We start from the raw sequence: 134,410 nt of genomic DNA on the forward strand, positions 1-134,410 counted from the left end.
GCTTGATCCCAGGTTGCTGAGATCATGACCTGAGTCATGCACTTAGCCAACTGAGCCACCTAGGTTGCCTTCTGACATCGGCTTTTGAATATGCCTTCCTTTTTCCATTTGCTATGTGATGGTATCTTTTTTATAATATTGTAAATATTTGTATATAATTCTGTTGCTTTACACCCAAGACATATATATAGGTTCAGACCAGTACCAGAAAGAGTGGGAAAGCGCATGTTTTCAGCTGGGTCATCCTTAAGTCTATGAGGAAACAGCTTAGGATGGTCACTTGCAAATCTAGCTCCCTCCTTGCCCTGGTCTCCTCTGCTGTTCCCTGGGCTCCAGACTCCATTTTGTTCCACTTAGTAGTTGAAGCCTGTGAAATTTTTTGCCCTTTGCATCAGAGACAGATAAAATAGATTTTTCTCTCCATCCTAGAGGGCAGTGTATCCTTACATCGTTCAGAGATCTGATGGCTGTGGAGGTTTGAAATAGCAATTCTGGTAAATGAAAGAAGGGATTATTTGGTCAGAGAATGTAGTGTGATTCATGGGCAGGGCTGAGCCCCACTTAAAGTTGGTGACCATCAATCTCTGGTGGAAGCCACCTGCTCCATTACGTGCATGCGACTCTTGAGGATGGTCGGGGAATGTGAATTCCTCTGTATAGGGATTGGAAACAAGAGGAGGTGGAGAGGCTGAATTCAGAGAGATGGAGAGAATGGGACATTATCCGGCTCAGAAATGATTAGCCTTGGACCAGAGAGAAAACGCTTCATCCTCTGAGGAGGAAGGAATGGAAAGGGATTGTGTGTGTATGCGTGTGTGCACACATCTGTAGAGGTGTGTGCAGAAATGGAAGAGTCCCTGCCTCTGACGTGTCACAGCATCTTCCTTCTTCTTGGGCTGGGTGGTATGTGCCAGGCTCCCTCCATCTGATGCTCACCTGGGACTCTGAATCTGGAACAAATAGCTATTTTTGGCAACTGCTATGGAGATGGCAGCAGTGTCTGATGTCACTGTGCCCCTTCCACCTGTCATGGCTAAAAGATGACTTTGTGTCCTTTTTTTTTTTAATTTTTTTAAAATTTTTATTTATTTATGATAGTCACAAAGAGAGAAAGAGAGAGAGGCAGAGACACAGGCAGAGGGAGAAGCAGGCTCCATGCACCGGGAGCCCGATGTGGGATTCGATCCTGGGTCTCCAGGATCGCGCCCTGGGCCAAAGGCAGGCGCCAAACCACTGCGCCACCCAGGGATCCCGTGTCCTTCCTTTTTTATTCCCTGGAGCTTCTTTCATTCTGGCTAGTTTTCCTGGTGTGGCCCGCAGGCCCCAGGCCAATACTATAAACCTGCACTATCCTTCTATTAAAATTGTCAGTACCAGTCTCTGTCACTCTTACTTGGGGGTGGGCTTTGGAGCCAAGCACAGGTTTTAGTCTTGTCCTTGGGACCAACTTTGTAGCCTTGGACAAAATACTTAAGCATTCTAAGCCCCAATTTTTCTCATTTTGTGAAATAAGAATATATCTTTAAAGAGTTCTTGTTAGAATCAAATGAAATAGTAAGTGTAAATATCCTCAATAATATCAGCATTTTTGTAAGATGTTTATAAAGAAGAGTTATTCTTTTACACAGTGTTTTCTCATGTATGATCTCACAAGGCAGGACAGAGGTCCCCATTTTCAGGACGCCTGGGTGGCTCAGCGGTTTAGCGCTGCCTTCAGCCCAGGGTGTGATCCTGGAGACCCAGGATCGAGTCCCACATCGGGCTCCCTGCAAGAAGCCTGCTTCTCCCTGCCGGTATGTCTGCCTCTCTGTGTGTGTCTCTCATGAATGAATGAATGAATGAATGAATAAATCTTTTTTAAAATCCCCATTTTACAGATTTGGAAACTGAGGTTCAGAGAGGCAAGGTGATACGCTCAAGCTCACACAGGGAGTAAATCTGGGGTTTGGGTTTTCTGATTTGTGGTCAAGCTTTTCTAGAGGCCTGGCTGTGAACCTGTAGATGGGTATGAGAGTTTCATGCAAACCTCTGGAGAAAGGTAATTCAGGGGTGGGCATTTGGAACTGAGACCAGGAGCATGCATTTTACTCCTGTGATTACAGTGAAGAGGAGAGGGAGCGCAGTCTTGTGTACGCCAGCGCCGAGGAGAAGCAGGCTCAAACAGAGAATATGGCTTATTGCACAGAGAAGAGAATCAGTGTTTTAACAGCACTTGAGAATAATGAGAGCAGGGGAAGGAGCAACAGAATTAGGCATTTCAAAGAGATCAAACAAAATGAAGCCTGAGAGCAGGCCATTGGATGGGGCTACCGAGAAATCACTAGTACTCAGCTCCACCGTGTTCTGCTCCAATCTGCTCACCAGACTTACCTGTGTCATCAAGTTGACAAATATTTTAAAGCGTTTGTTTCATTCACAAAAATAGATATAACTAAATAGAACATTAGTGACAGTTTCATTAAGTATACCATATTATGGTTTTCACTAATTGCCAATAATCCTCTAAATGGCACTGTTCCCTGAAAAGTTTAGAACATAATAATTTCTAAAATCGTCCCATAAGGATGATGATATTTTCTTATTTTTAGTACTTTTTAAATTGATCACTAGGAAAAAATGAATAGCTTTTCTGAAACATGTAAGTGCACAATTAAAAGCTAAAAAAAAATCCAGCAACACAAGTAATGTAAAGCTATTTCCTAATGTACAGAAATAGAAAGTATGTGGGTTGCCTGGCTGGCTCAGTTGGTAGAGCATGTGACCTTAACCTTCAGGTTGTGGGTTTGAGCCCCATATTGGGTGTAGAGATTACTTAAAAATAATATCTTTAGGGATGCCCGGGTGGCTCAGTCAGTTGGGTATCTGCCTTCCACTCAAGTTGAAATCCCTGGATCCTGGGATCAAGCCCTGCATCAGGCTGGGAGCAGGGTGTTCATCAGCGAGTCTGCTTCCCCCTCTGCCCTCCCCCTACCTGTGCTCTCATACATTCTCTCTCTTGAATAAATAAATAAATAATAAAAAGTAATAATATCTTTTTAGAAAAAGGACAAAAAAAAAAAAAGAAAAAGGATGAAAGGAAGTGCGTAATATCAGTGAGCAGTTTGATTTTTGTTTTTTGCAAGGTTGAGTATAAATGAGTTCAGTGCCTGACAGGTTCACTCAGCTCTAACATCCTAAATTAAGGCTGAGCACATGATTTGAAACTGACTTTGGAAATCAATCACAATGGGGAATAGAATGGGAAAAGACCTTACATGGTGCTTTGCACATTGTCCTCTCTATCTTCTGGGGATAATAATGACAAAGTGTTCGCTTTAGAACAGTGAAAAATATATTATTTGGAAAATATTATTCTAGAAAATAGTTTATTTTCTAGAATAGATTTTACATAAAATAACATCTAGAATAGATGTTATTCTATTTTTTTTGGTTAATTTCTTGGAAATTTATTTTCAAATATATTTTATGTTTTATTTTTTAAAGATATTTATTTATTTATTTATCTATTTATTTATTCATGAGAGACACACAGAGAAAGAGGCAGAGACACAGGCAGAGGGAGAAGCAGGCTCCATGCAGGGTGCCCGAGGTGGGACTCGATCCGGGGACTCCAGGATCACACCCGGGGCCGAAGGCCGGCGCTAAACCGCTGAGCCACTGGGGCTGCCCTCAAGTATATTTTAATAGAAAATATCAATGTAACTTTTTTATTTTTTAATTTTTATTTTTTCAAAGACGTTTATTCATTTATTCATGAGAGACACAGAGAGAGACACACAGAGACACAGGCAGAGGGAGAAGCAGGCTCCATGCCAGGAGCCAGATGCGGGACTCGATCCCCAGACTCCAGGATCACGACCTGAGCCGAAGGCAGGCACTCAACCCCTGGGCCACCCAGATGCCCCTATAAATATAATTTTTAAATGTTTTTACGAAAATGTATTACTGCTTAGTTTGCATTATGAAAAGTCATGAGGACAAAAGAGAAGCTCTGGCTACGTTGATAACCTTTGTGACCAGATTCGACAACCAGAGCTTCATCATTTCTCACTGAAGTGCTCAGGTGGAAGAGCACTGCGCCGTAGCAGGCTCCCTGCGGTAGAGGTGGTTGGTGTGAGGGGCCCAGATCCCTTTTGCCAGCAGGTGGACACACTCTCCTACTGTTACTGTGAGGCAGGGTGGAGTGGGGGGCCTCATAACACCCCCTGTTGCTGCCCTAGCTAGAGAATTGCCCTCAGCCAGTAGGTGCAGACTTGGCCTGCCCCGGAAGCTCTGCTACCCTCTTGCCCATCCCTGAGTTGTCCGATGACTGACTGATGAGGAAGGGTCCAAGCAGCCTCAAAGGAGACCGACTCTGTATCATAGTATGTATGTGCTCCAGGGCATCTCCGGGTTATTAGACTGAGCTAGGCTTCCATGGAGACCACATGCTTGCTTCACTTTATTCCCCTATTCTGTCCTGCTTTCCCCCTTCGGCTGCTCCTGAGGCATTTCCCCCGTAAAGCACTTGAACGTGAATTCACATCTCAGGTTCTGCTTCTGGGGAACCTAACCAAAGACCCACCCCCAAAGGGAAGCCTGCCCTGTAACACTCATAACATGGAAGAGCTGGACAGAATAGAGGCTCTCTTAGGGCAGGATCATTCCTAAGAGGAAATTGAGAGAAGGCTTGTAGACACATTGCTCCAGTCTCTGCCTCCATCCTGGCATTCTTTCCTGTGTCTTCACGTCATCTTCTCAGAAGGATATTAGCCATATGGGACATAGGGCCCAGCCCATTCCATGAAGACCTTGTCTTACTATTTCTATGATGACCTATTTCCAAATAAGATTACCTTCTGATGTCTTGGGGTTAGGATTTCAACAAATCTTTTTGGAGGGCACAATTCCAACCGTAATGGTTATATAGGTCAAATAAGAGACCTGTGAAGGCCAGATTCAGCCGGAGGGGTGTCAGCTGGCTGATAGTGGTGTTTCTCCGCTGTGTTTCTATAGCACCTGTTTCTACCTGTGTGCAGAGGACCCGTCTCTATTACAACACTTGTTACATTTTACACAATAATCACCACTTTGCTTTGCTTTCCTTAATCTGCAATGCCCTGAGGGCAGGAGCAATTTGTTATTTGGCATCCTCAGTGCCTGGTATCAAACCCGCCACATAGGACTCACTCGCCAAAAGCTTGTTGAACAAAAGTAGGATGTTCTAGACTCTCGAATACAATTTGGCTTAGATTATTGGGCCCACTACTTAGCTCCTCCGAGCCTCTAGTTTGCTATTCGTAAAATAGAATTAATTGAAACTAACCTGTGGAATTGTGGGAATAAAAGACCCAGACCAGTGCCACGGTTTAGAAAGTGTTTGTTTCCAACCCTTTCATTGTTTTTCTGTCTTTGAAGGTGTGGGGACTCACTTGGAACCCCCAGAGTTGGTATGGAGATTATTTTAAGGTGAAGATAGTTGAGATTCAACAGATGTAGAGAAAAGCCTTCTCAGAGCTTCCCTGATCTGGCTAACTCCTAAGAAATGAGGCTGCCATAAATTCTCCTAGGCGTGGTTTCTACTCCCAGGAGCGGGACCAGGAATAAATCTTCTATATATCCGCTCTCCAGGGGTGTTTCAAGGCCATGAAGAAGATAGAAAGGCCACCTGCACATGTATAAACAAACATTCTCACAATTTTTTTGATCTCCCATTTGTTCTCCTAAAAATCCATTTGTTTTTGCTAGAGGAGTCTGTTTCTTCTTCCCATAGAAGCTGTTAGACATACAAGTCTTTAACCATTTAACTAGCCAGCTACTTCTTTTACTAGCTCTTGTGTGCATACTGATAAACCTTTCTCTTCTGTTAATCTGTCCTTTGTCAGTTTAATTCACAGGCCCTGGGCACTAAACCTAAGCGAGTAGAGGAAAAAGTCTTTCCTTTGCTACGAAGGGTTTGGAAAAGAATTCTTTTTTTTTTTTTTTTCATTTTTGGCTGTGTGGCTCCACTATGTACAAATACAAACATCCTGGAACATTATCTTAATAAGGATGGATGATTCTGCCATAAAACAGTCTGATCATTATTGCTCTCAACAGCTTCTAGCAACTGCTGAACCACGTCTGAACCATAGATGTCCACAGTGACCCTTTTCTCCCTTACACAGAACGAACAGGGAGCACGTGTAATATACATCATTAAAATGTGTAGGCTCCCAAGGCAAGAAGGAAAGAATACATACCACAGTGTCAGCATGAATTATTTCTGGATGAAGACATTTTAAAATGTCCTTTTTTTGGGGGGGGACCCTTATTTTGTAAATTTTCAGCAGCGAATATTAGGGTTTTTTAAAATATTGGTTTTATAATAAAAAGGCTCTTTCTCAATAAATATTTTAAAAACAAAAGTAAGCAATTAGAAATACAAGGTAGGCGATTTCTCCTAGACCACTCTCGTTTGCTGGTGTGTGTTTTTTTTTTTTTATTGTTGTTGTTTTGTTTCTTTTTTTTTACCTTCAATCCAGATTTGACATGGCTTTTTAAACATTAACTGCATATTCAACATTCCTTGCTCGCTGGTCACCTAGAAGGTAGAGTCATTTCTTCTCGGGTTTTGTAGTCGAGGTAAGTGTTGAAAAAAAAGAGAGAGAGAGAAAGAGAGAGAGAAAGAGACAACAGGCCCCAAATGGAGTCACTTGTGCAAACCCACATCGCTAAACCAAGACTTAATACCTAACTAAATGTAACCACGATTGTAACTGAACTCACGTGAGTTTGCTCCTTGGTGAGTTACAGGCGGAGACTATACCAAATGAAGTTGTCACACAAAGGGAATTTTATTTGCGGCATGTAAGAAGATCACAAGGAGTAACTTCCAAAGCCATAACTCCTGGAGCGGGCGAGAGTGGGTTTTTTTTATTTGGAGTTAAGATAAATCTTCAGAAAGGGGAGTTTTGTCATCTTACGTTGAGGTAGGCATGAAGTTGTGCGTGCATTTTACGGAAACATGACTGTGCGTGCCTTGTATGTTATGTCAGGGAGGTTTGCGCTCCTCCTTGGGTGGAGATTTTAACATAACAGGCAGAAGAAAGTGGGACAATGGGAAGGGGCTAGGGCCCTGCTTACTTTTGAAACAGCGCTGACTTATTGTCTCTGATCTGATCTGACTATTTCCAGGCCTGGTAGAGACTGTTAGTTTTTGCATTCGTTTTGTTCCCTGGACATCCTTAACCACTGAGATTTTTGCATTTCTTTGTAATTCAGCACCTCCCGGGGAGTTCCACCAGCATGTGCTTGGGCCAGGGAGGCACAGACCTGGGCAAGTAGCTGGGCGCCTAAGATGACCTCTGGTTTCACAAAAGCACTGTCTCATCTTTCTCATCCTGGCTCACCACCCTCTGGGGAGCTTTCCCAGTGTAATCTGAAACCTGCCGCAGTACTCACAGGGCAGGGAGAGACCAAAGGAAGAGGCAGGCCACTCCAGGTTGGCAGGTGGCAATTTTAAGAACAGCAAAGGGAACTTAGATGCGAAGTTCATCTTGGGCGGCAGCAAGATGAATGGACCCTCGCACTTGTCCTCCAAATCTTAGGAGTTTATAAAGAGGCCCTGACTGGGCTCAGTCAAACATAACTGTACCGGTGTTTTTGACATCATGTCACCATCTCAACACTATGTCCTTGGAGCAGCCTCTAGGAGCGGGAAAAGCAAGTGGAACCCACATTCCAAGGACGGGGTGTCCCCAAGTGCCCCAGTCTAGCACAGGGGTCTGTTGGAGGTCACCTCTTTTTGATGACCTTACCCAACATTTGGGGACTCCTTTTTATGCTTAGGTCATGTCTCAAACCCTGTCTTCACCCTGGAATGGAGTCTGGAACCAGTCTGGAATCACTTGACTAGAACTAGAGAGGAATTCTGCCTGACAGACCCTTGCTGTCCCCAAAAGGAAGGTGACTTAGCCACGAAAAATCCACTCTGCTAGTAACTTCCTTGTCCTGCCCCCTTCTGCCTATGAAAGTCTTTCATTTTGTACAGCTCTTTGGAGCTCCTTTCTATCTGCTAGATGTGATCTGATTTGTGAATCGTTGAGTAAAACCAATAAGATCTTTAAAATTTACTCAATTGAATTTTGGTTTTTTTAATGCAGAGGTTGAACATTTGCCTCCCAAACCTGAAACCAGAACTCATTTTATTTTATTTGCCAAAAATACTCCAGCTGGTCACAACTTTTTACTAGAGCTTAGCTCTGGGTGCTGCTTTTATCAAGCACAGCTCCTATTAACAAAGGAAAGAAGAAATTAACAAAGGAAAGGATAGAATGATTTCTTGGAAAGGAAGGTGAAATAGTGAAATGTCCTTTTGAAACAAAGGTGATTTTAAGATCACATACTACTTATTTGAAAACAATACTAATGTTTATTATAATTTGGTTAAGGACAGATTATAAGAACACTTAACAGAAAACTTAACCTTGAACTGAATCGAGATAAAAAGAAAATAAGAATAAACTGGTGTCAAACAGCCTTATGAGGAAAAGATAAGAAATGCGTGTTCACATCTCTGACAGATTTTGCTTTTTAACTATTCTAATAAACTGGCATTTGTTGGGGAAATATAATTAAAGATGAAATGTCTTCATGACGCAGAAAACGTCTCTACAAAGAGAAAGAAAAAAAATTTTTTTTTATTGAATAAGCCTTAAGACAGAATGTGATGCACATCTCAGGCCATCTGCTAAAGATGGCAAAGACAGAAGGAAATCTTGCTCTCTTACAGCTGAGTGAGTGATCGCACCCGTGACATTCGGTAGGTTTTGCAATTTGAAGTCAGCTGATAGTTGAAGTTAGGCCTGTCTTCTCCTAGCAAACTGGGAGGTAGGGCATGATCTTCCTTGATGATTACATTTCACAGAGATGGCTCCAGGTCCTCTGTCCTCCGGAAAACATTCCTGAGTCGTGAGACTGGCAAGAGGCTTATTTAGCCATTACAAAGATTTATATACATTTGAAAAAACAGAGAAAGAAATTCTGAAAGAAAAGGGAAAGGAAGGTTTGTTTCCTTGTTTCCAAAAGGAAGAATTAAGCCCCTTACCTGCCCTTACACATACTGTGGGGTGACTTCTCAATTCACTTACTGTGTGTCAGATAACGGGGGCGGGGGGGGGGAGCAGTGGGGGTGGGGGTGTAATTCAGCAAATGTCAGGTATGCAGTTTTTCCTTTTCTGCAAAACAGCAGAAGCATACTCTTTTTCTGATTGCCTAGACTAGGGTTTTTTAACCATGGCACTACTAACATTTTGTGGCCAGATGATTCTATGTGGTTGGGACAGTCCTGTGCATTGTAGGATGTTTAGCAGCATTCCTGGCCTCTTTATCCACTAGATGCCAGTAGGATAACCCCCTCCCCAACCTGTTGAGTGAGGAAAGTGCTAAGGAATAGGCTGGGAGAGACAGGAGCCCCTGCTTCTGCCCCACTCTCCTGACAAGGCTCAGGCAGGGGCCTACGTGACCAGACTCACAGAAATCCCAGATGTTGGGAAATGCTGAGGACAAAACCAGAGGTAAGGGAACATAACGGGACTGAGGAGACTACCTTGTTTGTCCTAAACGACAGCGATGGGATATCTCTATGACAGTGACAGTTGGACCACTGAGAGTTACCAAACTTCAAACAAAAAGTAAACATGGTGCTTTCAGTGAGAGAGGCATCAAGAAGATTTAAGTTCCTCGGTCAGTTCTCAATAAAAGACTGCCCCTCAAAGCCCTCAATGGCAACCCCCTTGGGACCCATCTCACTCAAGAGAGCTTTTTTCTTTTATTTCTGTTCTCACCTGCACCTTGTAAACTTTCACTTCACTTCACCCTTTTGTGTCCGTGAGATTCATTTTTGACTCCGTGAGACAAACCCAGTAACCCTGTAACACTACAGCAACTAATAATGTCTCAGTTATAATCAGATGCCCCCAGTGGAGTGAGGGTGGGAATCACCCTCCGTTGAAAAGTACGGGCTTCAACAAATGATTGGGGGCTCCTGGGTGGCTCAGTCTGATAAGCATCTGACTCTTGATTTGGCTCAGGTCATGAACTGGGGTCGTGAGATCGAGCCCACCGTGGGCTCAGTGCTCAGAGGGGAGTGTGCTTAAGGCTCTCTTTTTCTCCCCACCTCTGCCCCTGTCCTCTCATCCCCCCACCCTGGTTGGTGCTTATAGGCCTGCGAACAAAAGCTCTCTTTCTCTCTCAAAGCAAAACAAGGGACGCGTGGGTGGCTCAGCCAGTCAAATGGCTGCCCTCAGCTCAGGTCATGATCCCAGAGTCCCCCATCGGGCTCCCTGCTCAGTGGGGAACCTGCTTCTCCCCCTCCCTCTCAGAGCTTCCCTGAAAAAGAGAAAGGAGGAATCCTTTTTTGGATGGTTTTGCCTGGCTGAGAGGATATGATCCTGCCGGCTGCCATCTGGCCACCATCATGGGGGAGCCTGATTGAGAATGGAGGCAATCTGGGGGGAAGAGAATTAGGGTAACAGGGGACAGTATCCTGAGGACACACCTTCAGCCCTGGCTCTAGCCAAGTCTGAAACCACTGCTTTTGAATCGTTTCTTACTGTGAGTCATGGAAGCTGGGGCTGGGAAGTTAGCGTGCAACTGGCACACTCACTCAGCACACTCAACAGCACTCACACACTCTCCACGCACTCCTTTCTTCCCAAATGGATGGGGTGGAGGAGGGGGATGAGAGTCATGATATTAATCCTCTCTCTCTCTCTTTTTTTAGTTGCAAAAATTTTGCCTCAAAATATTTTTTTTTATTTCTGTGGTGGTTTTAAAATATTTCCACAAATACTTTGATACTTTGCTATCAAGCAAGTGGAGCTAAATTTGTCTCCCCTTAATTATGAACTAAGTAGACTTAGTGACTCACTTCTAGAGAGTAGAGGACGGACATGGAACTGTACTAACCACAGTATCAAGATCTGCAGACACCACTTGAACTAAGGTGGTCAAAGGAAACATCTCCAACAATAATGAAGGATGGTACGTTGTTCTCCCTGATATGATACGAGAAGGATATTGTACCACATGATATTTCTTCCAAAAATGGACTACCTCAGTGTAATCATGAGAAAATATGAGACAAACTAACATGTGGGGGCATTTTACAAAATAACTGACTGGTCTTCTTCAGGTCCAGGTCATGAAAACAAGAAACGACCGATAAACTGTTAGGAACCAAAGTTAACTAAGCAGGCATGATAACTAAATGCAATATAAATCTCAGTTCCTGGAACAGGAAAAAAAATTATTGGAAATACATTATTGGAACATTTGGTGAAATTTAATAAAGTTTTGCTTCATTAATATTGTATTGGTATGAGTTTATTAATTTTCATAAATGGTTATTAACACATTGGGTTTTTTAAAGACTTTATTTATTTGAGAGAAAGTGACAGAGAGGAAGAGTGGGGTGGGGGTGAGGAGGAGCAGAGAGAGACAGAGGAGTAGGCTCCCTGCTGAGCAAGGGGCTTGACATTGGACTTGACCCAGGGATCCATCCCAGAACCCCAGGATCATGACCTGAGCCACAGGAGGGTGCTTAGTTGACTGAGCCACCCTGATGCCCCTTAACATCCTCTTCTAATCTCCCTCAGCACTAATCTACTTTTGTCCTGAAGCTCCTCTCTCATCACTTTTGTTATGGTTTATTTATGAGAATGTCTTCTCTGCTACTAAGTTACATGTTTCTTAAGGGCCAGATCCTATCAGATTCATCTTTGTATCCTCTGCAGCATACATCAGGCCCTCAAAAGTACGGGTTACATGAGACAGCTTCAATGGGGACCACAATTAGTGATCTACGTGTGTCTTAAATTGATGTCCTGATTTTTGCAGTAAGATTAGAGGGAGATTTTTAGCAGTGTTCAGATTCTGGGAACTGGGCTCATTTGTTGCCCCTTAACTGTTTGGAGTCCATCTCTCCTTTTTCTGTATTCTTCCCTGCTCATAGCTAGGGACACATGCCATGGCCTAACACCTCAATTATCCCTTTCTTTGCCAGACAATGGTTCCCAAGTTCCTGCTGTCTTCATAACATCAGTGGATTCCCTGTTCCTGTAAAGAGTTTAAGGATGGAAGGCAGTGGAAGATCCCTGATGTTGCTGAGGAAGACGGAGCTGTGACTATCTGTTTATCAGAAAGAATGCAGTTTGGAAAACAGAGTCTATCCTAGATAATTCAGTTGAGGGAATGTAATGTAGGCAACTGCTTACAAAGTGTTGAAAGAGTTGAAAAGTCAAAGAAAGGATGGAGGAGGGACGCCTGGGTGGTTCAGCAGTTGAGCATCTGCCTTCGGCTCAGGTGGTGATCCTGGAGTCCCAGGGTTGAGTCCTGCATCTGGCTCCCCATAGGGAGCCTGCTTCTCCCTCTGCCTGTGTCTCTGCCTCTCTCTCTTTGTGCCTTGCATGAATAAATATATCTTTAAAAAAAAAAAAAGAAAGAAAGGATGGAGGAGGAAGAAGGGAGGAACAAGCCATATATTAGCAATAGCAGAAAGCTGCCATTAGGGAGAAGATGGTATCAAGAGGCTGGAAGCCAGAGCTACTATCATCTGGGCGAACTGTAGGGGCCAAGGGCAGGCCACCCCAAGATGGACTACTTTAACATAAAGATTATTTTTAGTTAAAAGCAATCAAGACCCAGCCAATTCAGGAAAAGCTTTTTACCACCCCAATCCCCAAATAACTGCCTAAAAAGAATTTAGATAGAGGTCCTGCTTCAGGTATAGAGCTTTCACCATAGACAACTACATATACTCTGAACTAATCATGGTAGACAGTGAGGAACCTAGCGAGGCCTGTTGGATCAAAATCCTCTATGTCCCATTGTTTCTGAGTGGCCCAGCAAACATCTGTTTACTAAACATTTACTTTTTTCATTCTTCCTGAAGATTGCATTTCTTCCCTTTAAGGGAAGACTCAGACCCCTGTCCCTTTCTGCTTGGTTCAGAATGACAGGTACACTTCATGTTGCCTGACTGTCTTTGGAGTTTCCATGTCTATGTAGATTCTCTGTGTATATACTATTACATTTGATTTGTTTCTCCTGCTAATCTGTTTCATGTCAATTTGATTCTTAGTTTGGCTAGAAGGACCATGAATGGGGTATGAGGTCTTGCTCCCTGACAGAACTACCCACACTGCCAGAGGAGCTGAGACTGAGGAGGGGCTACCTGACAGAAGCTGGAACTTTGGGGGAACCATGGCCAGAGATGCTGTCCAATCTCCTACCGGTGCCTCTTATTGGAGAAATTGGGGAAGAAAAACTTTTCCTCTACCCTCTCAGGTTGAATAACGGGGGCCCTGAGAATTTAATTGACAAAAAGCAGATTAACAAAAGAAGAGGCAGAGTTAGTGTGTGCAATTAGTTTACACGCCAGAATGTTCTGATGAGTAACTCAAAGGGGAGGTTAGAATTTGGGAGTTTATATACCTAAGTTAGTAAGGGAGGGGGAGGCTGAAGAAAAGGCTTCTACTGGAACAAATAGGTTTCTTTAAGAAAGACAAATGGTTTTTAGGAGAACAAATAAGAGATAAGAAAATGTGTGGTGATGTCTATTTATACGGGTGCAGGTGGTCTTTCTGCCATGACATTCCCCTAGAGAGGGGAAATATGGTGGGCTTACTCTTGCTGTCTCCTGGGAACAGACCCACTCCTAGAGGGAATTTATGTAAATTAAATTTCTCAGAAGTTTCTCCTTTTATTTTAAAAAAGATTTTATTTATTTATTTATTTATTTATTTATTTATTTATTTAATTTATTTATTTATGAGACAGAAAGTATAAGCAGGGAGAGGGGCAGAGGCAGAGGGAGAAGCAGATTCCCCACTGAGCAGGGAGCCCTGACACAGGGCTCGATCCCAGGACCTTGAGATCATAACCTGAACCAGAGGAAGACACCCAATCAACTGAGCCACCCAGGCACCCCAGAATTTTCTCCTTTTAGTCAGGTAAGAGAAGTTCTGAGGGGGCTTCTTATGATATCTGTTGAATCAAATATCTTCAAGTTAAGATAATCTTTATACCAACTCTGGGGTTCCAGAGGAAGGCAGTTTCAGGATACACCACCTGCAAATATGTCACGTAGCATATTGAATATTCTAAGCTGAAGGAGTTTGAGAAAACAGAAGCGGGAAGGTCACTGTGCCCTTCTTCCAAAATAGGTATTAAAACCCTCATGTGAGAAGTACTCTCCCTTTACCCCAGGGAAGGAACACCCTTATCTCTAAAGACAAAGGGACATGGGGAAGTATCTGAACAAACAAGCCTTACTAAGTTTTCTCTACTATACTTATCCCATACTCTTTTACTTGTTACATTTCTATACAACTGCCCACTCTTCATTAAACCATAAAAATACTCAGGTTTAACTGTTTCTTTGGCATTACATAAAACCTATATTAAATAAATTTGTGGGGGGATCCCTGGGTGGCTCAGCGGTTTTAGCACCTGCCTTTGGCCCAGGGCACGATCCTGGAGTCCCGGGATCGAGTCCCACGTCGGGCTCCCGGCATGGAGCCTGCTTCTCCCTCCTCCTGTGTCTCTGCCTCTCTCTCTTTTTCTCTATGTCTATCATAAATAAGCAAATAAATAAATCTTTAAAAAAATAAATAAATTTGTGTGCTTTTCTCTTATTAATCTGTTCCTGTTGGTTTAATTTTCAGACCCAGCCAGGGACCTTGGTGGGTTGAGAAAAACTTTTTCCTTCCCTTCAGTCTCCATAGATTTAACCGTGGAGGGTCAGTTGGGCAAGAGAGCCTGGGAAATGCAAGTGTCCAGTTTGCAGGCTCTCAAATTCAGAGAAGAAAGAAGCAGGGAATGCTTCTAAGAGCAAACAGGCAAATGACGGGCCTCTTTTTCTGTGGTCTCCTGTGGTATACAGCTTTACCATTAGCCTCTTCCCAAGTCCTGCATTGTGAAGGAAACAATGCCCACCGGTCAAACAGCAAGCCCAGTGATTCACTGCTGGGTCTACTTAAGTGGCTTAGTGGTACTACCTAAATAGCCAGCAGAGCTTTGTATTTGAGAGACTTCCACCATGCCCTCAACAGTCACATACATGAAAACTACTGATATCTTGGTTTATAAGCAACACCAAACTAAACTATCTAAATAAAACACCCAAATAACACTTGGAAGCTTCTTAATTCACAACATAGATGTGACAAGCATTCCCAGAGATATGGAATGAAGTCAATGTACCTGTGGAACAATTGCAGTACAATTCTAGCAGGGACCAGCCAGGGAACCTGTTCCAAGGCTGGGATTCACCTTCTCTTTCTCCAGAGATCACTGAAGTTCACAATGTAAGAGCAGAAGTCTGGAATGGGATTTTTTGGTCTTAGCCTGCTTAGTGGCTTGTATCAGACATAGAAATCCAATCAACCATTATTTATGAATGAAATCACCAGCTATTATGAATCAGAAACATCCCAAATCACGCATTGGAATAAATAATGGGAAAAACTTTCTCTCTGTCAAATTGATAAGAAAGGAGTTTCTTGACAAGAAAGAAGTTTTGGCAGCACTTTCTGGAATCTGCTCATTTGGCAGAAAAAGATAACAAAGTATGCACTACCCTCAGTAACAGGACAGATGCAGCAATTGCCGAGCTTGTTCCTCTTGTTCTTCTACCATTTAGGGAGGCATCACAATGTTCTTACCCTTTCTCTGTGTGGATGTGGACTCATGCCCTCCTCTGTGCTTCTCTCAAGGACTTTCAGCTTCTCCTGCAAGAACACATGTTCCTCCAGCCCAACATCCTGGCAAAGGCGAGTCTTTTTGGCAGCAGGACCATTAATGATAGTGGGAGTTGGCATAAATCTAGGAAGCCAGGGCACAGGGGAAGGCAGTGACCCAATTACTGACAGCTGTTAGAGCCTCGTTTCTTGGCATTTTAGTTTCCCCAGTAGAGTGGCACAGACACCACCATCATTAACATTTAATTTTGATTTAGTATGTCTGCACTGGCTGGAACAGCTAAAGTGCAGCCTGTTGCCTATAAAAGTTCAAGCCCCTTTGAGGTCATTCTGAACTGCACCTGCTCAGGCCCAAGCGAGGGATAGAGGAAGCTGTTCAAGGTCATTTCAGCTTCTTCCTGCTACAGGGGTCTTGAAAGTTGATTTAAAAGCTATGTGAAGAGCTGGGATTATTTATGCAAAACTCTCTTCCTACTCCCCTGTGATCACGCTGAGAAAAAGAACCGAGAACTAAGGTTGTGTAATATAGATAGAAGGAAACCAAATATCAATATTGATGATGGCATTTTTTTTAAGTGAGTAAGTGGTGCATTTTTAACATAACTAAAGAGTGACGGAAGTCCTCTCCTTGACTACACTTTTGTGTGTGTATGTGTTTTGTTTCTTTGCTTTTTAGGTTTTTTTTTTTTTTTCTTTCTTTTTTTTTTTCTGACCACACTTCAGACAGGCTTCTCAGGGCTCTCTCTTTGACAAGGCCTCAACTTTGACCTATGAAACCTGCAGACTCTCAGAACAGATGATTTCATCTATTCTCCAGCTCCAGGAAGCCCCTACTAAAAGACCTGAACAAACACTAACATAATTTCTAAATGCTCAAGGCTGCACCCCTAGGGTAATCCCAGAGCCCTTTAAAGTATCTACTTGAAAAAATTGCTCAGAAAATTACTGTTTGTTCCAGTTCAAACCTGGTAAAAATGAGGCTTCAGGAATACCCCCACTCAAAATAGGTAATATCCTCAACATTTTAAAAAAATTAGTTCTAGCTTACATATACTGAATTATTAGTTCAGGGGTAGAATTTAGTGATTCACCAGTTGCACATAACATCCAGAGGGCATTACTTCAAGTGCCCTCCTTAATGTCCATCACCCAGTTACCCCATCCCTCCATCTATCTCCCCTCTAGCAACCCTCAGTTTGTTTCTTAGAGTTAAGATTCTCTTGTGGTTTGCTTTCCTCTCTATTTTCATCTTATTTTTTTCTCTTCCCTTCCCCTATGTTCATCTGTTTTGTTTCTTAAATTCCACAGATGAGTGAAATCATATGGTTTTTGTCTTTCTCTGACTGACTTGTTTTGGTTAGTATAATACCCTCTCAAAATCAATAAAAATAGGTCAAGCCTTGACATAAAATAGTGAAGCTTGCAAATTTCAAAGATAAAGAGAAAATTCTGAGAGCAGTTTGGGACAAGAGGTCCTTAACCTATAAGGGTAGACATGTAAGACTGGCAGCAGACTTTCCACAGAGACCTGGGAGGCCAGAAAAGGACTGGCATGATATATTCAACATGCTAAATGGCAAAAACATACAGCCAAGAATATTTTATCCAGCAAGGCTTTGATTCAGAATAGAAGGAGAGATAAAGAGTTTCCAGGGCAAATAAAAACTAAAGGAATTTGTGAACAGTAAAGCAGTCCAACAAGAAATATTAAAGAGGCTCCTTTGAACAGAGACAGAGAGCCCAAAAGTAACACAGACCAGAAAGGAACAGAGACAATACAGGAACAGTGACTTTACAGGTTATACAATGGTACTAAATTCATATCTTTCAATAATTACTCTGAATGTAAATGGACTAAATGCTTCAATGAAAAGACACAGGGTATCAGAATAGATTAAAAAAAAAAAAAAACAAGACCATCAATATGCTGCTTACAAGAGACTCATTTTAGATCCAAAGACATCTCTAGATGGAAAATGAGGGGATAGAGCATCATTTATCATGCTAACAGACATGAAAAAAAGCTGGGGTAGCCATCCTTATATCAGACCAACTAGATTTTAAATTAAAGACTGTAGGGACACCTGGGTGGTTCAATCAGTTAAGTATCTGCCTTTGGCAGATCATGATCTCGGGATCCTGGGATCTAGTGGCATATCAGGCTCTTTGCTCAGTGGGGAGCCTGTTTCTCCCTCTCCCTCTGCTGCTCCCCCTGCTTGTGCTCTTTCTCACTCTCTCTTCTCAAATAATTAAACAATAAAATATTAAAAAAAAAACAAACCAAAGACTAATAAGAGATGAAGAAGGACACTACATCATAATAAAAGGATCTATCCAACAAGGATATCTAATAATTATAAGTATGCCCTCAACTTGGGAGCAGCCAAATATATAAACCAATTAATAACAAAATTAAGGAAACTCATTGATAATAATACAATAATAATAGGGGACTAAAATGCATTTACACTCCACTCACAGCAATGGACAGATTATCTAAACAGAAGATTAACAAGGAAACAATGGTTTTTGAACGACACCCTAGAACAGATGAACTTCACAGATACAGAGCATTTCACCCTAAAGCAACAGAATACACATTTCTCTTGAATGCACATGGAACATTCTCCAGAATAGATCACATACTGGATCACAAATCAGGTCTCAACTGATACCAAAAGATTGAGATCATACCATGCATATTTTCAGGCCATAATAGAAGTCAACCACAAGGAAAAAATTTGGAAGGACCACAAATACATGGAGGTTAAAGAACATTTCCCCAGCTTTGAGATGCAGACCCTCTACCACCCAACACCACCTTCTCAAGAACCCAGAGCTACCTGTGGAAATGCAAACATGCAGGACAACAACTCCTGCTCTCCCACCGAGGCAATGGGCAGCTTGCTCTAACTTGCACCACTATCTCCAGTCACAAAGATACTAGATGTTTGCTTCTCCTTCAGATAAGGAGTGATGAATAAACCCAGTCTGCTGGGTCTCGCACTTATTCCCTTCCCTCCTCCTTCATCTTAGCTTTAAAACACCCATCACCTCTGCATGGACAGAAGTTGAACTCTGTTCACACTAGAACTTCTTCCCCATTACAGTGGTTTTACTGAGAAAAGTCTATCCTAGTGTCTGGCTTATTTTTGACAAAGGCAAATCCATATCCTCTTGTATCTGCCCTAGGGAGCAAAGGTTAGTTTAGCCAGACCACAGTGCTAACAGGACTAAGTTTATGAATTTGATCTCCGTATGGCTCTGTCCATATCGTGACCACATGCACACACCTCTGTCAGGTGTTTCATGAGTGCCTCTCATTGATCACAGGGGACATCAGATTAGAAAGTAGGGATGGCTCAACACAAACCATTTTCTGCTGCTTGTTTGGTTTGGCTTCTCATTACTTTTTAAGAGCTCAAATATCCAGATGGTATGGCATATAGCCTTCACTTTGTCTTTACCTCAGCTAAAAGACTACCTCTATGTCTGTCCTCCCCCAGATACCCTTCTCCTTTTCTGTCTCAGACATTCACAATTCTCCTGCCCTTTTAGCATCTTGTTCATGGCCTACATCTTCCACCAGGTCTTTCTCAAAAACTCCACCTCCCACTAGTGTCTATAAGCACTTGTCTTTTGTACCTTGTTTCATTCTGTTACATCAGTGGCTCATGGTTTATGTAACTATGTAAGAAATAATCCAATCACCTTATGTTTTCCATCAGTGTCAAAGCATCAGGTTCAGTGTATTGAAACCATTCAGTAAAATGCATTTACACATACTCATTGAGCTTTCAAACAGCTTTGATAAATTTTAAGAAAATGAGGTTAAATTCCTTCATCATTTCTAGGATGGGCAATAGGCTGTTATTATAATGCTCAAAGTGCTTATAAATATATGCAAATTGAAGTGTTGTTATGGCATTTTATACAGAATGAAGAGAGCCAGTCTATTGCCTGTGGATTTTTTCCAATTTTGTGTGTGATCAGACAATATTATATTTTACCACAAGAAAAAAAAGTTGTATAGTGTAAGTTATAACACCTAGTTCTTTATACTTACCTTGCTGTTGGCATACATTTTCATAGTTTTACACAGATCTCTTTATTACTCTAACACCCTCTATGCCTCTTTGAGAGAGAAAGAAAGATATGGGAAAATGTCATAGACTAGTTGGCTTATAAAACTCTTCAGAGTTAGGGACTCAAACTTCCAATGTCCATAGCAGTTGGATGTTTTTTATTGTTTTGTTTTAATCAACCAGGGGTAGGACTTTTATATTTTACTTAAGCTGTTGTTAACAGCATAAGTAAAAAAAACCTTTGCACTGGAGAAAGTGTGATTAATAAAAATGGTAGGTGGGGCACCTGGATGGTGCAGTTGGTTGAGTATCAGACTCTCGATTTTGGCTCAGGTCATGATCTCAAGGACATGGGATTGAGCCCCCCATTGGGCTCTATGCTCAGGACAGAGTCTGCTTGAGATTCTCTCTTCCTCTCCCTCTGCCCCTCCCTACTGTACTCTCTCTCTCTCTCAAATAAATAAATCTTTCAAAAAATAATGAAAATGGCAGGCATTTGTCACAGTTAACTTCTACAATTTTCAGGAATATAAAATCATCCCTTCGACAGGCATAACACATTTAACTTAGATTGTTCGTATGCTGTGATCCACAAGGGGTCCTCCAGAATGGTGGTTTTCCAACTGTGTTCCATGCTACTTTCAGATTTATTAGTTTCCTATTGCTGCTGTGACAAATTACCAACAAATCTCTGGCTTAAAACAATATAATTCTATTATTTTTACAGTTCTGAAGTCAGAAGTCTCAAGGTCTCAGTAGGCTAACAGGTGTCAGCAGACTTGAGTTCTTTCCTGAGGCTCTAAGAGAAAATCTGTCCCTTTGATTTTTCCAGCTTCTAGAGGCTGTCTGTATTCCTTGGCTTGAGGCCTCCTTCTACCCTCACTCCAGCAAGAGTTTCTTACATCATATCATCTAACTGCCTCTGACACTCCTGACTCCCTCTTTCCTTTATAAGGACCTTTGTGATTATAGTGGGGCACCTAGATAATTCAGGATAACATCCCCATCCCCAGGTCAACCTTGATTCCATCTACAACCCTAATTCCCCCTTGTCATGTGACATGACATATTTATACTTTCCAAGGATTAGGAAGTAGGGATCTTTGGGGTAGGGTAGTGGGGTGTTAATTCTGTCTACCACACCAGATATCATACACATTTGAGTTAAACTTTTTTCCCCAGGTCTATTGAGGCATTATTGGTATATAACATACATAAATGTAAGGTGTACAATGTGAAGACTTGATACATACATATATTGCAAAATGATTACCACAATAAAATTAGTTAATATCTCCAACCTCTCACATAATTACTTTTTGTGTGTGGTGACAGCATTTAAGATGTGCTCTCTTATCAACTTTCAAGTATATAATACTGTACTGTTAACTATAGGCACCGTACTGTTCATAGATCCCCAGAACTTAAATCTTATAACTGGAAGTTTGTGCCCTTTGACCAAAATCTCCCCATCCCTCCTATTCCCTCATTCCAGCCTCTGGCAAACCACCAATCTACTCTGTTTCTATGATTTTGGCTTATTTAGATTCCACATATAAATGAAAACATACAGTATTTGAGTCAAAATTCTTAAAGATTTTTTATCTATGATAGTCACACACACAGAGAGAGAGGCAGAGACACAGGCAGAGGGAGAAGCAGGTTTCATGCACCGGGAGTCCAACGTGGGACTTGATCCTAGGGTCTCCAGAGCCAAAGGCAGGCGCCAAACCACTGCACCACCCAGGGATCCCAAATTCTTAAAGATTTTTAAATTTATTTACTTTCATGAGAAACACAGAGAGAAGAGAGAGAGGGCAGAGACATAGGCAGAGGGAGAAGCAGGCTCCACGCAGGGAGCCCGATGTGGGACTCGATCCTGGGTCTGCAGGATCATGCCCTGGGCTGGAGGCAGCGCTAAACCACTGAGCCACCTGGGCTGCTTTGAGTCAAAATTCTTAAAACAACAAAAACAGGTTAATTATTTGAAATACTCAGAAGAAACAAGGGCACCTGGGTGGCTCAGTTGGTTAAGCATCTACTTTCAGCTCAGGTCATGATCCCAGGGTCCTGGGATCGAGTCCCAAGTTGGGCTCCCTGCTCAGCTCCTCTCCCTCTGCCCCTGCCCTCTACGTGTGCATACTCTCTCTCTCTCAAAACAATAAAATCCTTTAAAAAATTATAAAAAATATATTCAGAGGAAACAAAGCTACAGGAAGATAGGACGTACCAAATTTTAAACACCAGATACTACCAGTGTATTAACTTGGGTTGCCAATTTCATTTGTTTTAGTGTAGCCCTTAAACTTAAGCTTCTCCTGCAGTTTCTGTGTATGCATCTCATCTTGGGGGAGGTTTAATTGTGTCACATGTTTTGTTCAGCTAGAGCAAAGCCATTAATTTCTTCCAGAGTGTCAATTATAATTCTAAATAGCAAAGTTTTCACATATTACATACTTAACATTTTCCTGAAAGACAATTGGCCACATCTTGAAGTACTCCAAATGGCCACTTATCACTTGAGTAACAACTTACTGAAGAAAGGGATCAAAGACTCTTTTTAAAATGCAAAATGGAGGAAATGAAGTGTGCTAATTTAGCACATCAAATTTTTATTTTTAATTATTTGACAGGATTTTAGGCAGGAGGAAGGGCTAATATACATATGCTCAGTCTGCCATCTTGATCAACTAACTCTTTTCCAAACACTTGTAGGGTAGCTCCTAATGTAAATACACCCAACAATAATAATAAAAAAGAATTATTAACATGTTCCAGGAATGAGGCTCTGTCATTTAATGGGGTGATCCAGGTCAAGCCACATTTTCTTTGTTTATAATATTTAGAAGAAAAAATAACATGGCCTAGAGGAATTGCCTAGATAACACATACACAATGTTTAGTAGTGCGGGTACATGACAAGGCCCTCAATAAATGATAGTTTCTTGTCATCCTTATTACCATTAAGAGTAACGAAAGAAAATATACACTGATCAATGTAATTATAAGTTAGTGGAAATTGTCAAAGAAAACCAAGTATAACAATGCTTACATACTGTTGGTGTGTTACCTTTGCCATAATGGGATGTAGTTCAAAAGCTTCAGTGATTCTTTTGTGATCCTTACAAATGGAAGCATAAAGCGAAGGAGGGCCTTGTGTTAGTTAGTCCTTCCTGAAAAAATATCAGTTTAGATATTTATTGAGAGGGCAGCTGGCTTTGAAAAGATTTAAACTTTGATGTACCTAATAGAAAAGCCTTTTTTTGGTGGTGGTTTGTTGAAGCTCATAGGGCAAATCAAAAGAAGCCAGGACATTAGAAAGATCTTGGGGAAGTTAAGTATCCTAGAAATGGGTGAGCTGGTTCATAGCTTCCCCCTCTCCCGACCCCTCCCCTAAAACATAAAAACTAAAAGGAAAAGTAGACAACACATTGGAATTGCTGAAATTTTAATGTTTTCAAGCCTGATGTAAAGGAACTGTAGGTACATTCCTGGTGCTTCAGTACAGTCAGGTGACATCATCAAAGACTTCACATTCAAATCTTTTCATTTCCCTAAAATTGAATCAGGTTTAAGGAGATGGGTAGAAATTCAGCTTACAGTTTTTCTAAATCATAATGTAGCCAATTGTTCCAACTCCAGTCACTAAGTTACTGCTCTTTTCCACTGGGACTCAAGTAGTCAGGACTATAGCCTGTAGTAGCTATTGGTTTCTTTGCCTACCAACCCCTTCTCCCTGACTTCTGAAAAAATGAAAACAAAACCAAAACACTACACCCTGGCCACAGGGGTGGGCAAAAGACCAATCAGACCATTAGAATCCGTCCCAGGGAACTTTTCAACCTGGGGTTGGTAGCAGAGAGCTTTATCTGCTTTGATCGTGAATGTGTAAGGAAGTCTAGAGTTGTCTGATCAAGAAGGGGTGGCAAGTCCCCATCATGCTGAGGCTCTGGTTCTAGTTGTCCTGAGGCCAGTTCTATCACTGCTGTGGCTTGACAGTGTGATCACTAAATATTCCTTTTTGTGTAAACTAGATCTGTGTGGGTTGCTGTTACTTGAACTGGAAAAACGTTCTTATATACTAAATTCTTAAGTGTATTTGTGTCTATTTTTATTTTCACTCTGTTCCCACTGATCTACTTTTCCCTTCTTCTCTAGTGTTTAAATTTCTCTACATTTTAAAATCTTTAGGACTAAGTCCCCATCATTACGCTTCATACAGCCTTTTAGTAGAATTAACCTAGAAAACCATTGACTGGGGCAGGGGAAGGTCATCCTGGACTGCAGATCTAGTTATTTTGGTTTCTGTAAAGGTCCCACACCACCTCCACCTCCCCCGCAATCTTGCCATCTCTAATCCTAAATTAAGTTGGTCAACTCTACTTCAATTAAAAATAAATAAGAATAAATTAATTCGAGGTTACTACTCAGTTTCTTGTAAATTGGTTTAGCAAGAATCAGGCTTACCTTCAGGCTTGCTTACTTGGACAGATTAATGAAATGGAGGTTTCTGGATTCAAGAAAAAATGAAGACTGGGCTCTGAACCACTAGGAGCGCATCCCAAGTGGCCAGCAGGCTAGCCAGCTGCTCTTTTAGAACCTCTTTAGCTGCAACAAGTGGGACATGTGTAGTGAAGCCCAAGGTTTTACTAAGACACTGGATGCCATACTTTGGTTCTTATGAAGGGTGGAGTGTAAATGAAGAGATGTAATGCTAGGGATAAAATCAAGGCCAGGAAAGGGACACTTAGGAAGGGATACAACGGCAGATTCTACTAAGACAATATTGTATGAATGTTAGGTGCATAGACTTTAGATGGGAGAGCCTGGGTCTGAATCTCTCCTGTGCAACTAACTTGTACCTGACTTCGGAAAAGTTATTTTATCTGTGTCTTAGCTTACTCCTCTGTAAAATGGGAATAATAATAATAATATGGGCCTTACAGTGTTGTTGTAAGGATTAAATCAGTCATATGAAGGACGTATAACTGTACTTGGCTTATAGAAATTACTAGGTAAACGATGGTTCTAATAGTCTAAAATGTTAAGCACAAAAAACTCAGACTGTGGATCTTCTTGCAATGTTTCCAGTGGATGTCTCAGATAGGCGAGTAAAACTTTAAGCCAGGCCAGCGCTCAAAAACATTGCTAGTTATTACCTTTTTTCCTATAGATGACCATCCATGTACATTTGAACTATAAATCTAAAAAAGGGATGGGAGAGAGGTAATATTTAAGTTGTGTTTAACGAGAATCTTTGAATTGTTAATTTGGGTAGTGTTCATTCTTTGCCCAGGTTCCTACTTTCCATGAAGGACGGGCTGAGTGCCATGTGGCATACTAAGATGATAAAAAAGGTCTAGACCCTCCAGGAGATTTCAAATGAGCGGTATGAAAAAAGCCACGAGCATAATAAAGGGCTCAGGATACTCTGAGGAGGGGAAGAACCCATGTATGGGGTGGGATGAGGATGGACTTGGACAATTTCATAGAGGAGACAGTATTTGAGAATTTGTAGTTGACATTTGAAGCATATAGTGTATGTTTTTTAAAAAATATTTTATTTATTTGTTCATGAGACACAGAGAGAGAGGCAGAGGGAGGAGCAGGCTCCCTGCAGGGAACATGATGCGGGACTTGATCCTGATCACAACCTGAGCCAAAGGCATATGCTCAACCACTGAGCCATGCAGGTGTCCCCAAACAGTACATTAAAAAAAAAAAATTTTTTTTTTTTACTTGAGTGAGAGAGTATGTGTGTGCAAATGAGTTGGGGGAGGGCCAGGGGGCACGGGGCTTGATCTCACCACCCTGAGGATCATGACTTGAGCCAAAATCAAGAGTTGGATGATCAACCAACTAGGCCACACAAGTGCCCCCATACAGCACATTTTAAACTAATTTTTCATATACTAGGGGTAGCATAAAACAATTAGGAACTGAAGGGTTTGGAAATCCCAGGGAAAATTCTGGGATTTCAAATAGTCTAGTTTGATGAAAAAATGTATAAGAGAATAATAAAAGGTCTGGCTATAAAGGTAAGCTGCAGATATGTTGAGGTCGTTGGATTTCATTTTGTGGTGGACACTAGATTTTTGAGCAGAGAGATAATGTGCAAGTATTGAAGAAGATGGATTATTAGTGGGAAGGGTGAGAGGTATATTCAAACATCATCCACAGTTCTTAATATATAATTAAAATGTATTTTTTCATTTATAAATGATAGAGAATACTTAATAAAAATATGTACAATAAATCATTCATATTTGAAAGTGCTTGTCAGACAGCTTCATGCCTTTTCAGAAGAGGCTGCAATACTGGGAAAATCAGAAGGCAATCTCAATAACTCTTCCACTTCCTCTTGTAAAGCCTCTGCTTTCTCATGTAACAGCATCTACAATAAAAACATCAAGACATGAGGCCAAAATATACATTGCCAGAGAATTGCTAACATTTTTACCACTGTCTATTAGATACTTGAATCCCTGCACATCAGTACTCTAGACATTAAAACTAATAATGAGATTGAAAAATAGCCACTTAAGCACAAGCGATTATAGTAAATGAAACTGAAGCATTTAGCTAAAGTCATTTTAGCTGATCATTGCATTTGGTATACCAAAAATAAAGGAGCTTTAATACTCTCAAAGATTTGTTTTATTGAAGACTCAACCACTTAAAAATTAACTTTTAATCTATAAAATTTAAGGCAATTTTGCAAAAATTTAATTAGCTCTTAAAATGCTATCCTTTATATATACTTTTTATTATTCTTCAAAGTTTAGTATGCTATGTTTTAAAAACCTATCAATGTTTCAAAGAAAAGTTTTATTCAAGCTCCTAAAATTAACATAGCTAATTTCAAAAGAAACATAATGAGCCAAGAAAGTATTTATGAACATGGCACATAGTAGATGTCAAAGAATATTTGCTGAATAATGATTTTCCCTCTTTCTTTTAAAAACCAGAAATAGGAGCGCCTGACTGGCTCAGTGTAAGACTCTTGGTCTTGGGGTTGTGAGTTCTATCCCCACAGTGGTGCAGGGATCACTAAAAAAATCTTTAAAAACAAAAAGCAAAAAACCAAAAATACAGTTTTGGTATTTGCTGCAGCTGGTTGTTGTGTATACTAGGGTGCAGTATTTGCATTCCTTCTGTTTTAAAAGTTTTATAACAAAAAAGTTCAGCAAAATCATATCAAGGCAAAATTCACAGGACATAAAATGAAAGTGAAAGGCCCACTCTACCCATTTGACATAAAGCATAGCATTACACAGCATTATATATAGGATGGATTAAAATGCTATCAGTAAGCTTTCCAGTAGCTGAGGTAATGGTGACCATGTAAAACTAATCTCCCAATATATCCTCTAAAAACTACTCAGATCAATGAGGACAGCAAGTAAACTGCACAAAACCCATGTGCCAGCATTACTAGAATACAGAGAACACTATCATCTTCATATTATAGTTAAGACTACCTGCCAATTTCCAGTAGAACCATTTCTCAAGCTCCCACTCCAAGGGATTGCAGAGATCAAGGTGAGATTGAGGAAAAAAAATACAAGGGAAGGAGAATAGGGAAACAGAAGATCTTAGAGTAAATACTGTCACCTTCAGAGAGAGAAAGGCTATCCCAAGTATAAAAATACTGAGAAAAAACTATTGGCAGATTGAAACACTGTCTATAAGAAGGGACTTAAAGTACATGAAACTCTAGAAAGGCAGTCTTGGAAAGGCAATGCCTATGGGGGAGAAGATGAGTAAAAAAGAGAGGGGAGCCCCTTAGGGAGCCCCTTAGGCCGAGCAGGGAGGGGATAAAGAAATAAAGGGTAAAATTTAGGGTCCTGTAGGACATAAGGAAATTCAAAAAATCAAAGAACACACTCTCCCTTGCACTCTTCTCCCACCATAAGTTGTTCATTGAACTAACCTTTGCTACACTGACAGAAGACTCTTGAACTAGAATTCTCATCAACTGCTCCAGATGGCCATCTCTGTCTGAGAAATGCAGGGGCATAAGCAGTTCTTATTATACTAAATTACTACATAAAAGGAAACTGAAAATGAGAATCAAAGCTCTTCAACTCATAAAAATGTCCTCTCCTGAAAGCAAACTATGAAGCAGAAAACTGTAATGCAACATTCTAAATTGATTTAAATATTCCCAAATAAACATTTGGAGATATGGGGGGAAAACATATCCTGAATAAGCCCCAAACTAAGAACAGAAATGGACCGAGAACAGGAAGAAGTGACATAAAAGCTGAGTAAATTTAAGGAAGAAAGAAGAAATAGGCAAAATCATATTAGAAATAAAAATTAAAAAAGTGCCCAAAGAAGAACAGATTATAATAAACCTTAATTAGGGTGATGGTAGTGGGGATGGTTGTAGGGGGCAAGATTACAAGATGATGAAAATGAGGTAAAGAAGTAAAGGGGCAGCTGGATGGCAGAGTCAGTTAAGTGTCCGGCTCAGGTTATGATCTCAGGATGGTGAGACTGAGTCCTGCACTGGGCTCTGTGCTGAGCACAGAGTTTGCTTAGAGTTCTCTCTCCCTCTCCCTCTGCCCACCTGCCCTTCCCTCCCCTGCCTTCAAACAAATAAACCAATCTTTAAAAAAAAAAAAAAAGTAAAAATGGCCAGAGAGATAAAAAATGAAAGATGGGCAAAGAAAATTCAATATACATATAATTGGAGTTGCTAAGAAGAAAAAATCAAACAGTGGATCATATTGAACTAATACTTAGAACTAGTTTATGGGGTGCCTAGGTGGCTTGGTCAGTTGAGTGTCTGACTCTTGGCTTCAGCTCAGATCATGATCTCATGGGTTGTGAGATCGAGCCCTGATGGGTTCCATGCTCAGCAAGGGCTGTGCTAGAGATTCTCTCCCTCTGTCCCCCACCCCCAACTCGCAGGTGCGCATGCACGTATATGCTACCTTTCTCTCAAATAAATTAATTAATTAAAAAACTACAATCCAAGGAAACTTCCAGAAATAAAAGAAAACGAAGATATCTTAGTAAAATTATTTCAACTTAAGAAAATAGGTTCATGTTTTACATACTAAAAAAAAATATTAAGGATGGGGGGGAACTCAGAATACAAACAGAATCTAACTGCTCTTCAAATGAGTAACATAAGCATGGTGAAGCAGATTTTTTTAAAAAGTAACATTTGAACACATTATTTCAATTATATATTCTCAGACGAAAGACAAAAAGCTGTAAATAATACTGAACTTTAGTTAGTTTTTTCACAATGGTACGCTTTTTTAAAAAAATATTTTATTTATTTATTTAGAGAGAGAGAGGGGCAGAGAGAGAAGCAGGCTCCATGCAGGGAGCCCGACGTGGGACTCAATCCCGGGTCTCCAGGGTCACACCCTGGTTGGAAGGCAGCGCCAAACCGCTGAGCCACCTGAGCTGCCCTGCAATGGTATGCTTTAATAATTCTGAAATTATTCGCAGTACATTCTAGTATTGAGCAAAACAAATACACTGATGAAAACAGGAGCTGGGTTTCTCACTGTTAGAGAAAGGAACTAAAAACATGAGAAGAGTAAGACTACAATGAGTCCTTTAGTGTGGGATCAATGTGGATTAAAGGTGACTAGAAATTCTTTGATGTTTACATTAACAGATGAGACCTAATTCTTCTCTTGAACCTGTGTTTCACTTGTAACTAACAGAACGTAATGGATATGATGCTGCATGATTTCCAATGGCCTGTCAAAAGAAATTGCAGCTTCTGCATTGGTTTCTTAGGATGAGACCATTCCAAGATCTCTTGAATGCTCCCTCCCATATCCCAGTACCATGCTATAAGAAACCCAAGCTAGGAGCAGCTGGCTGGCTCAGTCAGTAGAGCTTGCAACTCTTGATCTTGGGATTATGAGTTCGAGCCCAATGTTGAGTACAGAACTTACTTTAAAAAAAAAAAAAAAAAGAAAAAGAAAAAGGACTAAGCTATAGGTAAATAAGAAACACACACTATTTTAAAGAAATTATACCAGATTAAATAAAATGGGACAGAGTTACCTTTGAAGCCCTGAACTTCTAAGGACAGAGAAAAGACGGAGAAAGCTATTCAGCTGCAAACATGGGCCTCTACTTATGGAAAAGAAAGAATGATCTAGATGAGAAAATTCAAAGCCAGGAAGAATCATTCCCAGGGAGAATTAAGTCCTAATCAAGGAACTGGCCACGTATGCATGACTGGATATCAGAAATGCTTCTACATACCACACATTTTCCCCCTTTTTGAATGGGAGTATAATGTAGTTATCCTATCTCTGCTCACCATTGTATGTGTACCTCTTTAGTTCATAGATCTTCAGAGTGACCTGTGAAATTGTGCTCAAGGAGCATCACCTGCACCTAGACTTGATTTAGAAGAAATATTGAATGGACCTTGAGCCTGAGTCTGATGCCATAAAGGGATAAATCTTTTAGGGATGAGTATATTTTGCATGTGGGAGGAATGTAAATAACCTGTGGCCAGAGGGCAGACACTACAAATGACTGCAAATTATTTGGGACTCCCCTCATGTAGAGGTGGGTCTAATTCCTCTTCCTTTAGATCTGGGCTGATCTTAACAGCCTTCTAATAACCAATAGTATACAGCAGAAGTGACACTACTCAACCTCAGAAGATTTCCTGCCTTTTCTGCCTTGATCTCTCAAAATGTTCATTCTATGGACATTTCCACTTGAAACTGTGCTGCCATAAGAAACTCAAGCCCCATAGAAACGCCATATGTAGTTGTTCCAGCTGAAAGTGGCAGATAACAGCCCCCATTTGCAACCGCCAGTCATGTGAGTGAACCATCTTGGATATCCAATTCAGTCAAGCCCAGTCAAAACCTGACTGTAATCGAAAGAGACTCCAAGTAAGAATCATGCAAACTAAACCTTTCCAGAATTCCTAATCCACAAAAACATAAAATAGCTGCTGTAAGCCACTAAATTTTGAGGTAAAACTTTGTTATGCAGCAGAATGTACCTGGAAAAATTAGAATTGGAGTTCTCAGTATGAGTTCATTGCTTTTAATTATTTACATGTAAGTATAAAAAAATATACAGGCTTATATGGATTCTCTCTGCTAAGAGAACCTAGAAACAATGTTATCTCTCTCCGGTAATGAGCATATTTGCCCCTAAAACTTAAGTTTCTAAAATACCATTCCTCACCAAAAAGAACTAGGGCTTTCTGGAAAAATGGTTGATTCTATGACCAAGGCAGGCTGAACATGGAACATCCTGTGCAAGAGTACTAGTTATTAATTTTATTGTTTCTCAGCTCCAAATCATTCTTCATTGTCCGGTTGGAGATAGATACTAGGGCTAGATCTTGTCAACATTTCTTCTTTGCCAGCTGCTACAATGTTAAGCTTTGCCAATAGAGGGCACTGGAGGGACTGTGGGAGGAAGGGGTTTATCTTTCCTGGCTTTGAGGTGTCTTTTTCTTATGGCTCCTGCAGTGCTAGTCCGGGATGCTGAATATCTGGTGGCACTCATTCCAGTGAGTTTCAACAGCATCCCTGCAGACAGCTTTCCAACATGTTCCATGGGTATTCAAGCTAGTTTCCAGGCAAGCACACTCCAGGGAGCTTCCTGGCAGTTTTGCTGGCATCCTAGTGGGTAGCTTCCTGCCTGCCAGCCTTGGCTGCGACACAATGAACTTATCTGCTGTCCAGTGAGCCACAGCCACACCCTCTCCAAGGAAGTATGACTCCCATCCACAGTGGGTGGCATGGGGTGAGAGTGGACACTCTTCTCATTATTCCTTTCCATGGTTGATGAAGTTCTGTTTAGCCCTTAGAAGCCATCTGATCACCTTGGTTACTAGTTACTAACTCTTTATATTAAACTTTCCTCTTCAAATTACTGTGTGGTTTCTGTTCCTAATAATTATACCCTGACAGATATATCCCAAAAGTAAGAAAATCCAATAATGATAGGGACAGGTCAAAAAGACAAATTGGCCTGCATCTAGAAAAGGATAACTAGAATAGTATATATAATAAATGCCCATTTACCCACTCAGCTTTAATAGTTATTGATCCATGGCTTCCAATATTTTTATTGTCTTAAATATTGCTTTCAGTATTTTAAAGTAATGCTCCATCTTCTATTGGAATCCTTCCACATGTGGTATTTTGTCTTCAGGATAAATTCCCAGAGTGGGAATTGTTTTCAGTCATTTGGGAAAGAAATTGCCTAAAACTAGATCCTTTAATGTGAATAAAAAAATCAGAAAAGAGAAACTCTTGGAGGTGAAGAGAGCTGTTTTCAAATATGTGAAAAACTACCGGAGGAACAAAGAAAATAGAATAGTTCTAGAGGGCAGTACTTATAATGTAATGGTGGACACTGTAGGAAGGCAACAGTTGCCTCATTAGATTGGGGTGCTTTACACTACAAGTGTTCAAAAATAGAACTACCTAATTTTTGAGGTTGTAAACTCCTTGTCAGTGAAGGCGTGCAATGGTGGGAAGGCCAAATGTCAGGGATGCTGAGGAAGGGACTTCTGTGAAAAGGGTGAGGAGGCAGGATTCTGCAAGTTCTCACATTCCCTGTACTTCAGGGGACTCTTGAGATGGTCTAATTTCTAAGCGGTGCTTTTTCTCTTTTTGGCAAGCCTTGTATTGTAACAGATGCACTATTTTTATTCACGTATTGTGAGTATACACTTCTGTATCTACAGTTAAATGTTTTTGCTTCTATGACCAGAGTTTAAGGAGATAATATTACAAAATATCATGAAGGGTAAAAAATGGTTTGTTTGCTCACCTTTGCTGATGAAACCATTTGCTTGGCCTGGTGTCTTGATAAATGATCAATTGTTCTTATTAGCACTTCAGGATTTGCGTTAGCTAAGTGCGTCAGACTTTTATAACCTGCATTGTATAACTGTTTTGCTCGACCCTGAAAAGTATTACAAAAATCATTAGGGCCAGAATTTGAGATTAGGAAAAAATAATCAACTGTTATTGAAGGGAAAAGTTTCACATGCAAGAGACAGAAATAGACTAGGTAATAAGAAATCAATTATTCGATTTCGAAGTAATCGTTTCAAAGTTATTAGAAGAGGTAACACATCTGAACCCTGAGAAATTTTAAGTTAATTAATTAATTAATCTATTTATTTATGGCATAGAGAGAGAGGCAGAAACACAGGAGGAGGGAGAAGCAGGCTCCATGCCAGGAGCCCGACGTGGGACTCGATCCTGGGACTCCAGGATCGCGCCCTGGGCCAAAGGCAGGCGCTAAACCGCTGAGCCACCCAGGGATCCCCAACCCTGAGAAATTTTAAAAGATAAATTTGGGTGGTTCCAATCTGAGTGCAAGATAGCTCTCTGAGCAGCGTTAAGTTAACTGATGTGTGTTGCAACCAGGAATGAGGAATCCATTAAGGCATTCGGGGAGGGGCATTATTTTAGACACCCAATCACAATGTTCTAGTCCAATATCCTTAAAATGTTTTCACCATCTACTTAGGGCACTTGGGGAACACAGGCGTGTGTGTTCCCGGGCAGAAAAATGCTTCTGATTGAAGGACTGAATGACAGAACACGCTGAAATCAACAGCTGGCTAAAAACAGTAAGCTGTGGGACGCGTGGGTGGCTCAGAGGTTGAGCATCTGCCTTCAGCTCAGAGTGTGATCCCAGGGTCCTGAGATCAAGTCGCACATTGGACTCCTTGCAGGGAGCCTGCTTTTCTCTCTGTGTCTCTGCCTCTCTCTCTGTGTCTCTCATGAATAAATAAATAAACTCTTTAAGCAAAACAAAACCCAGAAAGCTGAGAAACCAGGTAAGGATACTCTCTTCTCACTCCCTTAGGAAATGGAAATAAGCCTTGTTCCCACCGAATCACTACTTCCTGAAACAAGCAGGGAATCTAAACTGACAGAAGGTAAAATTCTTCATTGGAGCAGAGGAAGAAAGATGCTAAAGACAAATGGGGAGTCTCATTTTTATCCCTACTGTTTTTCAGATACACTTGGGGAGTCTCATTTTTAACCCTACTGTTATTTTTTTTTTCACAAATGTGATTTTTTTTTTTTCCCAATCAGGATGGCTTCCAGATTTACAAGGGATTTCTGGGAGGCCATAACACTTTATTAAAAAACAACAACAACAAAACACCCTCTCATGACAAATGAGGAATAAGGCTGTTGTTACTTACCTGTGGTATGACTTATTTTATGAAGAAGTCTTTTACTATTTAATTAGTAAAATCTGATTTTTTTGTTAGTTGAAATCATCTCAGTTGGGAAACTGGGAAACTACTAACCTCTAAAACTCCAGTCACTTCCATGAGAGGGATTAGCTCTGCCTTTACACAGTAAGTCAACTTCTTGGTAAGTTCTACCAAAAGGGCTCTATACACCCAAAACTCCTCAAGTTCCTGCAGAATATAAAGAAATAAACGGAATTGAAATCTGGTAAGTTATTTCAAAGTTTGATTGGCGTGGTAGGGGGTTCAGAGAGGATGTTCCCTGATACAAGTTCTGAAACTTGATTAAGCCAGAGATGAACAATAATTCCACACAAAATTAGCATAAGGAAACATGGCAGAGACTGAGGAATTTGATGACGTAGTTTTGGGATGAGGAAGAAGACTGATAATTGACAGGAGTTCTATTCATTTTTTAATCAAAACACCAGCAAGTGAATGCATAGTTTTTCTTTCCCAGATGACTGAAAACAATTCCCACCTCTGGGAATTTACCCTGAAGACAAAATATCACATGTGGAAGGATTCCAATACAAGATGTAGCAATACTTTAAAATAATGAAAGCAGTATTTAAGACAATAAAAATACTGGAAGCCATGGATCAATAACTGTTAAAGCTGAGTGGGTAAATGGACATTTATTATATTGTCTTATGTTTGAAATCTTCTATAATAGTTTTTTAAAGGTTGCTTCCTAACCTTGGGTGCCACTGTGAGCTTATGAGATATGTGGAGGTATTCTGTGACCACTAGCAAAGCAGTCAATGCATTAAAGCTGGCAGAGTAAAGAGAAGAAAATCTTCAACAGAACGATGAATCCATCAATAATAAACTGCCCTAGCTCCAGTTTTCCTGCACATGATAATCTTTTTTCCTTATTGTTTAAACTTCTATGGAGTTTTTCCATAATTTGTAGTTAAAGGCATCTTAACTAATACTATTGGTATACTATTTTATACCACTTACATAACTTTAAAAAAAAACACTAAAATACTGAAAGTACACTCATGAGGGTACAAGTTGTCAGGTAGACTGTTTCTAGGATCAACCATCAGATTATAGTTGTTTTTCAAGTTCAATACAGTTTCTTTTACTTGAACAATTCCATAAGGCTGAAGTCCTTACAGTCCTAAGTAAAACAAAGGGATAGACTATTAGGGGAAGTATCTTTAAATATGAGGAACAACACAGAAAAGTTAAGAAAATACATTTTAAAGCTAGCTTCTCCTTATTACCTATAATTTTTGTCTACTGCTTAGTTAGCATGTGATTACAGAATGTAAGCTAATATTTAAAACTTAGCATAAGCAGGAGATATTAAGAAATATGAATTTGCTAAAATAATTATTATTCAACCCAAAGTCAAGTATTTTGTATTATTTACTTATGAGTACATATGACAGAAATAATTCCATATATATATATATATATGTATATATATATAAAATATGGAGATTCAAGATAGGAAAATGAAGATTTCAAACTTAAAAATAGAATTCACATAAGAAAAATGTTTTTAAAAAAATTGAGCATAGAAACAAATATGGAAAGGATTATTACACCATTCAATTAAAAGAAATTTAAATGCAGCCAAAAAAGGCTTCTATAGTAAATTCATCCCCAAAACTGTCCAAGTAGAAAAGTCTGGTAAGCTTTACTATGATACTTAAGGAAAGTCTGAAAGCTTCTTTTAGTAAAGTCTTAAACAAATCCATCCCAAATGCATATGGCCAAAATAAAGTTTATTCTTGAATTACTTTATAATTAAACATTTGACATAGAAACCTAAAGCAGCTGCCAGACATTAGAATAAAAAATGGCCAAAAAAAAAAAAAAAAAAAAAAAAGGCCAAATACTGTGGCGATCACGGGAGTGATCCAAGTGGTCCCAAGTAGTGACGAGGCAGCTCCTGGGTATTGGTGATGCACCAAACAAACACTTCCCATGGTTATCACCATGAGAGATACTCCTACACAGTCTATATCAATGGAGAACTGTTGTTTTAAGAGTTGATTCTAAATACTTGCAACTATTAGTGATGGTTCTAAGAGTAGGGGAACGAAGTGCTTTCAACTTGTTTGCTATATATTTTGAGTGATTCTGTCATTTTTGTATCTTTACCATAAGTTAGTATATAGGATTCTTATAAGCAGAAAAAAACAGATGTATTTTATTTATTTATTTTAATTTTATTTTTTTAAAGATTTTATTTGTTTATTCATGAGAGACACACAGAGAGAGAGAGAGAGAGAGAGGCAGAGACACAGGCAGAGGGAGAAGCAGGCTCCATGCAGGGAGCCTGATGTGGGACTCGATCCCAGGTCTCCAGGATCACGCCCTGGGCCAAAGACGGTGCTAAACCGCTGAGCCACCCAGGCTGCCCAACAAATGTATTTTAAATAAGTTTTGAGCGCTCTGTATTAGTAGAACAATGAAGAAATAATGACTAACCAGTTTATGAGTTTAGCAGCAATTAAAACAAAAAGATGCACAAGGCATGTGTCATCTAGTTAATGGAATTACCTCACAGAAATGTAGCACACAAGAGGAGAATGAGGCAGCTCCAGTGAGAAGACTTTGTATATAGCCTCGAGGCATATTAAATTTTTCAGACACACTCCAAATGTTGGTCTCTTTGAGCAGGGTATAAAGAACAAAAGACAGGTACAGTCTGTTGACAATGTCCTTGTCCACCTTCTAGAAAGACACAAACAAATTTATGTACTGGACCTGCTAAGAATGTAGCTTATGTTGAATTTGGACAAAAGGTAATGTGAATGAAGTTATACGACAGGAAAGCCAGACTAGAATGCTTCCAAAGAAATAAAACTAAGATTCAGCATATGTACTTTCAGATGATCATTTTTCCAAATATAAAAAAAAAGAAAACAAGCCAAATTATTTCCAATTTATTTATTTATTATTTCCAACTTAAACTCCCTTCTACAGGGGAGCTGTAGTGGGTTGAATTGTGTCTGCCACCCCATACCTTTTTGTGGTAGCTGTGAAAGTGACCTTACTTGGAAATAGAATCTTTGCAGATGTAATTAGCTACAGATCTTGAGATGAAATCATCCTGGATGTACAGTGGACCCATTAGGGCTCTTTATTAAGTGACAGGTGTCTTTATAAGAAGAAAGGACACAGAGTGACATAGACAAGGCAATGTGAAGATGGCAACATCCAATGGAGACACTGGAGGGATACATTTACGATCTAAGGAACACCAAAGGTTGCCAGCAACCACCAAAAGCTAGGAGAAAGGCAACATATTTTCCTCCTCAGAGCCTCCAGAAGAAGCCATCTTGATCTCAGACTTTTGGCCTCCTGAACTTCGAGAGAATAAATTTCTGCTGTTTTAAGACACTCAGTTTGTGCTAATTTGTTAGGGTAGCCCTAGGAAAAGAATAAAGGAAGGAGCTGGGAAGCCCTTTACATTTACTGTGGTAATTATAGGTTGCATATATTTGTGAATGTAATGAGACAAATGCATTTATTTAGATAGGTATGTTAATAAGCTTGTCCATATTGTAAACTAAGTAAATATTAGATTCTATGATTTCCACATGGTCATGATAAATAATTAATGTCTCCAAAGTTAAAACACTGAAAGAGAAAAATGCTACCTGTAGTTGACAATTTCTGTGTACCTGCTTTTGCTTGCAGTATCTAGTGGTCAGTTTTTGTATAAAGTATTTCATAGCCAATATCAAGGCAACTTAGAAACTGAGTAACTCATGCTTGAAATCAGAGGAAAGAAAGGATAAACTGAAAATAGAAAAAGTGGGTATAAAATACAAAATTATATCCCTTATGATGGTAAAAGAATGGGATGAGAACTTAGTGGCATATCAAAGACTGTATGAATTACAGATTCTATGTGTTGATACGTTTTAAAAAGTATTAAGCTGAAAAACCATGATAGTTGAATTGCTAATAGGGAGAGACTGCTTTTTAATTTCCCAATTTTAGTGTACCTTCATTATTAACTATAATTTGAGTTAATGTAGATTTTGCTTAGAATATATTTTCTAAGCTAAGAAAAATGATTTAATTATATTACAAGGCAAGATAAGATGCTTTATGCCAATTTCAAGATCTTTTACAAGAAATACTTAAAGGTGGGGATGTCTTTTTCAATGTATAAATAAATCTGATTTTAAGTAAATATGCTCTCTAGAATTTAAATCAGCTGAACATTTATTGACTATATTACATTAAAATGTAATAAAAATAAATTGATTCAAGTTTAAAAAGATGCATTAGTCTAATAAGATTTTGCAGATGTTTATTATTTGGTAATGAGTTCCAAATTAATATGATTTTGTTTTAATTTATATTTTAAAGTTGTATATAAAAGGTTTAAGAAATATTTTTAACATTTTGAACATCTAAACAAAATGTATGCATTTCTGAGGTAAAGGACTCAATCAAAATACTGTGATAAGATAAACATTAAAGTACTACACCGACATTTATAATTTTATGATTCAGCAGTACATAGGACAGGGCATCATTCAATTCAAATGTGTGTAGACACCATCTTCACTTTTCAAAATGAAATTAGTAATATCTACGTAAATTTAAAGATATGGAGGAAATGGCAGGTAAGATAATTTGGTTTCAATAAAAATTGGATTACCAACAAAATTATAAATATAAAAAGTGTATTATAAGGTGGAAAATATTAACTTAAGGAATTTGAAGGCATGGATTATTTCCATTCCTCTTAAAGTTAGTGTATTAGACACTTCATATTTGTTGACTAAATTTCAAAACACTAAAATATAAGAATATTATACAAAAAGGCATTAATTTATCAACTTCAACCTTCTACAGAGCTCTATGTACTTGAAGTACTAATTAGACTGGGAATTCTTTAAGGACAACAAAACCCAACAACAACAAAAACCTCAAACCGAACCTATCTTAGAATCCCTAATACCAAGTAGAATGCCTAATAAAAAGTTTCTAGGTCAGGGGGGCCTGGCTGGCTCAGTGAGAGGGGCATGTGACTCTTGATCTTGGATCATGAGTTCAAGCCCCATGTTGGGTGTAAAGATTATTTTAAAAAACAAGTTTTTAGAAAATTCATTTTTTCCCTTGAACTGAACTTATTTCAGGATTATATACTATCATAAAAACATTTAATAAATATTTTACATTTTTTATAAGCCATAAGTAGCCTAAGAAAAATAGATTAATAGGGTTTACCATTTCCTATGATAAGAAGCTTATATGTGCATGACAGAGTGCTTCAGAAATGCAAAGGTATACACACAAAAAAGGCCATCACACCATTCAAAAATAAATACTGCTTTTAAAAAATGCCCAAATTTCTGCTCCTCAAATGTTTTAAATAGTAAAATGGGAATTATACTAATTTAAAGGAAAAAAATATGAAACAAAAAGACCAAATCAACAAAAGCCAATGATACAACAGCATTAATTCTGCTATTTTAACTTGGTTATTTAGGGAGAGAAAAAAAGACTATGGTACCTTCTTTATAGGTTGACCTGATGCTTTCTTCCCAATAAAGTTTTCAGAGACTCCAAGAAGAGCAGCTACATTTTGTTCTGCTGGACTAAGCTGGCTAAACTACATTTGAAAAGAGTAAACAGAGAAAAATCAAATTGTAACTTTAAAAAAAAAAAGATTTATTTATTTGAGAGAGAGAAAGCATGTGGTGAGGTAGGGGGGCAGAAGGAGAGGGAGAACGAATTTCAAGCAGACTCCCTACTGAGTGTGGAGCTCGACTCTGGGCTCAATCCCACGACCCTAAGATCATGACCTGAGTCAAAATCAAGAGTAGGATGCTTAGCTGACTGAGCCACCTAGGCACCTTTCAAATTGTAACTTTTAAAAATCTGCCATTTGAACCAAATTTAGTATTTCCTGTGATATCACATTATCATGGTTTTAAAGGATATGAAAAAACACAAATTTTACTTATACATATTGTAAAGCTCAAAAAATGTATTATTAAAACATAACATTTTAGTAGAATACTTAAAGGCATGGTCACAAGCACTGTGACTATGGACTATGGTTTCCATGGTCCATGTGGTTATGTTTAAAATTGAGAGGTCTGCGGGGAGGAAGGGGAGGGAAAGCTTTTGACAGTAACTGCATTATATAGGACCACTTAAAAAACTTAGTTACAATTTAAAATATGACATTAAAAAGAAAATTAATTTCCTGCAAATTAAGAGCAGCATACTGCTTCTGCCTACCATGTGTTCATGCATCTGCTCTGTTCATAGTAAAATCCTAACAGACTGTACTCTACCACATGGTTTTGTAACAAGTAGGACCAGCTCCACCTTCCTGTTAGTGATAAAACTGATATTGCTTCTCAGGTAGTGAACGTCACTGAGTTTAGTTATTTTGCTTGGCTCCGATAGAGCTTTCATGTAATTAAAATCTCAAAAAAAAAAACAAAAACAAAAAACAGCTTTCATGGTTTTCTTCACATTGTAGGCATCATAAAATGGAGTGGCCCCTAAAACATAACAGTAACTATCTTCGGGGAATGAGATCAGGGATGATCATCTTTTCTTTTCTGCACTTTTTGTTATTTTTTTGATAATGAACATGTTTATATTTAACAGAAAAGTAATATTTAAGTGACACAAACTGAAAATGCTATTTCCATATTACTCTTCTAAAAACTGACACATGAAAGGCCCAATTACAAACATATTTTAGTAGAGAAAAAAAGTGAATAATCACTTAATAAAAATTGCATCATCATTAATAAATAAGACAGACCATACTGAAGAGCCTTCTATTCTCACCTGCCTGAAGTATATCATCCAGTCGGGGTCACAGCAAGAAGCCATGTCATAGGGAGTTGTTAAATAAATCAGGTGAAGAAGGCTTTCGAGAACAAGTCCTTCAAGACCTTTCTTCAGATCTCTGTACAGAATGTTACAATAAGCCAAATCTATAGTCCCTAAAAGAAAGATCAAAATTTCATCTTTCATAATTACCAAAGGGGGAGAAAGGTGATTTTTGAAAATGTCTTGTTGAGAAGTTACCTAAGCATAGCAAAAAGTCTTCAAAATCTCTTAACTCCAGCATAGTTAACACAGTTTTATAGTTTCCAGTGTACAGTGTAGTGATTCAGCAATTCTAAACATTACTCAGTGCTCATCATGATGAGCGTACTCTTAATTCCCTTCGCCTATTTCACTCATCCTTCCACCAAAATCCCTTCTTATGTAATTTATCACAACTATTTTGGAGGTCATTTTGACAGACCTCCAAATGTTTGATACATCAACATTTAATAAGATTACTCCTTCTGACCCAATTGCTGTTTTTGGAAATCTAACCCAGAGAAACATTTCCACACATACCCAAAAATAGATATAAACAGAGATGCCCGTTGCAGTTTTGTCTATAGTTGAGAAAAATAAAAAAAAAAAAACAGTGCAAATGTCCATCAATAGGGGAATGGTTAATTAAATTACAGTATCTAGACTATGGATGATTATAGTAGTAAAAGAAAAATGAGGTAAATTTAAAGGGACTGACATGTTAAAGTACTCCTTAATATTTTAAGTGAGAAAAGTAAGCTGCCAAAAAATACTTACAACTATGATTTTATCTTAAAAATAAACTACAAAATAACATATATAAATGTATATACATGTATATACATAAAATCTATACACATATACATATAAACATACATATATAATATACATATACATATTTATCTGTATGCATAATCATATGTGGAACAATACACATCAAATTGTTAACAGTGGTTGCCCCTGGAGGGTGGAAATGGGACAGGAGAATGGGATTTTCCATTACATAATTCTGAGTTCTAAGGAATTTTTTAAATGACAGACATGTATTATTTTTCATTAAGTAAATTATGATGTAGCCATTAAGAAAAAAACTATTCCCTGTCAAGAAACAATTTTTAAGGAAAAAAGCAAGTTCTGGAACAAAACCAATGATTGTTTACTTAAAAACAAAAGCTTAAAAAAATCTTAAACTTGTATATTAAGTATATGTTATGCATTGAAATGAAATGTACAGAACATGTCTGAAAAGACATATACCAAATTGCTATTCTTGGTAGGATATTAAGATTTGTACGATTGTTAGTAGAGGGGTGTGTGAAGGGGGATGATAATCTTTTTCCCTCTAAATACTTCTGGAGTATCCTAAATTACTTGTAATTCAAAACACCTTTCAGGGTGTCTAAGTAGCTCAGCCAGTTCAACTCTTGATTTTGGCTCAGGTCATGATCTCAGGGTTGTAAGATGGAGCCATGAGTCAGGCTCATGGTGGGTGTGGAGCCTGTTTAAAACTCTCTCTTCCCCTCCCTCTCTGCTCCTCCCTACTTCCTCTCTAAAAAAACAAAAACAAAAACAAAAAACCCAACACTTTTTCAACTTTTTATTTATTTACTAAAAAACCCTTTTTAAAAAGTAAGTTCTACACCCAACATGTGGCCTGAACTCAGAACCCTGAGACGAAGAGTCACATGCTCTACTGACTGAGGCAGCCAGGTGCCTCCATTTTTTAACTTTTAAAAGCGAAAGTAGTATAATAGCTTGTTAAGATTAATTGTTAACATTAATAAGATTAATGTTATTAATATGAAATTAGTTCCAATTTAAAGGAAGAGAATGATTTAACTTCTTTTTTTCCCGGCACATTTCCTCAGAAACTTAGGTAAACTCTTACCCTTAAAAGAAGCTCGTCCCAGTTTTGTAATATGAAAACTATATTGGATCTCTTCTTTGGGCTTATCAATAGTGTCTTTTTGTAGAAGTCCTTTTTCTGTCAGGTATCTAAGTGATTCGATGGTTATGTCCCACAGACTTTTTTCTTGCAATAAAATCTTTTGCTGAACACCAAAAAATGTACCACACATAAAGTGATATATGTCATCAAGATTCGTTGCAATCTGAAACAATTCAAGACATCATTGGAACATTTTCCTTAATTTAAGACATTGTTTTGAATGCATGTTAATCTCCATACCGCAAAGCTACTGAAATAAATTAGCATAAAACTAACATACTTGCACATATAAAGATAATTTTATAAGCGGCATTTTAAAATTAACAAGAAACAATTTAAAAAGTTATCATATTCATACTTTTAATGAAAACATCTACATATTTTTCACCCAAAACTCCTCACATTTTTAAATAATTTTTCAGTGTCTCCAAAGCTGTGCTTTGTTTATTCTCCAACCAATTATCACTAATTCTCACTCAGCCTCCTTCAGAAATCCTTCCTTTACCCCTTTCCATCCACCTGTGAAAGTCTTCTTTAGCAATAAAAATTGTATTAAAAAAAAACCACCACACACGTGCAAAACACAACTGAAAGTCTCCACTGAAACAGGATCAGGCAATATTTCCCGATATATACCTAAAAATATATAGCAGTCTTCTCCTTTTGTCTCTCTCATTCCTGTTCTTTTGCTGCCTTTCTCTCTCCCCCTCTTAGTCACTATTTAAAACTTATAGTGGCAATCATTAAGTAATACTCAACCCTCCATTTGGTATTCAGATATAAAGTTAATGCTGAATTACTGATAATTTTATATTAGCCAATTTCAATGAAATCATTATGTTCTACTAAAATATAGTCAATCAATAAATGTATCACTCATTCTTACAGTTCTGATGATATTTTTTCAACTGGAAAACTTAAGTAATTATTTGATACTAAACCAATATAAGAGTTAAAAAAATATGATGAGGCAGAGACATTTACTATTATTTTCTTTTTAATAAACTCAATTAAAAAATGTTTGATGCTTTTTATTATTATTATTATTTTTTTTTTTTTTAGAGAGTGTGCACAAGTGGGTGAAGGAGGGGCAGAGAGAGATACACACACCCTTAAGCAGGTTCCATGCTCAGCATAGAGCCTAATGTGGGGCTTGATCTCCCAACTCTCAGATCATGACCTGAGCCAAAATCAAGAGTAGGATCCTTAACTGACTGAGCCACTCAGGCACCCAAAACTCCTTCTTAATATAATGAGGCTAAAACGGCAGTTTTAAGGTATTCAAGACTGATACTCAGTTTGTAGATTACTGATGAACTTAGCTGAATTGTTTTCTACTTGGTTGATTATAGTTAACATTAAGGATATTAAAAAAAATCCTTTACTTGATCCTTCTAGCTACCATCATGTTATCTTTCTATCCCTTTGTGAAAAACTTGCAGATACAGTGATTTAGACCCACTGGTCCAGCCTCTGCCTCTGGCCTCCACAGCTTCTCAAAGCTGGATTCTTCACTGTTGCTCCAACCTTCAGGTTCACCCATGCCCAACTCCAAAGTAAATCAATCAATTCATTCATTCATTCATTCATTCATTCATTCATTCATTCAAGTATTTGCAGAGCACCAACCACATGCCAGGCATTGTGTTAGGTAGGCACTGGGATTCAGGGACAAATAACAATAAATATGGATTCTGCTTGTACAGGTTTTACATTCCTGTGGGGGTAAAATCAGCCAAATCACTGCACTAACCAGAATATAATTACAAACTGATAGGTTCTACTAAAGCAATGTGGTTCTATAAAGATACAATAAACTGACTGGACTCAGAGGCACAGGGAGGCTTCCCTGAGGAAGCGATGGTTATGTGGGTAAGGGTGAGACAGGAGATGGGGTGGGGAAGATGCACCAGTCTCACACTTAGTGAGCACTGGGGTGGGAAGGAACATCACGCGCTTGAGAACCGAAAAGGCCGGTATACCTGGAGTGCAGAGTGCAAGGAGGCTGGTGAGAGATGAGGATGGAGACAGGCAGAGGCCAAATCTACCACGGCAGACCATGATAAGGAATTTGGGCTTAATCTTAAAGGCAATGGAAACCACCACTGACAAATTTTAAGGAGAGAGGGGTAATACATTCTGAGTTTACATTTTGACAAAATCAGTCTGTGAAGAGTTATTTGGAGAGGATGTGGGAAAGCATGGCAGAATGGATGCAAGGCAGTCAGCCCAGTTAGGGGACGATCACACTGCCCAGGCAGAAGACTGCAGGAGCACGGGCCCCAGTGTGCCGGTGCAGAGAGCAGGCTGCAAGCAGCCTATATTACCTGCCTCGTTTTGCCTCAGATTCTTTTTACAAAAGAGGAGTCACATTACTTAATTCAAAGGTATGCAAGGATCAGAGATTCAATACATAAAGTGTCTAACAGGGTGTCTAAGGTGTGGCTGTGATAAATAGATGATAACCGGAGGCTCCCTGAATCCTATGGCCCAACCACTGTTACGTTCTCTCATCAATTCCTAGAGTTTCCTTCTCTCCACCAAACACCGGCCTAGTCTCTCCAGGGGTGCTCATCTGTACCCTCCTGCCCTGACCTCACTGCCCAACTCACAGACCTCACCCTTCTTGCTTCTCACTTCTCTTCCAGCTGATTGTTTCTGTCTAGAGGACTTCTGCTTCATTTCCAGCTCTAAAGGTTTTCCTGCTCTCCACCATGTCTAGAATTCCAGCATTCTTCCACAACTAGAGCCCTATTGTGAACCCCCACTTCATGGTGTAAGAGGAACCCTGCTGGCCTGGCCTCCTCCTGACTGGGTCCAGTTTCTTGAGTTCTGCCTCCTATGGGCAAGCTTGGAACAACAGCTGCCTACCTGCTAATCTCCTGAACCAACTGCTGCCTGATTTCTTGCTGGGGCACTTCAACTGTTAAAACAGAATTTAAACGCGACTGTTTGTGCCCCATAGATCTTGTATTGCCAGGTCCAGAAAACCATATCCCTGTGGCCAAGTCAGTTTTCCTAGTCTCCCTGTTACCTGAGCACTTCCATCTTAAGGGAAGTTCCAACTCCCTCCCAATTCCACTACTTTTGCTGAGTCCTAACTCATATACATACTTGTCAGATGTATGCATTATGAATATTTCCTCTGGGCCTTCTCACTTTTTTAGCAATGTCTTTTGAAGATAATCGTAAAAATTATGATGAAGTCTATTTAATTGAATTTTTCCCTTCATGGTTTATGTTTTTCGTTTCCCGCATAAGAAATCTTAACCCAAGGTAACAAAAATTTTTCTCCTATGTGTCCTAGAAATTATATTTTTAGCTTTTAAGTTTAGGTCTATGGTCCATTTTTAATTATTCTGGACAAAATTAGAGTGAGGTAAGAGTACAGATTAACTTTTGGTTTTGTTCTATATAGATACCTAGTTGTTCCAGCACCATTTATTGAAAAAAACAAACAAACTATCCTTTGTCCATTTAAATATCTTGACACTTTTTGTTAAAAATTGATCATTTTTATCATTTATAGGGGTGCCTGGCTGGCTCAGTCAGTAGAGCATGCAACTCTTGATCTTGGAGTACTGAGTTCGAGCCCCATGTTGAGTGCAGAAACTATTTTTTTAAAAAATTGATCATGTATGTGTGGGCCTAATTCTGGACTTATTGATCTATTGGTCTATATGAACCTTGCACCAATATCACACTGCCTTGATTACTGAAGCTTTATAGTAAGTCTCGAAGTAGTGCGAACACTCTTTGTTATTTTTTCACAAAATTAATTTTGGCTATTCTACTTTGTGTTTCCAAAATAAATTCTATTAGCCTTCAATTTCCACTAAACAAGTCTATTTACTGGAATTGCACTAAATTTATATACCAATTTAGGAAGTATCAACAGATCAAAACTGTTCTAATTCTTTTTTTTTTTAAGATTTTATTTATTTATTCATGAGACACACAGAGAGAGGCAGAGACATAGGCAGAGGGAGAATCGGGCTCCCTGCAAGGAGCCCAATGTGGGACTCGATGCCAAGACTCCGAGATCATCTGTCAAAAGCAGATGCTTAACCGCTGAGCTACCCAGGTGTCCTGACTGTTCTAATTCTTGACCATGGTATCTCTCTCCATTTATTTAGGTCTCCTTTAATTTCTCTTAGCAGTTTTACAATTTTCAGTGTATAGATCTGACATATATTAAATTTATCCCTAAATACTGAATGTCTTTTGATGCTCTTGTGAAAGGAGTTGTTTTTTCTAATTATTTGTAGTGAGTGTATTATTTGTAGATACAATTGAGTTTTGTACATTGACCCTGTATCCTAGACATGCTGATTACACTCTAGTTTTCTTGTACGTTTTTTTCCTTTGGATTTTTCTTGAACCTAATATCAGCAAATAAGACAGTTTTACTTCTTCCTTTCTAATCTATGTGCCCTCGTTTTTCTTCCTGTCTTGTACTGGCTAGGATTTCTGATGTATGCTGAAAAGTAGGTAAGAACAGACCTCTTTTCTTTTCCTGATCTTAGATGGAAAAACATGTAGTCTTTCACCATTAAGTGTGATGTTACTTGTAATTTTTTTTTTTGTAAATAAACACCCTTTAGCAGGTTGAATATAATCTCTTCTACTCCTAGTTTGCTGAGTTTTTATCATAAATGGGTGCTGAATTCTGTCAAATGGATAGTAACATTGAATTCTGAATGTCAAATGAATAGTTACATTGACTTTTGAATTTGCATTACTGGAATAAACTCTGTTTTGCTGGATTACTAATACTTTGATAAGGATTTTTATAACTATTTTTACCACAGATATTGGCCTTTACTTTTCTCCTCTTGTAATGTCTTTGTCTGCTGGTCTCATAAGATGAGATGAGCAGTGTTCCCTCTTCCTCTACTTTCTGGAAGAATGTGTTTTCCCTCCTTAAATGTTTGGTAGAGTTTACCATGAAGTCAGTTGGGCCTGGACTCTTCATTGTGGGAGGTTTTAAGTTAAAAATTCAATTTCTTTAATAGATATAGGACTAGACTTTCTACTTCTTTTTCAGTCAGTTTTGGAAATTGTCTTCCAAGAATTTTTCCCATTTCATCTAAGTGGTTGAATTCAATTTTCAGTATTCAAGGATACAGTTACTCAAGGATTATTCTTTACTATCCCTTTAATATCTCTAGGATCTTTAGTGATGACCCTCCTTTCATTCCTGATATTGGTAATTTATGTATTCTCTCTTTTCCCTCTGATCAAATCAGTCAATAATCTTACTGATCTTTTCAATGAACTAGCTTATAGTTTCATTATTTTTTTCTCTTGTCTACTTTTTATTTCATTTCTGGGTTTTTTTGTTTTGTTTTGTTTTTGTTTTTTGTATTATTTCCTTCTTTCTACTTTGCCCCTCCCCTCATTCCTAAAGTAAAACTTAGACTATTGAATTTGGATCTTTCTTTTATTCTAATAAGCACTTAAAGCCATAAACGTCCTTTTAAGCACTTCTTTGGCTTCATGCCACTAATTCTGATATATCTATTTTCATTTTCATTCCATTCAAAATATTTTCTAATATCCCTTGTGATTTCTACTTTGACCACAGTCAGAGTATGCTATTTAATTTCCAAATATTTAGGTAATTCCCTGATATCCCTCTATTATTGTTGGTATACTATAATTATTTCTATTAGACACTTTACTATATTCGATTATTTCAATCCTTTTAAATGTATTGAGACTTGTTTAAGGTCTCAGAATATGATCTATGTTGGTGAAATATTTCACGTGCACTTGAGGAATATTCCACACATATGATGGTACACTGGAAAGAGTACAATCCAGCAAGGCAGAACTTACATTATAGTCCCATCAAAACCATAATTCACTGAATGATCTTAGATTACTCATCAATTCTCTGAGTCTGTTATATAATATATAACTTATCTAATATCTAATATATATTATATATAACTTATCTAATATATATCTTAATATATATAATTTAATATATAATTTGATGATCTTCATGATCTCTTCCTCCTTTACTAACTCCTTGGCAACCCTCCTACTACAGGTCTTTATTACATTATATATGGATTACTACAATTGCTTCTGAACTGAATTCTGAAGTACACTTTAGAATTCCCTCTGATGGGGATCCCTGGGTGGCGCAGCGGTTTGGCGCCTGCCTTTGGCCCAGGGCGCGATCCTGGAGACCCGGGATCGAATCCCACGTCGGGCTCCCGGTGCATGGAGCCTGCTTCTCCCTCTGCCTGTGTCTCTGTCTCTCTCTCTCTCTCTGTGTGTGACTATCACTCATAAATAAAGAAAAAAAAAAAAAAGAATTCCCTCTGATGAATGACAGTGTTACAACTCTGTAGTCTACCATTTAAGCATACTCTCCCATTTTTCCCAATTTATAGCACACAGTCTGACTTAATTTTTTCCACCCAACTTTCAACTCTTCAGGATCTGCAGCTCTCCTCTAGATCTATAGAATCTAGTCTGTTGACTCATCTCACACCATCTTAAACTGTCTCTTATTAATTCTATATTAAGTACCTTGAATGGCTTATTCCTTCTCTCTGCTTATCTAAGATGTCTATCTCCTTTACTACCCAGCACTGATTCCTTTTCTTCCTTATAGCCTTTCACTATTCTGAACTGCCAGGGAATATTATAACATTATTTATCTACAAGGTAATTAAAACTTATGGTATTTTTTATTTGATAATTACTTTTTGTATTTTCACCTAAACTATTCAGGTTAACGAAGGTAGACTGCATGATAGGTTTTTTTTTTTTTTAAAGATTTTATTTATTTATTCATGAGAGACACAGAGAGAGATGCAGAGACGCAGGCAGACGGAGAAGCAGGCTCCTTGCAGGGAGCCCAATGTGGGACTCGATCCCTGGACCGAGGATCATGCCCTGAGCTGAAGGCAGATGCTCAACCGCTGAGCCATGCACGCATCCCAGACTGCATGATAGGTTGGTTTTGTAGTGGAACAACAAATTCAAACCCTGTCTTTGCCACTTTATGGCCAGATGACCTTGGACACACTATTAAAATTTACTTAATTTAAGAATAACCATTGAAACACCTGAGTGGCTCATTGGTTAAGTGTCTGACTATTGATTTCTGCTCAGGTCATGATCTCAAAATCATGGGATCAAGCCCTATGTAGAGTTCTACCTTGGCCTCCCTGCTCAGTGGGGAGTCTGCTTGAGATTCTCTCTCCCTCTGCCCCTCCCCAACTTCACGCAAACTCTCTCTCTAAAATAAGTAAATAAATCTTAAAAAAAAAAAGTAACAAAGAAGTTTAATTCAAGAGTAATCCTAAAAGAGAGCTAAATTCTAAGAAAAAGAAGTTTTCCTACTGTTCTTTTTTTTTTTTAATTTTCTGCCTGATAAAGGCTATACTGATTTCACAAATGTTTATAATATCTTAGAATGATCATAGGGCTACAGGTGAACCTTATTCTTAACAAGGGCAGGTATGATGGATTATCCCATATCAGGACCTATGTCCTTATAGTTTCTTATATCCTCTAGAGTATCCAAAAAGTCTCTCACTTGTAGTGATGCCTAGTTATGATTTGTTGATTTTTCATATTTCACACAACTCAAAGCATTTAAAAAGGTATGTATGAATCTAGGTTCAGAGTTCTGTTAGACTGCTCTTTTCCACATCAGATTAGAAGCTAACATTTGTTTTCATACTTACAGTTCTCATAACTTTCAAATCTCTATTTTCTTGGGTAATGGTAATAAGATTTAGAAATAATGAAAAATACCTTCAAACCAATCAAAGAGAGAAACAAAGTTTGGATTCCCTTGGTGAATTCTTGAACAAGATGGCTATAACAGTTTTCCAACGGTCTGCTTATTAACTCCAATACCTATAAAAGTTAAAGCAATGTTTTGTGTTATTATAAAAAAATAAAGTGTTCCATATAAAATTTTATATTTTGTATAGATCTTATAGAAGCAGGTGGTGTTAAGGACATAAAGACAAACAAATAAGAATTTAGCAGGTGTTCTCATGAAAATGGGAGAAAGATAAATATACTTTTTGTTGTACTCTTTCTAATTCTTAATCACAGAGGAGAAAGAATCATTATTTAAAGAAATATTAGTGGGATGCCTGGGTGGCTCAGCAGTTAAGCATCTGCCTTTGGCTCAGGGCGTGATCCTGCAGTCCTGGGATCAAGTCCCACGTTGGGCTCCCTGCATGGAGCCTGCTTCTCCCTCTGCCTATGTCTCTGCCCCCCTCTCTCTGTGTATCTCATAAAGAATAAATAAAATCTTTAAAAAGAAAACAATATTAGTAATTAATTTTTAAAAGATGATATCATAAAAGGGCTAGCCCAAAGAACAAAAAAAGACAAAACAAAAAGCCAACAACAATCAGATTATTACCTGTTGCTTGTCTTTTTCTTGCAGTATAAGGATACTCTCCCCAATAGAATCTATTCCAGCACGGCCAGCTCTGCCAATCATCTGTTTATATTGATTCCTCTTTAAAAATTCCTTAGCAACATAGGGAGCTCTTAGAATAACTCTATGGAATTGATAATATTAATTAAAAGTACTAATCCATTTATGATAATATCTATTTTAAAAATTTAATTTCATTATATGTGATATTAAATTTAATGACAGTTAACTCAAAATAATAAGTAACTGCTATTTAACAAGAACCAACAACGTCCTAGATTATTTATGTACATTATCAGTAATTCTTACAAAATTCTTGGTAATAATGTTCTTTATTATTTTACCTTATTTTATTTACTTATTTATTTATTTTACAAAGAGGCTAACTGAAGCAAACTAAATTTGATAATTACTTTATTAAGTAATATAATAAAACTAAGAGGCAAACTAAGAGGCTTACCTCAACCCACAGAACTAATAATTACCAGGGCCATGGTTTGAATGCGTTGGCCTAGCTACGGAGCTTAATTGTTACTAGAACAACAGTCTCCAAAGACTGATTCTGATACCCCATAAACGAAAAATCTGACCATGCATCACCAACTTACTAATTTATTTATATTACTGTCAATTACATAAAATTGCAGGTTTCATCTGCTTTTGACCTACAAATAAGGCCATTTCCCTGTTCATGTATATAGAAGTCTATAGCCAGATTTCCTGTTTAAAAGTGAGAGGAAACCTATGTCATTTATCTGCTAATCAACCTACTCCTTTACAAATCTCAAGGACAGCCAAGATTATAACTTGGATTAAACACTTGGAGAAAACTAAGGGCATAAAAGAAAAGCAAAGAATATACAGAATAAATGTCTGACAGAAATAGGGAACAGAAAGAACTTTAAAAAGTTCCAATTGGGTGTCGCCTGGGTGGCTCAGTCAGTTAAGTGTCTGACTTCTGAGCATAGAGCCTGCTTGTCCCTCTCTCTCTCTCCTCTGCCACTCCTCCTGTTCATGCTCTCTCCCTTTCCTTCTCCCTCTCTCTCTCAAATAAATAAATGAAATCTTAAAAAAAAAAATAATTATTCAAGGATGGCAAAATAAAAAATAAATCAGGGAAGGAAGCCATGGGATACAAGAGGCAGTGGTAAACAAAAAGCATAATTGACAGGAAGTTTTAAATAATTACGTACTATAAGATGAAAGAAAATTAAAAACCTGGCAGTAAAATTCTAGGTAGTTGCAACATACAGTGGCAGTATAGGAGAATACCCAAATGTTAAGACTGTTGTTATGTTCAGGAGGGGATACAGTCATCGATTAATTCTAAAATGGCAGAAAAGCATGTTTGATTACAACTGTTACAATTTTAAGAGTAACATCTGGGATAAGAAAAATAAGATATATAACTTCCTTTTTTATCCTCCAATTGTCTGAAAAATGGAAAATTTAATCTGTGACAGAGATCAAAAATAAAAGAATGGAAAAAGATATACTTGGCCAAGAAAATGTAATCCTAGTGTTCAAAGTGAAATGAATCAGTGAAAAAAAAAACAAGGATCTATTATATTGATAAAAAATATGATTCAGCAGTAAGATATTTGAAATGAACCTTTATATACCTTAACAGTTTTGAAATACAAAGCAAAAACCTCTAGAAATGCAAAAAGGAGAAAGACAACTCCATAGTAATAATGCGAGACTAACATAACTCTCTGAAATTGACAGATCACAGAACCACAAACAGTAAGAAAACTGAGGGAGCTAACAACATAATTAAAAAATGTGATCTCCTGGAGATGTATAAAACTGCACATCCAGCAGAAGATACATATGTTTTTTAACATGGATGATTTCTAAAAATCACCCACACATTTGGAAAAAAAAAATCACAAATTTTAAAGTAAATTTTTAAAATAAAAATTATAAAGAGCAGAAATCAAAGGCCCATAGCTATACAGGTCCATAGCTTTGGTAATAACTGAAAAGATAATCAAAGATCTACTCTGAAAAAAGATACTAGACTCAGAAGTCTTTATGGATGACTTCTTTAAGGTTTCAAGGAAATCTCTATGTTAAATAAACTCTTTCAGATCATAAAAAATGGTAGAAAGCTTGCCAACTGTTTACAATTAGAAAAATAAACCCTACTGTCAAAACCAGATAGGGAGAGCACCAAAGAAGGAATTCTAATATCAGGAAATCTACTAAAGTTATTTTTCATTAAAATATTAAAGGAAACAAACCAAGGGCACTTGGGTGGCACAGTTGGTCAGGCAGCCAACTCTTGATTTCAGCTCGGGTTGTGATCTCAGGGTCATGAGATCAAGCCCTGCACTGAGCTCCGTGGTGAGCATGGAGTATGTTTGAGATTCTCCTTCTCCCTCTGCCCCTCTCCCTACTCTCAAATGAATAAATAAGTAAGATAAAGGAAATAAACCAATCAACTCAGCAAATGATGAAAAAATATCTGATAAATTCTCAACCACTACTGAGAAAAAATAGAACAACAAAACTCTTGGCAAGCTAAGAATTTTAAAAAGTTCTGAGCCTAGCTAATAGCTACTTATATCTTACCTTCGAGCTGGCAGATTAACACCTGCTGCTAGAGTGGATGTGCAGGTAAAAAGGCACAGAACTCCTGTGGAATAGGCCTCCTCCAAGAGTTTCCTTTCATCACTCGTTAAACCACTATGGTGATAAGCAACACCAAAAGGGATGGTGCGCTTTAAAATGGGACACAAGTTGCCACTGCTGATATTCTTCAAGTTCTTAATCACCTCATGTTTTTCTTTCTCCCTGTGTTTCAGATATTGTCTAGGAAAAAAGATCTGTTAGAAATATGAACCCTCAATCTTACAGCGACAAAGTGCCTGTTTTAATTTAATTGATGCACGTGAGCATTCTTTATTGAAAAACATATTACTTTCATTAACAGAAGTGTATAAAAATGTTCTTAGAATTTTGATTCTGATTCCATCAACTATTAGGTCTCTCCGCCTTTTTGTGAATCACAGAGCCTTGTGAAAATCTGATTAAAGCTAAGGAAAAAAAAACATAACAAACATAACACTTTGCTTATAAGTTCATGGACATGGACTTCTTGAAGTTCATTCTTATACTGCCTATGAATCCAAGGATGCTAGGTTTAGACACCTGCTATAGATGGTAGATGGTACAATTTTTTTTTTTCATTAGAACATACATTTTTATTGATGATTTAAAAAAATTTAAGTCATAAATTTTTTTCTCTGAAAATGGAAACATACTATCAAATCATATGTATTTATGTAAAACACTATTTGAACACTAGCATTTTAAAGATTTTATTTATTTATTCATGAGAGACAGAGAGAGAGAGGCAGAGACATAGGCAGAGGGAAAAGCAGGCTCTCTGCAGGGAGCCCAATGCGGGACTTGATCCCCAGACCTGGGATCGCACCCTGAGCCAAAGGCAGACACTCAACCACTGAGCCACCCAGGCGTCCCTAAATATTAGCATTTTAGAAGTTTTAATGATACCCCACAATATCTCTGCATCTAAAAGCACCTATTATTTTAAATTCCTTTTTGAAAAGAGAGAAAGGACTTAAAGAGTAAGTAAAACTAATTAGGAACTGACTTCTGAATACCAGTAGCAAAAAAATATAGTTTATGACGTACACATTATACCCACAGCCTGTGTTGTTTCAGTGTGCTGCATGGAAAGGACAGAAAGCTCTGGCTCTATTAGTCTGCTGTTAACTGTAGGAAGCCAATAACTTCATGAGAAGCTGAGAAACGGTACAAGGAGATAAAAGAACAATAAAGAATTGGCAAGAGAATGGTCAGATGTTATGGGCACAAGAATTAGAAGTGACAGCTGAGGAGGGAACAGCAGACTCTGTTATCACTTTCTAGTCAACATGTGGGGCCTTGGGAAGGATGTGTAGGATGAACTCAACTCTTAAGATATTATGTCTTACATGGGGTGAAAATATGGATAATCACCATATAATTTTAGAGAAGGGAGACACTACTTAGAACTGATCAGGTAAGATATGGTTACATGGCAGAAATTGAGATCTGAGCTGGGTCTTGAAGAATGAGTGTCAGAGAGGACAAGAGGCAGAGAAGCGACCTTTCCTGGCAAAGGATAAAGCATGATCAAAGGTACTAAATGAGAAGTTCAAAGCTAAACAATGAGTAGTTCACATGAGTTGCAAGGTGAATGAAGAGTAGAAGAAATAAGGAGGGAGAAGTAAGTTGGATCCCAGCCTGAATTCTAGACTAAGAAAGCACTGTGTTAGTATCATTTTGGGGGAGATTTTCAGGGAAAGTGATAGGACTAGATCTTTGACGGTTGTTGGCAAATAGTGTTTAAAAGTCATTTTTGACTTAGAAGTCAAAGGTAGTGACAGCTATAAAAAAGATAATAATTTTTCTTGAGATTGAGATAATCACTTGGGAAAATCTGTTTCAGGGGCACCTGGGTGGCTCAGTAGGTTGAGCATCCTACTTTGGCTCAGGTCATGATCTCAGGGTCCTGGGACTGAGTCCCACCTGGGGCTCCCTGCTGAATGGGAAGTCTGCTTGTCCCTCTGCCCCTCTCCCTGATTGCTCTCTCTCTCTCAAATAAAACAAATAAAATCTTAAAAAAAAAAAAAGTTAAAAACAAAAGTTTCAGTCTTTGCACTTAAGTAGACATAGAGGCATATTCTACTGCCCAGGTGGTTTTACCATATCAGCTTCTCATGCCATATATAATAAGGAAGCAAATAATTAAGATACAGTTAATATCCCAGGACTCTAAAGAAATCATGTTTTAAAGATATTGCTCAGATCAGAAGCCATTTAGCTCTAGATTTTACTTCATCTACATGTAAATTACAGAATATCAAATAGAATGCTCAAAACATTATTCACCATTTTCTAATCAATAGTCACCAAAAAGGGATGCTAAACTATACTTAGAATATTCAGCTTATGAAAGCAGTAATATGCAAAATGTATTTTAGAGGAAATTCTCCTTCAAAAAGTGTCAAATCCTATATCTTTAAGAAAAAGTATCAAGTATTAGGGCTCCTGGGTGGCTCATTTTGTTAAGCATCTGACTTGTGACTTAGGCTCAGATCATGATCTCAGGGTCATGAGAAAGCCATAGTTGCAGCTCTGCATTCAGCAGGGAGTCTGCTTGAGATTCTTTCCCTCTGCTCCTCCTGACTGTTCACTTGCTCTCTCTCTGATAAATAAATCTTAAAAAAAAAAAAAAAAAAGTAGCAAGTATCCATTATAATTCATTAACTAAGCGTTCTGGAAAACCAAATTTTCAAGTGCTTCAATGTTAAACATCAACATTTATGATCAAAATAAACTATTATCATCAAAAAGCAAAATAAGTCAGAGGTACAGCTAATAAATTGCATGTCTCTCAGTCAAATGTTAGTTTCTAAATTTCTACATCACTTAGCCAGTGCTAAAATTCCCTTAAATTATTCTACTAAACAAATGATTTACTGAGACTACCTCGATAATTTAATTTCCTTAGATTTTTAAAATCAGTATCACCATTGCAAAGGCAGACTATTAGTTAATGCAATGGGAAACTCCCTGACTCTATTCCAAACATCTAGATCTTTGTGCTGGTCAATAATTTTAACTCTCTTAGACCAATCCATGAGAGTAGGACTGGAAGGGGAGGTAGGCACTCACTAGATTAAAATCCAGGGTAATAATGGTCTATGGTGATACAGAATTGGCTAAGGGGCCAAAAAGAAGTCTGAAAAATCCAAAAAAACTACACGTGAGACAAAGGTACAGAAAAAAACTGAATGGTTCATACTTAAGGTCACTTTATACTTATCTCTAGGAGTATAACAGAGCCAATATTAAAATACTATCAAGTAACAAACTAATAAATTTCTTAATTACTTTAGAATTTTAATTCAACTGTCCCTACAGCTTAAGCGTGGTTTACTAAGAAAACAAAGGCAGCAGTATTATATTAAAGAGAAGGCTAAACTAAAGATATGATTCATATTCATAGTGATCAGTGACTGGTCCTTTGGCTATTGTAGCCAATGGTTGATGTTGGCTGCATGTTGAACCTGCTTGGAGAGTTTTACAAAATAATGATGCCTGGGTCCAATCCTCAGAGATTCTGATCTGTCTGGGATGTAATGTGGGGACTAGGATTTTTAAAAGTCCTTGAGAGGATTCATTTGCAGTTAAGATTGATTATCATTGATCTAAGCCATTATAAAGCATTCTCTTATAAGCCTTAGAATTTTTCTTTGACTATTTCACATTTATGAATTTTATAGTTAAACTTTCTTCAAGGTTAGGCCTTTAGAATCTAGAGTAGCAACTTAATATGATGTTCTACCAGAAATAATTAGTGCTTGTTGAATAAACAGAATACACAGCATATAAATCATGATAAAATAAAACAGTATTTTTAAAAGATTAACGTACTTGCTTAAAAATCTGCATATCATTTCTGCTACATTTTCACAGTTCTTCTTAGTAGGACAGAAAACCAAGCAGGAATGATTGGGAATAACTTCTGTTGCCAATGCTACTAAGTGATCCGGATCCATCTTTTTCAGGGTATCAGAATACTGTACAACAAGATGCAGGAAAGACGCAGTTAGCAACCATGAAAACCTATCATCTTACCAGAGTGCTTTTTTTTTTTAATATTTTATTTATTTATTCATGAGAGATGGAGAGAGAGAGAGAGAGAGACAGAGACAGAGACAGAGGCAGAGACAGGCTCCATGCAGGGAGCCCGACCTGGGACTCGATCCCGGGACTCCAGGACCATACCCTGGGCCAAAGGCAGGCACTAAACTGCTGAGCCATCCAGGGATCCTCTTACCAGAGTGCTTTGAAAGGTAAGGAAACTATCTGTAATTCTGAATTTCTCATTTAACAAATCTAATCATTTAAAAGAAAAGATAAAACGCAGATGGAACACCAAAATGTTAAGTCCCACTTTTAGGTTATTAGGGTTTTAGGGTATATTTGGTTTTAAATTAAAGAAGTGAAAAGAGTAAATGTTATTAATAGCCTCTCCTGCATGTTCATCTCCACCAAAGCAAAACAAAAAAGTCCACAGAGAGAAACACAGATTGGTCCTAGTAACAGTCAAAGGACCACATAAACAAGATATATCTTTTACTATTACTAGCAGTTTTCATAAACATAGATTCAATCATACTACAGGATATATTTTCACAAATAGAAAATGTATTCATCAAGCAGACACAAGGAACCCAACATAAAGAAAAATATAAAATCATTTAAAACTCTCACTTCTTTCAACTTTACTGAAAACTAAGATACAGATTTAGAATAATATATTTTTATAGAATTCTAAAAATATTGTAAAATCCCTTTCTCCCCCTTTTAATATCCTTTATATAAGTCACAGAACAGTAACATAGCAGACATTAATGTTTTCAGACCTAGTATCTGAACTACATAGCCCACAAAAATTTCTTGTTTTGTACTTGTTGCTGAATGAATAAACGTTTAAAGCAGAGATCTCCAGATTTTCTTGGTTCATGGAGCTCCAGGGCCAAAAGAAATACCTAACAGCTTTGTTTATTAGGTATTTAGGTACAGACAACTTAAGTATGAATTTCCTCACAATTTAATAGCCATTTGCATAAATAACACACATCAGTTGAATGAAGAAAATATTATTTCATTCTTAACCACAAATAGCCCACTAACAGGATGTGCTCACAACTGGGCACTGAAGTCTTTCAAATCTTCGAATCAGATTGGACATGACTACCCTTTTTCTGTCCCACATGGATTTTCACATGGTATTTGTTTACAGTAACTGCAAACAAACAAAAAACTTCACTAAGGTATGTTATCATAGAAAGGAATACAGTGTATCTGATGTCCAAACTGGAAACTACTTAGAACCAGTAGTTTGTATGATGTCCAAAAGAGGTCAAGCACCAGCTGTTTCTCTAAAATATCTAAACTATCTCATAGTACCCTGTGAATCTTCTGTGGTGCCCCAGGGCATCAAGTCTGGAAAGCTCATATTCCAGGGTTATCAATGTTACCTGACAATTAAGGAGACGTGAGAAAGTCATTCCGTTCTCAGCTTTGCTGTCAACCTCATATATTGCATCGTTTATTTTCAAATATTCTTTTAATTCAACCTTGAATTAGAAGGACATTTATAGTTTATACCATATATAACCTCCTCTTTCCAGTTTTAAATTTTGTAAAATGTTGTAAAAATGGACAAAATTGAGCTTTTATAAGGTATGTAAAACATGCCTCAATTTAAAAGTTTTTTTTTTATCATTTCTTTAAGTCTCTTTTTCCTCTTTCAATCAAAATAGGGATTAAATCCTTGAAGAAATACTTTTAAACAGCCACTAGCTAAAAGAAAAGCAGACACTTGTATTTGTTACAAGTATAAATAAGTCAATGTTCACATTGTCTTGTGTTATTCCTCAAGATCTAAAATTTTCTGTCTTATCAGACACCAGGTTTTTTTTGTCCATTTTATTTTTTTATTTTTTTTAATTTTTATTTATTTATGATAGTCATACAGAGAGAGAGGCAGAGACATAGGCAGAGGGAGAGCAGGCTCCATGCACCAGGAGCCCAACGTGGGATTCGATCCTGGGTCTCCAGGATCGCGCCCTGGGCCAAAGGCAGGCGCCAAACCGCTGCGCCACCCAGGGATCCCTCAGACACCAGTTTTAATTCTAAATACCACCATATTATTTTTAATTTAAGCATTTGTAGCCAAATATGTTTATAAATAGTTCATTGCACTTTTGAAAGAATAGTGTCTAATTTGACTATTAAAGTCAGCAAATATCTCTCAAAAATTCATGCACACTAGCAGTGCAGACAGAGTATATGTTCATTATAAGTGACTTTCAAATAACTATAAATTATATTTATTTACTTAAGTCTTTTTGGGAATACCATTATTATGGGCTTAAATTTAAATCCACATGAAGTCTTAACTTATTAAAAAAACGCTGTAACTACCAAAGCATAAATATTTGAAAATATTTTAACTTTTAAGATAAATGTTTTTATGGCCAATAACTCAAAACTTGACTAAATTTTGGCCAAATGAAAAAATTCACCCCTACAGAATAAGAAGAGTGGAAAAATAGAATGCGTCTGGAAAATTTCATTCAATAAAAATTCACTGAAGGTCCACAGGCCAAGCATTGTCCCAGGTGCTACAGATACAGTAGCGACTCAAGCCAAGATCCCTAACAGTTTACATTCTCTGTACATAAACTCTTATTAGCATATAGCCATGGGGGTGGAGTTATGCCCCTTCACTACTCTATAGACTTTTTTTTTAAAAAATAGTATGTTTGCTACTTTTCTTTCTAAGTAAGATGATATATAAAAATATCCATACATGCAAACCTTAGGTACATACTGGTCTAAACTGACTGGTATAATATTCGGCTTGAAGGAACTTTTGTAGGTCTTCAACATTGGTCAGTGTTGCACTCATGCCAATAATTTGAGTTGTTTCTAAAAAAACAAACAAACAAACAAAAAGATTGAGGAAAATGTTATTAAGTTTAACACAATAGTAATTTTAGCAACCTTTTTGTGATCTGGATTCTTTTTGAGTGATCTGGGAAGGATCACTCAAAGGAGGGAGTGGGGAGGAGGTACGAAAAATATGAAGATATAAGCAGAGTATTATTCTGGCAATCAAAAGCTGAAAACTTTTAGGTATCTTGACAGTCACTATTTGGAATTTTACAAAATTTCACCCTTGGCAAAAAGGTCAGCTCTTTACCAAGACTTCTAAGCAACAATAATGAGTATAAATATGCTTGTTGATATCTGGACCACTGTTATGAAGAGTTGTAATATATGTCTCACAGGTATAGCTATAGGCAGATGTACAGAGTAGGATGCAGGGCTGAATAGGTCCTGAACTCTTGCCAAAATCATCCCCTTAGGGGATTTTGTGATCAGGTTGTCAATTTTTTTTTTCCACAAAGGTGGAATGAAAGTCATGAAGCTGCATGTCCTTCTGGGCAGTATAAAATGGCTGCTTTCCATAGGAAAACAGTTCAATCAGGCAGGTTCTATTACTATTATCCATTTTATAAAATTTTGTTTATTATTTAAGTAAAGCTGACATACAGTGTTATATTAGTTCCAGGTATATAACACAGTGATTTCACAATTATATACATTACACACTATTCACCACAATAAGTATAGCTACCATCTGTCATCATACATTATTACAATATTACTGACTATATTCCTTTCAACCTATACCTTTCAACTCATGACTTATTTTATAGTTGTAAGTTTGTATCTCTTAATTACCTTCACGTATTTTGCCCTTTCTACTATTATCTATTTTTGATGCCTAAGGGAACAGAGGCACAGTTAATATAACTTGCTCAAGGTGGTTAAAAGTAAGTTTGAATTTTAATCCAGCTCCAGAGTATGTCCTCAACCATTATGCTATGCTATCTCTCAGTGGTAACACATGATCCCCCCCATAGAGACAGCAGGGAAAGCAAGAGAGAGTACTTCAGCATTCAAAGGAAAAAAGAATGATAAACAACCAAATGCTGAAGAAAAATAAGACAAGGACAGTCAGTGTACAATGGATTTGACAAATAGGTGATGATTCTCCTCCTTTCCTTGGCTATAATTTTTCCATAGAATTTGTCACCATCTGACACACCATACGTTTTCTTGTTTATTTGTTTATTGTCTACTCACTTTCACTAAAATACAGGTTTGATGAAGGCAGGGGCTTTGTGATATTCACTGCTATATCCTTAGCACTTAAAATAGTGTCTGGCACAAAGTAGATACTCAATGTTTTCAATGAATGATTATAAAGTGCTACAACGTGCCTAAACACCACTGCTATCAAAATTTTTTAAATAATTATTTTTTTAAGATTTTATTTATTTTGAGTGAGACAGAGATAGGGAGAGAGTATGAGCAGGGAGGAGAGGTAGAAGAGCTCCCCACTGAGCAGGGAGCTGGACATGGGTCTCGATCCCAGGACACTGAGATCATGACCTGAGTTAAAGGCAGATGCTTAACTGACTAAGCCACTCAGGTACCCCTTAAAAATAATTCTTAATATTTAAACTTTATAGTTAATAATTTTCCCATATATAAGCTATTGCAATATATAACTCAATAAGTTACTATAAGAGCATATCTATAGATAGGGAAGAAGACATTTAGAGCAAATATTTCATATACCTTGAAAGACCATCTGATGTTGCAAATAGCTCCTTAAAGTGACCACTTACATTTACTGCTTTATTGGTATGATGATGATGATACCAGTGGCAAGAAATGCTTATTGAGTGCTATGTGCTAGGCAATTGCTGAATGCTTTACACTAACTCATATAATCCTCACAACAATCCCCTCAGGGTGGTACCATCATTATCCCCATTTTACAGATGAAGAAATAGAAAGGCTGAGTCATATGCCTACACACTTATAGCTGGTAAATTGAGGATAATACGGGATGTCCTCAAATGTTAATCTCCTTCATGTTCACAACTCTGTTCATATACCTATTCTTCCAACAAAAATTTATAACTTTACTTTAGAAATAAAAAACCGAAGCAGGAAGCTTAAGTGTCTTACTGTAGGTTACATAGTCCAGATAGCGATAGAATTAAGTCTTTCATAGGCCTCCTGAGTATAAATCAATTAGTGACCATAACAGAAAAAATACTTACTGCTAGTGTAGAGGACTTTTGCTAGGGTCATTTCCAGTATAGCACCACGGCTCCCTTCACCAATCATGTGCAACTTTGAGATTTAAAAAAAGGACGGAGGGAGAAAAGTAAATTTGCATGTAATACCTATATAGAACCTGCATGTGTTTATATGAAATGAAGTAATCTTTGCTTTATAACTCTTACGCATTTTGGATATAGCAACTAGAGTACATATGCATTATATCACTGGTATTTTGGTTAATGAGGTTTGGGCACAACATCCTAACATATCTAGAATTCATAAGTACCATTATGAAATTCAACATATATACACATATATTCACTCTTCAAAAAATACTTGACACAAAACTGAATTTAAGATTACCAAGTATGAAATGTATTATTCAGTATTAATAAAATAAACTACTTATTTTCATAGAGGTACGAAGCAGATATACATAATAAATGTTAGTATAATAAAAAATGTTGACAAATTATAAAAGTAGTTACCAACCTCATCTACAACAACCAGACCCAGACTACTAATCCTTCCAGTTTCAATCAAGGAGTTCACCAGACTATTTCCTTTTTCAATAGTGGCAATATATAGAGACTTTTTTCCCCTTCTTTTAATTGGAGGAAATTTTCCTTTGCTTCCAGCATATTCTTCAACAAAGAAACCCAGTTCTATACCAAAACTTGACAAACCTGAAATCTAGAATATTAGTTAAAATAAACAAACAAAAAAAGTCCGATAAATAACTCAATTATCAAGTGCTCATGTTGATTTTCTAAAAATCTAAAATAGCATATAATACCAATGAAAAAGAACAAGGTCATATATAAGACATATATATCTAAGAAATGTCATAATTAATGTGTGGCTTTTTGCAAAATGAATGGAACTTTTAAACTACATAATTAAATTACATAGTTATGTAAATTAATTACATAAGTAAATTAAAACTATCTCCTCTGATGTAAAAAAAACCAGAATAACTTATTTTGTTTTTTTTTTTTTAAAGATTTTATTTATTTATTCATGATAGTCACAGAGAGAGAGAGAGGCAGAGACACAGGCAGAGGGAGAAGCAGGCTCCATGCAGGGAGCCCGACGTGGGACTTGATCCCGGGTCTCCAGGATCGCGCCCTGGGCCAAAGGCAGGATCCAAACCGCTGCGCCACCCAGGGATCCCTGAATAACTTATTTTGATAAAATAATTGGTTACTTTATGCTTGAAAAGGAAGGCTAACTATCAATATATCAAATAACAATATTAAAGTGGAATTTAATCCACCAGTTTAGAAAAAAAAATAGAATTCCTTTTGCAACAGGTAATTAGTATTAGATGAGATTTTGGGTAGGTCTTACATCTGCTTTTGCACATCCTAAAAATATTCTCTATCTCTTCTCAGTCAATAAAAAGTTGTTATATTTATGCTAGCTTTTATATTTGAATGTGAAAATGTTAGCAAATACTGCTTGTTAAAAAAAAGAATCACACCTTTTCTTGGACAATTGCCACATATGGTAGGATCATCAGAACATCTCTCCGCCGGCAAAGCAGTTCTTGTAGCATTAAAATCTCAGCCACAAGAGTTTTTCCACCACTCGTTGGCAAGGAATATATTAAGTTTTTTCTTTCTTGCACAGAATTCAATGTCAAGCAAGTGTGCTGCCATTCTGTGGAATTAAAAAAAAAAATGCTTTACTTTTCCCTTCTACAATTCAGTCTCAATAAAGTTTTCTAAGGAAAAATCAAATCCCACTCTGTATATCAATCTTCTAATAATGATGAGTGTAATTATACATTAATGTTGAATGTCAAACATCCCCAGGGCACAGTGGACACAGCTAGTGAGAGTTTAATTCTAATTCAGGCCTGGGCAGTGAAGTGGGCAACTAGGCCACTCATTTGTCAGGTGCACACTTAGGTCTAAGATTCCAAGTGGCCTCGGACATCATCTGAGACATCAGAGGAACTACAGCATAGTATGAGGATCTGTGTGGATTCTAAGGCTTTCTTTTCTTTCCTCTTTGTTCTGCAAGATTATTTAAGCTTCCCTTCCTCATCTACACAAACAATATCATAGATAGAAATAGGGAAAGGAGGAAAACAAAAATCTATGAGGTTTCATACACACTAAGAAAGACTATTCAACTGGCTGTCATGGGGAGCTGAACTCTGGTCTGAATACCATTTTGAACTATAAGAATATTTAAACCACAATAGGCTAGGATTGGGGTGCCTGGCAGTACAGCATGTGACTATTCATCTCAGGGTTGTAAGATCTCTACATGTTGGATGTAGACCTTACTTAAAATCTTTAAAAAATAATATAAAGGACTAAGATTATTAACTAGCACATCTAGGAGTTCCACAATTTAGCAAAATGGAATTGATGAAAAGGATCACATCAGATCCAAAACATAGTGTGAAAATTAGTCTAAGAACTCTATAGGCTAATCTAATAATGTGCATCATCAAAAGTCTTTAAAACACGCATCAATATTCTATCACTAGAAAAATGGGCAAAAGATATAATAAGACATTTCACAGCAGGGAGAAATACCTGCAAAAATGTTCAACTGTTATTTACTGGGTTGGCAAAATAAATACACAAATAAAACACAAGTAACTACTACTACTACTACCACACACACACACACACACACAAAAAGCCCCACATATGGACAATCCAGAGTTGACTCAACTGGGGTCAAATAGACATTCTTGTGTGTGGTTGCTGAGAGCATAAAATACCATCATCTTTTTGGAAAGCAAACTAACAGTATTGAAAATAAAACTGCACATTGTCAGTTCTAGCTCTCTACACTTATAGAAATAAAAGCAAGGACAGAAAGATTATGTGTAAGATGTTCATCATAGCAGTGTTTATATATAACAAAGAGCCATCAAGGGGTAAAGGTTAAATGAATTATTGCACAATTATATGATATTCTTTGCAGCTTGAAAATAGCTGGTAGACTGATTTTTAGACATGTTCAATATACAGTTAGGTAAAAGATCATAAATGTGTATCGGATCATATAAACCCAATTGTGGTACAGATACTAGAAAAGAATATATACATAAAAAGTTGGACTTGGGTGTATTACATTTTTCAAAAAAATTAAATTTAAAAAATGACTTATAGAATATATTACAAAGGTGTTAAAAATAGTTACATCTGAATGACTGCCAAGTGACTTTAATTTCTTGTAGTCTGGGGATTCCCAAATACTTGCAAATGACTTTTTTCCACTTTAAAAATACTTAAGCTTAATATTTAACACATATTAAAAAAATTTCAGACTGGTATTACCCATTACATATGAAACTGCAAACATTTGTGCGAAAATATAACTTGACTGTTTCTGCATCTTATCCAACTCAGATTTTTAAAGTATAAAATGACCAAAATAACAAATACTTAGTGATACCACTTATCTTCACACATTAAAAAAGATGATATTAACTTGGTTCTCAACATTTACATAAAACACATTAAGCATGCAATTCTATGATAAAAAAGCAAAAATAACAGTATAAGGTTGAGGTTCTCAAGCTCAGTGGTTCTCAAACATCTGGCACATTAGAATCCCCTGGAGGGCTTGTTAAAGGCAATTGCCAGGTCACACCCCTAGAGGTGGATTCAGTAGGTCTGGGGTGGTGCCTGAGAATGTCTATTACAAGTTTCCAGGTGATGCTATGCTGGGGTCCAGGAACTACACTTTGAGAACCATTGCTTTAGTGCAATGAAAACTGGCACACTATTTATGCTTTAAATCGGTCAGGTCATCAAGCCAGATTTATAAGTAAAAAGAGATTTAAAAACTTATTTGCTGAAGTTCTTACTTAGAAGCTACCAATATAGTTACTAACAGGCATTATTACCACAGTCTAATTTGGCACATCCTTGACACAGAACATAACTTACAAAACAACCATTATTGTTATGATTATTCCTTTTTAATATATTAGAAGCTAAGGCTCAGAGTGCAAAACTTGTGTTTAAGTGACAGGACCAGACTTCATAACTAGGCTGATGAACCCCAGCAGTTGAGAACCTACCAGAGCATACCAGCCACAGTGCTAATTACGTAAGAAAAGAGGAGTCAGAGAGCCCTGTCCTCAGGGTACTCACTGCAGGAGATGCAGATTAAACAAAGAACAAAGTGCAAGGAGAAAAGCAGAGGGAAGAAAGTTAACACTTACTTCAAGGGCAATACACACCTTTAGCTCTTTAACTGCAAACCTCACAATTTAGAATTTATTAGACTCTTGTAGTCTTATATTAGACTTTATTTCCTGTAGTTCTACTTTTCCACCTGATTGTCTTCTCCCTGAGGTGAGAACCATGTTTTCATATGGTTCATAAGGCACTAACATAGGAGTTTGAGAAATACTCATGAAGTGACTGGTCGGTAGGCTCATCTTTGAGGATGGCAACAACTGTCCCTTGTCTAAAATGACACATATCTGAAATATACACAAGGCCCTAAGATTTTTGAAAAACATCACAACATATATTGTTATTAATACTATCTCCTTGCATGTAACTCTTCAGCTATCTCTAAAGATGTTTAGTTTAATCAATGGTATTACTAATATTGACACTCACTTAGGACATGAGTAGTCAAAGGAACTTCAAGTTTTGGTACAGACTGTGTGAGAGCACAGAACCCAGAGCTGGAGTGGGCTGGGAATTATTTAAGGTGAGGAAAGGGAGGCAGCAAGGGTAATTGATTTGAGAAGTGTGGGGCACCTGGGTGGCTCAGCGGTTGAGTGTCTGCCTTTGGCTCAGGGTGTGACCCGAGGTTTCTGGGATGGAGTCCAACATCGGGCTGTCTGCATGGAGCCTGCTTCTCTAGACTCTGCTTATGTCTTTGCCTTCTCTCTGTGTCTCTCATGAATAAATAAAATCTTAAAAAAAAAAAAAAGAATTTGAGAATGTGACCATGAAGGGAAGGAAAGAGGTTCAGTAGCAGCAGCATAGGGATGGAAGGTTGAAAGGATTGATATTCTGTCTTGTTTTAAGATGAGATATAGGACCACAGAAGCATGTCTTCTATTGACTTGCACTAGTATTATGGTAATAATGGTAAATTTTTTTCATTTCAGCAAAAAGCATTACCATATAATTTTTCAATTCCCTTGAACTGAACATAAAGGTCTCTCACTTTGGTGGGTAATGAATAAAAAGGACCAAGGTCATCTGATGATGACTCAATTGCTTTCTTAGCAACATTAATTTCTTCAGATAGGAGAGTCTCTTTGAGCTGTTTAGTTCTAGAAAATACTGGTGTTTGGGCCTTGGCATTTCCAGTCATGGCACTTTTTAGATGTTCTTTAAGACTTTTTCTCCTATTCTCCTCTGAACTAGTTCCGACTTTAGAACAGGGATCATCAATTTGCTGGTGGTGTTCTGTGCTATTCTGCGGTAATTCCTCATTCCCAATCTTGTGAGAAAATGAGTTCCAATCCTTCTCTTTAGTAGATTGATCGCCCAAATCATTTGAAGAGTTCTGCAAATTTTCAAAGTATAAAACTTGTGAAGAGGGTACATCATACAAAAGATCAGGTTCAGGTTCAATAAAGACATCTTTGTGCCTACTTTGGTTCTTTGTGTGCTCATCCACTTTTAATTCAGTAAAGTTGCCTACAGTAGTAATGCTGAGTTTGTTGTGTTTGATGCTTCCTGAACAAAGATCTTTAATGGTAAGGTCTGAGGCATGTTTCCTAAGTTGAGGAACTTGCATATACTGTTGTTCCAGGTCATCAACTTGAGCTAAAAAAGAATTTTCAGCAAAGCTATCATAGTCACCAAACATGTCCTCTTCACTGTCATTATTCTGGAAAGAAAACAAAAAGCTTTAAAGTCAATTCTAGCTTCATTAAGAATAAAAATCACAACGTAGAGCTACACCAAGTATATAATTACATGGATCATAGACCTAAATGTAAATCATCCTACGAAATGGATAATATCGTTTCCACTTTACAGATGAAGAAATGGAAGCTCAGAGTGTTTAAGTGATTTGCCTAAGCTGCACTCCTAGGGTATGGTGATACTGGGATCCTAATTCTTAAACCAGGCCTAAATCCTTAAAAGGTAGCAAGACCATTAGCCATCTACTGGGATGTCATCTCATGAGAAGTTTCTGGTAACTGCAGCACCTTTCCCCCGCCCAGACTCCCAATCTACAGAGACTGGCTTGTAACAAAATCATGCTTGTATGACTGGACACTCCAAGGAGATTTTGTTACTAGGAATTTGGAATTGAGAAAACAGGATTTGGAGTCAGAAGTGTAGTTTACCTTCTTAGGGCCTGACTTCTGTTGTCAAATCTAGATAATGTAGCTTAACAAAGTACCCAGCACACAATGGGCGTGCGATAAATGGTAGGCACAATTTGCAGTAGGAGCAGCAGTAACTTGGCAATCTAGATGTACGTCTCAACCATGCCATTTATTCGCTGCATGAACTGTTATATCTTGGGGTCTACTTTTCATATCTCTGTAAAAATGAGGACAGCAGGGGATCCCTGGGTGGCTCAGCGGTTTAGCACCTGCCTTTGGCCCAGGGCATGATCCTGGAGTCCCGGGATGGAGTCCCCCAGTCCGGGGACTGGACTGGAGCTTCTCCCTCCTCCTGTGTCTCTGCCTCTCTCTCTTTCTAGGTCTATCATAAATAAATATAAATAAATAAATAAATAAATAAATAAATAAATAAATAATTTTAAAAAATGAGGATAGCAAAGCGATGCCTCCCAAGTGAGGATTAACAGCGATAATAAGTCGAGGGAAGCAAATGAAGGCTAGTAGGCAGCTGATCCACTGTCTGCACGGAGGAAGGGAACAGCCAAGATTTCGGAGTCTCCCGTTCCCTGGCTTCTGCAGCTGGGCTCCGCGTTCCTTCAGTGGCCCGCGCGGCAGGAGGCCTGCGTTTGTATCCTCTCCCCCAAAGCGGGCCATTAGACAAGGCACTCAAGGGATTTGGGAGCCGAGGAGATTGTACCTGCGCCGGCTCCACCTCCACCTCCACCTCCACGGTTTTCTCCCGCCGGCTCCCAACCACGGTCTCCTTCAACTCCCCTTCCTCCTCCTCCTCCTCATCGCCCGGCTCGAGCTCGGCTGCGGTGGGGGCGGCAAAAACGCTCCCTAGGCCAGGACGGCTCCTTTGGCGAACACGCACCCGCCGGCGGATGCGGGCACCACCTTCATCCATGGCAGGCGCCAAGGACCCCGCCAGAACCGAGCCCGCGAGGAAGAGAGCGTGGGGGGCAGGGCGTGGGCAGCCACTAAGGGAAAGCGCACTCGCCTCTGCATCCAGCTGAGGCTTACGCCCACAAGCCAATCGCGGGGCTCCCAGACCGGAAGTGGAGGCACAAGTGTAGGGCCCGCCTTCTCCTTGTCCAATCAGAAGTGTCTCGGCCTGGTGGCGGCGAGGGTTAGAAAGCCGCGGTGCTGCGCAGGCGCATTGAAAACCTTCCCGACGGGGGTCCCCGGGTGGCGCAGCGGTTTAGCGCCACCTTCAGCGCAAGGGTGTGATCCTGGAGACTCGGGATTGAGTCCCGCATCGGGCTCCCTGCATGAAGCCTACTTCTCCCTCTGCCTGTGTCTCTGCCTCTCTCTCTGTGTCTCTCATGCATAAATAAATAAAATCTTAAAAAAGAAAAGAAAAGAAAAGAAAACCTTCCCAAGTCTTCTCTTGTTGGCGGGCGGAACCTTTGAACCGAGTACCGGGCCCACAGGGGAAGAGCACCGGAGGGGACTTGTCAGGACGATTTGGAAAGAGGAAAGGAAGAGGAGGAGCGAGGAGCCATGGCGGCTCTGGTTGCGCTGTGCGGTGCTCTGCGGAGGAAGAGGTCGGCGCACTTCTTAAAGGCTGCTCTCTGCCTCACAGATCCTGGGACTCCTGCGGGTACAGCTTCCATATCCACCGCTCTTGCGCGCCATCGCAGCTGCTGCCGTAGCGCTGATTAGGTTGGGGGACTTGTTCCTATTAGCTAAACGACGCCGGTTTCTAGGCGATGAAGAGCTTCTCCAAGATAGGGGGGAATCTTTAATGACCCATGGCTAGTATTATTTTTTAATTTTTATTTATTTATGATAGTCACAGAGAGAGAGAGAGAGGCAGAGACACAGGCAGAGGGAGAAGCAGGCTCCATGCAGGGAGCCCGACGTGGGATTCGATCCCGGGTCTCCAGGATCGTGCCCTGGGCCAAAGGCAGGCGCTAAACCGCTGCGCCACCCAGGGATCCCCATGGCTAGTATTTTTAAAGCAGAAGGAGGCGTGAATGTCCAGAAAAGACTGACCGCGTGATTCTCAAAAAGAGACAGGGACTTGCCTGAGAGCTCCAGGTAGAATTGGCAAGGAAGAGACATCCCCAGTCACCCAGTAGCACGGGAGCGGTCTAAAGTCCCAGATCAGGGTGACACTGTGACATGGGCTCTCATTTATGCATTTTATCATCATCTTCTTCTTATGCATTTTATCTTCTTCTTCTTCTTCTTTTCCTTTTTTTTGCATTTTATCTTCTTTGTCAATAACTGCTCTTTAGGGGGTCTGTTACATTTTTCCTTTGGTGTAATAGTGCCTTTCTGTTGCTTTCCCCGTAAGTATATGCCTTAAAGTCCGCCTCTAACCATGGAGTGAAGGGAAAATAAATTTCAGAAGAGAGCTGGTGAGAGGTGGTAGGGGTGGAGAAATACGTGCCTTTCCCCCAAAGCCTTGGAAAGCACGTTCATCTTAAACGTCTTTCTGAAGTTGCTAACAAAATAACTGGTTTTTTGCTGTTTAATTGCAGTGCTTTGGAGAAGCTGTTCACAATATGAACAGGTAGCCAGCAATGAGGACCTGGTAAGACTATTTTCCTTCCTTTTTTTTTTTTTTTAAGATTTTATTTATTCATGAGAGAGAGAGAGAGAGAGAGAGGCAGAGACACAGGCAGAGGGAGAAGCAGGCTCCATGCAGGGAGCCCGATGTGGGACTCGATCCTAGAACTTCAGGATCTTGCCCGGAGTCGAAGGCAGACGCTCAACCACTGAGCCACCCAGGTGTCCCTCTTACCTTCCTTTTTAAAGGTATTTGCAAATATGACCAAATTCTTGTATTTTAACTATTTGAATAGAGTTCATCTGGAGGACAAAACAATTAAGAGGATAATCTGAGATTAAAAATTATAATTCACCGGTGAATTGTCACGAGATCTGAAGAGAACCTAGATTCCTAATAAGCATCACTTGTCTAACACCATATTTTTCTTCCTAGATCTTAAATTTAAGAATATGTGCTTTGGAAATTAAAAAAGGTAGTTTTGGTGGGTGCAATAATTGCAGAATATCCAACAGAGGGATTGCAATGTATACCTATGCCTTAGCTCTCTTCCCTATTGTAGATTCAGTTCTCTGTCCCATTTAGTACTGGGAGTGGGGAGTGGGTATTTGAGTAAGTGAAGGATCAAAATTACAGTTCTATACTAGGACATTAAATACAATTTCTTTTAGCCTGTAGGTATATTTTTATGGGTTTCAAGTACTAGCATTGGACTTGGCCAGTGTAGGTTTTCTTGCCACCTGCAAAGATGATTTGACACTAGTCAAACCATGCAAAGCAATTAGCACGGTGTAAAGAAGGGACATACTCATTACGTGTGACCTGCATATAACTTAGATTAAGAAAGTTTGAGGAGTTGGAAAACACATAACTCCTCTAGTTCCTTGAGCATCCTTCTTGGCCATCTAATGCACACCATAGTTCAGGAGAGTAAAGGAAATTACTAGAGCTCTTTTATAGATTATAAATTCCCCCTAAGGTTCTGATGAAATACAGGCTTTCGGAAAAAAACGCTCAGTCTCATTCAGTTGAAATTTTGCATACAACTACAGGGGGCTAAGGGGTTTAAAGCCATTTCTAGATTAAGAATCTCTTGATTGGAGACATGCCTATACCGATTATAGAAAGGTGACAGAGAATTAGAGGCAGTAGTGAAGACAGAAAAACCAAAAAGGATGACATAAATGTATAAAGCAATCTGGGGCCATAAAAGTTATTCTCTGATAAACCTTTGTTTTCTCCAAAGATTGTATTTTATCCCAGAATCCTCCTTGATGATTTAATTCCTCTTTAGCCAAACCAGAATACTTGTACAAAATATGAACACACTGAAATCTTTAAAATGGTGATTCCTTTTCAGAAACACCAATTTTTCTTCTGTAACCCAAGCTGTTGCATTCCTTTTTTTTTTCTTTTTTTTTCTGCATTATTTATATAAGAAAGGTACAACTAATCCTTTGGATAGATTAAAATTGGTATCTTTAAGATTTAATTTTTAAAAATTTAACACATTAAGCTGTATTACCCAATTTTTTTTTTCTTTCCTTTATTTTAGCCCATTCCAATGGAAAATCCTTATAAGGAGCCTCTTAAAAAATGTATCTTGTGTGGAAAACGTGTGGATTATAAGAATGTACAGGTGAGATATGGTTTTACTTCACTATGACATTTGATTTTAGGATTTGCTCCTTTGTTAGTCATAACTAAGGAGAATCAAGTCAGTTTTATAACAGGCTTTGTGTAGAGGCACCTGTTTTAGTAACTTCATAATTTCAAATATGGTTTTCTATGTATAAGGCATCTCTATTCAAATGAGAGCCCTTTGGCTCTCCCTCATCTACTGTTAACTTCAGGTCAGTGTTTCTTTCCCTTGTCTGCCCTGAGGGTCACCAATAGCTTACTATACAGTGACTCTTAGTTGGTAGAGTTGAACAGTTTGGAAAAAACTCCCCTGGTAAATTTGATCTCTGTACTGATAACACTACTGATATAACTGCTTCAAATGTAATTTTATCTATTGTCCTGGGCTCAGCAAATTAAAAGTGGCAAATCTGGGGGAGAGAATGGTGCTGGAATTAGTATACTGACAGCATAAAGTGTTAGTAGCTGCCTTAGAAGCAAAGCCAAGCAAGAACTTTAAAGGTGCATTGTATCAGGAGCATTATGTGTAGTGCCAGGAACAGTGCCCAGTTCCTGAAAAGTACTAGAGTTTAAATTAGTAAAACATAAATTATGGCAAGTGGCCTGATGTACCTGTATCTCTTGAAGACCTCACCGTATGTAGTCTGACACAATGTAGTAGCCTATCATGAGAGATGAAATGCTTAGTGCCTTGTTAGAAACAATAGTATTTTAGGAAAGTATCTCTGGAAAAGTCAGGAAAACAGCTTTAGTACTGAAAAAATGTGCACATCAATCTATCTTGACACACCGGATAAGAGATGTTAAACTTTAGTAGTCATTTTTTTTTCATTTAAAAAGATGATCTATTAATAGAGTGAGCACAGTTTAGTATTTTTATTTCATGAAGTTTGTCTGAAATTAATAAACCTTTACATAACTTGAAAGTAATATATAATTCTTTAATTTACATAATCAAGGTTAAACAAATGTATTGATGTAAATTTTTTTTCTCCTCCAAAAAAAACTCAAAACAGCTTTTGTCCCAGTTTATTTCTCCATTTACTGGATGCATTTATGGAAGGCACATAACAGGTATTTTGTTTTCTATTATAGCAACTTATAAAACATTATACATATCTACCTCTGTTATTTAAGAAAAATTTTGTCAAATTTTCAAGTTGTGCTATAAATCAATAGTAGACCAAATACTACAGGTACTTTGAGAAGGCCTCTTTGTAGGCCAAAAGGATTATTATTTTACATGTCGTCTTATGCTCAGAGTTAACTGTAGGTGGACATGTAAAAAAATTAGGACTTAAGAAAATTGCATTGATGTTTTACAGTATACTGTAATAATTCCTGGATTACTTATTCAAGCCAGGGGCCTACTGCCTACGGGCCAAGTCTGCTCTGCCATGTTTTTTTAAGTAGCTTAGTTTACATTGTGTCTATGGCTGCTTTGTGAGCTACATCAGAGTAATTATGACAGTGACTGTATGGCCCGCAAAGCCTAATATATTTACCGCCTGGCTATTTACAGGTTTTCCAACCTGGCCTTAAGATAAGTAGTTATGCATTTTTTTAAAAAAGATTGTTTGTTTGTTTGTTTGTTTATTTAATTTATTCATGAGGCATAGAGAAGAGAGAGGCAGAGACATAGGCAGAGGGAGAACCAGGCTTCCTGCAAGAAGCCTGATGCAGGATTCTGGATTCCAGATCCTGCATCCCAGGATTACACCCGGAGCCAAATGCAGATGCTCAATCACTGAGCCATTCAGGTGTCCCTAGTTGTTACGCATTTTTTGAGTGTTGATATATTTTATGAATATGAAAGCATTTTTTATAGGTCTTTGTGGGAAGAAACAGAAAGAAATCACAAAAGCAATTAAGAGAGCTCAAATAATGGGTAAGCACCTGAAAAACTGAATTGAGCTAATTAAAACTTTGCTCATTATCTTTTGTGAAGCACTTTCATTATCTTTTTTACAGGGTTTATGCCAGTTACATACAAGGATCCTGCATTTCTCAAAGACCCTAAAGTTTGTAACATCAAGTATCGGGAGTAAATTACAGGAGTTTTATCAATAAACATATTTTACAATAAATGGTTGTATGATTCTAATACTGATCCAAATGATAAGATTTAATAAACTTTGGGTAGAAAATAGGCTAAATCTTATCAAAGTATTGCTTTTGTTTAAGTTTTATTTATTCATGAGAGACAGAGATAGAGAGGCAGAGACCTAGGCAGAGGGAGAAGCAGGCTCCATTCAGGGAGCCGGTGTGGGACTTGATCCCAAGTCTCCAGGATCATGCCCTGGGTGGAAGGCATATGCTCAACCGCTGACCATTCAGGCATTCCCAAGTATTGTTTTTAATTAATAATTGAAATCTCATAAGGAAAATGTATTTGAGTAAAGCTTCCTCTTCACTGTTTTAAAGTAAACAAATTACTTAAAACGTTAATACTTATTACATTTTACATACATACATACAAATTTTAAAAATTGGTACTGTACAATGGTCCCAGTTAGCTTAAACAACTCATTGGGATTTCAAACATGGAAGGAATGATTTGTATTGTAATTTTCCATCAGGCCCAGATTCTGTCTTATAAATAGGATTTAAGGGATATGGGTGCATGAAGGTGGAATGCTTTTATCAATGTACAAATTCCATGTGACAGGGTGTGGATTTGAAATTGCTCAGATTTTCTAACTAACAAATAGAAGTTTGCCTGGCTAGGACAGTGGATCTTCCCTTTGTAGAGCTTTTACATGGGGATGGGTAGTAGCAGTCACAGGATCTAACATTTAATCTTGGGCTAGTCTATCCTAAAACTGATAGCACATTTTTAAAATGATCCATAGGTAGATGGTCTATGACTATGTCGTTGTATCTTAGTCCAGTGATACAAACTAATCGCCAAAAGATGATAATTGGCGGGGGGCGGGGGGGGGGGGGAGATAAGGACCCGTTTCCTTCTTTTCATTTAATACCCTGAAATGTGGGTCATGAAACTTAATTATGGAAGTTTAGCCAGTATTGACTGACCTCAGCAAGATTCTCTGATTTAAAGTTTAGCATCTTTCCTCAAAGATGGACTGTTGTGTACAAGTATGACTCAAGTAACATTCTATACAGCGTTTTAACAAAATGAACTCTGAAGAGTCTTTGTAAGCAGTCTTCGAAAAATCTTAAGCTATGGTCTTCAGAAGACATTTGCTTATGTTGGTTACTTACTGCTTCTGCATTTGTCTAGCCTGTTTTATCTGTTGGTTTATAAACTGGTACATGGAGGGCAGGGAAGGACTGAAGAGGCAGACAGCTCCAGGTATGTAGGAGGCAGGCTTAATAAGCAAGGTAACTTACTTAGGAAGTTTGTCTTGGGTAGCCACAAGACAAGTAGATCTCTGCACCTGCCTGCCACTCTTAAAAGTTTATACTGAGACCTTAACTGGGTTCAGTCACACACACAACCCAAATGGTGTCAACACCTTACTTTTTTTTAAGTCTATGTCCTTGGAACAGCTCCCAGTGTGTCAACAGTAAGCAAAATGTACATTCCAAAGACAGGAGGGGGTGAAGAATCTTTGCTTCAATCCAGCTCACAGGTCAACCAGCAGTCCTGTGTTCTGGTGACCTCTAGTAGTTTAGCTGTTTATTGCATTTAGTCCTAATCTACATTCTATGTGGTGTTCTATATGCTCTAGTGATGTTTGTGGTTATTTTTAAATTAGGCTGCAGACTGCCAACATATTACCCTCTGCCTGGTGATGTTACACTACAGTGCTTCTTAGGCAACCAGTTAAGCAATCCCAACAGAAACTCATTTGTACAGGCCATCCCTGTTACGTGGGCTTCATTAGCACCCCACAGTAACTAACGCATGTTAACACAGATAAAAGACAGTTTTGATAGTAGCTATGAATTTGTTGTCACTTAGGAAGTAGCAGATAGAAAAGCAATGGTCAAAGTCTATGTCCAGTATTTCATCCACTGAGTAAAACATGAAGGCTTCATATGATGTATAGGCTTGATGGAAAATTCTCACAATTATGGAAAAGACAAATACAAAAGCACAATAAAAGCTCTGTTAGCCAACCTCCACTTAACCAACTTACTGAATTAAACCGGGCTTTACATCATCAAAAATCATAGTGAAGCCCATGACTCTTCAAACCTATTGAGTTTTACATTGCCAAGAGTCAGCTATTTTGTTCCCAGACCTGTGTCACTTGCTTGTCATTGTATTAATGAAGTATAAGCATCAAAGTTATTGTTGCAATGAAAATGAAGTAAATGCTTTTGAAAGGCTTGTAAAAAAAAATAGCTTTAAGAAAACAGTTGTCAAGTTAGGTGTGGTTAGGACAACTGAAGGCTGGAAGTAGGAGGGTGCTGTGAAATGAAAAAAGTAGTGTTTTGTACTAAGGTTGCTTTGCTTCCAGGTTTCTTTAAATTAATTCACTTTAAAGAAACTAAAACTGGGAATTGTAAAGGTTAAGTAAGGAATATGATTTACATAGGAACAACAATATACTCCCAGAAAAGTTCCTAGTTCTGCAACAAAAGGTTGGCAAATGAAGGTACAATTCTGCCTTATGTTATAGTGAAATCTGTGATAGACATATGTATACATATATACACATATGTTCCATTTTTGAGCCCTACTTGAACTGGCCTTTTCAGCTACTTGACCAGCTGCTGATCTCAGACACACTGCATTACCAGGCTTGTTCTGTACTCAAATTCTGGATTCACTGAATTTTGTGTAGAGGACTCTAGACTAGGGAGAGGTATTTGTGCTGCTGCATTATAGTTTTGCCATAATTAGAGAACTGCCGGATTTAGCAAACAAATAGAAGACATGCAATTAAATTTGAATTCAGATTCAGTTATTCACTTAAACAATGAATAAGTTTTTAATGCCTAATATTGCATGTTTTCCGGTATTTTATCTGGCAACCCCAGCCATTTATAACCTAAAGAGCAGGAATTATGACTTAAAAATGAAATACACTTCATATTACCTTAGACATCTTTTTTTCCTTTTCCTATCATGAAAATAAGGCTAGTCTTTTCCAATTCTAAAGAATGCTATAGAAGTGGGATGCCTGGGTGGCCCAGTGGTTGAGTGTCTGTCTTTGGCTCAGGGCGTGATCCTGGGATCTGGGATTGAGTCTCACATTGGGCTCCTTGCGGGAAGCCTGCTTCTCCTTCTGCCTATGTCTCTGCCTCTCTCTCTCTCTCTCTCTCTCTGTGTGACTATCATAAATAAGTAAAAAAAAAAAAAAATTAAAAAATCTTAAAAAAAAAAAAAAGAATGCTATAGAAGTTTAAAAGAATATCACTTAAGCTTTTCCCTCAAGAGTTTCATAAAAGGGGGCAGGGGGCACCTGGCTGGTTCAGTTGGTGTAATGTGTGACTTGCTCTTGGGGTTGTGGGTTTAAGCCCCATGTTGGGCGGAGGAATTACTTAAAATCTTTAAAGGGTGGGGGGGCAAAAAAGGTTATGGTTTTAAAATAAAGTACTTTAAGAAATAAATGCACTAGAATGTATGTATTTCTGCAAATACCTGGATTTGGTAAAAACAATATAAATGGCTTTACCCTTCAGCTAATTAAAAATCTCCTTTTGGTCTAAAAGGATCAAAATGTAGGAGACTGTGGATATTCACCAGAACCCTTCATTTTTTCAATGTCTTCATCTGTTTCCGGGCTGCTCACTGTGGATGCTTTTTCTTGATTACTACTATCAGGATCTGTTTTAGATGGTTTGTTTTGTATCTCTAACAGCCGTGACTTCTTCAATTGCCATCCATCATCGGTATCTAAAGCTTTACGTTTAAGCATCTGTGGTGTGCCGCTAGCTGGGCTAGCTTCAGGAACGTCAGTGTATTCTACCATTAAGGTCAGGTTGTCTATCACATTGAGCTGGTGGTTGGCAGTGCAGCTACTTTTAGAGATATGCCTGTTTTTCAAGGAGATAACACATGAATGAAGAAATTCTTGATCTGGAAAAAAGGTCCGTAAAGCTTGACAAAGAAAAATGTTCTCCTGAGGGTCTTTTTCGATGTTCTCTCCTAAACAAAATAAAAAAATTCAAAACAATATTTGTTTTACAAAGCTTTTGTATTATTTGTTGGTAATGTCAAAAAGACTTCAACTGAACAGTTATATCAAATCCTCTAAATTGAGAAAAGTGGTATGCATAATCCCAAATTCTAATTTCCATGCCACTATATTCTAAAAGAAAATTTAAGTTGTATTTTTTAATATCAACAATATAGTAAAGCTATAGTAATACCAAGTTCTTTGTTAACAAGATTTAAAAGTATTAAAAACTACTATTTTTAACCCTAAGGTTGATAAGTTCATCATTTACTGTAGCCAGCTCATCCACAATTCACATCAGTGAGAATTTCTTTTAAAGCACAAAAGGTAGTGATGTGTAAACTTTTTACTTACGTGCTGCTTGGGTTTGTGCCTGTTTTCTTTTTTTAATTTCCCGTTTCAATCTGGTTACATCCTTTAGTAGTTTCTCTACTGCTTGCTCACTGTATTCTACTTTCTTGCATATACTCTGCAAAATGAAATTAAGGGCATAGATAAAATTTCAAGTTGTGTAGGAATCAACTTGGTTCACAAATTATAGAAAATCCTTTGTGGTACACAGTCGCAAGTATTGTTAGCCTTTATATATATATATTTTTTAAGATCTTTTTTTTTTTTTTTTCCTTTTTAAAGAGAGCACACAAGTAAGGGCAGAGTGGGAGGGAGAGAGAATCTGAAGCAGACTCCACACTGAGCATGGAGCCCGACTTGGGGCTCAATCCCACAACCATGAGATCATGACCTGAGCTGAAACCAACGTCATATTCTCAACCAACTGAGCCACCCAGGTGCCCCTTACTGGCCCCTTATAAATATTTTATTTTGTTTTGCTATTTTCTGAAAGAACTCAACAAGCACTTGTATGGTGCTTTATATTTATAAAATACTTCCCAGATGTATTAACTTCCCATTTATACACAGCTTTATTGTACAAGTTATCTGCTTAATACACAAATAAAAACCAAAAAAAAACCTTGTTATTTTGAAAGAAAAAAAATAACAGTATTTTGAGAGATGCATATTTACTGCAAACATTTAAGAAACTGACAATAAAGAAAAGTAACTATGTTTTGTTATGAAAGAAAACTATTACAGACTTTTAATTAGTATAAAAGAAACTACTTTTGAACAGCAGGCTGGCCTTACATGTCATCAATTTTAAACACTAATTAAATACTCTTTGATTTCATTTGGGAATATATTTTAAAGTAAATAATATAAATTTATATAAGATAATGTTTCTAAAAAAAAAAATGTTTCTAAGTATACCAAATCAAAAGTAACTAATTTCTAATCACTGGGTAATATGTTGTTACATCTAGTTTTAAAATGTTAGTTTTTTACTCCACACTTAGCTTTAAAATGGATACATTTTAGGATATCTGCCCAGCATACTTCTCACCATTTTGTCTACCATGCCATAAAAGTTCACCAGTAACTCCTTGACCAGCTTTCACCCTAACTGACCCAAGCAGAGCTACCTCATAGCCAGCTGGCAAATCCTAATACCTTCTGAATAGATCTAAATGCGGTTCTCTGGCTGGCTAGTGAATGAACAAACAGATCTGTATATACTATGAAGGAAACCGATGTATAAACAAAAAGGGAAAAAGTAATTCTGATGGCATTCAGGCTCCTGGTTCCAATTCTTTCCTGAAGCTCAGCTGCTTTCTGCCTAGTTTCTGAAACATACCTTTACATTCCCTATTTTAGCCCAAGTTAGTACTTTTGAGATAGGAGTTCTAATATATTGCTATATGAAATATACTGCCATTAAAAATAACTACAGAATATGGGGATCCCTGGGTGGGCTCAGTGGTTTAGCACCTGCCTTCGGCCCAGGGCATGATCCTGGAGAATACGTAGCAAAAATGCTTAATGCTTTTAAAATGAAAAATGCTTAATGACATAAAATAAAAATCATGACACAAGTTTATAAGTCCTCATCACTGTCAACTATGTAAACGCATGTATGTATTTGGAAAAAACTAGAAAATGTGGCAAAGTGAAAATAGTTGTTACAACAATGGGATTCTGGATGTTTCTCTAAGATTCCTGTATTATTCACATTAAAAAATAGTGTGCAATATTAGTAGTGTAAAATGTATTAACTTCTCTTCATGTACTATATCCATGAGTATGGTGGCCATGGAATATACTATCTCTAAATGGAAATCTGAGTAGTTGAGTAACAGTCCCAGTGACCATACTTTTGGGCCCACTACTGAAGCCACACTTCTCCTAGGCTGCTCTTAACCAATAGGAGTATTAGGTACAAATCCATCCCTGTAGGACAACTTTGCTAAGACTCCCATCAGACTGGCTGAGACCTCTCTGGCCCTGCAGTCTAAAGTTCTCTCTAACCACCTGTCCTCCCTTACTGTCTCCTTTCTCAGGTGTCAGACTCAGCATTACAAGTCTCCCTGCCTGCTCTTGCTCCTTCCCCTTTATCCTTCTCAGACTTAATAAATCTCTTACATGTCTAATCCCATCTTGAGGTCTACTTCTCAACTGATACAATGAGATAGAATTTGGTACTGTGGTAGATTGTTTTGTTCTCAAATACTACTTCCCTTTTTATCCTGTAAAAAGATTATATATCCTTGACTACTACCATGAAATAGGGATATATAATCTGGCCAATGAAACGTGAGTGGAAATGACATGCCAGCTCTGAGCAGAAGTTTTGAAAGCTGTTGTGAATTTCTACCAGCTTTTTTGCTTGTTTCTATTGTCATGAGAAGACCACATCCCACATGAGGGCTGCTCCTTCAGTCTGGAACCTAGAATGAAGATGGCACTTATACCAGGAGCAAAACTACAGCCAAGGTATATTGTTAGTGAAACAACTTTTGTTTTTGTAGGCCACTGAGATTGAGGTCTTTGTTACTGAACCTAAACTGTTACAAAAATATAAATCCAAATAAATGTCAAGCTGTCTCTAAAAGATTTCAGTTATCAATTTGATATGAACTCTAGAAGTAGTCTTTAAGTGTTTGAATGTTAACTTACCTTTAATTCCTCTTGTAAAGAAGCATACATTTCATTTATTTTATGTACCTCCTTTAAAGATCCATCTTCTGTAAAAAATTCAGAGCTGTAAAAATTACCATTATGTCAGGCAAATATATAGAACTAATTTTAATGCAACAATGAAAAACTTATTTGTAATTGAACAAAAGAAGATTCTTTTTATACTGGTTTTGTAGGGATCATATTTTGTCAACCTCCTTGTTCACAGCAAAGCCAATTAGAAAACTTAGTTCGTATATCTTTACATTAGCAGACTTTGAAGCCTCTTAAGTACTATTGCCAGGACTCAAAAGAGGTTAAGTAAAAATAAATACTGAAGTAGGAGGGAGGAGGGTTCTTTCTTGGCAATGGGGACCAGTCAATTTTTAAAATATTTAAATGAATTTAAGTCATCACTGATTCAAAGTGGGAACGTTATTTTATATACTAAAAAGAAAAAAAAAGGTGAAGGCATAGTTTGTAAAATATCCCAATTTGAGATAAATGTAAAACTGCACCTCAGAATCAATGAAATGTGGTATTCAATTTCTATAAAACTGTTAATCTTTATGGAACACAAAACTAAATAAAAATCTAGTCCTTTATTCTCAATTTCCACTCTAGTAAGCACTCTATACTACCAGTGTTATTTCTGATATTAACTATTCCCTTAATAAACACAAAATTATAGCTTAACAGCCTATGAATAAAGCCTCATATTCTGTCATTACTTATATTCAGTCTAATTTCATGCCTTTATAATCTAAATTGCTGCCTTAGAAAATTATTTTGAGACTAGCTACTATTCTTAGAACACACATGCTGACACACACAGGCTACACAACAACCCCCCTTCCCTTTTTTTGTATATTATAAATGTACAAGTGTTGGAAAGAAATGTGGAGAAAGGAAAAAAGTCTGGTTTACTTGAGGAACATGGTCATTAGTTTTCCTTTCATTTTTATTCTATGTAATAAAAAATTAATGTCAAAAAACAAATAGGAGTAAATTTAGGGGAAGCAGTCTCACCTATGTGTTTTTACTGCTCGGCTAAAACCAGTAGACTCACAGGAACCTGATATAGTCTTATAACCCAGTTGTTCGGACATGCCCAGATTGGCCACCACTAAAGGTATCCTATGAAAAAGCCTGAAGAAATAAAATTTAGAAGTATAAACTTAGAATAAAGTGAAATATTACTATCCACCTATTATAAACGCATATATACTTATATATATTATGTACAGATAATACATATAAATACATATAAAAACGCATATATACTTATATATATTATGTACAGATCCCCTACAAGATCATAAAACAACAAAAAAAACCCCATGCTATACTGCTTACTCAAGATAAAATTTACTGACTTGAGGCAAATGCCTTTTAAAAGTGGTGAAATATGCACAGCCTTAAGATAGATGTGTGAAAATAGTACTTTAATGGCTATTTTAACATGTAAAAATAGGCAGTATTGAGATTTATTCTGTCTTCCATGAATAATAAAATTAATTTTAGTTGGTACTCTTTTACTTAATCCTCATATTCCATGAGAATGTTATTTATATAACCTGGGGGGGGGAGGGGGGGAGGAGAGTGACTAACTCATTTTTATGGGCCAGCAAGAACGACCTTGCTTCCTTGCAGAGGTTAGAGAAAACCTGCTCAAATACCAAGGCTTAGTTCCATACTATGTCTTTTAGCAACCAGTATCTAACGTATACCTATTTTTTCCATCTTATGGTAAATAATAACAAATCCTCAGTGCCTAAAACAAACCCATTCCATACTGGGCTTCTAATTTCTTTATCTAACCTTCATTTTTCCATCTATAAAGAAATATGGTAGTTCAACTTCAGAGGGTTATTGTTACAATGTAATGCAATAATATTTGAAAATATTTGATAAGAGGCAAAAAGTAAATGAAAACATTGGGTAGGGCAGCCCCAGTGGCGCAGTGGTTTAGCGCCACCTGCAGCCCAGGGCATGATCCTGGAGACCCTGGATCAAGTCCCACGTCAGGCTCTCTGCATGGAGCCTGCTTCTTCCTCTGCCTGTGTCTCTGCCTCTCTCTCTCTCTGCATCTCTATGAATAAATAAAATCTTTAAAAAAAAAAAATTGGGTATATTTTTTTATTAACTGAAAATAGCCAGTGACTGGCCAACACTTACCCCTTTTGAGGTTTATATAGGGCATGCTCCAGCCGATGAGTAGAGCAGCTTTCTGTTATTATGCTTGGTGTTAGCAGTAGAAAAACAAGTTCCTGGCTTGAAAGATGCTTCTGTAAGTTTTTGTGAAGCAGTCTCTCTCTAAATGTCATGATCTGGTCTGAATGACGTCGGAATTTGTACCAACCAACCACAGCCTGAGAGAAAATACAGAAAAATATCAGGTGTATACCTTAATGGTTACAATTATTATGTGTCTTACTATCATAATTAAGCAATAAAGTTGACAGCCTTAAAAATGGCTTTCTTAAATTTAGCAAGATTTAGGACATATATAAACAAAGCGCAAACTTAAGTATACGCTTTATTTTTTTAAATTTTACTTTAAAGATTTTATTTGAGAGAGAACAAGAGAGAGTGAGCATGAGCTGGCAGGGGAACGGATGGAGGAGAGAAGCAGACTCCCTACTGGGCAGGGAACCCAACAGAGCAGGGCTTGATCCCAGGACCCCAAGATCATGACCTCAGCCAAAGGCAGATGCCCAACCAACTAAGCCACCCAGGTACCCCTAACACTTTACTTTTATAAAGTAGGCAAACTGACTTACACTCAGATTACTTTCCATTCAGTTACAGGGCTACGATTTTACTCAGTATACATGAGAAAAAAAATTCCTAAATTCCTCTGGTTTCTTTATGGTTATTTTTGCTCTTTTAAAATCTTAGTCTTTAGGGGCACCTGGGTGGTTCAGTCAGTTAAGCATCTGCCTTCAGCTCTGGTCATGATCCCAGGGTCCTGGGATTGAGCCCCACAATCCAAGAGAGAGCTTTTCTTTCTCTCCCTCCACAGCTCCTCCTGCTTATGCTCTCTAGCTCCATCAAATAAATAAAAATCTTAAAATCTTAGTCTTTAGTCAAATCTTTAAATAGAGAAAATGCCACTGAAAACAAGTTAACTTCCTGTTTGGGTACTTGGTCTGCTAAATAAGTAAACTGAATCCAACAACTTTTAACTGCTATCACCTATCCAACAGAGTTGGTTTCAAAATTGAGTAAGATCATATGAAATGGTTTTATAAACTGTTAACATCTGAACAAACTTCTTAGTATTAAACTTTTTTTTTTTTTTAGATTTTATTTATTTATTCATGAGACAGAGAGAGAGAGAGGCAGAGACACAGGCAGAGGGAGAAGCAGACTCCATGCAGGGAGCCCGATACAGGACTCGATCCCAGGACTCCAGGATCACGCCCCGGGCCAAAGGCAGGCGTTAAACCCCTGAGCCACACAGGGATCCCCCTAAACTTTTTTTTTTAAACTGGAAAAATAAATCTCATTCACCAAGAATTAAATAATTATAAAAGCAACCACTTTGCTTAGAGATGTGTATGACAACTTCAGCAATTTTTAACAGAGGAAATTAAAAGGACTTCTTAAAAGATTTTATTTATTTGAGACAGAGACAGAACATGATCAAGGGGGAGAGGCAGAGGGAAAGGGAGAAGCAGGCTCCCTTCTCAATATGGGGCTCGATCCCAGGAGCCTAGGATCATGACCTGAGAAGAAAGCAGACACTTAACCATGTGAACCACCCAGGAACCCTGGATTCTCTTTTTAAAACTAAATAGTTTTTAGAAGTAGATTTTTTTTTTTTAAAGATTTTATTTATTTATTCATGAGACACACACAGAGAGAGACACAGGCAAGAGGGAGAAGCAGGCTCCATGCAGGGAGCCCGATGTGGGATTTGATCCCGGGTCTCCAGGATCACGCCCTGAGCTGAAGGCGGGCACTAAACCGCTGAGCCACCCGGGCTGCCCCTAGAAGTATATTTTAAATAACCAAATACAATTGGGGGAAAAGCCCAAAGCATTTTCATCAAAGGATGTTTTTTGAAAGAAACTTCTTTTACGGGATGCCTGGGTGGCTCAACGGTTGAGCTTCTGCCTTTGGCCCAGGGTGTGATCCTGGAGTCCTGGGCCAGGGCTCCCTGCATGGAGCCTGCTTCTCTTCCTCTCTCTGTCTCTCTCATGAATAAATAAATACAATCTTAAAAAAAGAAAAGAAAACTTCTTTTACTGAATCTACTTTTATTCTCAATTCAGAGATCAAAATGTTTTAAGTACCCCTCCTCCCCATATTGTGTTTGGAAAATACAAAATACTTGTTGATCACTCAACAAGTCTTAACTAAACACCAAAATGCTGTGGAGGGTTCTATGTAGCTAAGTGCTAGTAACTGCAGCCATGTAAAAAAAGAGTAATGAATTAAGTCCTAGGATAAATGATACTAGCAAAGGATATGGTAGGGATGCAGAAGAGGAAAAGTTGAAGCTAATTAGAATAGCTGAGGATGAGAACAAAATCAAAACTTTAAATCAGTAGTTTTGCTCTCAGGGCAAAACTTTGGATTTCTGGAAAGAACAAGCCTTTCCTCACCTGCTTTAAAGGACACTGTGAAGACAAATGCTGCTTCAAAGTTGTTAAAGTATTATACATTTTTAGGAGCTGAAAATAATACATATAATACCAAACAAACAAAAAAACAAAAGTTTAAGTCAGGGAATACCTTTTTGACACTCGATAGTATTTTCCTCAGTGCTTGCTCATTTAGTTCACCAGAAGAGTTATAAAAGCTGTAAAAGCCAAAATAAAAGGATTTCAAATTGGCTAAAAATATGATCTTATTAGCACTTTTAATTTTAGTTACCCCTTACCAAACCAAAATCCATATATCCACTTGCTAGTCAGATGAAGTTCTAAAAATATTAATAGAGAAAGTTCTCAAATTAACAAACTTAAAATGGTAGAAATATGAGGCCCATAAGCAACAAGAAAGGAAAAGGAATGGAGAAACTTCAAGAAGTCTGGGCACCACATTAAGCTTAAAACAAACTACCCATTAAATATAAGAAGTTTTAAAGTCTACATAGCCAGTTCACAGTTCATTCACAATTTACTTAAAACTTTTTTTTTTTACACTGTTGATACATACAAAAGAATGTATGAGTAATGAAGCACAACAACAAAAAGACAGTTTATTCACTGCAAATTCCAAAAGCTTTACTTCTATCAAGTTGAGAAGTGCTTTAGGAGTTAGTTGGCTTTGGGGCTGAGGGAGGGGAGCAAGCGGTTTAGATACTGGTTTAGTTTTGTGGTCTTTGTTCTGTTGGAAAGTCAAAGATGTAGGGAGAATTGAAAGATAATTCTAAAATTTTCTAAAGTGTTTATTCCAGCTTTCTTCCCTCTCCAATAACAGGGATTGCAGATAATGTTTTCCTCCCTTTCACATTCACTGTGATCAGCAATATTCTTTTCTATGATGGTGAAATATCTGTTATGCAAAATCCTTTATAAAGAATATTCACCATAATAGGCTTTTACTGGCAGTTCTAATGTGTTCAGAAAATTTTAGTTATGTCAAACTGAAAAAAGTAAATCCTAATAAGCGATTTTTTAAAACTTACAAAGACATTAAAAATTTTCCATCAAAAAATTTTAATGGGAAAATAGACAAAATGAAGTGCTCCACCTACCCAAAGGGGATTTTAACTGATCAAATATATCCCTCCACTTTACCTACTTATTCTTTTTTCTTTTTTTTTTTTTAATTTTTATTTATTTACTTATGATAGTTACAGAGAGAGAGAGAGAGAGGCAGAGACACAGGCAGAGGGAGAAGCAGGCTCCATGCACCGGGAGCCTGATATGGGATTCGATCCCGGGTCTCCAGGATCGCGCCCTGGGCCAAAGGCAGGCGCCAAACCGCTGCGCCACCCAGGGATCCTTACCTACTTATTCTAACATGAATACTCTGAATACAAGAGTTTATTCCTGTTATTTCTCTAGCATGATCCACTTCCCACTTCTCAAACTCAGACATAAGGCAGTACACCAAGAAATAATAGGATAACAGTGTACACATTCTGTGCAAGTACTGATTTTATGTTAAGTTCCTGGGATGGGGGCATTTTTATATAGAAATATATATTGTGCAGAATTCATGCATAGTTTTTTAAGTGACTAAGTTTTAAGTTTTAGTGGACTGTTTTCCAGGTGTTTATCCTTTTTTTTTTTTTTTTTTTTATCCTTTAGATTCTTGATAAGTGATTCAGTGTTTTTCAGTGGAAAACTGAGAAGCAATGTTATTAAAGCAGGGCTGGCAAACTTTTCTCTAAAGGGCCAGATAGTAAATATTTTAGGCTTTGCTGAACACAGTCTCTGCTGCATATTCCTCTTTTCTTTTTGTTTTTTGAACAACCCTCAAAAAATGTTAACTATTCGGGATGCCTGGGTGGCTCAGCAGTTGAGCGTCTGCCTTTGGCTCAGGTCCTGATCCCGGGATCTGGGATTGAGTCCCACATCGGGCTCCTTGTGGGGAGCCTGCTTCTCCCTCTGCCTATGTCTCTTCTGTGTCTCTTACGAATAAATAAAATATTTTTTAAAAAAATGTTAACTATTCATAGACGGCCCTATAAAAATGGGCCATACTTTGCCATGCTCTGTATTGGTACATAAAAAGTGGGTATTAAAGCTTATCCAACTGGGACTCCAAGAAGTATGTATCAAAAGGCTTTAACATGTTTACCTGTTATTATTTAAAACGAGGAAGAAACACCATGGTATGCTGTTGGATTAGAACTGAAGAAATCCTCATTCTTCTAGTTTTTGCCCTACCATTAACCAGCTCTGTGGCATTGGTTATATCATGAACTTTGCTGAATGACAGCCTTCTCAGATGGTTCTCCTTATGCCTCCCTCCCCTTTATCTTGTAAAGCTAAAAGGCTGAGAATCAGATGGGCTTCCTCCATTCTAAGATTTTATTAAGTTAGCATAGTTATTTAAGGCAGTTGCCAGTAAATATTGAATCACTTTTTTTTTCACTCTTCCTTCCTAATCTTTTGCTGGTCCAGAGTACCCCAAGGAAGTACTTTTTATGAGTCTCCACCAAGAATCCCTCATTCAACAAATATTTTTGTATGTCCACTGTATGTTAAACACTATCCCAAGCTCTTTCTGGTATAGCAGTTTAAGACCAAAGTCTTCATTTCTGTCATCTCTTACCACAGATCTTTTTCACCTTTACCACATGCTCCACTGCAATTCTCACACAACCTTAGCAATGTGTACATACAGTGTGACTATAAGATAGTAATGCTGATTTTTCAAATACGTTTTATAGAAATCAAAGCTATTTCATTAAAACTACATATTATGGTTACAAGTGTTTACGAAAATTCATTTATGTGTGTACTTTTCTGTATGTATGTTATACCTCAGTGAAAAGTTTTTAAAAATATCATAGCCTATTAGGACTATTACTATCTGTAGGACTAAAAACACAAATTTTCACCATAGGAAGGCAACAGGAAGCAGGCTGGATAAAGAACCTAATCAAATAACAGACAAAAGATTAATAAATATGTGATAAGTGAGAAGACAAATGATGAAATAAGCCGAATAAAAGAGTAGAAAGAGGGCTGCTGTTGATGTATGAGAATGTGTCACTGAATTTATAATATGTGATGAGGTGCTGGGTGTGAGAAAAGCAATCCTCTAGGTAAACTGGTACCGGAGAGAGTGTGTGGAGAACAGCTAAAGCAAGCATATAAATACAGAGAAAGAACTATTAGAGTTGAAATGAACAAGTGACTTTTCAGGTATTTCCTTTAAAAGTCTTATTTTTTATCAGTACCACTACGTATAAAGGATAATTAAGGTATTTGTTTTAAAAACTACTTCGTTTACAGACAGTAATTTTCTTAATGGATCATTTACTGCCTCTTACTACTTACCTGAAAAGCTGATAGCATGGAATATATTTCTGGATGTCTGGAAAAAAGGAATTTTGTGCTATGATTACATTAATTATCATTTAAATAGTATATATTGAGCACTTCATATATAAATAGCACATAGTGAGCTTCAAAGAAGTACTTTAACATGATCTCATTTAATCCTTACAACAAACCTATGAGACAGATGTTTTATCATTCCTTCTTCTGTTTTAAAGATGCGGTAATAGGCGGAAAGAATGGTGGAGCCAAAATTCAAACCCAGTGTCTCAGGCTTAACTAGAACACTACATTCCCTCTAAACAGGTTTAATAATGAACAGCAACACAAGAGATCAATTCAAAGTTGGTATATTTTCATTGAATTCTAAAAAAGGTTATGCTCTAGTTTTACTCATTGACAACAACAGCTGTTAAAGGGATTATCTTTTGTTATTCCAAGTAGTTCCTTCATAAAGGATTTGTCAATATTAACTATAGACTAAGAAAAAAAAAACGGTATCTTTTAGGAAGTAAGTTTTATTCTTGTTAATAACAATACATCTAAATACATCTAAATACTGGTAGCTGCAGATGCTGTGCAATGAAGATTAAATTCTATTGCATAAGACACCATTATAAATCTTGTAAAAAGCATCAAGATGAATATGGTGTCCCCTCTATCATTCCAAACTTTCGGATCTTTCAAAATTATTCAAGGAAAAACAGGAGTGAAACATCCACATCTGGTAACACAGAAACTTATCAAGAGAATAGAAGTTCTGGAGCACCTGGCTGGCTCGGTTAGCAGAGCAGGTGACTCTTAAATCTCAGGGTTGTGAATCTGAGCACCACACTGGGTGAAGAGATTACTTTAAAAACAAAAACAAAGACAATACAAGTTCTTCTAGGCTTCCCACTTTTAAGTGTCCCTTGTGTCAAAAAAACAAATTTACCAGACATAGTTTTCTGGATCACTGCAACAACAATCATCTATTTGAGATAGTTCCTGTGACATGTTCTATTTATGCGTCTCTTCCTTGGTCAGATCCTAGCCAGATTACTAGAAATTTTTTTAGTCACTTAAATCAAAGACATTAGTTTGATTACAGAGAATCTGTGAATCTTCAGCTAGATGAGGAAACCCATTATCAAAACTGTTGAATAATCTCTTCAAGTAAACATCTGAAGGCTGGAGATACCTCTACAGGTTTGTACCTGCAAGTGCCATCTTTAGAGAGAAAACTACATGAAATCATCATTTCAGTAACTTTATGTGTATATTAATAAAAATAATTCTATTTAAAAAAGGAAAAGTGATCATTTTCTTTAGACATTTTTCTTCTAGCAAATGTATGTTACCCTGATAAATCCCTGTGTGGAGAACAAAACAAAACTGACAGAAACAGTCTTTGTTACTGATAACTGGCCAAATATACACTGGTATAGATAAGGGAAAATAAAAAAATGATGAAAACCTCATTAACCAAAGCAGTATAGTAATTTGTAGATCTTGGATTTTACTCGTTAATGATCCAACATTTTAAAATAATCTGAGCAAATACTTACATGTTCCTACAGCACTTGCCTAATGCCTTGAAGCTTAGCTTGTTCACAGCATAATGGAGTTGCTCAATAAATGGCTACTTAATTAAACTCCTCAAAATATGTTTGATTACCCTGGGTGGCATGCCAATTACAGCTAGAGGGAAAATATGCCCCACGAGTTGGTTTTTAAAGCTTGTGTCTGGGGGCGACTGGGTGCCACAGTTGGTTAAGCACACCAGACTCTTGGTTTCAGCTCAGGTCATGATCTCAGGGTCCTGAGATTTGAGCCCCATGTCAGTTCCAACCTGAGTGCAGAGCCTGCTTCTTAAGACTTTCTCTCCCTCTCTCAAATAAATAAATCTAAAAAATAAAGCTGTGTCTGAACAGAAAAAAATATATATAATTAACAAAGTAAAATCACAAACTATAGAAACATGGATAACACATGACAAAAGGCCAACTACCTTAAGCTGTAACATGGTATTACAAATCAGTAAGAAAAACCAAAATAATTCAACAGAAATACAGTCAAATCATGCAATATAGACCTGTCCTTGCCCCCAAAGTAATAAACACATAACCTCGTCTGTAATTAAGAAATACAAATTAAAATTACTTCTTTTCACTCATCAAACTGGCAAAGATGAAAAGATTGGGTAATATAATACCTAGTGGTGGGAAGAGTATGGGGACCTGGGCACTTTTACATATTGTGGAGTCTTTAGATAGCATGACTTTTCCAAAGACAATGGTCTACAAGGAATTTGACTTTCCAATAGACTCAAGGCAAACTGTTTATCATTATATTTATATATATTTAAATATATTTATATATTTATCATTATATTTATAAAATATATTTATAATTATATTGTTTGTATTAACAAGTCACTCATAGCTGATTACATAAGTGACGTACAGTGGGAATATAGAGCCATTAGAAAGAAGGGCAGACTATACACAATGATACTATTCTGTCCTAATAGAACAGTATCCGTAGAGATATTTATCTTGGAACTGTTTATCCAATAGGAATAGTATAATCCCATTTGTGTAAGTAAAAATATATACACACTTATATACTTATGTTTTGTTAATGAGCAAAAAAATATTATAAAACAGTGGTTGCCACAGAAGAGTCTAATGAGACTGAATTTCTGTATTTACATAAGTATACATTTATATACATATGTAAATTTACACATATGCTTCCATTTTTAACCTTTTAAAGTGGCAAACAAAAAATGACATACAGGAATATAAACTGATACAATCTTTCTGGAAAGCAATTTGCTAATACTAATCAAGAACCTTAAAAATGCTCATACCTTTAGGCCATAATACCACCCCCAGGAATCTATGTATAACAAATGTAGAAAAATGTATAAGGATGTTCACTGTAGTGTAACTTAGGACAATGAAAAACTGTAAACAACTGATTATAATTTAAAGGACTGCTGAAATCACTAAAGAATACAATGCAGTCATAAAAAATGACAGGATTGTTTAACATGGGGAAGTGGTCATGACACAATCTGATGTCATGATGCCACATTTTTTATATAGCACACCACCAATATTGCTTTTCAAAATATGCTTAGAAAAAATTATATGTTAGATAATCAGAAAACCCCCTATACATTTTAAAGCTCCGCTTTCCCTTTCTTCCTGAGAGAACAGCTACCATCTGCTGCAGGTGCTTCACGGCCCTCTCCTCAACCCCTCTGTAGGCTGGCCTTTCCCTCATTACAATTCACAAGTTACTTAGGGTTTTCAGTGATCTAATCACTGTTTTTTTTTTTTTTCATTTCTCCTCTTCCAACTTTTCTGCAGCATTCAATGTTTTTGTCTGAACTGTTTTATTTATTTATTTATTTATTTATTTATTTATTTATTTATTTATTTAGCTAGCTAGCTAGCTAGCTAGCTTGCTTGCTTGCTTGCTTGCTTGCTTGCTGGTTCCTTCTCCTTTTGCTGGGCCATCTTCCTGACACTTAAATATGAGCAGGAGCTATTCCATCCTTGTTTCCCCACAGTAGTCTTATTTGCATCCTATGTCCCACACTCTTGCTTTAGCAGTCCACAGCCATAATTTTCATTGAGAAATGAATGCAGTAAGATCTGCTTTAAAATGTTTTATTTATTTTTTAAAGCAACTTAAAAACTAATTTATGCTGATCCCATTCAGCATAAACTACCAAATATAAGAGACACAGAAACAAATGACTCACCAATTGTATAAATAACTTCAACATCATCCATTTGGGAATCAGTAATACTATTCTTGGCTTCACCTTTCACTTCCCCAAGAAGAAAACCTTCCTATAAGGATAAAAATAAGCAGTATATAGAATACCGTGATTGACTTACTACTCACTTAACTAACCAATACTTCCCAAGTGTTTCATAATGTACACAAAGTGTGTGCTACAGCTCCAGGTCTGTAAAGGACCAGGTGCACTTCCAGTGTAATTGGGAAACATGAACAGTAGAGAGACTGCAAATAAAATAATAAAATGAGAAGAGATTGTAAATACCATGATTTTACCACACCTGTAACACTAAAGGCTTAAAGCCAGGAATGAGCATACAATGTTTGAAGAAGGAGGAGCAGAGCAGTTTGCCTTGAACAGAGAAGGCTCTCTTTTCTGGGTAATGAAATCATAAATAGGAGTAGCGCCAATAACGGGACATCCCAAGTAACTAGTCAAGGACTCTGGATTACTGGCATGTGCTTCTTCTAGCAGCCAGTAGATGCTTCTGAGCTATTAAGTAACACAATGATTAGTGTTTTTAGATAAAAAATTGTACAAAAATTCAGTCTGATTTCTAAAAGGGGAGCTGTTGAGCCCTGTTTGTTTTAAAAATGCAGGGATCCCTGGGTGGTGCAGCGGTTTAGCGCCTGCCTTTGGCTCAGGGCGCGATCCTGGAGATCCGGGATTGAATCCCACGTCGGGCTCCCGGTGCATGGAGCCTGCTTCTCCCTCTGCCTATGTCTCTGCCTCTCTCTCTCTCTGTGACCATCATAAATAAATTAAAAAATTAAAAAAAAAATAAAAAAAAATGCAGATATTTGCCACAACAGTAATTTTTCAAATATTTTACTTGACACATTTAAAGACTCAATATGCTTAAGAGACGATAAAGGTTTTAACTTCTTTATGAGTAGTTAAAAATGCTGCCCCCCACCCACCATCATTTAACTGTTGTGGTTAAAAAACCACAAACAGAATGCTTCAATAATGTGAGTCTTTCCTAGAATCTCGGGGGAAAAATCCAGAACTCTATATAGTTCAGTGTTCTAGACAAACCCTGGGAAAGGAAAGCAGGGTCAATGCAAGTACAGCAACCCGGAAAACCACCTTTTAAAGATGTAAGAAATAAGGGCCTTTCTAATTCCATGGTACTTCTCAAGGGCTAATATTTTAAGCTACAGAGACTAAGGATCCATTCTGTTTATATTCGCAGTAAGATATTCCAAAATAATTTCCACAGCGCCACATTTTAAATCGCCATGTATTTGCTGTTAGCTAGGTGTTACTTTACAAGGTTATTTAAAATTGTAGACATGGGGGTTTCCTGGGTGGCTCGGCGGTTTAGCGCCGCCTTGGGCCCAGGGCGTGATCCTGGAGACCCGGAATCGAGTCCCACGTCGGGCTCCTGCCTCTCTGTGTCTCTCACGAATAAATAGATAAAATCTTAAAAAAAAAAATAAAATAAAATTGCAGACATGAAAGATATCAATTCCAACCTTATCAGGATTGTGCCAAAAAGCAATTCTGGATAAAACAGACCCTGTAAAGTGAAGGGCACAATCATCTAACAGAAATTAGAAGGCTTTGTTCAGTATGGTATTTTCTAAACTGTACTAGCACATTAAGCACTTAAACAGAAAAAAAAAAAAAAAACAGAAAAAAAAAAAGGCACTTAAACAGAACACACTACTTCTCAGGCTCAAAGTTTTATAGTATTTCTCTGACTTCCTAAAAGTTTTTTTTTTTTTTTTTTTTTTAAGACGTGTACTGTATTTACACTACCACTTCACCCGGAGATTTTGAACGTGGCAGAAGCAGAAGAGTGACTGATATTTGAGGATAAACTGAAGTATTTTAATGATAACTGAAGGCATCAGAGGCCTCACAATCCCATGAATCGGAAACCGCCGCAAGCGGAGTCAGGCATCTGCTCTGCCAAGTCCAAGACTCTCTCGCCCACGAAGGTCTGGAAAACCGCCGCTGACTGGACGCACCTTGTTCGATCGCTCCCTAGCCCAGCACTTCCACAGACACGCACAGCCGCCGCCGCGCACGAGAAAACCCGGCGGTCCTGGAAAGCTACCGCCGGTCGTCAGAAACGGAAAGTTAACCGGCACCTTCCTAGCGGAGTTGGGAGAAGGCTCTGCGGACTCGCCATCCTTCCACGACCAACTTTCACCACAGAAAAAGGGGGCTGCTGGGAGAGAGAAACGGCGGCAGGCGGGACACTGCGTCGGGGGGGATTAAACGCCGGGGAGGAGGAGGAGGAGGAGGAGGAGGAGGGAGCGCCCGTCCGGGACAGCCCGGGAGCGGAGGGGGCGGAGCGCCAGGGCAGAGAGCTCGTGGGCGCGGCCCGGGCAACGGCCGCTGGGGGGGCGCCCGCGCGCCGGTCTCTTCCGGGGCGACGCCGCAGCCCGCCTCGCCCGTCGGCTCACCGTGTCCGAGTCGGTGTTGAGGTGCTGGAACGCGAGCGCGCCGAGCACAAAGCCGGACAGCACCGCCGACGTGCTCTCGCCCTCCATGCTTCCGCGAGCGCAGCGCCGGGCAGGGGCGGAGGCGGGGCACGCCGGGCCGGGTCCTTCGGCGTCGCGGCGGCGAGGCGGGGCCGAGCGAGGGGGCGGGGCCTGCGCCGGCGCACTGGACGCCGCGCCCGCCGCCGAGGGGGCGGGGCCGAGGGGGCGGGGCCGGGGGGCGTGGGCGCCCTCTGCTGGTGGGGGCGGCCCTGGGTGACCTGGGCAGGGCGCTTTGAGTCCCTAAAGGCCGCTGGGTGTCGGGACGCCTGTGCAGACCACGGCCGCACGCGTTTGGGTGGCCCGCTGCTGCTGAGCCATCGCGGCACAGACGCAGATTGTAGATGGAGCAATGCTGACGGAAGCATTGCTTGTATCATGGGAAATGCCGTGTTTATGGTGTCAAAGTGCATGATACTGCCTTCTGCTCATTGAAACTTCTGGAATACTAGTACCCTTTCAGAAATCGTCTCTTCTAGAACTCTTCAGTGATGCTCCATCCCGTGGGGATGGGTTGGGGCGATTTGGGTTTCCTTGAAGGTTTGCTAAGTTTTAGAAAACTAAGGACCCTGAGTGATTTAAGGAATACACTGATGATAAGCATTGTTCTCACATTAAATGGTATGTAAGCCACGCTGGGTTGGGTCATTTGATATCAATGGTAAGGGCAGTGGGATGACCAGGGCTTGACAATATTCCACCCACAAATACGCAAAGCTTAAATGATTAAAAGTCAGCAAAAATATCAGACTACTGAATCGAGTTAGCATTGCACATTTCTGGGTTTTGTTGTGTGACAGCCGTGTTTGGCTGAGGAACACCTTGAAAACAGATTTATAGAATTTGGGGTTTATTACCTAAAATTATCTTGCCTCCCCCCCTTTTTTTTAAAGCAAAATTACCGTTTATGAAAAGGTTTTTCAATTAATTTCTGTTTTAGGAATGGTAATGATCTTAAGTATTAAAAAATAAAATGTAACACTGTTCCAAAAGACCAGAAATAAACCCTGAATATAAAGTCAAATAATTTTCAACAAGGTTGCCAAGATCGTTCATTAGGGAAAGGACAGTGTTTTCAACAAATATAAAAGAATAAATATAGGTGCCTTCTACACTACAGATAGCAATTAGCTCATAGTGGATCAAAGATGTCAACATTTAGACCTGAAACTATGAATTCTTAGAAGAAAACAGGGGGAAAACTTAATGGCATTGGATTTAGCAAAGATGTCTTAGGATGACACCAAAGGCACAGACACCAAAGTAAAAAGTATGCAAATTGTACTTCACCAATTAAAATATTTGTCTGTCAAAGGATACTATCAAGAGAGTGAAAAGGCAGCCTACAGAATTGGAGAAATATCTGTAAACCAAGTATCTGGTAAGAGATTAATGTCCTGAATATATATATATATATATATATATATATATATATAATACATATAATAATATATATTATATATAAATAATAATTATGTAATATAATATATACTTATAATTATATAATTATAGCTATATAATATAAAATATTATAATATATTATAATTATATATTAATATTATTATAATGATATATTGTATATTATTATAATAATATATATAATATAATATATATTACAGTTCAACAACAGTACAACTCAATTAAAAAAGGAACAAAGAACCTGAATAGACATTTCTCCGAATAAGATACACAGATGGCCAATAAGCACATAAAAAGATAATCATCATTAGGGAAATAAATCAAAACCACAATGAGATACTACTTCATATGCATCAGGATGGCAATGGTATAATAAAAAATATATTTGGTCTTTGTCCCTGCATCCAGGAATAGTGCTCCTAAAACTCATGGAGTTCCCAGTGTGATAGAAGCATCTTTTTGCTAATGTGACTCTTAGGGTGCGAGAGCTAGGTAATGCAAGGAGGGGAGCTAGTTGCCTGAAAGACCAAACCTTGGTTAGATTGGAACTTTTAGCTCCACTCCTGACTTCTTAGGTGAGAGGCGCTGGAGCTTAAGTTTAATTACCAATGGCCAATAATTCAATCATGGCTAAGTAATGAAACCTCCATTACAACTCCTTAAGAATAGGATTTCACTGGTAGCCTGAGTGGCTCAGTGGTTTAGCGCCACCTTCAGCCCAGGGCCTGATCCTGGAATCCCAGGACGGAGTCCCACCTGGGGCTCCCTGCACAGAACCTGCTTCTCTCTCTGCCTCTTTCTCTCTCTCTTGCTTGCTTGCTTATGAATAAATAATCTTTTTTTTTTAAAGGGATTTCCCTGAGCAAAAGCAAGCAAATATCTAGGCAGCCTTAAAAATTTGTCTCAGCTTCCTCTTATAGGTCTTTCAGGGACTAATGTAACAAATTAGTTAACAAGGAAATGGGGAAAGGCAGAGAGGAGAGTCAAAAAACTCTCCCAGTAAAGTGGAAGTCTTTAGATGGTTATTAAGAAATGACATGAATAGAGCATCTGGGTGTCTCAGTTGGTTAAGCATCTGCCTTTAGTTCAGATCATGATCCTGACATCCTGGGATCGAGTTCCCTCTTGGGCTCCCTGCTCCATGGGGAGTCTGCTTCTCCCTCTCCTTCTCTCTATCTCTTGTTCTCTCAAATAAATAAATAACATTTTTTAAAAATGAAAGAAATAAGACATTGATGGGGTTAAAAAAGTTTTTAATATAGCACTGTTGAAGATTGGGTGGACCAAATGAACCCCTTTCTAGTTCCCCCAACGTTAAAATACCCCCAAACAAGTTTGCTCTATTTACCCCAGTTTGGAGAAATTTAAAAAGCTGGAAACCAAAGAGAAATCTGGCCTGGAATCACCTGGGGCAAGAGTCAGGTAGATGAACCAAGATGAAAATTGGCACACGGGCCAGAGTCCCTTGGCTTGGGACCCAAAGCTTAACACTCAGGAATGGGTAAATGGTGGGAGGATGAAGAAAAGAATTATCAGACATTCCTGGACACAGGAGACACATGCATTGTGGTACCGACACCTGTTGGTAAAGCCCTAATGTGGGCTGCAATTAGATTGAAGGAATATAGAAATGTGAGAATTGATAGGATTAAGGTAAAAGTTTGAGTGAAAATTGTAATATTTCAACAGGCTTTATGTGAAGAGGTTGTGTCTCCTTTAATCTGAATGTTTTATGGGAAAAGATACTGTTAAAAACAAGACAACAGGCCTAAAGTGGAGTCATTTCTGCAAAGCCCCTTGCCCAAACTGAAACTTAACTTAGTTTCTGCTCTCCCAGAGATGGAATCTTTTTTCTTTTTTTTTTTTTTTTCCCAGAGATGGAATCTTAAACTAATTAGCACTGGTTAGGCAATTTGCCTGATAGACCTCTGCTATACCGAAAGGAAGGCAGCCTTGCAATAACTAACCTACTTTTTTTTGTCTAGTATAACTTCCTTGTTTCTGCTTCCTTCTGCCAGAAAAGTCTTTCATTCTGGGGACTCCTGGATGGCTGAGTGGGTTAAGCGTCTGACTCTTGATTTTGGCTAAGGTTATGATCTGGGAGTCCTGGGATCAAGCTCCACATCGGCCTTTGTGCTCAGTGCAGACGAGTCTGCTGGAGGTTCTCTCTCTCCCTTTGCTCCTCCCCTGATCTCACGCTTCTCTCTCAAATAAATAAAATTAAAAAAAAAAAAAACGATTTCATTTTGTACAGCTCCCCAGAACTCTTTTCTATCTGCTAGATTGCATGCTGCCTGATTTATGAATTGCTGAATAAAGCCAATAAGATCTTTAAAATTTACTCAGTTGAATTTTGTTTTGTAACAACATTATATCTGACTAGGGGACACTTTTCCTACATAGTGTGGGGCGACCTGATCAGGTCACTAGCAGCATGGGAGGTAAAAGTATTCACCCAAAGCAGAACAAAGGAGATAGAAATTTATTGAATACACTGCAAGAGAGCAGCACGCACAGTACAGCACAGGAGAGAGTGTCTGCCAGGAGGCAGTGGTGGTGGGAGGGGGGGACTACAGTTAAGGGGGAGCAGGTGAGGAAATATGAGAGTTTGTTTTGTTTCCTGTTACCTGTGCCCATTGGTCAGCTAGGGCTTATAGATATTGTGAGGTGGGTCACCTAATGGCCCTGTTTATATTCAGCCTTGGAGTCACTGTGAGCCCCTTTACCTTTCTCAGATTTTCATTGCTCAAGTTGGTTGCCTAAAAGCAGTCTCTACACCTGGTACTGTAAAACCAAAACCTGCTAAGGGTTTTACTTCATACCATCAAATTGTTCTATAGTAAGACTGTGGTAATTTACAATTTCATAAGAAATGAGTGCCTTGAAAAAATTGTCACTAAATGGAGTCTTTGCCAACGTTATGGGTCAAAGATTTCCTTTTAGGTAGTTTCAATTATTATAATTGGTACTTTGCTCATGAAACAGACATTACTTGGTCATTTTTATTTGTTCTTTCATGAATTACATCAATATATATTTGCTCTTTTCCTATTGCTGTTTATATCTTATTGATTTAAAAGAACATTTATATATTAAAGGTATTAGGTTTTGTCTGTCAAATATTCAAAGTGTTTTTTTCTCAGATGCTTTTTAACTTCTGAATGTGTTTTTTTTTTTTTTTTTTAATGATAGTCACACAGAGAGAGAGAGAGAGAGAGAGAGAGAGAGGCAGAGGGAGAAGCAGGCTCCATGCACCGGGAGCCCAACATGGGACTCGATCCCGGGTCTCCAGGATCACGCCCTGGGCCAAAGGCAGGCGCCAAACCGCTGCGCCACCCGGGGATCCCTCTGATTGTGTTTAAGGTAATCATTCTTAATACAAAAATGTAAGACCTTTTATTTAAAATTTCCATTCATGTTCTTAATCTTTCTAAGATATCATATTTAGGAACACTTCCCTGTCTTATGATTAAAAACATTATTTTAAATAAAAGTTAATTACTAGTTAGGACTAATGTACTAATGTCACTGGGTCCATGGAACCATAAAGAGATCATTTACCAAAAGTTTAAATACTGGATTCACGCAAACAATAGAATTGTTTTTAAAAAAACTTTATAGGGATCCCTGGGTGGCTCAGTGGTTGAGCATCTGCCTTTGGCCCAGGGCATTGGTCCTGGAGTCCCGGGATCGAGTCCCACATAGGGCTCCCTGCATGGAGCCTGCTTCTCCTTTTGCTCGTGTCTCTGCCTCTCTCTCTCTGTGTCTCTCATGAATAAATAAATAAAATCTTAAAAAAAAAAGACTTTATAAAAAATGATAATTGGTACCTTTCTTCACTGAAAGGATCTAGCAGTCCTTGGGAAAAAGGCTGCTTGCAAGGACTGAAGTAGAGAAAATACAAGATGAGCCTGGAACTTTTTTTAATCCCAGAAAATAAAGATGGGCTCAAAGAATGCTATAAATAGTCAACTTGACATAAGAGTCAGGTGGGAAAGGGTGATACTGACCAAATCTGAGGCAATTTAACTACCAAAATTATGATAGTAATGGATTATGTCCCATAAATAAAATAGGAATCTTTGAGTCCAAACTGATATAAATTAATGAACAAATAATTAAGGTAAGAGAAAGTTCTTACTTTCAGTAGAATGCCAACTAATAAAAGTAGAAGAAATCATAAAATTAGAAAAATCTCCAAAAAAAAAAAAAAAAAAGAAAAATCTCCTTTGGCAACTATCATCATCATAATAATAATCAATACAGGAAACAGATACTACAACTAGTGGATAAAGTTTGAGTAACAGACAGTTATGAATGACAGGAGAAAAAATAACTTTACAAATACCATCTTAACCAAATAATAAAAGTTAGCATCACCAGTAAAGAGTCAAAACAAGATCAGATGCATTGTAATGTGATGCTCTGAGACAACACCATATCTGTGATATTCTTGCTAAAAGTGCATAACCTACATGCTGAGATAAACAATGGGTGTTATACTTTATGTTGGAAAATTGAATTTTAAAAAAATATAAAAAAATAAAAGTGCAAACCTGAATTTTATCACAGGGAAACAACAGACAAACTCAAATTGAAGACCATTTTACAAAATAACTGATTCTGTACTCTTCATAAATGCCAGTGTCATGAAACACAAAGATTGAGAATAGATTAAATACAACTAAAGAAACTGGACAACTAAATGCTGTAAGGAATAATCCACAACGACAGAGACAAACTGATTCAAACAATACTGAAGTACCATTGAAAAATTTTTTAACCTTATTTTAGTTTGCTTTATCTATAATTAGCATAACTCAGGAAAACTTGAAAAATGAATAAATTTCCAAGTCTCTACTTTAAGAACTATTTTAAAAATTTACAGGGGTGGGATCCCTGGGTGGCGCTGGGATCCCTGGGTGGCGCAGCGGTTTGGCACCTGCCTTTGGCCCAGGGCACGATCCTGGAGACCCGGGATGGAATCCCACGTCGGGCTCCCGGTGCATGGAGCCTGCTTCTCCCTCTGCCTGTGTCTCTGCCTCTCTCTCTCTCTGTGTGACTATCATAAATAAATAAAAATTAAAAAAAAATTTACAGGGGTGCTTAGGTGGCTCAGTGTCTGAATCTTAGTTTGGACTCAAGTCATGATCTCAATGGGCTCTGGGCTCTGAGTTGGGCTCCATCCTCAGTGGGGAGTCTACTTGAGATTCTCTACCTCTGCTTCTTCCCTTGCTTGTATATGCATGCTCTCTCAAATAAATTAATAAATCTTAAAAAATTTTTTACAAATGGACCTCCTCCAGTTACCCAAATTATAAATCTTTGAATGTGTTTGAATAGCAGTTTGTAAATTTTCTCGTCATATTGAAACTTTTCTGTCATGCTCTAAATTTTGCTAAATATATATACTCTTGTTTTTTCAACATTGGGATTCCTTTAATATAGTATATTAAGGATAATTTTTAAAAACAACCCATTTTACAGGTGAAATGCTTAAGGAACTATGAAGGACACTTACAGAAAGTTATTGTGCATCTCATTCCCCAAACTCTAAGAAGATAAAATGAGATGATCTACTATACAGTAGTATAGTAGCAAAAACAGTTTGAATTTCATAAAATGCATAATCTTCCTTCATTTAAGTTTTACTCCAGAATAATAATAATACAATCTCTACCTCAAACTCTCCATAAACTTTCACCATATGAAACTTTTATAGGAAGATCTCATGAAGCTTGGTTTGACTCCTGCCATGACAGTTTCCGCCCTGGTGCATTTCTAATATTGTCCAGTATTTTCAAAATACCATTTTTGTAGTATATGTCCAACATATATGAGATAGATTTCCAAAACTATCGTTACTAGACATACTCCTCCTTCATGTACTACCATAAGATATAAGAGACACCAATAGAAGTCAGCCTTAAAACATACTACAAAGGAACATTTTGGACCTTATATAGGTTTCCTAAGCTCCAATGTGGGAGCTTCCTGTGGGAATGTGCTTCCCAGATGTATTAGTTTTCTAGGGCTACCATCAAAATACCACAGACATCATGGCTTAAATAATAGAAATTGATCTCTCATTGTTCTGGAGGCTAGAAGTCCAAGATCAAGGTGCCAGCAGGATTGTTTTTTCTCAGGCCTCTTTCCTTATGCTTGCAGATGGCTTCCTTCTTGCTGTGTCTTCACATGGTCTTTCCTCTGTGCACAGCATCCTTAGGATCTTCTTGTATATCCAAATATCCTCTTCTTATGAGGGCATCAGTCACTTGGATTAGGACCTACCCTAATGACCTCATTTTAACTTAATTACCTCTTTAAAGACCCTACCTACAAATATAGTCACAGTCTGAGATACTGTTGGTTAGCTTTTCAACATAAGCATTTTGGGTGGACACCATTCAGTCCATACCATCAACCTGTGTTTGAGATCCCAGATATCTAGCTCCACTGGAGATCTGATCCTGAGATTCATTAGGTGGTTTCCATAAGCAGAAGACCTCCAAAAGTGGAAATCGATCTCCAACACTCTATATATCAAAAGGTGGCATTGGGTATCGTCAAATATAAACAAGGCTGGGCATTGGTTAAAGTGGAAAAGCAGCTCTTATTCAGTAACCAGTGCTATAGGGGAAATAAGTGAGATCCATTCTATTTTGTGCAGGGGTGATAGGGCATTTTAAAGGGAGAGTTAGGGGGATGCCTAGGTGGCTCAGTTAGTTGGGCATCTGACTCTTGATTTCAGCTCATGTCATGATTGCATGCATTATGAGACTGAGCCCTGTGTTGGGTTCTGCACTCAATGAGGAATCTACTTGGAGATTCTCTCCCTCTGCTCCTCCTCCCACATTCTTTCTTTCTCTTTTTCTCTCTCTCTTTCTCTCTCTGTCAAATAAATAAATCTCTCTCTTTTTTTTCTTAAGGAAAAATGAGGAAATAAGGAGGGGAGCAAGTACAGGCTTGAGCGGAGTCAGGGAAGTGAACAATTACATAAAAAAGATAAGTGTTGGTCAATATATCATTAGACCATCTGTTTCTGCTAACTAGCAGTTATCAAAATTAGGCTCCCTTTCTCCCCCAAAAGACTGGGAGGCAAAGATCTTATCCTTCCTGATGATTACATTTCAAAGGTATGGTTTTTGCATCCTTGAGAAAGATTCCTCGATATAGGAAATACAAATATATCTCAAAGGGACAGAGGAAGGATTTATAATTGGAAGTCCTTTTTTAGTAAATGCTCTAAGAAAGGAGGGTCAAGGGCCTATCATCAGGTATTGGCTAAAACAAATGGCAAATTCTTTTGGCAGTCTTGAACTTTTCCGTGGTAGAGGGGTGGTCATCCCAGATACATGGCCTTAGTCTGAAAGGAACCATGCTAGAGTTTGATCAAGCCTCTTAGTTAATGGGTTTGGATTGGAGTCATTGCGACAAGAGTTTTTATTTGTTTGTTTTAAGATTTTATTTATTTCTTTATTTGAGAGAGAGCACATGCATTCGTGCATGGGAGTAGAGGTGAAGGGTGGAGGGGCAGAGCAGGAGAGAGAGGGACAAGCAGACTCTGTACTGAGTGGAGCCAAGATGAGACTCAATCTCACGACCCTGAGATCATGATCTGAGATGAAACCGAGAGTTGCCCACCCAGCTGACTGAGCTACCCAGGAGCCCCAATGCCAAGAGTTTTTATAGTTCTTGGTATCAAAATCTTTCTCCATGATCTTTGGATCAAGATCCATGATCTGGCAATGAACTTTAAAATCCCTAAATTTTATTCTGAAACAATTGAAGTGACTGAAAGTCTTTCTAACCACTGGACTTTCCAACCATTGGATTTTCCAGCTATTGGATTAGTTGAACACTCTAGAATATATATATATATATATCAATCCCAGCACATCTACATGCCTTAATTGGACTTAGGCCTCTAATAATTTCTTGCTATTACTGTTATTTTTCAGAGCCTTAAAAAAACCCAAGAGACATTGAAAATAGAAAAGAGACATAGGAGGGTACCTGGGTGGCTCAGTTCGTTAAGCCAATGACTCTTAGTTTTGGCTCAGGTCATGATCTCAGGGTTATGAGATCAAGCCTCACATTGGGCTCCACACTCAGTGCAGAGTCTACCTGGGATTCTCTCTTCTTCTGCTCCTCTCTCCCTATTCTTTTTTTCTCTCTCTCAAATAAATAAGTACTTTTTTTTTTTTTTTCAATTGGGACCAGGGACACCTGACTGGCTCAGCAGTTTGGGCCTCTGCCTTTGGCTCAGGGTGTGATCCCAGGGCGGGGAGTAAGTCCTGCATCAGGATTTCTGTGGGGAACCTACTTCTCCCTTTGCCTATGTCTCTGCCTCCTTCTCTTCATGAATAAATAAACAAATAAAATCTTTTTTAAAAAATTGGGACCCAATAATATTTATCTCTATTAAGTAGATGTGGCATTTTAAATGGGTGGGTTAATGCAAATTCAAATTATTTCAAGGAAAAACCATGTTTTTTTTTACACTTCTATTTGCATTTTTAGATAACCATTTTTTCCCATAAAAAGGATCATAACAGGAATATAGAAAGCAATGGTTGTGCTCATGACATGGGCCAAATTTTGAACAAATGTGCATAAAAATAAGTAAGTATCATAAAGGAAGATAGAAGTTATCTTAACAGCATATCATTAATTATACAATTTCTCAAAGGGAATTGAACGTGTGTGGCCATAGATATGCTCCACTCCAGTCAGTCTTCAAGGGAACCTATGGGGGGAGGGAGTTGACTGAAAACCTCCACCTGTAGCTCTGTGAATGCTGTGGCCACATTTCCCTACCCTGGCAGCTCCTAGCCAATCAGCGTGCACAATGGAGAAACTGATGAAGGCCCATCCTCATGAGAAACCAGATTCCTTTGGCAGAGGACTTTGGCTCAAGGATTTCCTATCAGCCTGGTGGAGATTTTCTTAACTTGTTTTGCATCTGAGACTCCTCCTCCATGATCCTCCTTCCTTCCATTACTTGTTTCCCTGGTGTCAGACATGCATGATTTTATGAAGCCTCTCCCTGCTTACTCATTTGTCTCTCCCTTACCTTTCACAGGTATTTTCCCCAATATGGCTATCTCATATCTAATCCTGCTTTTGTGTCTGCATCTCAGGATCCAAATGGACAGAGTGCTTGCTTTTTCATATCACCCGTGAAGGTCTCTCTGAGCCACAAAGATTCCATTTCCAAATTCATGCCAGTGTTTTTTATTTTAAATCTCCAATCACTGATCCAGCATAAACATAATGCAGGTCAAAACAGAGTCATTCTTTTTTCCTCCAGCTTTATTGAAGTATAATTGAAAATAAAATTGTGGAATGCCTGAGTGGCTCAGTTGGTTAAGGCTCTGACCTAAGCTTAGGTCATGATCTCAGGGTCCTGGGATTGAGCCCCCAAAAGGGCTCCCTGTTCCGTGGGGGTCTGCTTCTCCTCTCCCTTTGCCCCTCCCCTGCTTCTCCTCTCTCTCTCTGTCTCTCTTTCAAATGAATAAATAAAATCTTTGAAAACAGAAAAGAAAACTGTATACTTTAAGGTATATAGTGTGGTGATTTCATGTAGATGTATATGGTAAAATGATTACCACAATAAAGTTAGTTAACACATCCATGACCTCATATATTTGGCTTTGTGTGTGTGTGTGTGTGTGTGTGTGTGGCAAGAACACTTAAGATCTTATCTCCTCACAAATATCAAGTACACAATATAGTATTGTTAACTGTAGTCACCATGTTGTACATCAGAGTCCCTGAAATTATTCATCTTATAACTATGACAGTTTGTACCCTTTGACCAACATCTCCCCATTTCCCCCCACTGCCCAGCCCCAGCAACCACCATTCAACACTGTTTCTATGAATTCAACTTTTCTAGGTCCTACATAAAGTGAGATCATACGGTATTTGTCTTGCTCTGACTTATTTCACTTAGCATAATGCCCTCAAGGTTAATCCATATTGTTGCAAATGGTCGAGTTTCTTTCATTTTTATGGTTGAATAATATTCCATTGTGTATATACACTACATTTTCTTTATACAAAGTCATTCTCAAGGTCACTACATAGTATATAGTACAATATGCCAATAGAGTTATAAAGTTTCTAAAAGATAAAATCAGAAAACATTTTTATTCCATCTATAAGCGTAGAATGTTATTAGCTTACAATACGTTGTTGACTTTTATTCATGGACTCAAAGAATTCTGCCATAATTTGTGATCTTCTTTATGACTGTTTCCCAAATTTTCAAAATGGTCTATGCTTACCGTACTAGTTTGTTAGGGCTGCCAGAACAAAATACTACAGACTGAGTGGCTTAAGCAACAGAGACATATTTCCTCACGATTCTGAAGGCTAGAAGTCTAAGATCAAGGTGTTGGTAAGATTGCTTTCATCTGAGGCCTCTCTCCTTGACTTGGAGATGGCCATCTTCTCCCTGTGTCTTCGAATGGTCCTTCCTCTGTGTATGTCTACATTTGAATTTCCTTTTCATATTGGATTAGGGTCTATCCTAATGGCCCCGTTTAACCTTAGTTACCCCTTTAAATTCCCTATTTCAAAATGCAGGCAAATTCTGAGGTACTGGAGATTAGGATTTCAACAGATGAATTTGGGGGACGCAATTCAACCCATAACCTTCACATGCATGGACAAACCACACTTATCCTGCACGTTTCTCCTTTGCTCTCATACTATTGCTACACAATACTGTTGTCACCAGATATGTGGGTTTTCCACATATCAGACAATTCTCAGATACCAGTCAGTTTCCTACAATTCAATTCAATTCTGATACCATCTACCTAGAGTAATTGGTCAATTTCAGCTCCTAGCATAGTAGCAGTTGCCCGGTCCCATTCCCAGCCCCCCAGCAGCCAGATATACATGTGTTGTTGGAGCAGCTTGCACACATATTGCAGGAGCTAGGATGGAAAAAGATATTCCATTCAAATAGTTACCAAAAGAAAGCAGGGATTGCTATACAAATATCAGACAAAATAGACTAAATAATAAAAGATTCCGAGAGTCAAGGAAGGATACTATATATTAATTGAAATTCAACACAGCAAGAAGATATAACAATTAGAAACATTTACATATGTAACAACAGACCAGCAAAACACATGAAGCAAAAACCAACAGGGTTGAAAGGAGAAATAGACAGCTCTACAGTGAGAGTCGGTGACTTCAATTCCCCTCTCACAATAATGGATGAAACAACCAGATAAAAGATAAGCGAGGGAAGAAGAGAGGACTTAACACAATAAACCAAGTAGCTCTAACAGACCGGTGCAGAACACCTCACCCAGCACCCGGAGTTTGCACATTCTTCTCAAGTGCACATGGGACATGTTCCAGTAAAGACTGTGTTAGGCCACACTTAAGTGTCAGCCGATTTAAAAAGATAGATGTCATACAAAGTATCTTCTCCAACCACAATAGGATGCAGTTAGAGAAATCAATAACAGAAAGAAAACTAGAAAATTCACAAATTTGTGGAAATTAAACAACACACTTTTAAACAATCAATGAGCCTGAAAAGAAATCTCAGGGGAAATTAGAAAACTCTAGAGATAAATGAAAATGAAACATAACCATGCATCACATTGAAAGTAGTGCTAAGGGGGAAATTTTTAAAAAAGATTTTTATTTATTTATTTGATACAGAGAAAGCGAGAGCACAAGCAGGGGGAGCAGCAGAAGGAGAAGGAGAAGGAGAAGTAGGCTCCTCACTGAGCAGGGAGCCCGGTACTGGGCTCCATCCCAGAACCCTGGGATAATGACCTGAGCTGAAGGCAGACTCTTAACCACCTGAGCCACCTAGGCACCCCTCTAAGGGGAAAATTCATAGTTATAATTACTTACATTAAAAAAAAATGAGAAAGATCTGAAATTGACAATCTAACTTACAACTTAAGGAACTAGAGAAAGAATACACTAAATCCAAAACTAGTAGAAAGAACGAAATAATAAAGACTAAAAGAGAGAGGATCCCTGGGTGGCTCAGTGGTTTGGTGCCTGCCTTTGGCCCAGGGCGTGATCCTGGAGTCCTGGGATCGAGTCCTGTGTCGGGCTCCTGGCATGGAGCCTGCTTCTCCCTCTGCCTGTGTCTCTGCCTCTCTCTCTCTCTCTATCATGAATAAATAAATAAAATCTTTAAAAAATAAAAAATAGTAAAAATGTATTTAAAAAAAGACTAGAGGAGAGATAAATGAAATAGAAAATAGAAAAACAATGGAGAAAAATCAAAGAAAATGAGAATTGGTTCTCTTCCTGGTGAGGGAGGCCATCTTCCTCATGAGAAATTGTATGACCTGCTTTTTGTTAGAAAGAGTAGATGAGAGTGCTCTTTCTGCTTTTGCTGTTTTTCAGATGCCTTCAGTTCAAAATAATTAATATGCTAAAGCCTTGTATTTTGGGTGGCATATTTGAAAAACATTTCACCTTAATTTTTTAACGCAAAGAGTAGATTTATTAAGCATTCTCCTTGGTTGCAGGCATCAAATAATACAAGAATTGAAGGGAATTTTAGAGATACCTTCTAGTTCCATCCATGTCATTGCAAATGGCAAGATTTCCCTTCTTGATGGCTGGGTAATATTCCATTGTATATATACACCACATCTACTTTATCCATTCATCATTCAATGGACATTTAGACTCTTTCCTTCTTTGGCTATTGTGAACATTGCTGCTATGAACATAGGGGTGCGGGTAACTTTTGGATCACTGCGTTAGTATCTTTGGGGTACTCAGTAGAGCAATTGCTGGGTTGTAGCGCAGCTCTATTTTCAACTTTTTGAGGAACCTCCATACTGTTTTCCAGAGTGCCTACACCAGTTTGCATTCCCACCAAGAGTGTAAGGAGGGTTCCCCTTTCTCTGCATCCTTCCCAACATCTGTCATTTCCTGACTTGTTCATTTTAGCCAATGTGACTGGGATGAGGTGGTAGCTCATCGCGATTTTGAATTGTATTCCCCTGATGCCAAGTGACGTGGAGCATTTTTTCATGTCTCTGTTGGCCATTTGTATGACTTCCTTGGAGAAAGGTCTGTTCACGGCTTCTGCCCATTTCTGGATTGGGTTATTTGTCCTTAGGCTGTTGAGTTTGATAAGTTCTTTATAGATCTTGGATACTAGCCATTTATCTGATAAGACATTTGAAAATATCTCCCACTCTGTCGTTGTCTTTTGGTTTTGTCGACTGTTTCCCTTGCTGTGCAAAATGAAGTCCCGGTAGTTCATTTTTGCCTCTGTTTCCCTTGCCTTTGAGATGTGTCTAATAAGAAGTTGCTGTGGCCAAGGACACAAAGGCTGTGATGGATTTTGATGGATTCCTGTCTCACATTTAGGTCTTTCATCCAGTTTGAGTCGATGTCTGTGAGTGGTATAAGAAAATGGTACAGTTTCATTCTCTGCATGTGTCTGTCCAAATGTCCCAACGCCATTGGTTGAGGAGACTGTTTTTCTCCATTGGATATTCTTTCCTGCTTTGTCGAAGATTAGTGGACCAGGACATCAGCAGTTCAACATCTGCCTTCAGCTCAGGGTGTGATCCCGGGGTCCTGGGATCAAGTCCCCCATTGGGCTCCCTGCAGGGAGCCTGCTTTTCCCTCTGCCTATGTCTCTGCCTCTCTTTCTGTGTCTCTCATAAATAAATAAAATCTTGAAGAAGAAGAAGAAGAAGAAGAAGAAGAAGAAGAAGAAGAAGAAGAAGAAGACGACTAGTGGACCATAGAGTCAAGGGGTCCATTTCTGGGTTCTCTATTCTGTTCCATTGATCTATGTGTCTATTTTTGTGCCAGTCCCATACTGTCTTGATGACTATGGCTTTGCAATAGAGGTTGAAGTCCAGGGTTGTGATGCCACCAGTTTTGGTTTCCTTTTTCAACATACCTTTGGCTATTTGGCGTTTTTTCTGGTTCATTACAGATTTTAGGATTATTTGTACCAGCTCTGTGAAAAAAGTTGATGATATTTTGATAAGCATTGTATTGAATGTATAGATTGCTCTCGGTAGCATAGATAATATAATATAATATAATATAATATAATATAATATATCATAATATTTGTTCATCCAATTCATGAGCGTGAACTTTTTTCCCATTTCTTTGGGTCTTCCTCAACTTCTTTAGTTTCTTATAGTGTTCTACAGTTTTCTGAGTACAGATCCTTTGCCTCTTTGGTTAGGTTTATTCCTAGGCATCTCATGGTTTTGGGTGCAACTGTAAATGGAATTGACTCCTTAATTTCTCTTTCTTCTGCCTCTTTGTTAGTGTGCAGAAATGCAACTGATTTCTGTGCATTGATCTTATATCCTGCCACTTTGCTGAATTCCTGTATGAGTTCTAGTACTTTGGGGGTGGAGTCTTTGGGTTTTCTATATACAGTATCATGTCATCTGCGAAGAGGGAGAGTTTGACTTTTTCTTTGCCAATTCAGACGCCTGTTATTTCTTTTTGTTGTCTGATCGCTGAAGCCAGGACTTCTAATAAATACTGTGTTGATGGGCAGCCCCGGTGGCTCAGCGGTTTGGTGCCGCCTTTGGCCCAGTGTGTGATCCTGGAGACCTGGGATCAAGTCCCACGTCAGGCTCCTTGCATGGAGTCTGCTTCTCCCTCTGCCTGTGTCTCTGCCTCTCTCTCTCTCTCTCTCTCTGTCTGTCATGAATAAATAAATAAATCTTTAAAAAAAAAAACACTGTGTTGAACAGCAGTGGTGATAGTGGACATCCTTGCCATGTTCCCAAGCTGAGAGCTTTTCCCCCAAGGTCAGGAACATTGAGAATGATACTCACTGTGGGCTTTTTGTAGATGGCTTCTGTGTGCTATCTACACTGTGAAGAGTTTTCATCAAGAAGGGATGCCATACTTGACAAAGCATACCATTTGACAAAATGCTTTTCCTGCATCTATTGAGAAGATCATACGTTTCTTGCCCTTTCTTTTATTTATTTATTTTTTAAGAATGTATTTATTTATGAGAGACACAGAGAGGGGGGGGGGGAGAGACACAGGCAGAGGGAGAAGCAGGCTCCATGCAGGGAGCCCGACGTGGGACTCGATCCCGGGTCTCCAGGATCACGCCCTGGGCTGAAGGCGGCGCTAAACTGCGGAGCCACCCGGGCTGCCCACCCTTTCTTTTATTAATGTAATGTATCACATGGATTGATTTGGGGATGTTGAACCACCCTTGCAGCCCAGCCATAAATCCCACTTGGTTGTGGTGAATAATCCTTTGAATGTACTATTGGATCCTATTGGCTAGTATCCTGGTGAGAATCTTTGCATCCATGTTCATCAGGGGTATTGGTCTGTAATTCTCCTTTTTGGTGGGGGTCTTTGTCTGGTTTGGGGATCAAGGTAATGCTTCCTCATAGAAAGGGTTTGGAAGTTTTCCTTCCATTTCTACTTTTTGAAGCAGCTTCAGAAGAATAGGTATTCATTCTTGTTTAAATGTTTGGCAGATGGGGATCCCTGGGTGGCTCAGCAGTTTAGCACCTGCCTTTGGCCCCAGGGCATGATCTTGGGATCCCGGGATCGAGTCCCGCATCGGGCTCCCTGCTTGGAGCCTGCTTCTCCATCTGCCTGTGTCTCTGCATCTCTCTCTCTCTCTCTCTCTCTCTCTCTCAATTTCTCTGTGTGTGTGTGTGTGTGTGTGTGTGTGTGTGTGTGTCTGATGAATAAATAAATAAAATCTTAAAAAAAATGTTTGGCAGAATTCTCCTGGGAAGCCATGAGGCCCTGGGCTCTTCTTTGTTGGGAGATTTTTATTTTTATTTATGATAGTCACACGGAGAGAGAGAGAGAGGCAGAGACACAGGCAGAGGGAGAAGCAGGCTCCATGCACCGGGAGCCCGACGTGGGATTCGATCCCGGGTTTCCAGGATCGCGCCGTGGGCCAAAGGCAGGCGCCAAACCGCTGCACCACCCAGGGATCCATGTTGGGAGATTTTTGATGACTGCTTCAATTTCCCTTGCTGCTTATGGGTCTGGTTAGGTTTCCTAATTCTTCCCATTTCAGTCTTGGTAGTTGATAAGTCTCCTGGAATGCATCCATTTTTCTAGATTGCCTAATTTGTTGGCATATATTTGCTCATAATATGCTCTTATAATGGTTTGTATTTTCTGGTGTTGGTTGTGATTTCCCCTCTTTCATTCATAATTTTGTTTGGGTCCTTTCTCTTTTCTTTTTGAGAAGTCTGGACAGTGGTTTATCAATCTTATTTTTTTCAAGGAGCCAGCTGCTAGTCTCGTTGATCTGTTCTACCGTTCTTTTGGTTTTTATTTCATTGATTTCTTCACTAATCCTTATTACTCTGTTTTCCTGCTAAGCCTAGGCTTTATTTGCTATTTTACTCCAACTCCTTTAAGTATAAGGCTAGTTTGTGTGTTTGAGACCTTTCTTGTTTCTTGAGAAAGGCTTATATTGCTATATATTTCCCTGTTAGGGTCACTTTTGCTTCATCCCAAAGGTTTTGAACAGTTTTGTTTCATTTTCATTTGTTTCCATGAATTTAAAAAAATTCTTGTTTAATTTTTTGGTTGACCCCTTCATTGTGTAGTAGGATTCTCTTTTACCTCCATGTATTTGTGTTATTTCCAAATCTCCTCTTGTGATCAAATTCCAGTTTCAAAGCACTGTGGTCTGAAAATATGCAGGGAATTATCCCAATCTTTTGGTACCAGTTGAGATCTGATTTGTGACTCAGTACATGATCTATTCTGGAGAATGTTCCATGTACTCTCTTTTTTTTTTTTTTTTTAAGATTTTATTTATTTATCCATGATAGTCACAGAGAGAGAGAGAGAGAGAGAGGCAGAGACACAGGCAGAGGGAGAAGCAGGCTCCATGCACCGGGAGCCCGACGTGGGATTCGATCCCGGGTCTCCAGGATCACGCCCCGGGCCAAAGGCAGGCGCCCAACCGCTGCGCCACCCAGGGATCCCTCCATGTACTCTCGAGGTGAATGTGTATTCTGTTGCTTTAGGATGGAATGCTCTGAATATAACTGTGAAGTTCATCTGGTCCTTTGTGTCATTCAAAACTCCTATTTCCTTGTTGATCTTCTGCTTAGATGATGTGTCCATTGAAGTGAATGGGATATTAAAGTCCCCTACTACCCTGGGTGGCTCAGTGGTTTGGAGCCTGCCTTTGGCCCAGGGTGTGATCCTAGAGTCCCGGGATCAAGTCCCACGTCAGGCTCCCGGCATGGAGCCTGCTTCTCCCTCTGCCCCCCCCCTTCTCTGTGTCTATCATAAATAAATAAATAAATAAATATTAAAAAAATAAAGTCCCCTACTATTATTGTGTTATTGTCAGTGTGTTTCTTTAATTTTGTTATTATTTGGTTTATATAATTGGCTGCTTCCATGCTAGGGGCATAAATATTTACAATTGTTAGATCTTGTTGGATAGACCCTTTAATTATGATATAGGATCCTCCCTCATTTCTTATTACGATCTTTGGTTTAGAATCTAATTTATCTAATATAAAGATTGCAACCTCAGCTTTCTTTTGATGTCCATTAGCATGATAAATGATTTTCCACCTCCTCACTTTAAATCTGGAGGTGTCTTTGGGTCTAAAATGAGTGTCTTGCAGACAGCATATTGATGAGTCTTGCCTTTTTTTTCCAATCTGATACCCTGTGTCTCTTGATTGGAGCATTTAGTCCATTTACATTTAGAGTAATTACTGAAAGATATGAATTTAGTCTCATTGTATTACCTGTAAAGTAACTGTTTCTGTATATTGTCTCTGTTCCTTTTTGATCTATGTTACTTTTGGTCTCTTGCTTCACTTAAAGGATGCTTTCTAATATTTTTTTGCAGAGCTGGTTTAGTGATCACAAATTCTTTTAGTTTCTGTTTGTCCTGGAAGGTTTTTATCTCCCTTTATGTTTTGAATGACATCTTAGCTGGATAAAGTATTTTTGTCTGCATATTTTTCTCATTTAGCACCCTTAATATATGATGCCAGTCTTTTCTGGCCTGCCAGGTCTCTGTGGATAGGTCTGCTGCCCAACTAATGTTTCTACCCTTGTAGGTTGTGAACCTCTTTTGCCAAACTGCTTTGAGGATTTTCTCATTATCTCTGAGATTTGCAAGTTTCATTATTATATATTGGGGTATTGACCTATCTTTTTGATTTTGAGAGGAGCTCTCGTGCCTCCTGACTTGAATGCCTGTTTCCTTCCTCAGATTAGGGAAGTTCTCCCCTATAATTTGCTCCAATATACCTTCTGATTCCCCCCCTCCTTTTTTTTGGATCCTAATTATTCTAATATTGTTTTACTTTATGGTATCACTTATCTCTTGAATTCTCCCCTAGTAATCCAGTAGTTGTTTATCTCTTTTTTCTCAGCTTCTTTATTCTCTGTCATTTTTTTCTATATCACTAATTCTTTCTGCCTCATTTGTCCTAGCTGTTAAGTCTCCATTTTTATTGTATCTTATTAATAGTCTTTTTAATTTCAACTTGATTAGATTTTAGTTCTTTTATTTCTCCAGAAAGGGATTTTCTAGTGTCTTCTATACTTTTTTCAAGCCCAGCCAGTATCTTTATAATTGTTATTCTGAACCCTAGTTCTGACATCTTACTTATGTCCATATTGGTTAGGTCTCTGGCAGTCAGTACTGATTCTTGTTCTCTTTTTTGTGAGTTTTTCTGTCTTGTCATTCTGTCCAGAGAAGAATAGATGAAAGAGAACAAAATACTAAAATAACAACAATGACTCCAGAGAAATATACACTAAACAGATCAGAAGAGACCTCAAACTGAAAGAGAGAGAATGTAATCAGACTGGTGGACAGAAAATAGCAATCCACTGGATCCTATATGTATTTTGGTCTCTTTGTTAGAAAACTAGATTTCAAAATTGTTTTTTTTTTTTTAGACTTCAAAATTGTAAACAAAGAAAAACTTATATATGTACAAAATAAAAATTAAATACAATGAAAGGATAGAATATAACTGCAAAAATTAAAATCAAAAAAGATTTAAAGAAAGAGTTGAAAAAATAAGAAATTGGTTGAAAAGAGAATGAAATTTAAATGGAAAGACTACAGAATCGTGGGAAAAAAACCCTCATGTATCCTTTACATTATTTTCCCCTAGTGCTGGAGTTTTGCAGTTCTCTATGATCAGTAAACTTGGTTTTAGCAGCTCTTCTTGCTAATCTCAGGGAAGGGGCCTGTTGCATTGATTCTTAGGTGTCTTTGCCCTGGGCGGAATTGCACTGCCCTTGCCAGGGGGCCAGGCTCAGAAATCTGCTCCAGATTATTTGTATGATTTTGGTTCCCTGAAGACTTTCTGCCCAACTTTAGGGGATGAGAGTGAACAGGATGGCCTCCTAATCTCCAGCCCAGGAGCTGAAAGCTGGGGGTCGCATCCCTCAGTGCACCCTCAGGGAAAAGTACTCAGTTACTCTTGTCTACCCAGCCTAATACTGTTTCTATCTCAAGGATACCATCCCCTTTCAGGTGTCCAAACCCTGCAGACTCCTGTAGCATGCTCTCTGCCATTCCTCCTGTGGGTTGGAAGGGGGGAGGCCTCGAAGGTTCTGCCACTTGCTAGGCCCCTGCTTGCAGAGTGGTTGCGCCGACCTGCCATGGTTCAAGATTTATGGCAACTCTGAGCTGAGAGCCCACTCGTGGGCTTCCTGATTGCAGGCAGTTTCCCAGCTCCGATGTCTGTAACTCTGCCACACTCAGGTAACCCCCGCTTCTTGTGACCCCGAGGATCCTGAGACCTCACTGTCCCACCTAGGATTCTGCTCTGCTTGGGCACCTGTGTACCTTTCAGGCAGGGACATCCCTCACAGGAGCAGACTTCTAAAAGTTCTGATTTTGTACTCTGCTGCTCTATCACTTTTCAGTGCCAGGGGCTGGAAGCTCCTCCGCCGGCAGTCTATCTTCCAATATATTGCCTCGGATTCACTTCTCCACACCTCCTACCTTGCCGAAAGAGGTCTGTTTTCTATGTGTAGAGTTGTAGCTATTCTTTTCTTAGCACCCTGGTTGAGTTTGCAGGTGTTCAGATTGATTTGGTAGCTATCTAGCTGAATTTCTGGGACCAGACAAAACTGAGGTCTCCTACTCCTCCCTGAACTTTACTCTCTTTTATTCCTGTCTTAGTCTCTTTGGACTGCTCTACAAAAACACCATAAACCAAATGGCTTATCCACAGTAAACACTTATTTCTCCCAGTTCTGGAGGCTGAAAATTCCAAGATCCTGGTGCTGGCGGATTCAGTGTTTGATGAGGGCTCTTTCTCAGAATAACCCAATGGCAATTGGCTTTCTGGGGTCTCTTTTGTAAGGGTGCTAAGCCCAGTCTCGAGGGCTTTGCTGTCATTACTTAATCAGTGTGCAAAGGCCTCATCTCTTAAAACCATTACTTGGGGGTTAGGATTTAATAATATGAATTCTGGAGGGTAGGTGGGGAGACATGAACATTCAGACCATAACAATCTTTCATGTCTTCTATCTTTTCTACACATCTATATCACACCTGTTAGAGTTCCAGTTTCTCCTTAAACCCTCCTCTGCTGTAGAAAGGTATTTTTACTCCTATAGAATTTTTCTAATCAGCATCAATTATGTTGCTAGAATGTGAGCTTCATATACGTAGAGATTTATTTGTCTGTCCCCTCCCCTACTTTATTTTCAATCCCTAAGATAGTGTTGAAATGAAAGTTGGCACTTAATAAATATTTGTGGAATGAATAAATTTTGGTTCTTAATTTTTGATGGTTGGGCTTAGTGTTTCTTGGATTTTTTTTCTTTCCTTAATAAGATTCTAAATTCTTGGAATATAGGAATCTTGCTTTATATTTTCCTTGTATTCATGAATTCACAACTAGTGAATATCTACTTTAAATCAGGTTAGTGTCTGCCCTAAATGAATTTATAATCTGATTGGAAACAAAAATGTTAAAGACATAATCTCTCATATGATAATGTAATTACACAATTCTGATAAACACTTTGTAGGAAGATAGAATAATTAAGGTACCTAACTCCCACCCCCAACCCCCACCGTGTTGGGATCAAGGAAAGTCTTCTTAAGGACTAAATAACTAGGGAGGAAAAGAGGTGGGGAAAGAACCAGTGCCAAGCCAAAAAGGAACATCAGGTGTGGAAGTTTTGACTAAAACTAGAGGGAGGATTACCTGAGCTGAGATAGAGGGAACTAAAATATGTTTTAAAATCTTATTTTGAGTCAATTGTAAACAGACTCTTTAATTATACAAATATAAAGAAATACTTATACTTTGTTTCTAGGGAAACCTGAAAGAAAAACAGGGATGTGGATGTTTTAGACATAAGTCTTAGTCAGTGCCAGGTTTGAAATGTAAATAATTGTATATAGCTTGTTGACCTTAAAAATAAAACAGCTATTGTACCAGCAAAAATGGGTTTATTTCAGAATAGCAGAGGATTGGAATTTGTGACAAACAAGCTACAGCAAATCCATAGGCAAGTCCGACAAACAGAGGAGAAGAATGCTATTTCATGGAGAAGAAGAATGCTATTTCATGGAGAAGAAGAATGTTAGGAAGAGTTGTTTTGAATGAAAGTCCATTAAATAAAAGCAAGAGTTCAGGATGATGATGGTTTCTTATCTGGCTGAGTGCCTAGTTTAGTTGATTTCTTATGTAAGAGATGCAATGTATATCTTTTCCTGTCGGGACCTATAACTGCTGACGTTTTCCTGCTGACAGTTCTGTTGGAGTCTATAATTGCAATTCTTGCTGTAATTGATGTTAAGTGTCAAGGCATGAGAGCTCCCCCTTCTGGCTTCCTGGCTCCATTTTAGCGAGGTTTCCTTTATTAATTTTCAGTTGAGTCCTTATTACACGGGGACTCAGTTGCTTCTGTGGTGGGAAACGTTTCTTGACTTTATACTTACACTTCATGGTACAGTAAAGGAGGCTTAACCTTGGGGAGGCAGATGTGGGTTTATTCAAGAATTGCTTGGAGGAGATCCAGATCTTTTGTATCAGTACCAAGGACCCAGAGTCTTTATCTTCTACTAGAAGAGACAATAATGAGGAATAGGATGGGGTTTGGCATAACCCAGTCTATGCTGGATTGTTGATCTTACACATGGCTGTAAGACCAAATAAGCTAAAATATGCTGATGCTTTCTTTCCAAATGACTGCTCCAATAGCATAGTGGAAAATGGATTAGAAGGGACAAAAGTGGATTCATTCTAGGTTATTATGTATTTATAAACCTTCTTAGCCTGTTTCTTCACATGTACTGGGCCATTTTAATTTTCTTCAACCTTCTAATATTTATCATAATATCTGCCTTATAAATAACATGCTGTCTGTATTTGCTTATTGGATGAATAGACCTTTTCATTAGGAGTTACTTAAAAAATCAATTTAAAGGGAATGGAACAAGATATCCTCGGATCACCAGAATTTGTAAATAAGAACATCTTTTGACAATAAAAATAATGTACACATTTAATTCTTATACATTTATATGAATGTATGTAACATACATTTATTGCTCATCACTTTTTATTTCTGAAGTGATTACTTATTCTTACTTTACTCTCTCTTTCTTTCCTTTTTTTTTTTGAAAGGCAGAGAGAGACGTAGAGGGAGAGAGAGAGATGAGGAGGGGAAGAGAGAGAGAGAGAGGCGGCAGAGGGAGAGGGAGAGAGAGAATCTTAAGCAGGCTCCGTGTCCAGCACAGAACCAGATGTAGGGCTTAATCTCACAACCCCGAGATCATGACTTGAGCCGAAATCAAGAGTAGGATACTTAACTGATTGAGCCACCCAGATGCCCCCATTCTCACTTTTTTTCAAAAAGTGATTTAAAGGATGGATAAAACTATGCATGAGTCATTTGTGTGTGGGGGGGTGAAACAGTGAAACTTGGTAAATATGCTGCAGAAGAGATGTGAGGAGGACCCATGAAGGTGGCTAGAGTAGATTTCCCAGAAGAATGACCAGAATATGACTAACAGGAAAGGAACCATGACTTCACTGATTATGGAGAAACCTATTTAAGAAAGGAAGATGAGAATCGAGGTAGAATCAGGAAAGAGAGAAACCAGAGAGGCTGATTTGAGTGCTTATAGTATAACTTGGCTGGGAGAAGCACTGGAAGGTGGCAACTCATCTTTTAGCCACATAGCAGCAATTCTGCCCCAGATTTCTCTTGGCCATGGATGAAAGAACCCTCAGCACTCTACAGCTGTCTTGCTTTCATTTCTTTTGATTGTAAATTTGGCCTTTCAACCCTTTGACACAACGAAGGAGGAGGCATTTTATTTTGAAGATGTTCTGGCTACTAGAAAAATATACATAGCACTAAGCATCTGATGCATGGCTCAGTCTCCTGTGAATTTGATGTTATGAACTGGCCATAAAAGCTTGACTCAACCAAGTTTTACAGTTTTACACCTTAAAACCAAGGGCCATTTTAAGGATCTCAAATGGAGATGATCACACTGAGGTAGTGGTGGGTCTGGATTTTTGATATTCTGTCTCACTTTCTCTAACCCCATAGGAATTTTATAAGAACAAACTGCCTCATTAGAGTAGCACATTCCTAGACAAACTTGCAGAATCTCTGTTGTGGAGTCATTTGCTTTGGTTTTAGGAGTGCTGGGCAGACTGGGTCACAGTATGTTCCAGATAGAAGTTGCAAAGAATATACCCCTGATACACTTTTGTAAAGGAAGGTCAATTGTAAAGTTTGAGGCTGAGACTTTAGTCAACAGTGAGCAAGCTGATGTGTTCCTTAACTCATTCAACACATAGGTGTTGATGAACCATCTGGTTTGTAAGGTCTTTAATGGCAGACTCATAGGCTGGGATTTTCCTGGTTTCAAAGAACATTTCCTCCAGTTCACTAGATTCAGCATCCTATCACCAACTTCCTAGGATGCTCAAACCAGAGAATTCTCAGATCCCTGAGATGTTTGTACGCTCTAATTTAAGAAATATTGAATCGAAAGAGTAGATGACCACTACTTACTCACAGAGGACTTATGGGACCCCACGATTATGTCTGTGTTTCTTGGAGTTCCAGGAACTCCATTTTAAGAAGCAGTGAGGAGATGATTGCCTTCACCTGACCATTTATTCATGAACAAAGTTCGGTTAACCAATTTTATTTGCATTTATGTTGAAGTCCCACCCAAAATATTGTTAGTCATTTTCTAGTGAAAATAATACTTGATGGATTTAAAGTAAGTAAACCAATAAAGTTTTTGTTTGTTAGAATAACAAAAAGAGTGGTGAAAATTACTGAAGCATAGAAGTCACGCCGGAATGTGCTCGGCATCATTGCCTATTTTAAACTGGTTTGATGAGGCGAGTGTTTTTCCTCCAACTTCAAGGGGGAGACACGAGGAAGAGACAAAGAGTAATGGGTCAAGCATTATAAATAACAGTGGTGCATTATAACTGTCATCATGGTAGTTGACAAGATTTTATTTTTAACAGAGGACAGAGTACATTGAAGCTACTAATTAGTCAGCAAGTTGTTTTCTTTTTAATTGTTGTTGTCAGCTAGTTGCTTTCTGCTCAAAATGCAGAAGTGAACTTTAGCACTATGTATTATAGGGTGGTGACAGCAATCCATTAATTAAAGGCAACTCTTGTGATTTGAAAACGTTTTTAACTTGGAACTTGCAGAATGAAAGACTCCATGATTATTCCTGGGACAAATTCTATGACAAATTTTCCAATTGTTAATGAATTTCAGTGCATGATTGATCATCAGAGAATAATAAATCATGAAATCATGACTGGGATCACCAAATCACCAAGACCTATGTATAAGCAACTATGTGTATGTATGTGTGCAGATGTAGTACAATAATTTCACCAGAGAGATGAGGATTTTATCCACCCTTGGGTAATTTCAAGTATTAGCATCTGAGCAAAATGTTGCTATTATTCAGAAATTCTTTTAAAAGATTTTATTTATTCATGAGACACACACAGAGAGAGAGAGAGAGAGAGAGAGAGAAAGAGAGAGAGGCAGAGACAAAGGCAGAGGGAGAAGCAGGCTCCATGCAGGGAGCCCTATGTGGGACTAGATCTTGAGATTCCAGGATCATACTCTGGGCCAAAGGCAGGAGCTAAACAGCTGAGCCACCCAGGGATCTCCTTATCCAGAAATTTTGAACATAAAGTCAACTTTTAAAATCTGTTGACTTTAAAATCATAAAGTTAACTTTTAAAATCTGTTAAAATCTGGCTATTATAATAACATAATGATTCTTTCAAAATTAGAGAAATATTTGGGAATATTGTTAAATTATGTAAAAATGGATATTACTGGGGAAAAAGTGATTATAACTGCCTGAGGAAGACCTTCCATAAGTGAGCAGTTCCTTAATGGAAACTTCAGTGAACATTTTTATTATTTCCCTAATTTTATTCTCCTTTGTCATCCTCTCTCCTTCCCCAGATATACCAAACTCTATAGTGGAGCTTTCTGTTTTAGTCTGGTTCTAGGGATATAGGGCATTTGGCCATAAAACTCCTTGTCTAATCTTGAACAAAGATCTCCAAACTTTGAACAAATAAACAAAAAAGTAAAAAGAAGGAAGAAAGAAAAGAAAAAGAAACTTATTTCTTCATAATATCTAGCTCTTGGAAATACTGAAACTCTAAAATTTTGGTAGTAATGGGATAATAGAATTCCCTGTGGAAGAAATTCTAACTGGGCTAGGTGAGATTTAACTACATTCAAATACAAATACCTACCGGCTGGACAGGTAATGAAAGTGAAGAAGTAGGCTGGGGTTAAGAAAAATGTGATGAGTAGCTAGGTACAAAGTACAAATCATTTTCCTCCTACTTCTATTCTCTATAAGAAACAAATTAGGCAATCTGGAAGAAATGGATGCATTCCTAGAGACTTATCAACTACCAAGACTGAAATGGGAAGAATTAGGAAACCTAACCAGACCCATAAGCAGCAAGGGAAATTGAAGCAGTCATCAAAAATCTCCCAACAAACAAGAGCCCAGGAAAAAAAAAAAAAAAAAAAAAAAAAAAAAAAAAAAAAAAAAAACAAGAGCCCAGGGCCTCATGGCTTCCCAGGAGAATTCTGCCAAACATTTTTTTTTTTTAAGATTTTATTTATTTATTCATCAGACACACACATACACACACAGAGAGAGAGAGAGAGAGAGAAAGATGCAGAAACACAGGCAGAGGGAGAAGCAGGGTTCAAGCAGGGAGCCCGATGTGGGACTCCATCCCAGGATCCCAGGATCACGCCCTGGGGCTAAACTGCTGAGCCACCCAGGGATCCCCATCTGCCAAACATTTAAACAAGAATGAATACCTATTCTTCTGAAGCTGCTTCAAAAAGTAGAAATGGAAGGAAAACTTCCAAACCCTTTCTATGAGGAAGCATTACCTTGATCCCCAAACCAGACAAAGACCCCCACCAAAAAGGAGAATTACAGACCAATACCCCTGATGAACATGGATGCAAAGATTCTCACCAGGATACTAGCCAATAGGATCCAACAGTACATTCAAAGGATTATTCACCACAACCAAGTGGGATTTATGCCTGGGCTGCAAGGGTGGTTCAACATCCCCAAATCAATCCATGTGATACATTACATTAATAAAAGAAAGGGCAAGAAACGTATGATCCTCTCAATAGATGCAGGAAAAGCATTTTGTCAAATGGTATGCTTTGTCAAGTATGGCATCCCTTCTTGATGAAAACTCTTCACAGTGTAGATAGCACACAAAAGCCATCTACAAAATGCCCACAGTGAGTATCATTCTCAATGTTCCTTACCTTGGGGGAAAAGCTCTCAGCTTGGGAACATGGCAAGGATGTCCACTATCACCACTGCTGTTCAACACAGTGTTTTTTTTTTTTAAAGATTTATTTATTTATTCATGACAGACAGAGAGAGAGAGAGAGAGAGAGGCAGAGACACAGGCAGAGGGAGAAGCAGACTCCATGCAAGGAGCCTGACATGGGACTTGATCCCGGGTCTCCAGGATCACACACTGGGCCAAAGGCGGCACCAAACCGCTGAGCCACCAGGGCTGCCCATCAACACAGTATTTATTAGAAGTCCTGGCTTCAGCGATCAGACAACAAAAAGAAATAACAGGCGTCTGAATTGGCAAAGAAAAAGTCAAACTCTCCCTCTTCGTAGATGACATGATACTGTATACAGAACACCCAAAGACTCCACCCCCAAATTACTAGAACTCATACAGGAATTCAGCAAAGTGGCAGGATATAAGATCAACGCACAGAAATCAGTTGCATTTCTGCACACTAACAAAGAGGCAGAAGAAAGAGAAATTAAGGAGTCAATTCCATTTACAGTTGCACCCAAAACCATGAGATGCCTAGGAATAAACCTAACCAAAGAGGCAAAGGATCTGTACTCAGAAAACTGTAGAACACTATAAGAAACTAAAGAAATTGAGGAAGACCCAAAGAAATGGGAAAAAAGTTCACGCTCATGAATTGGATGAACAAATATTATGAAAATATCTATGCTACCGAGAGCAATCTATACATTCAATACAATGCTTATCATCAACTTTTTTCACAGAGCTGGTACAAATAATCCTAAAATCTGTAATGAACCAGAAAAAACGCCAAATAGCCAAAGGTATGTTGAAAAAGGAAACCAAAACTGGTGGCATCACAACCCTGGACTTCAACCTCTATCGCAAAGCTATAATCATCAAGACAGTATGGGACTGACACAAAAATAGACACATAGATCAATGGAACAGAATAGAGAACCCAGAAATGGACCCCTTGACTCTATGGTCCACTAGTCGTCGTCTTCTTCTTCTTCTTCTTCTTCTTCTTCTTCTTCTTCTTCTTCTTCCTGCAGGGAGCCCGATGGGGGACTTGATCCCAGGACCCCGGGATCACACCCTGAGCTGAAGGCAGATGTTGAACTGCTGAGCCACCAAGATGTCCCGGTCCACTAATCTTTGACAAAGCAGGAAAGAATATCCAATGGAGAAAAACAGTCTCCTCAACCAATGGCGTTGGGACATTTGGACAGCCACATGCAGAGAATGAAACTGGACCATTTTCTTATACCACTCACAGACATCGACTCAAACTGGATGAAAGACCTAAATGTGAGACAGGAATCCATCAAAATCCATCACAGCCTTTGTGACCTTGGCCACAGCAACTTCTTATTAGACACATCTCAAAGGCAAGGGAAACAGAGGCAGAAATGAACTACCGGGACTTCATTTTGCACAGCAAGGGAAACAGTCGACCAAACCAAAAGACAATTGATAGAGTGGGAGATATTTTCAAATGTCTTATCAGATAAATGGCTAGTATCCAAGATCTATAAAGAACTTATCAAACTCAACAGCCTAAGGACAAATAATCCAATCCAGAAATGGGCAGAAGCCATGAACAGACCTTTCTCCAAGGAAGTCATACAAATGGCCAACAGAGACATGAAAAAATGCTCCACGTCACTTGGCATCACGGGAATACAATTCAAAATCGCGATGAGCTACCACCTCATCCCAGTCAGAATGGCTAAAATGAACAAGTCAGGAAATGACAGATGTTGAGAAGGATGCAGAGAAAGCGGACCCTCCTTGCACTCTTGGTGGGAATGCAAACTGGTGTAGGCACTCTGGAAAACAGTATGGAGGTTCCTCAAAAAATTGAAAACAGGGGCACCTGGGTGGGTCAGTTAGTTAAACATCTGTCTTTGGCTCAGGTCATGGTCCCACGGTCCTGGGATTGAGCCCCACATTGGACTCCCTGCTCTGTAGGGAGCCTGCTTCTCCCTCTCTGCTGCCACTCCCCCAGTTGTGTTCTCTCTTGGTTAAATAAATAAATAAATAAATAAATAAATAAATACATTTTTTTTTAAAGTTGAAAATAGACCTACCCTACAACCCAGCAATTGCACTACTGGGTATTTACCCCAAAATGTAGTGATCCAAAGGGGCACCTCCACCCCAGTATTTATAGTAGCAATTTCCACAATAGCCAAAGTATGAAAAGAGCCTAGATGTCCATTGACAGATGAATGGATAAAGAAGATGTGGGAGATACATATATATATAAATCACACCAGCCATCAAGAAGGGAAATCTTGCTATTTGCAATGTCGTGGATGGAAGTAGAGGATATTATGCTAAGAATATAAGCCAATCGAAGGAAGACAGTTATACGACCTCAGTCATATGTGGAATTTAAGAAACAAACAGAGGATCAGAAGGGGAGGGAAGAAAAAATAAAATGAGATGAAATCAGAGAGGGAGACAAACCATAAGAGACTCTTAAGCATAGGAAACAAACTGAGAGTTGCTGCCAGGGAGGGCAGTGGAAGGATGGGGTAGCTGGGAGATGGGCATTAAGGAGGGCATGTGATGTAATGAGCACTGGGTGTTATAGGAGGTTGATGAATCACTGACCTCTACCTCTCAAACTAATAATACATCATATGTTGATTAATCAAATTTAAATACAAAATATTTGGGCAGCCTGGGTGGCTCAGTGTTTAGTTCCGCCTTCAGCCCAGGGTGTGATCCTGGAGAACAGGGATCGAGTCCCACGTTGGGAGCCTTCTTCTCCCTCTGCCTGTATCTCTGCCTCTCTCTCTCTCTCTCTCCCTCTCTCTCTCTGTCTCATGAATAAGTAAACAAAATCTTAAAAAAAAACCAAAATAATTGCCAATAAAAAAAGAAAACAAACAAACACATCAGTGCCATAATGATGGCTAAAGACCACGAGAGGGATGAAGATGGAGAGGTTTATCCTATAGGAAGCAAACTCAGTGTTGTCTGATTGTAAGATAGTCTGAAAATTTTAATTTTAGTGTGGAGATTTTAAAATGTATGCAGTCAATTCAAATTTTCTAAACAACATTGGATGGGTCCTTATAAAGACCCTCTAGTTTCTGACTGCTCACTTACATAAAATTAGTGAATAAATGGACTGGGGACAAGCGAGCTTGGGCTTTCTGATCAGAGGCTTCCCTTCTCCCTGTACGTACTCCTTGAACCTGCATTCTTGCTCTTTTGGGACATTCTGTTCCAATTTAGAAAATGTGCATTGAGTATATCACTATGTCATAACAGTTTGCTATGGCATGAAAAATTTTTTAACTACTAGCTCTCACTCCTACATTTGGAGACCAGATAGAGTAGGTTCAGCTATCAGGTCCTATGATAGTGCTTCCCAGTCAGACTGTAGATTAGAATCTGTGAGGTCATATTTTTAAAAAAGGTCTATCTATCTATCTATCTATCTATCTATCATCTATCTATCTATCGAAAATGAGCAGCAGGGACAGAAAGAATTCCAGGCAGACTCTGTGGAGCCTGAAGTGGAGCTCAATCTCATGACCTCCAGATACTGGCCTGAGCTGAAACCAAGAGTCTGAAGCACCACCAATTGCATCATCCAGGCACCCCTATGGATCACATTCTAGATCCAAAAGTGTCAAAATCATCCTTGAAGAGCTCCCTAGGCATGCTCCATTATGGATGCCAATAGACTATCTCTTACCGTGCCAGTTTTCCTTCCAATATCGGGATAGATTCATTGCTCCTTGGACTGGGCACAACTGAAGCAAATGCTTGGCTTTTAGGGTTAAGCAGTTTGAAAATATGTACTCTAGCTTTTAATGCTAGATTCACATCTGGAAAGGGAAATGTTCACACTTTGAGAAACCCCTTCTTACCCCAGAAACTGACACCTTGACAAGGAAGAGAAGATTTATGTTCCTCATCTCAAAATGCTACCTGAGTGGAATGACCACTATTTCATTTTTGCTCTTTTCATTTTTTAGTCATACGATTTAATTCATATAAGTTAAAAATGAGGTATGAGGCATGAGGTATTAGACAACTCCGTCATAAATAATGTGCCTCCATGCACTATTATTTTTTTTGTTGGCGAAATGCTTTTATTTAGGTCAGTGGTTTTCAAAATACAGCCAGGGACTCTTGGAGGTCCCTGAGACATTTTGAAGGTTCATGAAGTCACAAATATTCTTATAGTAATACTTTATTTTTAATATTTTAATATTAAATAGTTAGATGTAATTTTAATTAATAGTTAGATGTAATTTTCTCTTTTTGCCCTCATTCTCACACATGTGTGATTGATGGTATTTAAATTTTTTTTTAGATTTTTAAAAAATGTATTTATTCATGACACACACACACACACACACACACAGAAGCAGAGACACAGGCAGAAGGAAAAGCAGGCTCCATGCAGGGAACCCGATGTGGGACTCGATCCCGGGTCTCCAGGATCACGCCCTGGGCCAGAGGCAGGCGCTAAACCGCTGCGCCACCCAGGGATCCCCTAAATTTTTTTTTTTTTGAGTAGAGTTGACACACAATGTCAAATTAGTGGGATCCCTGGGTGGCGCAGCGGTTTAGCTCCTGCCTTTGGCCCAGGGCGTGATCCTGGAGACCCAGGATCGAGTCCCACATCGGGATCCCGGTGCATGGAGCCTGCTTCTCCCTCTGCTTGTGTCTCTGCCTCTCTCTCTCTCTCTCTATGTGACTATCATAAATAAATAAAATTAAAAAAAAACAATGTCAAATTAGTTTCAGATGTACAACATAGTGATTTGACAAGTTTATACATTATGCTATGTTCACCACAAGTATAGATATCATCTGTCACCATACAAGTTTATTAAAATATCAATGACTATATTCCTATGTTGTGCCTCTTATTCCCATGATTTATGCATTCAGAATCTAAAGGATGAGTTTTCCAGAGTTGTCTTTTTAATCTGATTCGATTTAAATGCGACAATGCCTCTATTTTCAGTGATAAGGTCGGCACTAGTAGTCCACAGCATGATTTGGTAAGAGACATGCAAAATATGGCCATTGGATATTCCTAATCAATATTAATAGAAGGCAAGATTCTAGTTGACCATATATTTGCTACTTTAGATAATTTTAGTTAAACAAGGGAATATAATGAAATGGGCTATTTGTTCCTAACTACACTTCATTAGTAGGAAAAAAAAAGGATGAACCCAAGGTTACAAATTCTTGGGTTGCACTCCAAATGAATGATCTGAAAGCTTCTGTATATATCCTGAAAGAAACCCTAATCTTCTGTAGTCATGGGCCAATATTTCTGATAAGCATACCTAGAGTCTCACCCTGGGAGTGACTGGATTACAACACAAAAGTGATGGTGTTGATTGGAAAGAAACTGGATCCTGAAAACTGACAAGAGGAATCTGAGTAAATCTTGACAGAACAAGGGGTTATCCAACCCTTAAATTCTGCTGAGTCATCTTTGCCAGTGGAAGCAGCTTTCTGTCTCTGCCTGAAGAACTTAGTCCTCCTTTGCCTGAAGAACTTGTAATGGCCTCCCCTGAGGCACTTGCTTGAAAGACTATGATGATTCTTTTCTGGACTTGCCTCCACCACTCATAGCTTCTGGACCTGTAACTAAAGTCAAGCAGGCCCTGAAAGGTGAAATACAAAGTATAATCCATGGGGAGGTGTACTATACTCCAGAAGAACTGCATGATTTAAAAAATTCATACAGGCAGAAATCTGCAGAATTTCTGTGGAAATGGATATTAAGGGTGTGAGAGCATGGTGGAAGGAATATAGCATTAGATCAGGTGAAATCTATTGAGATGGGCCCACTAAACAGAAATTCCAGATTTGGTGTTCAGCTCCAGGGGTTACAAAGGACTCTAACGGTACGACTTGTGGTCTGAAACCAAAGGTGGTCTACATGAAAGAAGTTGAGAAGGCAACACTACCTTGGTATACGGTAGAGGAAAGTATCCAAAGGCTTAGAGAGATTGGAATGTTGAAGTGGATTTATCATGTAAGGCCTGATCACTCATTTTAGGAAGATCCAAAGACATACCTCTTACTTCATCTGTGAGAAAGAAATTTGTGAAAGGGAGCTCTGGCATCCTTGAAGAGCTCTACGGTTGCTTTTCTATGAAGGTCAGAATTCACAATGGGAACTGCTAACCATTGAATTGGGGTCCTTAAATGTTAATGGGAATAATGGGACTGTAGGAAGGGGTTGAGTGGCTGCACTTAACTGCCACAGACAAGGTGAGTATGATGACTGTAATGGAGAGCAGAGTGAGAGTAGTAACCAGAATAGTTTGACTCCAAGAAACTTCTGGCATTGACCAGTTGATCAAAAGAAATAGACGGGCTGTGTACTATATTCTCACATATATAAATGGAAAACTTCTAGGTTTAGTCAACAGAAGTCTATTTTGAATCACAACACAGATAGTCTTGGTCCTTCAATCAATTTCCAAACTTGAAATAGTTTACAGACCCAGGACCACTTAAAAGAAGGGGAAGCTGGGTCCCCTTGAGACTTCCTCAAGTATTATACTGTTAATCTTTTGGTCTTCCACCAAAAGACTTAAGGCCATTTATCAGAGTGACTGTGCATTGAAGAAAGGGAAATAATCAGACTTTCAGGGAATACTGGAGGCTATTTCTGCACTGACACTGACTTCTAAAGACCCAAAATATCACTTCGGTTTATCAGTAAAAATAGGAGCATATGGAGGTCAGGCGAATGATGGAGTTTTAGCTCGGGTCCATTGAGTGGTGAGCCCAATAAATTCTCAAATCCATCCTGTGGCTATTTCCCCAGTTCTGCAATGCATAATCGCAATAGACATACTCAGCAACTGGCAGGATCCTCATGTTGGATCCCTACCCTGTGGAGTGAGAGATTTTTGGATGAGAGATCAGGAGAGGGATGTGGGGTATTGGAGGGGATGTTGAGGGGAATGTGTGGAGGGGGAACTGGGATGTGATCAAAGACCTCAGAGAAGAAGAAACTGCAGGAACTGGAAAAAGATGAGAAAGGCTTTGTTGGAAGGTGATGGGACTTAAAGTTGGAGTGCTTCAAGAACTAGCCTAAGATATTTGGACTTTACTTTGTGACCATTAGGGTCACATTGCTGACCTTGAATAACAGTGTGGAGTGAAGTAAAATTCTGTGCAGGTGAAGGAGTGGATAATGGGCAGGGAGTTACAGATGAATGAAAAGATTTCTGATAGTAAGCAGTTTACAGTGATTTTTGTCAAAAAATGTAATATTTTAGACTCATACATTATATACATAGAAGAGAATCATGTGATCTACCGTTCAAACCAGGATATTTTCGACAGTGAAAGGAAGCATTATTGAAATAGGCAGTAGGAGAAAAGGTGAAAAACAGGATTGTCCTGAACAACGTCATTATTGAGCACTTTACCATCAGCTAAATTTGTAAAATATAATCTCAAAATCCCAATAACCATCTCACCAAGTGGGTTATTATCCCAGTTAACAGAGATGATCAGTGTAGTGAATTAAATTGCAGCCTTCCAAAAGCCATACCCAAATCCTAACCTGTGAATGTGACTTTATTTGGAAAAAAGGTCTTTACAGATTTAGGATAGTTAAGTGAAGGATTTTGAGATGAGATCACCCCGATGAGTGTGGGTCCTCAGTCTGGGATGACGAGTGTCTTTATCAGAGGAGAGAAGAGAAGAAGAGACGGAGGAAGGCTGAGACAATGAGTGGAGTGATGCTGCCACCAGCCAGCGGATGCTGGGAGCCACTGGGAGCCACTAGGAGTAAGAGGAAGCAAGGAGAGCTTGTTCCCTGCCCTGGCCCCCTCCTGGAGCTTTTGGAAGGAGCTTGGCCCTGCAGACACCTCAACTTCAGACTTCTGGCTGCAAGAATTGAGAAAATAAATATTTGTTGTTTTAAGTCACTAAGTCTGTGGTCATTTGTAAGGCAGTCCTAGGAAGCTAGCGGAGTAAGTGAAGGGAATCTTAACTGCATGAAAGGAAACCTAAGGATCCTACTTGGGTTTAATTGAAAGAACCTCAAGGGCTGCAGGAGGGGGAGAGGTGATGTGAGTGCAGGGAACATTGGGATCACCCACCCTTTCACTCCTTCCCTCCCTCACCCTCATCATCTGCAAAGGTGCACCTATCTTGGCTCTTCTGCATTTTAGGCAAGAAAAAGAGGGAGAGCTTTTGCACTTGCACCAACTCGCCTTCTGATCTCTGTGCAGAGCTTTGTTGTTAACAAAGGAGTTTCAGACTCACACCACATCTGACTGCAAAAGGAATCCATTTTACTGATGAGAAAGCTCAGACTTTTAGTTTTCCATGCTGCAGTGAACCTGAGACCACAAATTCCTGGTTATTACCATTCTACTTTTCTAGTGTGGAACAATAATTCTTCCACAATAGTGAAAAAAAAAAAAAAACCAGCAAACCAAAACCAGTTCATGGAGTTCGGTCATGAGCATCAGAAATTACTAGGGATTGTGGGCACCCAGCACCTGTGTCTGGCTGGGTAGAAAAAACCATCCTTATAACTGAGTGGCCTGCACTGGGTGTCTGTTGGGTAAACTTTGGTACAGTCATTTAGCTTTCCTCAGTCACCTTCCTTTGAGGAAAGATAAGGACAGTAAGAATTTTGTCCGGGGATCCCTGGGTGGCGCAGCGGTTTGGCGCCTGCCTTTGGCCCAGGGCGCGATCCTGGAGACCCGGGATCGAATCCCACATCGGGCTCCCGGTGCATGGAGCCTGCTTCTCTCTCTGCCTCTCTCTCTCTCTCTCTCTCTCTCTCTCTCTCTGTGTGTGTGACTATCATAAATAAAAATTAAAAAAAAAAAAAGAATTTTGTCCGAAGTGTTAAATGATTCAATATAATCTTTGAGGTTTTATGCTGAATGTGTTTGTTTTCAGCAAGGACTTTGGACAGATTTTGGCAATTGCGTCCTCCTTCTTTTTGTAAACTGGCAGAGAGAGGCACAGAGCAACCAAAGCCCTGAAACGTCTTCATCCCATGACTTGGTTCTTATGACCAAGTCATAATTATTTTCTTTCCTGGCGGCTGCGGAGGTTTGTGATACACACCTGGCAAGAGTGTGCGGAGCACAAACATTTACATTCTTTGCCCTGGGGCTTCTCTCCTCCTTCCTGCGCCCCATTTCCTCCACACCCTGGGCATGGGCAGCTTTCTACGTAGTGTTTGCTCTCAACACTGCTTCAATTCATTTTGCTGGCCCTCCCAGTTTTTCCAGCTTGAAATAGCACCCGAAGGAGAGCCGCGTGTGTGAGATTTTGCTCTCATTCT

General features: G+C 38.6%; 3 protein-coding genes across 15 annotated transcripts; 1 reads left to right on the plus strand and 2 right to left on the minus strand.

The window, feature by feature from the left end:
* Positions 1-25,987: 25,987 nt before the first annotated feature.
* Positions 25,988-70,316, minus strand: HELQ (helicase, POLQ like). Of its 8 annotated transcripts, XM_025425805.3 has the most exons (18): positions 69,985-70,315; positions 68,101-68,818; positions 64,467-64,645; positions 63,476-63,676; positions 62,980-63,052; positions 60,669-60,766; positions 59,311-59,409; positions 57,698-57,843; positions 53,822-54,061; positions 51,227-51,368; positions 50,602-50,706; positions 42,760-42,982; positions 40,848-41,005; positions 39,550-39,648; positions 36,573-36,746; positions 34,107-34,220; positions 32,603-32,737; positions 25,988-26,201 (listed from the first exon to the last, which is right to left on the minus strand). In XM_025425805.3, exons 1-18 carry the CDS (start codon positions 70,192-70,194, stop codon positions 26,097-26,099), a joined length of 3,219 nt encoding a protein of 1,072 aa, XP_025281590.1. In that variant the 5' UTR covers positions 70,195-70,315; the 3' UTR covers positions 25,988-26,096. The 8 variants fall into 8 exon arrangements, 7 of the variants coding, with proteins under 7 accessions (XP_025281590.1, XP_025281615.1, XP_025281597.1 ...); XM_025425830.3 differs by lacking the exon at positions 53,822-54,061; XM_025425812.3 differs by lacking the exon at positions 39,550-39,648.
* A 202-nt stretch (positions 70,317-70,518) lies between these two features.
* MRPS18C (mitochondrial ribosomal protein S18C) lies at positions 70,519-75,533 on the plus strand. 2 transcript variants are annotated; one of them, XM_025425786.2, is made up of 6 exons: positions 70,519-70,890; positions 71,777-71,829; positions 73,361-73,444; positions 74,463-74,520; positions 75,275-75,334; positions 75,418-75,533. In XM_025425786.2, the coding sequence occupies exons 1-6, from the start codon at positions 70,791-70,793 to the stop codon at positions 75,492-75,494; spliced, it is 432 nt and encodes a 143-aa protein (XP_025281571.1). In that variant the 5' UTR covers positions 70,519-70,790; the 3' UTR covers positions 75,495-75,533. The 2 variants fall into 2 exon arrangements, with proteins under 2 accessions (XP_025281571.1, XP_048961050.1); XM_049105093.1 differs by lacking the exon at positions 74,463-74,520 and having other exon boundaries at positions 70,647-70,890.
* A 249-nt stretch (positions 75,534-75,782) lies between these two features.
* On the minus strand, positions 75,783-96,895 carry ABRAXAS1 (abraxas 1, BRCA1 A complex subunit). 5 transcript variants are annotated; one of them, XM_025425762.3, is made up of 10 exons: positions 96,740-96,868; positions 96,299-96,501; positions 94,281-94,371; positions 90,524-90,560; positions 87,297-87,363; positions 84,732-84,925; positions 83,583-83,702; positions 82,554-82,638; positions 79,896-80,010; positions 75,783-79,510 (listed from the first exon to the last, which is right to left on the minus strand). In XM_025425762.3, the coding sequence occupies exons 3-10, from the start codon at positions 94,309-94,311 to the stop codon at positions 79,077-79,079; spliced, it is 1,083 nt and encodes a 360-aa protein (XP_025281547.1). In that variant the 5' UTR covers positions 94,312-94,371; positions 96,299-96,501; positions 96,740-96,868; the 3' UTR covers positions 75,783-79,076. The 5 variants fall into 5 exon arrangements, with proteins under 5 accessions (XP_025281547.1, XP_025281558.1, XP_025281531.1 ...); XM_025425773.3 differs by having other exon boundaries at positions 96,299-96,498; positions 96,740-96,867; XM_025425746.3 differs by lacking the exon at positions 96,299-96,501 and having other exon boundaries at positions 96,740-96,894.
* Between the last annotated feature and the right edge of the window lie 37,515 nt (positions 96,896-134,410).

Source organism: Canis lupus, chromosome 32 (assembly GCF_003254725.2).
Source record: "Canis lupus dingo isolate Sandy chromosome 32, ASM325472v2, whole genome shotgun sequence".
In the NCBI taxonomy this organism is placed as follows: Eukaryota; Metazoa; Chordata; class Mammalia; order Carnivora; family Canidae; genus Canis; species Canis lupus.

Coding starts and splice junctions, on each gene's coding strand:
- ABRAXAS1 (XM_025425746.3), bottom strand. CDS start 96,826: ATGGAGGGCGAGAGCACGTCGGCGGTGCTGTCCGGCTTTGTGCTCGGC. Junction 84,926..87,296: donor TACTATCGAGTGTCAAAAAG/GTATTCCCTGAC, acceptor ATTTTCTCTCAG/GCTGTGGTTGGTTGGTACAA. Junction 80,011..82,553: donor CTTTACAAGAGGAATTAAAG/GTAAGTTAACAT, acceptor TTCATTTTGCAG/AGTATATGCAAGAAAGTAGA.
- HELQ (XM_025425805.3), bottom strand. CDS start 70,194: ATGGATGAAGGTGGTGCCCGCATCCGCCGGCGGGTGCGTGTTCGCCAA. Junction 59,410..60,668: donor ATACCAGTCAGTTTAGACCA/GTATGTACCTAA, acceptor TTCTAATTCAAG/GTTGAATTAAAAGAATATTT. Junction 39,649..40,847: donor GGATGATATACTTCAGGCAG/GTGAGAATAGAA, acceptor TTTCAAATGTAG/TTTAGCCAGCTTAGTCCAGC.
- MRPS18C (XM_025425786.2), top strand. CDS start 70,791: ATGGCGGCTCTGGTTGCGCTGTGCGGTGCTCTGCGGAGGAAGAGGTCG. Junction 70,891..71,776: donor AGATCCTGGGACTCCTGCGG/GTACAGCTTCCA, acceptor GTTTAATTGCAG/TGCTTTGGAGAAGCTGTTCA. Junction 74,521..75,274: donor TTATGGAAGGCACATAACAG/GTATTTTGTTTT, acceptor CATTTTTTATAG/GTCTTTGTGGGAAGAAACAG.